The sequence below is a fragment of the Pristis pectinata genome, chromosome 20 (genome assembly GCF_009764475.1).
Source record: "Pristis pectinata isolate sPriPec2 chromosome 20, sPriPec2.1.pri, whole genome shotgun sequence".
NCBI classification, from domain to species: Eukaryota; Metazoa; Chordata; class Chondrichthyes; order Rhinopristiformes; family Pristidae; genus Pristis; species Pristis pectinata.
In genome coordinates, this window is record NC_067424.1 from 5848070 (window position 1) to 5988354 (window position 140285).

Sequence of the window (140285 nt, forward strand, 5' to 3'; positions counted from 1 at the left end):
AATCAAAGACCCCACCCACCCGGGTCATTCTCTCTTCTCTCCTCTCCCATCAGGTAGAAGATACAGGAGTCTGAGGGCACGTACCACCAGACTTAAGGACAGCCTGTATCCCACTGTGATAAGACTATTGAACGGTTCCCTTATACGATGAGATGGACTCTGACCTCACGATCTACCTTGTTGTGACCTTGCACCTTATTGCACTGCACTTTCTCTGTAGCTGTGACACTTTACTCTGTACGGTTATTGTTTTTACCTGTACTACCTCAATGCACTCTGTACTAACCCAAGGTAACTGCACTGTGTAATGAATGGACCTGTACGAACGGTATGCGAGACAAGTTTTTCACTGTACCTCGGTACAAGTGACAATAATAAACCAACACCAATACCTAAATGCCTCTTAACCACAGTGATTGTATCTGATTCCACCTCCGCTGGCAGCGAGTTCCGGATATCAACCACTCTCTGTGTGACTATTTACCCCTCAGATCCCCTTTAAATCTCTGATCTCTCACCTTGAACCCATGCCCTCTTACATTTGATACTCCTACTATGGGAAATAGATTCTGACTATCTGCCCTATCCATGCCTCTCATAATCTTATATACATCCATCAGGTCATACCTCAGCCTCCTTTGCTCCAGGGAAAACCAGCCCAGCCTGTCCAATCTCTCCCCATAACTATAGTCCTCCAATCCAGGCGACGTCCTGGTGAACCTCCTCTGCCCTCTCTCCAGTGCAAAAGGCCAAAGACAGAAAGGAAGTGAGACAGGAGCAAATTTCAGATGATCTGTACCATGTGCAGCCTCTCATATTTACCACAAATGATCATGGTGTCGGTTTATTATTGTCACTTGTACCGAGGTACAGTGAAAAGCTTGAGCAAATTCCCAGCCCTCCCTCTTTGACCAATCTTCTTTGCCACCTGCCCAAATATTTCCTTAAGCCGTTCAAGTACGTTTGGTTTGATTGTGCCCCTATGAAACAATGTAGGTTAATTTATTATGCTGAAGTTCCCATATATAAATGCAAGTTGTTGTTTGCAGAGATACAAGCCAAAGCTGACAGCACCATTTTGTTAAGATGTACCTGCTAAAATAAAAGTTTAGAAGTGACCTGGATGAAAATGTAGATGGGTGGGTTAGTAAGTTTGCAGATGATATGAAGATTGGTGGTGTTGTGGATAGTGTAGAAGGCTGGCAAAGGATCCAGCGGGAGTGCAGGTGTGGCAAAGAAATGGCAGATGGAGTTTAACCCAATCAAATGTGAAGTGTTGCACCTTGGGAGATCAAATGCAAAGAGACAGTACACTGTTAATGGCAAGATCCTTAACAGCGTTGATGAGCAGAGGGGTCTTGGGGTCCAAGTTTATAGCTCTCTGAAGGTGGCTACACGGAGTGGTAAAGAAGGCATATGGTATGCTTGCCTTTATTAGTCGAGGCATTGAATTGAAGAGTCAGGAAGTTATGTTGCAGCTTTATAAAACTCTGGTTAGGCCGCATCTAGAGTATTGCATTCAGTTCTGGTCGCCCCATTATAGGAAGGATGTGGAGGCTTTAGAGAGGGTGCAGAAGAGGTTCACCAGGATGCTGTCTGGATTGGAGGGCATGTGTTATAAGGGGAGGTTGGACAAACTTGAATTGTTTTCTCTGGAGCGGCGGAGGCTGAGGGGAGATCTGATAGAGGTTTATAAGATTATGAGAGGCATAGATAGAGTAGACAGCAGGTATCTTTTTCCCAGGGTTGAAATATCTAATACCAGAGGGCATGCATTTAAGGTGAGAAGGGGTAAGTTCAAAGGAGATGTGCGGGGCAGGTTTTTTACACAGAGAGCGGTGGGTGCCTGGAATGTGCTGCCAGGGGTGGTGGTGGAGGCAAATATGACAGGGGCATTCAAGAGCCTCTTAGACAGGCACATGAATGTGCGGAAGTGTAAGGATATGGATATTTAGGTGGAAGGGATTCGTTTAGTTGGGCATTTGATCACTAATTTAATTAGTTTGGCACAACATTGTGGGCTGAAGGGCCTGTTCCGTGCTGTACTGTTCTATGTTCTATGTTCTATGTTTTATGTTATGGTGCAATATCAGAGAACTGTCTCCCTCAGGCAAGCCCCCAGAGTTATTTCACACCTGTGTAAGTCATTAGTACAATGCATATCTTGAGAGAGGAAAGATAACCATCAAACAATGCTGACTGACTAGACCGTGGACAGAATATGCGAGAAACATGCATGAACCAATAAATCATCCTCTGCCTAATAAAGGGCCTTTTTTCAGCCACTTGCTTCACTTTATTGGCGAACGTTCACCAATTCAACTTTAACATCTTTAGAGACAGTAGCATCTTTGTTTGTGAAGTGGATTACCTCTCTCGTAAAGTGAACAATTAACAGCCCCCTTCACCCTCAGCAATTGACCAAATCATTCACATTCTGAGAGAAGCTGTGGACAAGCGCTTTACAACTGCACCTGGAGTCCAGGCCATTGCAAGAGGCAGCCGTCACCTCGGGAGTGTGAAATCTCTCAACTCTCTGACAACGTTTATTAATTGCTTTACCCCTGCTATCCTGCTCTGGGGTTCATATATAATTACCAGAAGTCCTATTTTTCTATTTGCACAATATTACTTCCAAGGCAAATAATGCAAATGCACAGCAATTAAAAAAATAACTCTTAAGAATCTAAATTCAAGGAATTAAATAAAATCTGGAATTCATTAAAAAAAACTAATCTCAGTTTGAGTCTCATTATCTTAAAGCAAACCAATGCTTTACACCAATGCCCTTAACAGAAGGAAATCTGTTGTCCTTACTTGGTCTGGCCTATGTAGACCCACCAATGTAGTTGAATTGAGTGTATGATGTCTCTGGGTTTGTACTCGAAGGAGCTCAGAAGGATGAGAGGGGGATCTCAATGAAACCTACTGGATACTGAAAAGCCTGGATAGAGTGGATGTGGAGAGGATGTTTCCAGTAGTAGGAGAGTCTAGGATCCGAGGGCACAGCCTCAGAATAAAGGGACGTCCCTTTAAAACTGAGATGAGGAGGAATTTCTTCAGCCAGAGGGTGGTGAATCTGTGGAATCTGTTGCCGCAGACGGCTGTGGAAGACAAGTCATTGGGTGTATTTAAGGCAGAGATTGATAGGTCCTTGATTGGTCAGGGGGTTAAGGGTTACGGGGAGAACGTGGGAGAATGGTGTTGAAAAAAAAATCAGCCATGATTGAATGGCACAGCAGACTCGATGGGCTGAATGGCCTAATTCTGCTCCTATGGTCTTTGCTGCTTTTTCAGCTCACGGGCAATTAGGGATGGGCAAACAATGCTGTGAGCAAATAAAAAATGCATTGGACCTACTGAAGGGAAAATGTAACTCTTATTGTTGAGCCTTTAATTGACAGTCAATGAAAACCTCTGGACCCATCAATGCGGTTGACTGTTCATTACCTTCGCTGTTGAAGGGCAGCTAGGGATAGGCAATAAATGCTGGCATTGCCAGTGACATCCATGCCCCAGGAACAAAAAAACTTCAGGGAACTCAATCTGAATTTTTTTTTAGTAAATGGTATGTTGAATATATCACAATACTAAGAATTGTGTGGGCTTTCCTCAAGAATCAAGCATGGCTCTTGGTCAGAATCATGTGGGTTTCAATCGCACCCTGGAGACAGGAGTGCACACTTTCACCGTGGGAGTGCTGCATTGTTGCAGATGCTGCCTTGTGATGCAATGTTAAAACACGGTCAAGTCTGCTCCCTCGGGAGGACAGCATGTAGGTAAAGCAGGTAGAGCTGCTGCCTCACAACTCCAATGACCCAGGTTTGATCCTGACGTCCGGTGCTGTCTGTGTGCAGTTTGCAAGTTCTCCCTGAGACTACGTGGGATTCCCCTGGAAATCCCAAAGGCACACATCCCAAAGACGTGCGAGTTGGTGGATTAATTGGCCGCTGTAAGTTGTCCCGAGCATAAGAGAGTCAGGGCATTAGAGGGAGAATAGATTATAGGGAAATACGTGGGGAAATGGGACTGATGGGATTACTCATAGAGCCAGAGCAGACTCGATGGACTGAATGGCCTCCTTCTATGTCATAAGGAAATACAAGAAATTATAAGTTCAAGGTTTCATTCAGAGAGAATGGGTAGCACAAGGAATGAGTCTGAAACTTTATTAACCCTTTGCATCTGACTCCCACTCCCTACTGTTCAACTGAAAAACAGAGAGAGCTGGAAGTCAGGGAGAGTTCTGGTTGAACGGAAGAGCTGCTTTGGTGCGGGGGAGTTTCCGAGAACCACCACAGGCTGATACAAAGCTTTCTCAGAGGTTCGTGAACTGGGAAGGAACCAAGCACACAGGGATCCATCAGCTTTCATTTCAGGAGCAGGGTGGCGATTAGAGGGAAGCAATGGAAGTGTACTGAGTGACATCAGTTGATAGCATTAATGGAAACAAACCAATTAACTCCTGTGCCTACAGTTAACCAAAGTGTACCGATTGACACCAGTCAGTACAGTTAATGGAAGTATACTCAGTGACTCCAGTCAGTACACTTAACCAGTGTACAAAGTAACTCCAGTCCCTAAAGATAACCAAAGTGTACTGAGTGTCACCACACCGCAGTTAATCAGTGGACCAAGTGATGCCAGTTGATACACTTAATCAATATACCAAGTGACTCCAGTCACCAGTGAGAATGATAAGCCGCAGACCAAATTTGTCAAGGTAACAATTTCTTTAAAAATGAGCAGTTGGATCAAAATGATCGTAACCTGGACACATGGACTAAAAAATGCAGAGATCTGAGTTCAGAGCCCACCACATCACCTGTGGAATTTAAATTCAGTTAATCATCTGGAAATTTAAAGGTAGAATCTTAGCAATGACAATGAATTTGCTGCGTGGACATTTCGTTAAGGGCCATCCATGAGGGTTTTGAATTGCACATTTAGAAGCGGGAGGTAGCAGTGTGTAATTTCTTTTAACCTGGGGTGCCCGCTGTAAACCTGCCACCACGTGCTCAATGGAGCAAGGTCTCATCAGTGGCAAGGACGGCTAAAAACAACAGGCTCTTTCCATCCGGTTCACCAATGTTGTTCAAGAGATGAAATCACCCCCCCTTACCTGCTCTGGTCTCCATGTGACTCCAGATCACACCAATGTGATTGGAGACACAGAAGGCTGCAGATGCTGGAATCTGGACCACAAAGCAAACTGCTGGAGGAACTCAACAGGCCGAGCAGCATCTGCGGGGGGGCGGGGGGTGAGGGGAACTGTTGACATTTTGGGTTGAACCACCAGCTTCAAGAACAGCTACTTCCCTTCAAACATTCGGTCCTTGAACCAACCGGCAAAACCCTAATCACTACAGTTTAGCAACACTATGATCAGTCTGATCACTTTGCAATAAAATGGACTTTATTTTTAAGATATTGGTATTGGTTTATTATTGTCACTTGTACTGAGGTACAGTGAAAAACTTGTCTTACACACAGATCGTACAGGTCAATTCATTACACAGTGCAGTTACATTGAGTCAGTGCAGAGTGCATTGATGTTATTTATTAGTCACATGTACACCGAAACACATAGTGAAATGTGTCTTTTTGCGTTACTGAGAATGTGCTGGGGGCAGCCCGCAAGTGTCGCCACTCTTCCGGCGCCAACATAGCACGCCCACAACTTCCTAACCCGTACGTCTTTGGAACGTAGGAGGAAACCGGAGCACCCGGAGGAAACCCACGCAGACATGGGGAGAACATACAAACTCCTTACAGACGGCGGCCGGAATTGAACCTGGGTCGTTGGCGCTGTAATTTTTGTTCAAGTTGTCTTCTTTCTTGTAAAAATTATGTATAATTTACGTCTTTTCTTGTGAATGTTGTGTATCTGCTCTGTGCCTGTGATGCTGCTGCAAGGAAGTTTTCCATTGCACCTGTGCACACATGGACTTGTGCACATGACAATAAACTTTACTTTGATTTTGAAACCTTGCATCAGGACTGAGAGTGGAGAGGGGAGAGAGCCAGTTTAAAGAGGAGAGAGTAGGGATGAGACTGGGCCAGTAGGTGATGGGTGGACCAAGGAGGGGTGAGGGACAACGGGGGAGATGGAAGGGTGGAGTTGGGAAGCAGAGGTAGGCAGGTGATAGGTGGAAACAGATAAAGAAATAAAAGGAGGCAGATGCACCAGGTGTGGGAGGCGAGAGAGACAGTGGAGGCTGGAAGGAGATAAGTAGGAACACAAAGGCTACCAGTCCTGGAATCTGATAAGTAAGGAAGATGATAATGGGAACCATCAGGGGAGAGGTGGAACCAGATGGGGGGGGGGGGGTGAGGGTCGTAGGTGGATGGAACCAGGAGGAGGAGGGGAATAAATTGGGTGATGGGGGCTGGAGGACGGTATGGGAGAGGGAATAAAAAATGGGGGAACTGAAGGTAGGTCAGAGGGAGAGAGAGCGGGGAACAGGAGGTAAGTCTTACCTGAAACTGGACAGTTCAATGTTCACACCATCACATTGTAGACTACCCAGGTGGAGTAAGTTAAGATAAGGTAAGATATCTTTATTAGTCACGTGTACACACAGTGAAAGGCACCTTTTGCATAGAGTGTTCTGGGGGCAGCCCGCAAGTGTCTCCATGCTTCCGGCGCCAACATAGCATACCCACAACTTCCTAACCCGTACGTCTTTGGAATGTGGGAGGAAACTGGAGCACCCGGAGGAAACCCACGCAGACACGGGGAGAACGTACAAACTCCTTACAGAGAGGTTTTCCTTTCCTAGTTTACATTGGGCCTCACCCTGGCAGTTCCAATGTAGACTAATCCCATTTGCCAGCACTTGGCCTGCAACCTTCTCTGCCTTGGAGCTTCAAGTGCTCATGTAGACACTTCAAGTGTCATGAGATTCTCTGCCTCCAACAACCCCTCAGGCATTAGAGAGCGCTGGAGCTAGTTGTTAGAGTCATAGAGCCATACAACATAGAAACAGGCCCTTTGGCCCACTGTGTCATGTTACCCCTTGTACCCATCTACATTAGGTCTGTAGCCTTCTATGCCTTGGTGATTCAAGTACTTAGACAGAAAAGTAAGTTGTGAAGGGGATTTAAGGAGGATACAAAGGGATATAGATAGGTTCAGTGAGTGGGCAGGGATCTTGCAAATGAAGAATAATGTGAGAAAATGTGAACTAATCCACTTTAACAGGAAAAACAAAACATGTTCCCACCCACTCTGGACATTCTCTCTTCTCCCCGCCCCTTCCCATCAGACAGAAGATACAAAAGCCTGAAAGCATGTACCACCAGGCTCAAGGACAGCTTCTATCCTGTTAAGACTATTGAACAGTTCCCTAGTACGATAAGATGGATTCTTGACCTCACAATCTACCTTGTTATGGCCTTGCACCTTTTTGTTTGCCTGCACTGCACTTTCTCTGTAAATGTAGCACTTTATTCTGCATTCTGTTATTGTTTTCCCTTGTACTACCCCAATGCACTGATGTGATGAAATGATTTGTGTGGATGGCATGCAAAACAAAGTTTATCACTGTTCCTCGGTACATATGACAATAATAAACCAATAAGTAAATGTTTTCTAAATGGTGAGAAATTGCAGAGCTTTGAGATGCAAGGGGATCTGGCATTCCTAGCACAGGATTCACACAAGCTGAGTAGGCATGTACTGCAAATAATTGTTTATTGCTCAGGGAATTGAATGCAAAAGTAGGGAGGTTATGCTTCATTTATGTAAGGCATTGGTGAGACCACATCAGGAACACTGTGTACTCTATTGGTCTACTTATTTAAGGAAGGCTGTTAATGCACTGGAAGCAGTTCAGAAATGGTTTACTGGACTGATACCTGGAGTGGGTGGTTTGTCTTATGAGGAACGGTTGGAAAACCTTGGCTTGCACCCTCTGAGTTTGGAAGTGTACAAAGAGAAATAACCGAATTATGTCCATTTCTAACATTACTTGACAAGATAAATGTGGAAAGGATATTTCATCTTATGGGAGAATCTAAAACTAAGGGTCACTGGCTAAAAATAAGTTGTCACCTGTTTAAGACAGAGACTAAGTTATTTTTTTCTCTCAGAGAGTTGTGAGTCTTTGGAACTCTCTTCCTCAAAGGGTGATGTGAGCAGAGACTTTGAATATTTTTAAAGCAGGGATGGAGAGCACGTCTTATGAGGATAGGTTGAGCGAGCTCGGGCTTTTCTCTTTGGAGAGAAGGAGGATGAGAGGTGACTTGATAGAGGTGCACAAGATGATAAGAGGCGTAGATCGAGTGGACAGTCAGAGACTTTTTCCCAGGGCAACAATGGCTAAGACGAGGGGGCATAATTTTAAGGTGATTGGAGGAAGGTATAAGGGGGATGTCAGGGGTAAGTTTTTTTTACACAGAGAGTGGCGGGTGCGTGGAAGGCACTGACTGCAGAGGTTGTGGGGGCAGATACATTAGGGACATTTAAGAGACTCTTAGACACATGAATGATAGAAAAATAGGGGGCTATGTGGGAGGGAAGGGTTAGGTAGATCTTAGAGCAGGATAAAATGTTGGCACAACATTGTGGGCTGAAGAGCCTGGACTGTGCTGTAGTGTTCGATGTTCTATGATAGACTTTTGATAATCAAGGGGATCAAAGCTTACGGGAATAGACAGGGATGTTGAGTTGCAATTGCAATCAGGTCAGCCATGATCTTATTACAGAGGTAAAGAGACCGCAGATGGTGGAACCTGGAGCAAAAAGCAAAACGCTGGAGGAACTCAGCAGGTCAGGCAGCATCTGTGGAGGGAAATAGAAAGTTGACATTTTGGGTCGAGACCCTTCATTGGGTCCTGCAGTCAGATGCATGGTAAATTGGTAAATTGGTTTATTATTATCACATGTACTGAAGTACTGTGAAAAACTTGTTTTGCATGCCATCCGTACAGATCATTTCATTACAACAGTGCATTGAGGTAGTACAAGGGAAAACAATAACAGAATGCAGAATATAGTGTTACAGTTACGGAGAAAGCGCAGTGCAGGCAGACAATCAGATGTAGGTCATGGTGAGGTAGATTGTGAGGTCAAGAGTCCATCTTATTGTACTAGGGGACTGTTCAATAGTCTTAAAACAGCAGGATAGAAGCTGTCCTTGAGCCTGGTGGTATGTGCTTTCAGGCTTTTGTATCTTTTGCCTAATGGGAGGGGGGAGAAGAGAGAATGTCCAGGGTGGGTGGGGTCTTTGATTATGTTGTCTGCTTTATTGAGGCAGCAAGGTGTAGACAGAGTCCATGGAGGGGAGGCTGGTTTCCATGATGCGCTGGGTTGTGTCCACAACTCTCTGCAGTTTATTGCAATCACGGGCAGAGCAGTTGCCATACCAAGCTGTGATGCAGCCAGATAGGATGCTTTCTATGGTGCATCGATAAAAATTGGTGAGTGTCAAAGGGGATGTGCCAAATTTCTTTTGTCTTCCGAGGAAGTAGAGGCACTGATGATCTTCCTTGGCCGTAGCATCTACGTGATTGAACCAGGACATTTTGCTCCTAGTTGTTCATTACCATTGGTGTTCTTTATTGACCTGTATGGCTCAGACACCTAGTGGATAAACTTACATAAAATCAGAAACTATACTGGAAATACTCAGCAGGTCAGGCTGTATCTGTGGAGAGAGACACAGTATTGATATTTCAGTTTGATGACATCTCAGGAAATCAGAGCAGCTCAATATCTTCGTGTTGAGTTGCTAGCACAGATACAGAAATGATTTCTCATTCATTTTGCTGTTTAGATTTTTCTTTGCATTTCTTAAATGTCAAACGCTCTGAGATTGTACACATTTTTTAGAAAAGAATATCCTGAAATACTCTTCATGCATTTAAATCAACATTCTAATTCACCTTCTACAGTTGAGATCGTAACTTTGCATTTCACTTTTATTTTATAACTAAACCCCACTTTTAATGGATAATAAAAAAATTGAAGTGGCGCACCACCAAAGCATCTAGTCTTATAATTCATTTGATCTATTAGGCACCTCCCATTCTAAGATTTTTACTAACTCATCAATTAATGGCTCTGTTCCGACGTCAGTCATTAATAAAAATCCATATCTCCTCATTTATCATGCTGGGCAGCCCAGAAAAAGCCACGTTACCCAATGTACCTCCGCTGTCCATTTGGAAGAGTGATCCAGTTGGACCCATTTTCCCTCACTTTGCTCTAAACTCTGCAAACCTTTGTTTTTCAGATATATATCTAACACCTTCCAAATCTGCTTCCATCTCCTCTTCAGAGTGCGTATTCTGGATCATCGCAACTTGCCGCAGATAAACTCAACTACCCTCTGCTTCTTTCACCACATCTTAAACCTATTCCCTCAGGTTATTGGTACCTCCTCACATAGCACACAATCTCTCTGTACTCACTCTCTCCTAACCCTATCTCATACAAGATGGCCCAGATTTGAATCAGTAAGATTTTGCCTTCAGTTTAGCTGGTTGCTTTTACTGAAGATCAAACTTGGCAGGCCAACAAAAATGTTTGGAGGCGAAATCACATGGTTATAAATGGACTCATTCAGTCCCAGCTTCAGAAATGTTTTCCAGCTGCAGTCTTCCACGCAATTCAAATTCATCGCTTGAAAAAATGTTCAACATTTTTAACCATAAAATGCACCTTCAAAGTGAAATCTTTTCTTTTAATCCAGTGATGGTAGCTCAACTCTTATTTGTTCGCTTAAAGTTATCCTCATCGGCAAGGCTGATATTTATTGCTCATTCACAAGTAGCACAAGATAATAGGAGTAGGAGTAGGACACTAGGCCCCTCAAGCCTGCCCCACCATTCAAAATGATCATGGCTGATCTATGCTGGCCTCAGCTCCTCTTCTGTGCCAGTTCCCCACAACCTTGGATTCTTCGATCTTTCAAATATTTATCTGTCTCCACCTTAAACTTGTGGGTAAGTTCAAAGGAGGTGTGTGGGGCGGTTTTTTACACAAAGAGTGGTGGGTGCCTGGAATGCGTTGCCAGGGGCAGCAGTGGAGGCAAATACGATAGAAGCGTTTAAAAGGCTCTTAGATAGGCACATTAATGTGCAGAGAACGGAGGGAGATGGACATTGTGTAGGCAGAAGGGATTAGTTTAGTTAGGTGTTTAATTACTAGTTCAATTAGTTCAGAACAACATCGTGGGCCAAAGGGCCTGTTCCTGTGCTGGACTGTTCTATGTTCTATGTTAAACATCTCTCATGATCTGGCCTCCACCACCCTGGGGCAGAGAAATCCAGAGATCCACTACCCTGAGAGAAGACTTAAGATATTGGTCACATGTACATCGAAACACACAGACCCCACCCACCTGGGTGATTCTCTCTTCTCTCCTCTTCCATAAGGTAGAAGATACAGGAGCCTGAGGGCACACACCACCAGGCTCAAGGACAGCTTCTATCCCACTGTGATAAGACTATTGAACAGTTCCTTTATACAATGAGGTGGACTCTGACCTCACGATCTACCTTGTTGTGACCTTGCACCTTATTGTTTACCTGCACTGCTCTTTGTAGCTGTGACACTTTACTCTGTCCTGTTATTGTTTTTACCTGTACTACCTCAATGCACTCTGTACTAACTCAATGTAACTGTACTGCGTAATGAATTGACCTGTACGATTGGTATGTAAGACAAGTTTCTCACTGTACCTCGGTACAAATGACAATAATAAATCAATATCAGTACCAATACCAATACCAAATGCATCTCTTGCGTAGAGTGTTCTGAGGGCAGCCCACAAGTGTCGCCAAGCTTCTGGTGCCAGCATAGCACGCCCACAACTTCCTAACCCGTACGCCTTTGGAATGTGGGAGGAAACCGGAGCACCCGGAGGAAACCCATTCCGACACGGGGAGAATGTACAAACTCCTTAAAGACAGTGGCTGGAATTGAACCCGCGTCACTTGTGCTGTAATAGCATTACACCAACCGCTACACTACCATGCCTGCTCAAATTACATAAACTTAAATTAAGATAAATTATACATAACTTACAATCCCCCCCAGCCTAGATATTCTGTCTTCACCCCCCCCCCCCCCCACCAGGCAGAAGGTACAAAAGCCTGAAAGCACGTACCACCGGGCTCAAGGACAGCTTCTATCCCGCGGTTATAAGACTATTGAACGGTCCCCTAGTACGATAAGATGGACTCTTGACCTCACAATCTACCTTGTCATGGCCTTGCACCTTATTGTCTGCCTGCACTGCACTTTCTCTGCAACTGTAACACTTTATTCTGCATTCTGTTATTGTTTTCCCTTGTACTACCTCAATGCACTGATGTGATGAAATGATCTGTATGGATGGCATGAAAGAGAAAGTTTTTCACTGTACCTCGGTACATGTGACAATAATAAACCAATAGACAATAAACGAGACTAAACATAACAACATTAGTGCAAGTTGAGGGAAATATAGTCTGAAGTTTTTCGGGTGGGTTCAAGAACCTGACGGCAGTGGGGAAGAAGCTGTTGTTGAACCGTGAGGTGTAGGTCTTCAGGCTCCTGTACCTCCTGCCTGATGCAGGAGACTGAAGACCCACAACTCAAGGTTCAATCGAGAAGAAGGAATGGCCTGGATGGTGGGGTCCTTAATGATCCAAAGATGTTCTGATAGATTAAATGGCTGCTGTATACTACCCCTTGTAGGTATGTAGCAAAAGAATTAATGGGCAGGTGAAATAGATTACAGAGAGGTAATGAGGGAGGATCTGATGGGATTGTTCTGCTGGGAACTGGCATCTGTTTGAATAGCATCTTGTGTGGTGAGTACTCCTAGATTTAGGACTCCCAGTTCAATAACCTTCTCACCGAGCTAGAAGCAAGTTCAACTCTAAAATTAAAACACAAGCCAATCGCAGCCAACTTGAGCTCTGATGTGGACTTACTGTAGTTCTTTTCCCAGACCCCAATGCAACCCAATCCTTGCTGTAACCGTCTTACTTAGATGTTGTAATGTTAAGCAAATTGTCCTGAACTGGGTGAAGCACTAGGCTGGTTGTCTTGGCCCAACTCAAACTAAATGTTTTTGAAGTTCATATACTGGACTTACTCTGAACCCGACAAAATGTTTTATTTCAAAAATGAAGTTTATTCAAAATATATACAAGCACAAAAGAAGGGTCTCGACCCGAAAAATCGACTGTCCATTTCCCTCCATAGATGCTGCCTGACCCGCTGAGTTCCTCCAGCTCCTTTGTGTGTTGCTCCAGATTTCCAGCATCTGCAGTCTCCTGTGTCTCCAAACACAGTGCATGACTCTCTCTACAGTTGTAGTGTTGTTCAGTCTATACGTTCACAGTGTTATCGGTTCTGTACATTGGCATATTCTGCGTAGACAGCACCATTGCGACTCATGGTATCAAGACAACAACCACTCCCTCAATGTCAGCGAAACAAAGGAGCGGGTCATTGACTTCAGGAAGCGGGGTGGAGTACATGCCCCTCTCTGTATCTGACAGCGCCCCTGGTGCTGATTTAGAGATGGTCGAGAGCTTCAAGTTCCTATCACCAACAACTTGTCCTTCTCCAGCCATGTCGATGCCATGGCCAAGAAAGCTCACTGATGCTTCTACTTCCTTAAAAGGCTAAGGAAATTCGGCATACGTTACAGCTTGGTCGGGCAACTGCTCTGCCCAAGGCCACAAGAAACCGCAGAGAGTTGTGAACACAGCTCAGTCCATCACACAAACTAACCTCCCCTCCATTGACCCTGTCTACACTTCCCACTGCCTCAGAGAGCAGCCGCCATAAACTAGGACCCCTCCCGCCCCAGTCATTCTCTCTTCTCCCCTTTCCTGTTGGGCAGAAGGTACAAAAGCTTGCGAACACATACCACTAGGCTCAAGGACTGCTTGTATTCCACTCTTATCAGACTCTTGAACGGACCTCTCATTTGCTGTAGGATGAACTCTTGATCTCTCAGTCTGCCTTGTCGTGGCCCTTGCACTTTGCCAGTGCTGCACTTTCTCTAACTGTAGCACCATATTCTTCATTCTGTTCTCTATTTACTACCTTGATGTAATTGCGTATGGAATGATCTGTCCGGATGGCATGCAAAACAAAAGCTTTTCATTGTATCTCAGTAAAGTAGAGGGGATTAGGATATCAACAGCTTAATTAGTTCAGCACAACATGATGGGCTGAAGGGTCTGTTCTTGTGCTTCACTGTTCGATGTTCTATGTGACAATAATAAACCAATACCGACCAATGGTGCCTCCTGGGGCGATACAAACTTCAATTGTTTGAGAGGCTTCTACACTGGACTTAACCTCTCAATGTTGAGTGGGATAGGACGCTAGACTGTAGTCCTTCCCCACAAAGCCTTTGCATTGACTGCATTGAGCTTCAGTGCATCCCTTACAACACATATAGGCAAGTTCAGGTAGACATACCACAAAATATGAAGCCAATCTCTTAATTGGCATTGTTGTTAAAGTGTAAAGTATTGCAACACAATAATCTACCTAGTATTTTTTTGTTTCTGTTTGTGGTAGCTTTGCTGGCAATTTAGAAAACCTTCAGTCCTGCCAGGGCTGGGTGGAGCTCATGGAAGGCACCTCAGGTAGACTGGAATTCTGACTGGGTAATGCACTGGACTGCTGCAGAAGAGCAGTAATCTTTTGATGTGAGACAATCTATACTTAAGTGATACACTAGGCAACGTGAACCTGCAAGATGGAATGTTGCTGGTACTTGTGTGTTTGTGTGTTGTTTAGAAGAGAGATTAATGTTGAGCTAGAATAAAGAAAACCCTGTCTAGTACATGTCTTGAAGTGAAAGATTTTGAATGTCGAAAGGACTGGACAGAGTAGATGTGGCTAAGTTGTTTCCCTTGGTGGGTGAGTCCAGGACTAGAGGGCACAGTCTTAGAATTAGAGGGCACCCATTTAGAACAGAAATGAGAAGAAATTTCTTTAGCCAGAGGGTCGTGGATTTATGGAATTCGCTGCCACATACAGCTGTGGAGGCCTGATCATTGGGGGTGTTTAAGGAGGGGATTGATAGGTATCTAATTAGTCAAGGTATCAAGGGATATAGGGAAAAGGCTGGAAATTGGGGCAAGATGGGAATAGTTTAGCTCATGGTGAGGTAGCGGAGCAGACTCGATGGGCCGAATGGCCTACTTCTGCTCCTTTGTCTTGTGATCTTGTGAAAAATCCATGGACACCTTTCTCACCATCTGGGACATGCCCTCTTCTCATTACTACTATCAGTATTGGTATTGGTATTGGTTTATCATTGTCACTTGTACTGAGGTACAGTGAAAAACTTGTCTTGCATACCGATCGTACAGGTCAATTCATTACACAGTGCAGTTACATTGGGTTAGTACAGAGTGCATTGATGTAGTACAGGTAAAAACAATGACAGTACAGAGTAAAGTGTCAACCTACAGAGGAAGTGCAGTGCAATGAGGTGCAAGGTCACAACAAGGTAGATCGTGAGGTCAGAGTCCATCTCATCGTATAAGGGAGCCATTCAATAGTCTTATCACAGTGGGGTAGAAACTGTCCTTGAGCCTGGTGGTACGTGCCCTCAGGCTCCTGTATCTTCTACCTGATGGGAGAGGAGAGAAGAGAGAATGACCTGGGTGGGTGGGGTCTTTAATTATGCTGGCTGCTTCGCCAAGGCAGTGAGAGGTAAAGACAGAGTCCATGGAGGGGAGGCTGGTTTCTGTGATGCACTGGGCTGTGTCCACATCTCTCTGCAGTTTCTTGTGGTCCTGGACAAGAGCGGGTGTGAGGGTGGGGGGGAGGTACAGGAGCCTGAAGACCCACATTCAATGATTCAGGAACAGCTTCTTCCCCTCCGCCATCAAATTTCTGAACGGTCCATGAGCACTACCTCATTATTCCTTTTTCATGCACTATTTATTTATTTTTGTAATTCATGGGAATGTCTTGCACTGTACTGCTGCTGCAAAACAGCAAATTTCACGTCATATGTCAGTGATAATAAATCTAATTCTGATTCTGAATCATTCCTGGTGTATCAAAAAACTGATTATCCACTCAACATATTGAGCCAGATTGTACAGTGCGTAGAGAACAGTTGGCTGGTTGCCATACATGGGCTCCGACTTCCATGTCTGCGCAGTGTAATGCAGGATTCAGCTACAATCTACAGGTCAGACGCTGGTACATGCAGTGTGTGTCGGTGTTATCCGTGGGACAGTGCTGGACCAAGGAGGAAAAGGGTCGGGCAGCATCCGTGGGGAGAGAGAGAGAGGCAGAGCTCACATTTCCCCCCGTTGACCTTTCGTTTTCGGAGTTTTTTGTTTTCATCCTCCCCCCCCTGTACCGAGCTGAGAGGATAGATGCACTTCACATTTGTCCTCTCTGCCTCATGCCTGGTGTATGTAACTTAACCCCAGTCACCTGGAGAGGGTCATTGACAGGGACTGAAAACCTAATTGCAGAGAAGCAGCTTTATTTTAATTAATGTTTTTCATTAATTTTTATAACTGAAATGCATTTTAAGTAGATTTATACTTTTAATATTTTAGAATCATTTTCTAACTAAATCTAATTTAATAGCTTTTAAATGTCTCTATTAGAGACATCTAGAAGCAGTTAGAAAGACCATCCACGAGGCTGTCCAGGGGTGGAACCTCAAAGAGTTGCAGACACAGCTCTGCACATCATGGAAACCAGCCTCCCCTCCGTGGACTCTGTCTACACTTCTCACTGCCTCAGTAAAGCAGCCAACATAATCAAAGACCCCTCCCATCCCGGACATTCTCTCTTCTCACCTCTCCCATTGGGCAGAAGATACAAAAGCCTTGAAAGCACGTATCACCAGGCTCAAGGACATCTTCTATCCCGCTGTTATAAGACTATTGAATGATAAGATGGACTCTTGACCTCCAATCTACCTTGTTCTGGCCTTGCATCTTATTGTCTGCCCACACTGCACTTTCTCTGTAACTGTAACACTTTATTCTGCATTCTGTTAAGATAAGATAAGATAAGATATCTTTATTAGTCACACGTACATCGAAAGACATAGTGAAATACATCTTTTGCATAGAGTGTTCTGGAGGCAGCCCGCAAGTGTTGCCACACTTCCGGTGCCAACATAGCATGCCCACAACTTCCTAACCCGTACGTCTTTGGAATGTGGGAGGAGACTGGAGCACCCAGAGGAAACCCACGCAGACACGGGGAGAACGTACAAACTCCTTACAGACAGCGGCCAGAATTGAACCCGGGTCGCTGGTGCTGTAATAGCGTTATGCTAACCGCCAACCTTGGTGTTCAACATGATCTGGCCCATTCTAACAATATTTTCCTAAGTTACTTCAAATCCCTCTCCTGCACTCTTGGCTGATGGGATGTAAGGTAGAACAGTGACGGTGGCTGATGTGTATTTCCATATCTTCAGGGGGCGGTGCCTCAAGAAGGCAGCATCCATCATTAAGGACCCTCACCATCCGGGACATACCCTCTTTTTGTAACGACCATTGGGGAGGAGGTACAGGAGCCTGAAGACTCACACTCAACGATTCAGGAACAGCTTTTTCCCCTTCGCTGTCAGATTTCTGAACGGACAACGAACCCAAGAACACTACCCCGTTATTCCTCTTTTGCACTATTTATTTATTTTTGTAACTTATAGAAATTTTTATGTCTTTGCACTGTACTGCTGCCTCAAAACAACAAATTTCATGACATAGGTCAGTGATAATAAACCTGATTCTGATTCTATCACACTTATTTACATTTTGACAGCAGAAGATTGCAATCAAATCCCAATCATAAAAACATATGAAACAGAAGAAGGAGTAATTGGAACAAGCCCCTGAAGCCACATTCAATATGTTCCTGGTCGAACCTTATCTTCCTCTTTCCCGCTGAATCCCTAGAGTCATTGTCATAAAGGCATAGAGCACAGAGACAGCCCTTCGGCCCATCATATCCATGCTGACCATCAAGTACCTATCTAGCTTAATCCCATTCACCAGAACTTGGTCTGTAGTTTTCCTTGCCTGGGTGATTCAAGTGCTCTTTCTGATTGTGAGAGTGTCTGCCTCTCCCACCACTCAGGTAGTGTGTTCCATATTCCAACCACCATTTGGATAAAATGATTCTCCCCTCAGATCCCCTCCAAACGTCTTACTTCTCACCTTAATTGCACTATGATTCTTAAACTTCTGCTTCTGGTTTTAGACACTTTTGTCTGAGCCCAGCGATTCCCTTCAGACCCATAGGGCAGGAGAATGTAAGAAATAGGAGCAGGAGTAGGCCATTCGTTCCTTGGGCTTGATTTAGAACACAGAACTTAGAACAGTACAGCACAGGAACAGGCCCTTCGGCCCACAATGTCTGCGCTAAACATGATGCTGAATTAAACTAAATCCCTTCTGCCTGCACACGATCAATATCCCTCCATTCCCTGCATCTTGGTGCGTCTATCTAACAGCCTCTTAAACACCACCATTGTATCTGCTTCCACCACCCCTGGCAGCCCGTTCCAGGCACCCGCCACTCTCTGTGTAAAAAACTTGCCCCGCACATCTCCTTTAAACTTGCCTCCTCTCACCTTAAATGCATGTCCTCTAATATTTGACATTTCTACCCTGGGAAAAAGACACTGATCATCTACCCTATCTATGCCTCTCATTATTTTTTAAACTCCTATCAGGTCTCCCCTCAGGCTCTGACGCTCCAGGGAAAACAACCCAAGTTTGTCCAACCTCTCCTTATAGCTCATACCCTCCAATCCAAGCAGCATTGTGGTGAAACTCTTCTGCACCTTTTCCAAAGTCTCCACATCCTTCCTGAAATGGGTGACCAGAACTGCAAGCAATACTCCAAATGTGGCCAAACCAAAGCTTTATATTATTGCAACCCTTCAATAAATCCATGGCTATCGTGACATTGACCTCAGCTCCACTCCACAACTCTCCCTCCATGTCTCCAGACTCTAGACTCCCCTGTGGACCAAAAATCTCCTGGGTCTTGAGTCTACTCAATGCTTTAGCTCGACACTCACTGGAACAAACAGGTAGAAGCACTTCCTTTACTACCACAAATTCAGATAAGGGATTAAAATGGGGCTGCTTGACCTTCCATTAGAATTGACAGCTAACAGTTCATAGCTCTGCATACCTTCAAACTTCTTGATAGCTCTTGTTCTAGGCTGCAGAGGGTTGGAGACTCAGCCAGCTCCATCACGGGCACAACCCTCCCCACCATCGAGGGCATCTTCAAGAGACGGTGCCTCAAGAAGGTGGCATCCGTCACTGAGGACCCTCGCCATCCGGGACATGCCCTCTTCTCGTTACCACCATAGGAGAGGAGGTACAGCAGCTTGAAGACCCACAGTCAATGATTCAGGAACAGCTTCTTCCCCTCCGCCATCAGATTTCTGAAAGGTCCACGAACCCATGAACACTCCCTCGTTGTTCCTTTTCTTGCACTATTTTATAATTTATAGCTTTTTATGTCTTTGCACTGTGCTGCTGCCACAAAACAAATTTCATGTCATATAAGTCAGTGATAATAAACCTGATTCTGACATTAACCATAATAACTGGCATTGTGTAATTGTGTAAAATTCCATGCTAAAATTCATACATTCTCTCACCCATTTTCATCAAGTGACACGTCACAAGTCACCTTTAGATGAAAAATATTGCAAATGAGAGGAAAAGGGTGAGATGGTCTGCTGTGGGGAATCATCGTTATGCTGCAGAGATAATTATAATTCCATCGAGGACTCAATGATGTTTAATGTTATGAAGGTTGAAACTGTGCCCGTGTGATTTCTGTAATAAATGTGGTAATGTATTCCTATTGAATCCCTGCGCCTGCTATTTTAATGAGTGTTTAATTTGTTTGCATTCTTTTTCAGATAATCTCTGGTAACAGATTGTCAAACATTATAATTCTTTTATTAATATTAAAAGATAAGTCATGTAGCAAAGCACTCAGTCCATGAAACAAATCTAAAGTAAATGGTAAATGTTTTGTGAGGGGGAGTTGATGAGAATGTGGGGAGAATAAAACGGGATTTGTGTAGGATTAATGCGGATGGGTGCCAATGGTCAGTGCAGACTAGGTGGGCTAAAGGATCTGTTTCCATGATGTGTGACTCTATGACTCTACGTTGGACGTACTCAGCAGGTCATGCAGCATCAGTAGATGTTTTGGATCAAGGGCGTGAAAAATGAGTAGATGAGCATGTTTTAAGCTGTGGAGAGGGAGGGTGAGAGAACAGAATCAGAACGTCAGCAAGACCAAGGAATTGATTGTGGACTTCAGGAAGTCGGGAGAACACACACCAGTCCTCATTGAGGGATCAGTGGTGGAAAAGGTGAGCAGCTTCCAGTTCCTGGGCATCAACAACTTGGAGGATCTATCCTGGGCCCATTGACGCAATCATGAAGAAGACATACCAGCAGCTCTACCTTGTTAGGAGTTTGAGGAGATTTGGTACATCACCAAAGACTCTTACAACTTTCTACAGATGTACGGTGGATAGCATTCTGACTGGTTGCATCACCAACTGGTATGGAGGCTCCGATGCACAGGATCACAAGAGGCTGCAGAGGGTTGTAGACTCAGCCAGCATCACAGGCACAACCCTCCCCACCATCGAGGACATCTTCAAGAGGTGGTGCCTCAAGAAGGCGGCATCCATCGCTAAGGACCCCTACCATCTGTCAATATCATCAGGGAGGAGGTACAGGAGCCTGAAGACCCACACTCAATGATTCAGCAATAGCTTCTTCCCCTCCGCCATCAAGTTTCTGAATGGTCCATGAACCCATAAATGTTCTTCCATTTTTTGCACTATTTATTTATTTTTGTAATTTATAGTAATTTTATGTCCTTGCACTGTACTGCTGCTACAAAATAACAAATTTCACATCATATAAGTCAGTGATAATAAACCTGATTCCGATTCTGTGGCATTCTCTTTAAGGCATTCCATCTTTCCTCCTGGACACTATACCCCTGTTGCAGCTAAATCTATGTTTTGTAAAGGTTCGTCATAACTTCCTCGCTCTTGTTCTCTGTGCCTCTGTTCATAAAGCCCAGGTTTTCCCAAATACTTTCTTAACCTGCCCCATCAATTTTGACAAACTATTCACATATACCAAGATCTCTCAGTTCCTGCACTACTGTTAGAATTATGCGCTTTGCTTACATTGTGAGTTAAGAAGGTAGTCACCCCTTTCTCATTTCATCTCTCCTGCCCGCCATGCCTTCTCAAAGCTTTTCTTTTGTTCTCTCTTTCCTGCCTCCCTTTCTCTGCACCTTAAGGTTTATTTCATTTCTAATTTTTCCCGTTGCTGATAAAAATCAAGTTTATTGTCATATACTCAAGTATATGTTCTGGGAAGCCTGCTCTTTGTGATTTTTATAAATGACTTGGATGAGGATGTGGAAGGGTGAGTTAGTAAGTTTGCTGATGACACGAAGGTTGGTGGTGTTGTGGATAGTGTAGAAGGTTGCTGTAGATTACAACAGGATATTGATAGAATGCAGACCTGGGCTGAGAAGTAAAATTCAACCCGGATAGTGTGAAGTGATACACTTTGGGACATTGAATTTGAAAGCAGAATACCAGGTTAATGGCAGGACTCTCAGCAGTGTGGAGGAACAGAGGGATCTTGGGGTCCACATCCATAGATCTCTTAAGGCTGCCATGCAGGTCTATAGGATTGTTAAGAAGGCATATGGTGTGTTGGCCTTCATTAGTTGGAGTATTGAGTTCAAGAGCCGCGAGGTGATGTTGCAGCTCTTTCGAACTCTGGTTAGACCACACTTGGAGTATTGTGTTCAGTTCTGGTCGCCTCATTATAGGAAGGATGTGGAAGCTGCCTAGAGAGAGGGTGCAGAGGAGATTTACCAGGATGTTGCCTGGATTGGAGAGCATGTCTTATGAGTGAGCTAGGGCTTTTCTCTTTGGAGAGAAGGAGAATGAGAGGTGACTTGATAGAGGTGTACAAGATGATAAGAAGCATAGATCGAGTGGACAGTCAGAGACTTTTTCCCAGGGCGACAATGGGTAACATGAGGGACATAATTTGAAGGTGATGGAGGAAGGTATAAGGGGGATGTCAGGGGTAAGTTCTTTACACAGAGAGTGGTGAGTGCATGGAATGCACTGCTGGCAGAGGTTGTAGGGGAGACACATTAGGGACATTTAAGAGACTCTTAGACAGACACATGAATGTGGGAGGGAAGGGTCAGATAGATCTTAAAGCAGGATAAAATGTCGGCACAACATTGTGGGCCGAAGGGCCTGTACTGTGCTGTAGTGTTCTATGTTCTATGATTGTTACAGAGGTTGACTACAACAGGGCACTCTGCCCAACTAATCCGTGCAGGGGTTTGTGTTCCACTTGAGCATCTCCTCATCTTCCATTATCTGGCTGATTGGTTTACCCTCTTTGCCTTTATTTGCTTATCCAACCTCCCCTGAAATGCACCGACAGTGTTCACCTCAACTACTGCCTGTGGAAAATGAATCCACACGTGGCTTAACAAGGGGATAGAGGGCTTTTTTCACAGACACTCCACCTCAGGTTCTTACTTGTTATAGGGCTGTGGGTCTCAGCACTAAAACACAGGCTGTTGCACCAGGGAGAGACTAAAACACTAAAGTGAATAAATCTTGAACTTTTCAGTTGATTTGAATTTATTAACATTTTACTGACATTCATTTTACATGGACAGCTTCCATAATAAAGAATGCAAGGGAATATTTGTGCATGGAAATTTTGTTCTTTTCGCTACTGTCTTTATCCAGGGTTTAACGGATACAGGCCACAAGAGAAAAACCTTGCATTTCTATAGTGCCTTTCACAAACTCAGGGCAACCCAAAATGCTTCACAGCCAATGAGGTTCTTCTGAAGTGTAGTCATCTGGGAGCTGACTTGCATACAGAAGGCAGAAGCGTGATGTCAACCATATTAATATTTTCAGAAATGGGGGATAAATGTATGACTCCATGACATGCACATGATGATTAGCATGGCCTCGATGGACTGAGGGGCCTTTTCCTGTGTCGTATGACTCTATGGTTCTAATGAAAGAAGACTTACAAAATCCTTGAAGTGTATTGGCATTGGTTTATTGTACTAAGGTACAGTAAACAGCTCTTGTGTGTGTGCCATCCAGACAGATCATTCCATACAAAAGTACACCGAGGTAGTTAAAAGGAAAAACAGAATGCAGAATATAGTGTTGCAGTTACAGAGAAAGTGCAGTGCAGGTAGACAAATAAAGTGCAAGGGCCACGATGAGGTAGATTGGGAGATCAAGAGTTCACCTTTTAGTGTATAAGAGGCTGGTAGCAGTGGGGTAGAAGCTGTCCTTGAGCCTGGTGGTATGTGTTTTCAAGCTTTTGTTCCTTTTGCCTGAAGGGACAGGGGAGAAGTGAGATTGATTGGGGTGGGAGGGGTCTTTGATTATGTCGGCTGCTTTCCCGAGGCAGCGGGAAGTATAGGCGGAGTCCACGGAGGAAAGGCTGGTTTCCATGATGCGCTGGGCTGTGTCCACAACTTTCTACAATTTCTTATGGTCCTGGGCAGAGCAGTTGCCGTACCAAGCTGCAATGCATCCGGATAGGATGCTTTCTATGGTGCATCTGTAAAAATTGGTGAGGGTCATCAGTGACATTCCAAATTAATTCCCCCAGAAACAGGCCCTTCGGCCCACCAAGTACATGCCGGCCTTTTTGCCATTCTACACTAATCCCATTTGCCCGCTTTAGGACTGGATATAGTGGACGTGGAGAGGATGTTTCCATTCGTGGGAGAGTCTAGGATCCGAGGGCACAGCTTCAGAATAAAGGGGCATCCCTTTAGAACTGAGATGAGGAGGAATTTCTTCAGCCAGAGGGTGGTGAATCTGTGGAATTCATTGCCACAGAGGGCGGTGGAGGCCAAGGCATTGGGTGCATTTAAGGCAGAGATTGATAGGTTCTTAATTGGTATGGGGGTTAAGGGTTATGGGGAGAAGGCTGGAGAGCGGGGTTAAAAAAATCAGCCACGATTGAATGGCGGAGCAGACTTGATGGGCCGAATGGCCTAATTCTGGTCCTATATTTTATAGTCTTATGGTATCAGAATAAGGGCGAGGCCATCGAGGACAGAGATGAGGAGAAATGTCTTCACTCATTAGGACTACATCCCTCTGTGCCTTGCCTATTTAACTGCCTGTCTAAATACCTCTTGAACATAGTAATTGTATCTCATTCCATTGCCTCCTCTGGCAGTGCGTTCCGGATATCAGGCACATCTGCACTAATCCTCAGCCTTTCCTATTTTTCCTCTCATGTGCCTGTATTCTCTGTCCCATCGATTTTCCTGCCACCCACAACAATTGGGATAATTTCCGGTCACCAATTGACCTACCAACCAGTTTCACCTTCTCTCTCATACACATGCAGCCAGCATAATCAAAGACCCCACCCACCTGGGTCATTCTCTCTTCTCTCCTCTCCCATCAGGTTCAAGTACCACCAGGCTCAAGGACAGCTTCTATCCCACTGGGATAAGACTATTGAAAGGTTCCCTTATATGATGAGATGGACCATGACCTCACGATCTACCTTGTTGTGACCTTGCACCTTATTGTCTTCCTGTAATGCACTTCCCTGTAACTGTGACACTTTATACTGTTATTGTTTTTACCTGTACTACCTCAATGAACTCTGTACTAACTCAATGTAACTGCACTGTGTAATGAATTGACCTGTACGAACGGTATGCAAGACAAGTTTTTCACTGTACCGCGGTACAAGTGACAATAATAAACCAATACCAATACCAGCCTGTCCTTAAATGAATTTAGACTCAATCAGTCCCCGTTGGACTGAGATCTTTATTATCACTGTTCTTTATGTAGAGGGATTCCTTCTGAATTCTTGTTTTCTTGCATACTCGTATATTAATGGCATGTTGTATTTTCCCTGCTTGGGGAAACAGTCTCTCTCTGTGAACATCCACAATTGATTTTACCAGTAGTTCACACAACTTGAATTCTCTTACCAAGACTGCCATCTCCTGGTCATGGGACATATAACTGGACTGAGCAGAGTGGATATGTCTGCAAGGCTGACCAGCCTTCAACGCAAAAGGCTGAATGTCTTTTGGTGATTTAGCTAAAGAAGTATCTGGCACAGGCCTTCAATATTTTACCTTTACCAATACTATTCTACCAGCAGCACAGTGATCCCATGCAGAAGTCTAAACCAAGATCCAGAGACGTCAGGAGTAAAAATAAACTGCAGATGCTAGAAATCTGAGATAAAAACAGAAAATATTGGAAACACTCATTGGGTCAAGCAGCATCTGTGGAAAGAGAAGCAAAAGTTAATCCAGAGTCATGAGTTCTGATCTCACCACAGCAACTGGGGATTATAATTAATTTAAAAAGCTAGTAGCAACTGAGCGTGAAGGTTGGTAAATTGGTAAATGGGCTTATTATTGTCACATGTACCGAGGTACAGTGAAAAACTTGTTTTGCATGCCGTCCATGCAGATCATTTCATTACAACAGTGCATTGAGGTAGTACAAGGGAAAACAATAACAGAATGCAGAATATAGTGTTACAGTTACAGAGAAAGCGCAGTGCAGGCAGACAATAAGGTGCAAGGTCACAACAAGGTAGATCGTGAGGTCAGAGTCCATCTCATCGTATAAGGGAACCGTTCAATAGTCTTATCACAGTGGGATAGAAGCTGTCCTTAGGTTTGGTGGTACGTGACCTCAGGCTCCTGTATCTTCTACCTGATGGAAGAGGAGAGAAGAGAGAATGACCCGGGTGGGTGGGGTTTTTGATCGTGTTGGCTGCTTGACCAAGGCAGCCAGAGGTAAAGACAGAGTCCAAGGAGGGGAGGCTGGTGTCCGTGATGCGCTGGACTGTGTCCACAACTCTCTGCAGTTTCTTGCGGTCCTGGGCAGAGCAGTTGCCGTACTAAGCCGTGATGCATCCAGATAGGATGCTTCTATGGTGCATTGATAAAAGTTGGTGAGAGTCAAAGGGGACAAACCAAATTTCTTTATCGTCCTGAGGAAGTAAAGGCGCTGGTGAGCTTTCATGGCTGTGGCATCCACGTGATTTGACCAGGACAGGCTGTTGGTGATGTATCTGTATCTGTGCCCCTCATGATGTTATAAACTATAAGGTCACCCCTCAATCTCCAACGCTCCAGGGAAAAAGTTCCCAGCCTCACCTTTTACTCCAATGGAAGATCATCAGGGCGGAGTGTTAACTCATTTTTCTGTCTCTACGGATGCTGACTGACTGTGGGCAGGCACGGTAGTGTAGCAGTTAGCGTTACGCTATTACAGCGCCAGTGACCCAGGTTCAATTCTGGCCACTGTCTGTAATGAGTTTGTACGTTCTCCCCGTGTCTGCGTGGGTTTCCTCTGCGTGGTCCGGTTTCCTCCCACATTCCAAAGATGTACGGGTTAGGAAGTTGTGGGCACGCTATGTTGGCACCGGAAACGTGGCAACCCTTGCGGGCTGCCCCCAGAACACTCTACGCAAAAGATGCATTTCGCTGTGTGTTTCGATGTACATGTGACTAATAAAGAATCTTTATCTTATCTTATCTCAGTGACTGCTGGAATTCCCAGAATTCTCTTTTACTTTGGGTTTCCAGGAATAGTTCTGTATTTCAGTGTCCAGTTTCCCCCTCATTTCATAAGATGCCATTATCAACCCTTTGCAGTCAATACCAATCTGTGTAAGCCACTTCCTCTTGGTCTACACCCCTGTCACAGACATTCCCTTTGTTCTGTCCATCTCTCCTGCTTCCCTGCAATCTTAAACAGGCCTCTTTGTTAATCTGTCCCAACTCTAACGAAAGGTCAGTGACATGAAACATTAATGCTTTTACTCTCCACAGATGCTGCCTGACTATTTCCAGCAATCTCTGTTCTTTCAGATTTCATTTGCAGCTGCTTGTCTTTAAAGAAAAGTGATATACGCTGTCTGCTGCATACTTGAAGTGGATATGCTATCTTCATTCGATGAAAATAAAATAAAAACTGCAGATGCTGGAAATCTGAACTAAAACAGAAAATGGAGACACAAGAGACTGCAGATGCTGGAATCTGGAGCAAAAAACAAACAGCTGGAGGAACTCAGCAGGTCAGGCGGCAGTGTCTGTGAAAGGAAATGGATAGTTGACATTTCGGGTCAAGAACCTGCATCAAGTCCTGATCAAGGGTCTCAACCCGAATGCTAACTGTCCATTTCCCTTCCCTCTACTTCCTCAAGAGGCTAAAGAAATTTGGTTTGTCCCCTTTGACTCTCACCAACTTTTACCAATGCACCATAGAAAGCATCCTATCTGGATGTATCACGGCTTGGTACGGAAACTACTCTGCCCAGGACCGCAAGAAACTGCAGAGTTGTGGACACAGCCCAGCGCATTACGGACACCAGCCTCCCCTCCTTGGACTCTGTCTTTACCTCTCGTTGTCTTGGCGAAGCAGCCAGCATAATCAAAGACCCCACCCACCCAGGACATTCTCTCTTCTCTCCTCTTCCACCAGGGAGAAGATACAGGAGCCTGAGGGCACGTACCACCAGACTTAAGGACAGCTTCTATCCCACTGTGATAAGACTATTGAACTGTTCCCTTGTACAATGAGATGGACTATGACTTCATGATCTACCTTGTTGTGACCTTGCACCTTATTGCACGGCACTTTCTCTGTAGTTGTGACACCTTACTCTGTACTGTTTTTGTTTTTACCCGTACTACATCAATGCACTCTGTACTAACTCAATGTAACTGCACTGTGTAATGAATTAACCTGTACGATCGGTTTGCAAGACAAGTTTTTCACTGTACCTTGGTACAAGTGACAATAATAAACCAATACCAATACCAATATCAATACCAAGATGCTGCCTGACCTGCTGAGTTCCTCCAGCTGTTTGTTTTTTAACATAAAAACAGAAAATGCTGGAAACACTCAGGAGGTCAGGCAGCGTCTATGGAGAGAGAAACCACAGTTAATGTTTCAAGTCCAAGACTTTGTTCTCTTTCTACAGTTGCTGCCTGACCTGCTAAATGTTTCCAGTATTTTCTGTTTTTATTGCAATCTTCAAATGCAAAGGGACAGTACACAGCTAATGGCAGGACCCTTAACAGTGTTGATGTACAGGGGGATCTTGGGGTCCAAGTCCGTAGCTCCCTGAAGGTGGATGCATAGGTTGATAGGGTGGTAAAGAAGGCGTATGGCATGCTTGCCTTTATTAGTTCAGGCACTGAGTTTAAGAGTCTGGACGTTATGTTGCAGCTTTATATAATTCTGGTAAGGCCACATTTGGAGTATTGCATTCAGTTCTGGTCGCCCCATTACAGGAAGGATGTAGAGACTTTGGAGAGGGTTTACCAGGATGCTGTCTGGATTAGAGGGCATGTGCTATAAAGAGAGGTTGGACAAACTTAAATTGTTTTCTCTGGAGCGGCAGAGGCTGAGGGGAGACCTGATAGAGGTTTATAAGATTATGAGAGGCATAGATAGGGTAAACAGCCGGTATCTTCTTCCCAGGGTTGAAATGTCTAATACTAGAGGGTATGCATTTAAGGTGAGAGGGGGAAAGTTCAAAGGGGAGGTGTGGGGCAAGTTTTTGTTTTACACAGAGAGTGGTGGGTGCCTGGAATGCGCTGCCAGGGGTGGTGGTGGAGGCAAATATGATAGAGCGCTTTAAGAGGCTCTTAGACAGGCACATGACTGTGCAGAGGATGGAGGGATATGGACATTGTGCAGGCAGAAGGGATTAGTTTAGCTAGGTGTTTAATTAGTTTGACACAACATTGTGGGCCAAAAGGCCTGTTCCTGTGCTGTACTGTTCTGTGTTCACTTCTCACTTACAATCACTACCCTCTGTTGCTCTCGGAGTGGTAGCAGTGACCCACTGGTCATTTCTGTCAAAAGATTGTGGATTCAAATCTCCCTTCAGAGACTCAAGCACAGAAACCTTAGCTGAAACGAAGGAGTGTTGTAATGCTGAATGCTGTCCTCTTTTAGATGAGACGTTAAACACAGGACCTGTCTGTTCTCTTGAGTGGATATTAAAGTTCCCATGGCCCAGTTTTGAAGAAGCACATGGGTTACACAAGACCAAAATAAAATCGGAAAATATTCAGCTGGTCATAAAATATAGGAGCAGAATTAGGCCATTCAGCCCATCTAGACTGCTCTGCCATTTTTTCAACCCCATTCGCCTGTCTTCTCCCTGTAATCCTTAACCCCCTCACCAATGACAAACCTATTGATCTCTGCCTTAAATACACCTGGTCAGGCTGCAACTGTGGGAAGAGAAACAGAGTTAACATCTCAGGTCGAATACCCTTCGTCAAAACTGGGAGGGAGGAAAAAGTATCTGCAGGGATGGAGGGGAAGGGGGGAATGTCTTTGATAGGGTAGAATTGGGGTGACCATGTGGGTAAACTGTAAATTAGGTTATCTGGTCAATGAGTGAACAGGAGCAGTTTGAGAGGGAAAACATCGACAGAGGAATGTAGGGATTGGGAAATGCGGAGCCAGAAGACAGGCCTGTCTTGTCATCCACTCCCAGAGGGGGAAAAATACAAACAAACGAGCCATTATGGTGACCAGTGGTGTTCCGCAGGGATCTGTTCTGGGACCCCTGCTCTTTGTGATTTTTATAAATGACTTGGATGAGGATGTGGAAGGGTGGGTAAGTAAGTTTGCAGATGACACAAAGGTTGGTGGTGTTGTGGGTAGTGTAGAAGGTTGCTGTAGGTTACAACAGGACATTGATAGGATGCAGACCTGGGCTGAGAAGTGGCAGATGGAGTTCAACCCGGAAAAGCGAGAAGTGATACATTTGAAGGCAGAATACAAGGTTAATAGCAGGGCTCTTAGCAGTGTGGAGGAACAGAAGGATCTTGGGGTCTACGTCCATAGATCCCTCAAGGTTGCAGCGCAGGTCGATAGAGTTGCTTAGAAGGCATATGGTGTGTTGGCCTTCATTAGTCGGGGTATTGAGTTCAAGAGCCGCGAGGTGATGTTGCAGCTCTATAGTACTCTGGTCAGACCACACTTGGAGTATTGTGTTCAGTTCTGGTCACCTCATTATAGGAGGGATGTGGAAGCTTTAGAGAAGGTGCAGAGGAGGTTTACCAGGATGTTGCCTGGATTGGAGACCATGTCTTATGAGGATAGGTTGAGTGAGCTAGGGCTTTTCTCTTTGGAGAGAAGGAGGATGAGAGGTGACTTGATAGAAGTGTACAAGATGATAAGAGGCATAGTTCGAGTGGACAGTCAGAGACTTTTTCCCAGGGCGACAATGGCTAACCCGAGGGGACATAATTTTAAGGTGATTGGAGGGAGGTATAAGGGGGATGTCAGAGGTAAGTTTTTAAACAGAGAGTGGTGGGTGCGTGGAAGGCACTGCTGGCAGAGGTTGTGGGGGCAGATACATTAGGGACATTTAAGAGATTCTTAGATAGAGAAATAGGGGGCTATGTGGGAGGGAAGGGTTAGATAGATCTTAGAGCAGGATGAAATGTTAGCACAACATCGTGGGCCAAAGGGCCTTTACTGTGCTGTAATGTTCTACGTTCATTATCACAGAGACACAAGAGATTCTGCAGATGCTGGAATCTGGAGCAACGGACACAAAATGCTGGAGGACCTCAGCAGGTCAGGCAGCATCTATGGAGGGAAATGAACAGTCGACGTTTCGGGTCAAGACCCTTCATCAGGACTGGAAAGGAAGAGGGCAGAAACCAGAATGAAAGGGTGGGGGGGAGGGGGAGGAGCACAGGCTAGCAGGTGATAGGTGAGTCCAGGTGAGGGGGGAAGGTAGATGGGTGGGGGAGGGGGGTGAAAGGGAGTGATGCAAGAAGCTGGGAGGTGATATCGCTGACTTTCTCTTATACAGGACCAATTCCTCAAACACCATCACTAAAAATCTGATCAGATTGTTGCAATTTCTAATCAGGCAATTTAATGCACAGGAACGTAAGAAGCTGCAGAGAGTAGCCCAATACATCACGGGCACATCCCTCCCCACCATCCGGGCCGTGCCATCTTCTCACAGCTACCATCGGTTAGGAGGTACAGAAGCCTGAAGTCCCACACCACCAGGTTCAGGAACAGCTACTTCCCTTCAACCATTCAGTTCTTGAACCAACCGGCACAACACTAATCACCACAGTTTAGCAACACTGTGACCACTTTGCACCAAAATGGACATTTTTTGTTCTAATTGTGTTCTTTCTTGTAAAAATTGTGTATAATTTATGTTTTTCTTGTGAATGCTGCTTATCTGATGCTATGTGCCCGTGATGCTGCTGCAAGTAAGTTTTTCACTGCACCTGTGCACACATGGACTTATGCATAAACTCGATTTTGACTTTGCTCAGGAGCTTGCAGTGCTCGAATTGCCTGCTATACTTTTCTTTCACCCTCGACCTCAGAAATGATCACATGGGCTGCAAAGTGATTTGACACATATATATATATATATATATATATATATATATATATATATATATATACACACACATACAGACATACACACAATGACTGTGCAGAGGATGGAGGGATATGGACATTGTGCAGGCAGAAGGGATTAGTTTAGCTAGGTGTTTAATTAGTTTGACACAACATTGTGGGCCAAAAGGCCTGTTCCTGTGCTGTACTGTTCTGTGTTCACTTCTCACTTACAATCACTACCCTCTGTTGCTCTCGGAGTGGTAGCAGTGACCCACTGGTCATTTCTGTCAAAAGATTGTGGATTCAAATCTCCCTTCAGAGACTCAAGCACAGAAACCTTAGCTGAAACGAAGGAGTGTTGTAATGCTGAATGCTGTCCTCTTTTAGATGAGACGTTAAACACAGGACCTGTCTGTTCTCTTGAGTGGATATTAAAGTTCCCATGGCCCAGTTTTGAAGAAGCACATGGGTTACACAAGACCAAAATAAAATCGGAAAATATTCAGCTGGTCATAAAATATAGGAGCAGAATTAGGCCATTCAGCCCATCTAGACTGCTCTGCCATTTTTTCAACCCCATTCGCCTGTCTTCTCCCTGTAATCCTTAACCCCCTCACCAATGACAAACCTATTGATCTCTGCCTTAAATACACCTGGTCAGGCTGCAACTGTGGGAAGAGAAACAGAGTTAACATCTCAGGTCGAATACCCTTCGTCAAAACTGGGAGGGAGGCAAAAGTATCTGCAGGGATGGAGGGGAAGGGGGGAATGTCTTTGATAGGGTAGAATTGGGGTGACCATGTGGGTAAACTGTAAATTAGGTTATCTGGTCAATGAGTGAACAGGAGCAGTTTGAGAGGGAAAACATCGACAGAGGAATGTAGGGATTGGGAAATGCGGAGCCAGAAGACAGGCCTGTCTTGTCATCCACTCCCAGAGGGGGAAAAATACAAACAAACGAGCCATTATGGTGACCAGTGGTGTTCCGCAGGGATCTGTTCTGGGACCCCTGCTCTTTGTGATTTTTATAAATGACTTGGATGAGGATGTGGAAGGGTGGGTAAGTAAGTTTGCAGATGACACAAAGGTTGGTGGTGTTGTGGGTAGTGTAGAAGGTTGCTGTAGGTTACAACAGGACATTGATAGGATGCAGACCTGGGCTGAGAAGTGGCAGATGGAGTTCAACCCGGAAAAGCGAGAAGTGATACATTTGAAGGCAGAATACAAGGTTAATAGCAGGGCTCTTAGCAGTGTGGAGGAACAGAAGGATCTTGGGGTCTACGTCCATAGATCCCTCAAGGTTGCAGCGCAGGTCGATAGAGTTGCTTAGAAGGCATATGGTGTGTTGGCCTTCATTAGTCGGGGTATTGAGTTCAAGAGCCGCGAGGTGATGTTGCAGCTCTATAGTACTCTGGTCAGACCACACTTGGAGTATTGTGTTCAGTTCTGGTCACCTCATTATAGGAGGGATGTGGAAGCTTTAGAGAAGGTGCAGAGGAGGTTTACCAGGATGTTGCCTGGATTGGAGACCATGTCTTATGAGGATAGGTTGAGTGAGCTAGGGCTTTTCTCTTTGGAGAGAAGGAGGATGAGAGGTGACTTGATAGAAGTGTACAAGATGATAAGAGGCATAGTTCGAGTGGACAGTCAGAGACTTTTTCCCAGGGCGACAATGGCTAACCCGAGGGGACATAATTTTAAGGTGATTGGAGGGAGGTATAAGGGGGATGTCAGAGGTAAGTTTTTAAACAGAGAGTGGTGGGTGCGTGGAAGGCACTGCTGGCAGAGGTTGTGGGGGCAGATACATTAGGGACATTTAAGAGATTCTTAGATAGAGAAATAGGGGGCTATGTGGGAGGGAAGGGTTAGATAGATCTTAGAGCAGGATGAAATGTTAGCACAACATCGTGGGCCAAAGGGCCTTTACTGTGCTGTAATGTTCTACGTTCATTATCACAGAGACACAAGAGATTCTGCAGATGCTGGAATCTGGAGCAACGGACACAAAATGCTGGAGGACCTCAGCAGGTCAGGCAGCATCTATGGAGGGAAATGAACAGTCGACGTTTCGGGTCAAGACCCTTCATCAGGACTGGAAAGGAAGAGGGCAGAAACCAGAATGAAAGGGTGGGGGGAGGGGGAGGAGCACAGGCTAGCAGGTGATAGGTGAGTCCAGGTGAGGGGGGAAGGTAGATGGGTGGGGGAGGGGGGTGAAAGGGAGTGATGCAAGAAGCTGGGAGGTGATATCGCTGACTTTCTCTTATACAGGACCAATTCCTCAAACACCATCACTAAAAATCTGATCAGATTGTTGCAATTTCTAATCAGGCAATTTAATGCACAGGAACGTAAGAAGCTGCAGAGAGTAGCCCAATACATCACGGGCACATCCCTCCCCACCATCCGGGCCGTGCCATCTTCTCACAGCTACCATCGGTTAGGAGGTACAGAAGCCTGAAGTCCCACACCACCAGGTTCAGGAACAGCTACTTCCCTTCAACCATTCAGTTCTTGAACCAACCGGCACAACACTAATCACCACAGTTTAGCAACACTGTGACCACTTTGCACCAAAATGGACATTTTTTGTTCTAATTGTGTTCTTTCTTGTAAAAATTGTGTATAATTTATGTTTTTCTTGTGAATGCTGCTTATCTGATGCTATGTGCCCGTGATGCTGCTGCAAGTAAGTTTTTCACTGCACCTGTGCACACATGGACTTATGCATAAACTCGATTTTGACTTTGCTCAGGAGCTTGCAGTGCTCGAATTGCCTGCTATACTTTTCTTTCACCCTCGACCTCAGAAATGATCACATGGGCTGCAAAGTGATTTGACACATATATATATATATATATATATATATATATATACACACACATACAGACATACACACAATGCATATATACACATACATATGTACACACACATATATACATACATAGATGTACACACAGACACATACATACATTGACGTACACAGACACACACACATACACATATATACACATACATACGTACACATACATACATTGATGTACACACAGACACAAACACATATACACATACATACGTACACATACACATTGACGTACACAGACACATACATACATTGACGTACACAGACACACACATACACATATATATACATACGTACACATACATACATTGATGTGCACATACACATACATACACATACATACGTACACATACATACATTGATGTACACACAGACACAAACACATATACACATACATACGTACACATACACATTGACGTACACAGACATACATACATTGACGTACACAGACACACACATACACATATATATACATACGTACACATACATACATTGATGTGCACACAGACACAGACACACATATATGTAAATCCAGATCTCTCGCTTTTAAACAAGCGGGAATTTGAAAAGAAATCCTAAAGTAGAACAAAAAAAAAACAAAATTGCAGTCGCTGGAAATCTGCAGACCTGAGGATGGTCACCTCAGGACCCGAACCACTGGCTGTCCGCCCCTCTCCACAGACGCTGTCCGACCCGCTGAGTATCCCCAGTAATTTCTGCCTTGATTTGCAAAGGAAGCTCCAGGACAGTCCGGCTCTGAGTGCCTGAGCCCGGGCAGGAAGGTTGGCGGCCGCTCGGTGCCTGCAGACAGGTGAGGGACACGCCAGCGATCCGGGGCGGCCGGAGGACCGGCTGCGGCGCACTGCACCCCCCCCATCTTGCCGCACGGCGCGGCTCGTTGGCGCCAGGCGCCCTCTGACCTCCTGCGGGAGATGTCAGTTGAGGCCTGTGCGGGAGCGGGTCGAGGCTTCAGCCTGAGGCGGGCGGCGGGCTCCCGGCTCCCGGCTCCCGGCTCCGCTCCACGGGGAGGGGCGGAGGGGGGGGGGGCGGCGATGACACAGAACCCGGCGGCCACTGAGGCGGCGGCGGCGGCGGTGGGAGGAGGAGCGGCGGAGCGGGGGTGAGGTAACGGCGGCGGCAAAACACCCCCCCCCCCCCCCCCCCCCCCCCCGGCACCGGGATCGGACCCCCCCCCCCGGCACCGGGATCGGACCCCCCCCCGGATCCCCCCCGCCCCCCCCACCCCCGGGCATCGGACCCCCGCCCCCCCCACCCCCGGGACCGGGATCGGACCCCCCCCGGATCCCCCCCACCCCCGGGCATCGGACCCCCCCCCCGAATCCCCCCCGCCCCCCCCCCCCCCCCCCCACCCCCGGCACCGGGATCGGACCCCCCCCCCCCCGGATCCCCCCCACCCCGGGCATCGGACCCCCGCCCCCCCCCACCCACGGCACCGGGATCGGACCCCCCCCTCCCCGGATCCCCCCCGCCCCCCCCACCCCCGGGCATCGGACCTCCCCCCGGATCCCCCCAACCCCCGGGCATCGGACCCCCCACCCCTGGCACCAGGATCAGACCCCCCCCCCAGATCCCCCCGCCCCCCCACCCCCCCGGCATCGGACCCCCCCCCCCCCCGGCACCGGGATCGGACCCCCCACCCCCCCGGCATCGGATCCCCCCCACCCCCGGGATCGGACCCACCCCCCGGCACCGGGATCGGACCCCCCGGGATCCCCCTGGACCCCCCCCCACACACCCCCCAGATCCCTCCCCCCAGCAGAACCCCCCCCCCCCCCACCCCCGGCATCGGACCCTTCTCCTCCCGGCATCGGATCCCTCCCCTCCCTCCCCCCCCGGACCCCGGTTCGCTCCCTCCAGCGGCACCCCCCCCCCCCCCGGGCATCGGACCCCCCCCACCCACCCCGGCATTGGACCCCCACCCCCACCCCCCCCGTACCCACCCAGGCATCGGACCCCCACCCCCTGTACCCACCCTGACATCGGACCCAACTCCCCCGCATCGGATCCCCCCGGTACACAGCCTCCCCCCACCCACCATCACTACACAGATCCCCTCCCCTAATCCCCCCTCTGCCTCCCCTTCCCGCCGCCTCACTCCCACGGATCACTCTCCCTTCCTCTGATTCCTACCTCCCTCCTCCTCCCCCCACCTACCACTCTCCCTCCTCCTCTTCCCCTACTTCTACCATTTATATCCCACAGAGCCATTCTCATTCTCCCTCCCTCCCTTCCTTATACACCACCCTAGTTCTCATCACAGTTTCTCTTTATAACCCTCCTCTCTCTTAGATCCCTACTTCCTGGATGCACCAACCCCCTCCCCCTTCTCAACCCCCTCCCCTCAGCCCACCCATTGAGCCATCAAAGCTTCTCCTGAGACAGTCTCCCCATTCACTCTCACATAATTCCTACTTCCTCCATGGATTCTCCCCTTAGCCAACAACCCATTCCCACTAATTAGAAATGGTTGTGAATAGTAAAGAGCTTATTTCAGCATTGCCCTGGTTGTATCGTGCTCTCTCTGATAATAGAGTTACCATCCTCTGTTTTATTCTTTAAAACTTGTGGAGAGAAGTAGTGGTTTGCTGAGGAGCTTGCCCTCATTGCAACAAACATTCATGCCACAAAGTCTTCTGTTGGGAGCTGTAGGTTGTTGAAGTGCATGTCCATCCACTGCCATTGTGTGATTGGTGTTGTGAGGGAGTTGCTTTAAATTTCAATACCAGGTAAGAGTGCAGAGCCCTGAAGTCCCGAGGACTGATTCATCATGTGCCCCGTTTGTTGATCTCAGTTGGGGATAGCAGAGGTCTCATGATCCTTGCGTTAATGATGCCAAAACCTATCAGGGTTGTTGATTCCCATTGCTGAATATTGACAGATAATGCAAGTGTGCATCTGTTGGGTGAGGAATTCGTAGGATTCCAGTGTTGTACCTTCCACGTTTGACTTAGTCTGCAGATGCTAAGAGTCGAGGCTTGTACAGGGTAGGTGGTGTGGGAGGGAATGAGCTCATTGCCCTTGAATTCATGCCTCAAGAAGCTGTGGCAAAACAAAATTTAGCACCACATTGCCAGACATTCTTTTCCATCATTAAAAAATGGAAAAAAAAGTCCTGGACGATAGTTAACAAATTTTATTGGCAGTTTCAATCCAAGTGCAGATCAGCATCTACGATTTGTTGGAAGTTTTGCACCCTGCCGTCAGACCCACATCAGCAGCTACTGTGATAATGTTTGTGAGACATTCACACTGGAGGCAAGGAAAGCATTTTAATCAACGTCTGTAATTTCTTGTGACCTGAGTGGCTAACTCACCTTTTCAGAGAGAAGTGAAAGGTCAGCCACACTTTTGGGTCTGCAGTTGCGTATAGACCAGACTAGACAAGGTGTTAGATTTTCCTAAAGGATGTGAGTGAACCAGTTGGGACTTTGTGATAATTGGCTATTCCACACCATTGCCCTTAGTGCTCACCTGTTAAAAATTGTGTTTATTTTATGTTTTTCTTGTGAATATTGCGTACCTGATGTTATGTGCCTGTGATGCTGTTGCAAGTAAGTTTCTCATTGCACTTGTGCATGTATGTACTTGTGCATATGACAAAAAAGTTGACTTTGACTTTTGACTTTATTCTAGAATTTATTTAATTAACTAAACATTCTTCCACTGCCATTTGTGATTTTTGAATTCATGTTTCTGGAACAGCTGTGCAGGCATCTGGATTTAAAGACCGGATTACTATGGCAGACTTGGAAGATACAGTGCGTGTGGTTTTCTGATTTAGTTTTGGATAGGAATGTGAATGGGTAAATGTGGTAAAGACCGAAGCTATGGCCATCAATCCCAACCAAGCCACAATCTCCATTCTTCTCCTTGGCAGCTATCTGAGACTCAACCATGCTGTTCATACCACTGCTAAAGCAAAATACAGCTGATGCTGGAAACATGACATCTAGAACAGAAAATGTGGGGAAATGCTTGGCATATTAAGCAGTATCTGTGAAGACGGAGACGAAGTTAAAGCCCCACAGACACTGCCCAACTTGCTGAGTATTTCTGGCATATTTGATCCCAAGATGAATTTTGGGTTGAATGTCTGTGGCATCAACAAGATTGCATTTACCATCTTCGTAATATCATGTTACTCTGCCCGTCCATTTGCTTGGCTGCTGCTCTAACCCTTTTTAATGTATTTATTCCCTCTAGACCTGAGTTTTCCAACAGGCACCTTGTGTCATTCAAACTCTGTCCATGTTCTAACTCATACCAACTCTCATTTACTCATCACCTCTATGTTTGTTGACCTAGAATATACTCATTTAAATAACAGTGGGATTTTTTTTTAAAGATTTTGATACTTGTTATCAGATCCTTCAATAGCTGCTCCCCTCCTGTAATCTTCAGCCCTATAACCCTCTTAAATATTTGTGCTCTTCCAGTTCTGGCCTATTTATTATCCAGGAATTGCATTGCACCACCATTGGTGGTTGTGCCTGTGATGACAAGAGCCTAAACTCTGGAATTCTCTTAATTTTCTCCATCTTTCTATCCAGCTCTCTCCTTTAAGGTGCTCCTTAAAATCCATCGCTTTGACCAATCTTTTGGACACTTGCCCGAATATCTTTTTATGTGGCTGTTTCAAATTCTGGAATTCTCTTAATTTTCTCCATCTTTCTATCCAGCTCTCTCCTTTAAGGTGCTCCTTAAAATCCATCGCTTTGACCAATCTTTTGGACACTTGCCCGAATATCTTTTTATGTGGCTGTTTCAAATTTGATTTGATAATATTTCTGTGGAGTGCTTTGGGATGCTTTACAAAGGAAAGGTTACTTTAGAGTTGTTTGAGTATTGCTTTGCTGGCTGGCTGTGTGAGCTCTCAACAATTGGGGAACCTATAAAAGGATATGGAGCAGTCCTGACTAATCTCTGGATTTCAGATTTTATATTTCAAAAAACACTGTTGCTTGGAAAGAATTTATTACACAAGTTTGCAAAGAGAAGCAGTATGATGATGAAGGTACAGAAGTGCAGATGTGAACCTACAAAATGATAACAAATTTCAGGTGTGTGATCTGATAGTTAAGAGCGAGTGATGTACTGGAGCTATTGATTTTTGGATTTGTTCAGGTGGAGATGAAAGATAAATGGGACTTTTTCCAAAGAGGAATTAAATGCAAACTCCGCGACAATTTAACTCATCATTTATCTCACGGTCATTCTTGGGACCCTGCTTATTTGCAGTGGAAATCAATGCAGTTGAATTTTTTGATGTCGTTAGCTTATTGGATAGGGGCACGTTTATGTGTCTTATCCATGTGACCTCTGGAAGATATTTGGCTAGCTTTTTCATGAAATTATCATGAAAAGTGTGCACAGAGAATTGGAGGCAATGTTTTGAGCTTGGTTAATAATTACTTGGGAGATTGGGATAAAAGATTTGTTATTTGATTGCAGATATAAGTGATCAGATATCGGGGAATCTGCATTGTGGTGTGAGTTTTTCACCATAAAGTATTAATGGCTTGGATGAAGGAATGGGGTTAATATCGTGTGTAGATAGCACAAAATTGGGAGGCACAGTAATTTGTTTGGGTTAAATCAGAAACTTACAATGCATTTATAAAGAGATAATTGGACAAAGTAGCAGCATATCGAGTTCATTGTGGGGAAAGTGCAAGATCAGTCGCTTTGGTTTTGAAGAAAGGTAATTCAAATAGTTGTTCACTAGTGAGAGTCTAGAAGCTGTGGTGTTTCAAAATGATTTAAGAGTCCATGTACATTCATTACTAAAAGCTGGGTGCAAGTAACTAAAATGACTCAAAGAAATTTGGTTTTGTATCACAGTGAAATTGGAATGTAAAAGTGAAATGATTTTATTGCATGAAAACTTAACTAAAGCGCATCTTGAGGGCTCGGTTCTGGGGACTGTCCTGAGGGTACATTGGTGTGAGTTTGATGCAGCATAAATTTACTAGAATGAATGAAGGACTAGTTTGTATTCGGTTTAGGTGGTTGAGGAGTGATCTGATCATAAGAGTTGGGGATGGAGTGGGCCATTTGGCTCTTTGAGCCTGCTCCAACATTCATCAAATCATGACTGATCTTCTATATCAGTGCCATTTTCCTGTACTACCTCTATATCCCTTGATTTACTTAACATTCACAAATCTGTTGCTATCTGTTTCTAATGAAGTCAGTGACTGAGTCTCCACAGCTTTCTGGGATAGAAAATTCTAAAGATTCACCACCCTCTGCATGAAGAAAGTTCTCATTCTCTGTCCTAAGTGGCCTACTCCTTATTCTCAGACTTTGACCCCTGGTTCTCGATTCCTCAGCCAGTGGAAACATCCCCTCTCCTTCAGCCTATTGAGTCCTGTAAGAATTTTGTAAGTTTCAATGAAATTTCCTCTCATTCTTCTAAACTCTTTGAGAATACATCTAGTCTACTTGGACTCTTTTCAAATAATGAATCTGACATTCCTGGAATCTGCCTAGTGAATCTTTATTGCGCTCCCTCTGTTGCAAGTATATCCTTTATTAGGTAACGAGACAAAGTTATGCACAGTACTTTAGGTGTGGTCTCACCAAAGTTGCATGTGATTGCAGCAAGACATCTTTAACCTTGTACTCAAATCCTTACATAATAAAGGCAAACATACCATTTGCTTTCCTATGATGCTGGAGGAACTCAGCAGCCCAGGCAGCATCTGTGGAGAAAAGCAGGCGGTCAATGTTTTGGGTCAGGACCCTTCCTGTCCTTCTTGGGTCCTGACCCAAAACGTTGACCGCCTGCTTTTCTCCACGGATGCTGCCTGACCTGCTGAGTTCCTCCAGCATCATCGTGGTTTTCATCATGATTCCAGCGTCTGCAGTCCTCGTTTCTCTCATTTGCTTTCCTAATTGCTTCCTGAACCTGCATATTAATTTTTGGTAATGTATGCAAGGACACCTAGGTCCCTTTGAAGATCAACACCATCCATTATATAAAAAAAACTCTGCTTTTCTAGTTTGTGCATCAAAATGGATAATTTCACATTTTTTCATATCATATTGCATCTGCCATACCCTTGCCCACTTGTTCAGTTGGCTTTATCCCTGTGAACTCTCTTTACGTTATCCTCCCTACTCACAACTTCACTTGCATGTATACCACTGGCAAACTTGTAATTATGACTTTCAGTTGCCTCACTCCAATCATTGATATAGATTGTAAAATTGCCCAATCACAGCCTACCAGCCTCAGAAAGATCCCTTTATTTGCTTTCTGCCCAAAAACACAATTCTCAATCCACATCGGTATACTGCTCTCAGCTCTATGCTGTAACCTTGTTGACTGACCTGGATAGGGCATAATGGAAAGCCTTGTGAAAATCCAAATACATCACATCCACAAGTTCCTCATTATCTTTTCTATTAGTCACATCCTCCGATAGAATAGTTAAACATAATTTTCCTTTCATAAATCCATGCTAACTCTGCTGAATACTGTTATTCTTTTCAAGGTGTTCTGTTATTACTTCCTTTACCTACATCAAGCATCTTTCCCCACTACTGACATTGGATTAACACGTTGGTATATCCATGTTTTCCCACTGTCTCCACCCCCCCCCCCCCCCCCCCTTAAATATTGTGGTCACATTTGCTATCCAATAATCCACAGTAACAATTTCAGAATATATTGAATTTTGGGAGATGATAACCAGAGTGTTCACTAACTCTATAGCTAGCTCCTTTAAAGCTCTGGGATGTAGTATTAAAAATAATAATTTCATATGCTTGATATATGGAAACAATTTCTTTTGTGGAATGTGGAACAAGGCAATGTAATCTTGAAATTAAAGATAGGCCCTTTAGAAGTGAAATCGGGAAGCACATTTTCGCACAAAAGTCAGGTTAATTATGGACAACTATCGTGCAAAAGGCTGTGTCTGAGTCAGTTACAGTGTTCAAGACTGTAGATCTTAGTTGGATTAGGGATTATAGGATCTGAGGCGAAAGAGTTCAGGACCTGATCAACTGATCTATTGATACAGCGGTCGGAAGTACTGAGTGACCTTATCCCTTTCCTGTATCTCCAAATATCATGAAAGGAGCTTGGTAAATGTCCAAGGAAGGCTGCAAATTACCCATTCCCAACTTGGGAAGGTAGTGATGGAAAATTACCATACACAACTCTCTTGAGGCCCCATAGTTGGAATGACTACACTTTAATCCTTCAACAAGGATCTATTGGAGGGCAAGTCTGGTGCCTGCAGTGTGGTATTTCTAGCCCCAAAAGCTGCTGCAATTAGATGGCTCATCATTGGATCTTGGGATCAGGCTGATACTTGTCCCAGCCCCTACCTCTATGCACTTCCTTGATGATCTTGGCTGAAAGTCCTTGGTACCCAAATCATTTAATTTAGGAAAATAAATAGTGCGTTCAAAGTAGGCCGATTTGCTTGTGTGCACTAACGGGGGATAATGTTTGTTTTTGGAACCGGGGCCATGATTTGGTGGAAGGCTGAAGGCACTTGTACAGTGTGACTAGGGTTGAAATTATTGGACTGGTGAAAGACGGACAAAAGTGAAAGCATTTGCCAAGAATATTTTCTATAATCAAGAACAAAAGTTGGAGGTTTGAAGATAATCACAAATGCTGTTAACAATGCTGTCAAGCAATCCTGTGGTGTTATTCCCATGTTCCGCTGAAGAGCTTTCGAAAAACTAAAGTGTTTGGGTTCCAGGGATAGTATGAAACTTAAAGGAATTGACAGAAAGACAGCATCATTTGATTCATTGTGGGAAAGCTCACTCATCTGGCCCAGACACAGAAAGGATAGACAGGTTGATAGCTCTTCCTTTGGTTGTGATTGTCAGAGCCCTTCCCCCAAGAGGGCCGATGACGGAGGCACTAGTATATTCAAAGCTATGATAATTTTTTTTTGGACCCAAGAGTATGGGGGTCAGGGAGGAAAGTGGAGTTGAGACTAAAGGTCAGATCAGCCATGATCTTTTTCCAATGGCAGAGAAAAGGTGCGGGAGCTGTGTTTGCTACCCTCTGCTATATTTCTTATATTCTTAATAAATCTACCTTCGGCATGATGTAGAATCTAGTTTTGAAAAATGTTTGGGTATCTCTTTGAATCTCCTGGACACATATTCCATTTGGAATTAATTTTAATGTTTATGTGGTATGCTTATCTTAGTGTGTTCTCCAAATGGTAGGAAAAGCATACAAACCGTTACTTAAACAGGAGAATTGGAGCTTCAACTGCGGTAGAGTGAAGGAAAACAAATAGGGCTCTGTCTTTGGAAATCCTTTTTCAACAACTTGATATTAGACCAGTAATTGCAAAGTAAATAATGCTTTTGGCACAATTCTTCAAAATGTCATCAGGCCTTTTCTATGGATTTTCTGTTGTCCCATTTCTGAGCTTGGTTCATTAAAACTGGGAGATCTTCAGTGCCTTAAACAATTAACTCTGTGGGAGACTAGATCAGGTGTTTTGCTAGTGGGGAGTGTGTACGTAGAAGGTGTCGATTGGTTGAATCCCCTTACTCTTTCTCTCCCTCTCTCTACCTCCTTTCCTCTTTCCCTCTTTTTTCTCTCTTTCCATCTCCTGTTTTTTACCTCTCTTTTTCTCACTCTTTCCCTCTTTTTTTTCTTCTCTCTTTACCCCCCAAGCCTGTCTCTCCCTCCCCATGAAATTATTTCAAAGCCCTGTTTCTGTAAACTACAATGGCCAATTTCATACAGCAAAATTTCATGAAAGTGACCAATGACCTTGGTGTTCCTTTTATGATATTGGTCAGGACATGAGGTGTTTAACCTTCTCTTCATTGAATTATCCCCAGCAACTCAGAGAACTTTGCTCAAAGTATCATTTGATGGATGCCACCTTTGATAGCTCACTGTTGCTTTGAAGCTTGTGACTATACTAAATGGTTAAGTCCTGTTGTGGAGCAGAACTCACAAACTTCTGACTGTGAGGTAAGGTGTTGCCAACTGTGCTGAACTGATACACACAACAACGGCTCTCTAACGTGAGTGGAAATAGTACAAGAAAGTGGAGTTAACAATTACTGAGAATTAGGAAACCTTTGCTTGAAAAGTTGGGACCATTACGACAGAAGGGGAGAAGTAGAACGATGGCATGGAATCGGAATAGGTGATGTTAAGCCATTCATTCAACACATTAAAATACTCCATTGGTTTGTGACTCACTTAAGTTGTGCATATTGCATTTTTAAAAATATATCTGAGCTGTCAGCATATGGTCTCTGTGTATATTCCTAGCATTTTATTTCCTTCACTGCAGTACATCGCTGATCATTTCACTATTCTGCTTGTTGCATGTTATTTTATCATATTATTCTGCTTTAAAAATGTCATCAGTCTGATGCGTTGTATCGAAATGATACAATGCAAATGCAAGTACAATACAATGCACTGATTTTTTTTTTCCCCCTCACTTGGGATTAATCCTTCCCTTTAAAGGCAATTTATATGTTAAGAGGTATCGCCTCGATTGGTTGACATAATGAGTCCACTACCGACAGCTTGCTAATTAAATGGAGTAAGCCTGTAGCTAATTTTTGGTGACCCTGGTTTCACTAGACAAAAGGTGACAGATATAGTAAGCCGTGTTGTGTCGATCACTCCAATGGATCTTGGGAGGGGCGGAGTCCAAGTTGAAGGTAGTGAATGTGTTTTCTTTCCCTTATTGAAGAAGCTCTTTGTGTAAGGAATGGATTTTATAATCATTTAAAATAACATGCTTTTAATGAAAGAACTTTACATGTATTCTGTTATTTTAATTACTTTATGTACTTAGAAAAATTGTTATATAAATAATACTGGCAGCAGTTCCACATCTACTGATGGATTGGCAATTAATTTGAGGGTAGGAGACCGATTAAAGATAAAGGGTTTGCTCTTGATTGGGAAGGTGGCATTTGGCTTTGTTTTTGTTACTGGGGATTTTTAAAGAAATCGGGTTGGAATATTAATCGAAAATATCTGTGGCCAGATCAAAATTTAAATTGTTTTCAATTTTTCAAAGAAAGTCATGCATCTGATAAGCTTGGTTCTGTACTGCATAATCTTTTTAATAGTATAAAACAAAACTTTTGAATTGTTGGTTTCAGTTTAGATGTATGTATATATGTATCCACAGAAAAACAAAATACAAGAAAGAGACTGGCAGTGCTTCTCGGATAGTGATAGAAAATAGGTTTTATTTAGGTTAAAGTGTAATGACAGTAAATTATCTTACTGGCTGTTCCATGGCCATTTGCACTGATATTTCAACTTGGGAATGGACCAGGGTTGTCCCTGGCTTGTATACATTCTGTTTTCATCTACGTCAATATTGTCTCTGCTGCATGCATGAGACATATTGCTGCCACATTACAACAGTGATCTCTCAGTTATGACTTTGGTCAAGTAACAATACTGTGGGAAGACAAGGATTTAATACTGAAACCCATGTTATGCTAATGTTTGTACATTCATTTGCTTCCCCATTTTGCTTTGGAAACATGCAGCAAATGAAGAATTCAATTCCAGTTATCGACTTAGTTTTCAAAATTAGTATTTGGAAATTAAACTAATATTAAAATGGTTAAATGGTGCTTGAAAGTAATTAGTAGCGCTGTCCTTATGGGTGAACCTTCGTTTACCACTCTTCATTTTAATTGCCATTGCTTTAAGTGAGGGAATAAAGAGCTACCAGAGCTGCTTGAGAATTGTTATCATGCATTTTGATAGTTATTTATTCATTTTACCCAAAATTCTAAACTTAATTGGATTGTCTCAAAATTGCTGGTGAATTACCATTTAGTAATTACTTTTGCAGCAGTGTCATGCAGAGATCATTAACTAATTCTTTTCTTTTAAAAATGTATGACCGTGTAAAACCTCTTGATAAACTGATTATTATCGACCTCCCAATGAAATGGGTTTACTTTGCTTGGAGTTCCATTAAAGGTGATTGAGAAGCTTGATAAAATAAATCCTACCCTGTAATAAATACCCCTCCCTTTTCTCTCGTCCTTGCCAATCTCTACAGATTCCTGTTCTCAAATTGTTGCTTTCAAAAACCGTGTTGGTTTGTATATTCTTCCACAGTCTTCTGCAACTTCTTGCCTTCCTGTTTACAGCTCACTGCATTCTTTTCTCCTGTATCCCCCTCTTGTTTACTTTTAGTGACAGATCTTCGGGCATCTTGGCCCTGCTTTTTGGATTTCCAGCTAAATGTCTCCACCTTGCAACATCGCTTCTCCAGATTTGATAGACAACACCAATTTGCTGCTGTAACCAAGCTCCTGTCACATTGCTACATCTGAGTTGCTGTATAAATGCACTTTGTTGCTGCATGTTTGTGATAATCAGGTTTCTGAGCACTTGGGAGTTTTCTCAACCAGAAATAACTTTGTATTTAGATGGATGCCATTGATCTGGTTAATTACTTAAAAAAACTGAATGAAATAACAAAAAAAATTCTTGCTCATTCTTCTTTGACTATCACTTCAGTTTGAAGGAAAACGAAAGCCCTATCGACTTCAATAAGGCAACAGATATTATGCTAGGAGAAAATGCAGCATGCATCTAATTCAAACTGATTAATGAGTAGAGAGAAATGAGACTAGATAAGAGAAAACTGAAGTTGTCTTTAACCTCCAAAAGATATAGGTGTTGTAATCAAAGTTTTCAACCCCCTCTTCATTGTGTGATTACTGCTGAGCAAATCTTTCAGCATTTTAACAAAAAAAAGTATCCTGGTCAATTGCTATCATTCACATTGACATTTGCCCTATCTTGGTAAGTTGTCGTAAAACTGACCTCTGTGACCCAACCCAAGCCTGGCATCCCAGGCTAATTGGTTTAGCTGGAGTTCTTTTGAACCTCAAAGCATGACCCCTTGAGATTTACAGTCTTAGTTATGCTGTAACCTTGTACTTGTGTTCGTGTGATCCTTCCTCTTTCACTCACTGTGTTGCATTCCATCCTTTTCGGCTGGAAATTGAGTGTTTGATTGTTTGGCCTAAGATGTATGGCTTCATATAGAGTGATCAATAGACGTGTGAAGGTCAACTTCAGAGGAATCCTTTAACCTTCAGGAATTTGGAACTGTTAGTCTTTTCTTCCAGCATTTGTTTGAGATACTCCCCAAAAGTGAAGGAGATCCAGGTCCTGCTCAAACCTACTATGCCTGCAGGACGTGCTAAAGCATTCATCATTACCTTATTTGTGTATTGAAGTGTTACAACTTGAGAGCTGGGAAAGGAATTTAGATTCCATTAACATTAGTTTATTACTGAAGTATGAAGGTGGATAATGCCCACTGGTCTTTCTAAATTACTCATCACAGTGAAACAACTCTTGACTAGTCACAATCAACCACATAGATAAGCTTAGAGGACAAAATCAATCGGTTGCAGGAGAAACTGCTATGCGAGTAAATGTTCTCCCAGGTAATTGCATCCTGTTGAGTGATATTCCTTGAATTGAGATTCTGGAAGTGAGTTACCCTAAAATTCTTGGAACGAGAGGTAGAATTATTATTTTGTATTAGAAGTGCATTGTGCAATATTGGGCAATATTTCATAGGAAATGTGTCAGTAACCTTGATTATACACTTTAAGGTATGTACATGGTGCTGATGGTTAAACAATTTATACCTAGCAGAAGATATTGCTGTCAACTGCTGCCTCAGACTTGTTTTGCCACGTTAGATGTTGTATGATATTTTTTCCATCCGTGGTCCTTTCAGAAAGTGTGGACAATGATGTGAAATGGCTTATTTGCAGAGTGAAACAAAGAATTAGACAGCCAGACTATAAGTCAGCAGTTTACAGTATAATGTATAACTCTGCCATCAGTATAATGGAAATTAGATGTGCAGTATCCATACCTTTCTAATGTATACAGCAACATCTTGAAAACAATTTATTCAGCTTGTATAAATTATTTCCTGAGTGTCAGAATATTTGTTTAGACTAGCCATGTCCCTGTTATCAGGCCCATTACTGAACATACTGCCTTTGGTTTTCTTCATTCATTTTTGTCATCTTGATGTCGCTGGCAAGGCCAGCCTTTATTGCCCATCCCTAGTTGCCCTTGAGAAGATGGTGATGAGCTACCTTCTTGAATTACTGAAGTCCTTCTGGTGATGGTACCCCCACAATGCCATTGCAGGGGTAGTTCTGCAGTTTAGACCGAGCGACGATGAAGGACTAGTGATGTATTTCCAAGTCGGGATGCAGTGCAGCCTGGGCGGTGAGTGGGGGACCTGCAGGTGATAATATCTCTATGAACCTGCTGCCCTTATTTTTCTTGGTGGTGAAGCTTGTAGGTTTGGGCAAGTTTCTGCAGTGTATTTTGTGTTTGTTAAATGCTGCAGCCACTGTGGAGGGAATGAAAGTTTAGGGTTGTCGATAGGGTGCCAACAAGTGGGCTGCTTTATCCTGGATAGTGTCGGATTTCTTGATAGTTGTTGGTGCAGCACTCATCCAGGCAAGTGGAGAGTATTTCATCACACTCCTGACTTGTGCCTTGGAGGTGGTGGAAAGGTCTTGTTCTGTCCGGAGGTGAGTCAGTCGCTGCAAATTATCCTGCCTCTGACCAGTTCTTGTAGCCTCGATATTTATGCAGCTGTTTCAGTTGAATTTTTGATGAGTAGTGACCACCCCAGTATATTGATGATGGGGGTCTCAACCATGGTAATGTCATTGAATATCAAAGGTAGGTGATTCCGGTAGCGTAGTGGTTAGCGTAACGCTATTACAGCGCCAGTGACTCAGGTTCAATTCCGGCCACTGTCTGTCAGGAGTTTGTATGTTCTCCCCGTGTCTGAGTGGGTTTCCTCTGGGTGCTCCGGTTTCCTCCCACATTCCAAAGATGTACGGGTTAGGAAGTGGTGGGCATGCTATGTTGGCACCGGAAGTGTGGCGACACTTGCGGGCTGCCCCCAGAACACTCCGCAAAGATGCATTTCACTGTGTGTTTCGATGTACGCGTGACTGATAAAGATCTTAATAAGATAAGAGATAAGGTATCTTAATTTTGTTGGATATGGTCATTTTCTGACACTTTTGTGGCACAAATGTTACTTGCCACCTATCAGCCCATGCCTGAATGTTGTGCAGGTGTTGCTGTATGCAGACATGGGCTGCATTATTTGCTGAGCAATTGCCAATGGAACTGAGCATTGTGCAATCATTGGTGAGCATCTTCATATCTTATGATGGAAGGACAGTCATTGATGAAGTAGCTGAAAATGTTCGTTCCTAGCTTACTGCTCTGAAGAACTCCTGTAGCGATGTTGTGTGGCTGAAATGATTGAGTTCCAATATCCATAACCATCTTCTTTTGCATGAGGTATGGCACCAATCCCTTGAATGTTTTTCCTTTGATGCTTATTGACTTGATCAAATGCTGCCTTGATGTTAAGGGTAGCCACTCTCATATCACCTCTGGAATTCAGCTCTTTGTATGGAACTAAGCTGTGCTGAGGTCTGGCAGTTGAGCTATTCTAACATCAAAAATAATGATAGAAAGACTCAGATTCGGGTGGTAAGCGTTGTTTCAATCTTGAGGTTGAATTATTTCTGTAAACATGCTGCCATTTCAGAATTTCTACTCTAGCTTGTTTTTCTGTGACATTGAGCCAATTTTGCAGGCTATGGGTGAACATGTGTTGAAACCACCATGATAATTTAAGAATTGTAGAGACATGCCTCACGGAAAAAGTTCCTTTGGTTCAGTAAGTTCATGTTGACCATCAACCACCATGATCCTACATTAATCCTATTTTTTTAATTCTCCCTCAATTCTCATGAACTCTCCCTACATTCCACCTTTCACTTGTGCACTAGGTGTAATTTATAGTGACCAATTAATCTGCCACATGTCTCGGATGTGCAGTGAAACTGAAACACTTGGTGGGAATCCATACAGTCACAGGAAGAACGTGCAGACTCCTCACAGACAACACACAAGGTCAGGATTGAACCAGGGTCACTAGAGCTGTAAGGCAGTGGCTCTACTAGCTCTGCCACTGTGCTGCCCTCTATAGATATTCACTGGAGCAGTCACTAAGTCTGGTATGTTCCTTTGGATTTATATTTTCAAGAGATGGTTTGTGTGATTGGCAATTTTGTAAACCCTTCAAAGAATACTGATGCATGTTGCAGGCATCGTGTGTGAATGGAAGAGTACCTGCAGTGGGGCAAATCCTAGCAGAGGAATTTTTAGTAGCATGTTGGCTATTTACTCGAGGGAGTCTGCTGATGCCATAGTTTAAATACAGCAAATCGTGTTCATCAGATGGGCTCACTGATTTAATCCCAGTTTGTCAATGATGACGATCTGAGCGAAGTCATTCTTCATTATCGTTACCACAAATAAGATGCAAACTCTGGTAACCCTGAGAAGTGCTGCATGCAACCAGTTGTGTTTCAGAAAGCATGCAACAGTTGGCAAAGCACTGTAGAGGATGGCATTGACCATTACATAAATACAATCAGAGGAAAGCCACTTAAGAAAAAATTGTTGGAAGTTAAAATTCTGGCAGACAATATTGATATTGACATTTTGATGATTTAAAAAGATGTGATTGTCTTGTCAGTCATTTTTAATTATTTAAACTTTCGCTGGTGTTGTAGGATGCAGTGGCACATCTTGATGGTTTATGTACATTAGTGCTTTTTGCCTTTGTGGTGATCCGAATACATGGTGAAAATATGATTACACTTGCTGTGAAATTGAGCTCAGATTGAACTTTTCAGTGCAATATATAACAACGGTGTATTTTATCCTTTCACTCTTATCCATATCTCCTCTTGCTTTCCTTATTTTTCTTTGATTTTTGTTTGCGTTGTTTGATTCTTAGCTCCCTTAGTACTTTTGATTTCATTCATATTGTTTTGAATGCAAATATCCCTATTGTTGAAACCTGAGGGAAAATGAGTGCTATGACAATTAAGAAGCCATTGCACAAGTGCGTATTGTTTGACTGATGCTTGGAAAGAACCGTGATGTTGTAGGTATCTAGCTTTACAGAAAGAGGAATGAAAGTTATAACATAAAACCGATAATAGAAACTTGTGAGGATCTTCCCAAATGCAAGAAAGCTGGCAAATAAAATGCCAGAATTATTTTAGTAAGTGGCAGCTGTAGCACATTGAACTTGAGATAATGAAATTCAGATCAGAAATTTAAGGATTATCTCATGAAGGAAAAAGTAATTTAATTAATGTGGTGTTTTAAACAGCATTCTGGACTGAGAACAGTCGAACGCTGTTGAGAAATTCTGGAACAATAAGGAGGCTGATGCTTAAAAAAAAGTTCTCCTTTTGAGCTTAGCTTAACCAATGTGTCAGAGCTAATTGTGACAATGACTTTGTATTTGGTCAATTGTTGGTACTTCTTTATTCAGTTATATACAATATTTTCTGCACCTCCTTTATTAAGCCTTAGTTCCAAAATTTCTCAAGGACTATGCAATGTACCACTTTATCACTGGGTTTTGTATTTTATTAACTCCATGAATTTTGGCATTTAAGAAAATCCAAGTATTCTGATAGTTGCTATGTAGCTTGCTTGTATGTGATCACTTGGGAGTGCACCACATTGCAACTGGTTGCTTGTGATTAGAATCCGTTGACTGTACAAAAAAAAATCCTGGCCTTTGCGTAGTTTGAGGTTTCTTGAATACAATTTGCTGTTTTTAAACTGCTATTGTTTTTGGCATAAGCAGAAATGCTTGAGTAAACAGCCAACATCAGCTACAGTGATTATAATGGTTGTTGGACAGTGCAAATGAAGTTCCAGTGGATTTTAAGCCCGCGTTTAATCAGTTTAGTTGGTTGTCGTGTTGTAAGCAACTAAGTTGTAAGTGATGTGGTAGAATGTAAATTTGAGTTTGTGTTCCTCATTATAGCTAAATTCTGTGGGACAAAGAGTCAAGATGAAATCAGTAAATGGATTATGCTTATTTCCCAATGATGGAGTAAAAGGAGCAGTGGGGGAGACTTGGCACCAATAGTAATTTTGTTGATTGGCTTGACAGAGCCTAATGAAGAGGAGAATTTTACTTGTGTATGTTTTTAAGATGGCATGCTGATACAACTTAACTTAATGCTTGGTGTGGCCTTTTAATTGCTGAAGGTTGAAATGATAGTTTGAGATGTTGAGTGTAGCATTTGCTTGTATATCAACTTCTTTTATTCCCTGTTCCAGCATATAACTCTTTGTGCTTCAAACCCGCTGGATCATATGATGTACATTAACTAGTAACCAAATCTGTTCACTAGATCTTCACATCATATATGATTAAGAAGTGCTGTACTTATTGATAATCCTGGGAGATGGACTCTGCAGCTTTGTACTGTACAGGAAGCTTAGAAAATAGGAATGTGTTTGGTCTCAAATTAGTATTTATTTTACTATGGTGTTGTGTATTAACCATTCAAGAACTTTCCAGTAGTTCCAATTGCCATTTATTGGAAGACCCAGTTGACCTGTAGGTGTCAAGAGGCATTGAAAACACTACTTTGTTCATTCTCTTAGCGATGCCATGGTTATTGAGCTGACATGATGGGTCTTTTGCATTTACTTTACTCAATGTCACTGAATTTGACAGTGTTAGATTATTAATAAATGCTATTTTAATAATGATGATGTGATGGTGTGGGCTGCCAGTTGCCAAACTTTGCAGGTATACATGTCAAAAATACTGTGACAACACCTCATTTTCGATTGTCATCTTCTTGTTGCATTTGGACTTGAAGATGCCCTTCATTTTTGAACAGTCAGAAGAGGTGAAATGCCTAATGTTTCTGTACTGTAGTTGCTCTCCCTTCACCTTCAAATAGAGGATCTCCAGTTTCGTAAAGAAAATCCCATGTCTTCTCTAATCTGCCTCCGAGGCTAGTTTCCATCTTCAGAATATCAAATAATACACTGATGCTTGGGGAACAATCAGCTGTTTCAATCCGTATATGTGAATGTTTTGGATGAGAGATCAATTATTTTAGCTAGTGTTACATGTGTGTTCTTGTCGAATTTTTACTGAAAAATTATAATATACAGTTATATGATGTAAGGCAGTTGAAAACCCCTCTATATTTCTGCATACAGTACTGCTGGACTGGTCATGTAGAAAATAGGATTTCCTAAGTGCTCCTGTGAAGGGTTACAAAGCGGTATATAATTGATGGCACCTTTCACTGTGAGCATCCTAATGGATCTTTTGTCCTTTAAAAGAGCCAGTTCTCCCCTGAGAAAATAGTGTAAAACCTGCAGTAACCTTGATGAGCCAGAGTATTACAGCAATGGATTATCTAAACAAAAGTGTGAGATTTCAGCTGATTTTGGGGAGAGAAAATAAACTTGTTAATGGAGTTATGGTAGAAACACTCATGGTGAACAGACTGATCAGCAAGCTGTTCTTCGTAGGTGTTAAGAACGTTGAACCATGTGATACAAAATTTTAGCAGAAGCATCATGCAATGTTAACTTGAATTTAGAACTACAGTTTAAATGCACAGTGTTTAAATGAGAATTCATATTGTGGAGATCAATGACGTAAAGATTATCAGGTAGACAGAGTAAAAGATTCAAGGATGTGCCCAAAGCCTGCTTGAAGAAATACAGATCTTCACTGACGTTTGGGAATCCCTGGCCCATGCCCATTGAAAGTGGAGAAGGTACACTTATGATGGTATTGACAACCTTGAGTCGGTGTGTCAGGACCAGACAGAAACCTTGCAAAGGCAGCAGAAGGAGCCCACTACCTCACAAACTACCCGCCCACTCCATTAATCACCTCCTGCCTGATCTGTGGAACAGTCTGCGGTTCCCAGGTTGGTCTTATTAGCCATCTTACAACCCACAAAAGTGGAGCGGAAGCAATAAACAAACAGCTGGAAGAACTCAGCGGGTCAGGCAGCATCTGTGGAGGGAAATGGACAGTTGATGTTTCGGGTCGAGGCCCTTCATCTGGGCTGAAAGATAGAGGGGAGATAGCCGGTATAGAGAGGTGTGGGACAAGAGCTGGCAGTGATAGGTGAGCCCAGATGAGGAGGGGTGGTAGACAGATGGAGTTGGGGAGAGTGGAAATAGCAATAGAGGCTGGGAGGTGATTGGTGGAGTCAACAAAGGGCTGCAGATGGTGGAATTGAGTCATCCTTGATCCCAAGGGACTGCCTAAGAAGAAACTTGATTGAGCTGTGCAGTTGTTTCAGAATACAATATATATTTTGAAGATGTAATGTGTGTACGTACATACAAGACCTGTGTACTTTGATTGTAATGGAAGATTGACCTCTAGTTGAAGAAATTACCCAGTTGAAGTTTTGATTAATGGATACCTTTTTGAGGGCAATATTGTATGTATCAGTATCATCTCCACAACTGGATAGCCTACAAGCGCTTGCTTCATAGTTATGGTAACATCACGGTTAAGCTATTGGACTGGTATCTAGAGGCATGGACTATTGATCTGGAAATATGAGTTTGAACGCCACTGGGAAATTTGAGTAATTAAATCTGGACCATAAAACTAGTATATTCCAGTGATGCCATGACAGTCACGGTAACTACGAACCTACAAAATTGTCAGAAAACGTACCTTGCTCACCAGTATCCTTCAGAAAAAGAAATCTTGTATGCTTACCTGGTCTGTGATTCTAGGCCACCATCTGCGCCATTAAGCCATTTGCTCAGAGGTGGTTGAGGATGGGCAATAAATGGCATGCTGGCTGTGCCCCCGAACAAACAAATACAAAATAAATAATGTCCATCTCGATAAAGTTAAGGGAGGACACAGGGAAGAGAGAAAATTACAGAAGACATGAAATTTTTTGTATTGTTTTGCCTCTTATAGTATTGTTCACATGACATGTACAAAGCAAGCACACTTGAACCATATTTTTTTGAACTATTAATACTGAATAATTGTGTAGTTTGAGCAATATTAGTCCCTTGGGTTTTACATTTTGTAGGTGGAGTGTTCTCATTGCACAGGATCCCCTTTACTTTGTATTGAATGTTTTTCTCTGGGGTTTTGCTAGCCCTTTGCTTCCTTGTAGTGAACTGAAGATATTAATCAGGTGGTAGGTTGATAGGTCCACCTTTTCTGGGTTCTCTGATAAGATAAGATATCTTTATCAGTCACGTGTACATCGAAACACACAGTGAAATGCATCTTTTGCGTAGAGTGTTCTGGGGGCAGCCCGCAAGTGTCGCCACGCTTCTGGCGCCAACATAGCATGCCTGCAACTTCCTAACCTGGACACCTTTGGAATGTGGGAGGAAACCGGAGCACCCAGAGGAAACCCATGCAGACACGGGGAGAACGTACAAACTCCTTACAGACAGTGGCTGGATTTGAACCCAGGTCGCTGGCGCTTTAAAGCGTTACACTAACCCCGATATATTACAAATTAATTCTTGTAAAAAATGAATAACCCAGCTGAATGCCCCATGCTCCTGTCGAAGCACTGCGTGGGCCTTCTTTGTATGCAGACTCGCTGAAATGTCCTTGCAATTTCCTCTCCCTGTTGTAGGAAATAGCAGGAAGACCAAGTGTCAACACCTGCCTTTGTGCTTCTCAAGTAAAAATGGCTGTAAAAGATTCCAGATCCTAGTTTAGATGCTCATGAGACCAAGTGAAGCTTTCAGCGAGTGCACGGACGAGTTGGAATATCATTACCATGGGTCCACCATTTGCTGTGTACCAGTTTCTGCTGGGAACACTCCTTTGTCAAAACAGTCTCCATAATTTACTGTAATAGACAGACAGCTGATCTAATGCCGTGTGCTTCAGCAGAAGAAGTTGGTGTTATATGCTGTGTTGTTCCCTTTTCAATAAAGGCAAGAGAAATGACTGCATAAAGTTTGAGCTCTGAAATTACAGCAACTATTAACTTGAGAAAATAAAACATAATTAGGTGATTATTCACCAAGGTTTATCCCACCTCTTATTTTGGTTATGACTACCATGGTAGTCTTAATTCAATTTTATGGGCCATCTGATGAATTCTAGATTCTAGGAAGTGGAAACCCAAATTAGGAATTGTGTTGTTAGTCTGTTTACTGCACATTTGGTGAAAGAATGGGGACTTGAAAGAATGGCATATTTCCTTAATGTGGCCTATTCTTGCTCCTATTCAGTTGCTGTTTCAGCAAGAGTAATTATCCACCCCGATAAGCAAAGGAGACGGACTAGAACTCAAGCCTGCAGAAACTAAATCAAGATTATTGCTGTAGACAGTGGTTTGTGTCTGACATGAGGGAGAGCGAGATGATTCGGCCTACTGTGAAACTCTTCTATGAATCACTCCATTTAGTGTTGCTTAATATTTGCATATGTCATGTCATGTAATGTTATGAATTGGAATGTGATCTTTTTAACTTTATTGGTTGCTAACTTCGCTGCCCAAAGAATTATTTAACACGTTTTGGAAATCAGAGATGATGATGCACACATTCTGCAAAATAACACCTAATGTCTGGCAGCAGCTTGTGCTGTTCCAGAATTAAATGAATGTCTGGCAGGAGTCATGCAAGCTTGCATTAAGTAGGATATCTCGGCAGTACTGGTGAGTTTCAGATAGTCTGGGCAAAAAGGTGGATCTGGAGGGAATGATCCTTGTTTTCATACTTATTAACTAGCAAAGTGGATTAGAAAATCCTCCATGTGATACCCCACTGTACCTGGGGAATCAAGTAATCCTTTGTGCTGCTTTTTTGTTATTACGATGAGCTTTTGAAACGAGAGAAGCCGCTTCTCTGTGGTATCTGTTACTGCTAGAATAGAGATTGGAAGGGATCTCCCAGTGTGTGCGTGTTTCTCTGACTTTTTTTTAAAACAAGCTAAAAAGATCCAAATAAAATGATTTGGGAGCATTTCAGGGACAACAATTAGGAATGGGTGGGGCGGTGGGAGTGCAGTAGGAATACAATATAATTTAAAATCTAGCCCACAAAAGTTAAAGAACTTCTAATGAACATAAATTAATTGTACAGGGCAGCTATGGATGAATGTTGTAGCTCTGCATTAAACAATTTGTTCCTGTTTCCAGGGAGTATTTGTGGGGCATTCATACAGTTAATGTACCCTGCTTTGTTCGCATTTTTGGAAATTCAGAGGTGATGTGAAAAAGTACCAACCTAATATGTGATTAAGAATTGTGTGTTGAAGTATTTTTGTACAGATTTCAACTTGACCAGGCATTTTAAGGCTTATATTCTAACCTTGAGTATCATTGTTTTTGTCTGCCATTCTGTGATGCTTTATCACTCATTCTTCTATCGGAATTTTTCAAAGATTTTTTGTTTATTATGTGTCTGCATATAGTTGGCTTACAGCTTAAGAATTTGTAGCGTCACATCAGTATTACCAGCTTGTATGCTGGAACGTTTAGCATCAATGTGCATTGTGCAATTGTGACCTTTTTACTATTCAATAGAGAGCACAAAATGTTCATTGCAGAGTTAAACGGTTGTGCATTGTTGAAAAAAAACATGTAACAGCCCAACAGTGTGTCAGGATTCTTCAGTGCCGACTATTGAAGAGCAAACTTATTTAGAGATAATGTATTGGGAAAAACAGACATATTTTGTTTAATTCTGCCTTCCCAACAGAACTTAAAAATGGCAGAGGAGCACTTTGAATTGACTTCAATAAATGGAACAGCCATGAAAGTCCTATAACCTAATTAATATGACTCTTCAAAATCTGGATTAATGAGGTGTGACTATATCGGGCAAACTGTTTGAAAATGTCAATGTACCACCTGCCCTCCTCTGATACAGTACAGTGACAGTGCTAGCTGCTGACTGGTACAGTCTGCAGTGCTACACAGAAGAGGCCTCTGTGAACTAACGAGTCTATTTTGTCAGAACCTTTGTGACTTGGAGTTAAAGATTACAACCCTGCTCTTGCAAATAAAGAACCATTTTTCTATGAGTATAATTAGTGTATTTCAGGCTATAAATTTGCTTTAGTAGGAGCCAGACACTGTTTGTAAGCTAATAAATCTTTGTGGGAATCGCATTTAACTCTTGACTCCAGTAAGAGTATCACACAGAGTTCATGGTCACCAGTGCAGGCTGCATCAAAGGGAAGCCATAAGTAATGGGAGTGCTGGGTTACCAAGGTAATCCTGGCACTGTCAATGAAGCTTTAACCGAGACTGCAGTTTGTTATGTGTGATAGCGGGTGTCTGGAGCTTGATGTGGTCGTACGTCATTATGAAACTTGTGCTGAGATTGGCAAAGTGGGTGTATTTGTCAGTTATTTGGAATGAGTTACTGCATTTACTGGAATTCTATTGCTGTACAGCACCCCTTAACCTAGATTGCAAAATGTTAGTTCAATAGAAACATTGGTAAATTCTTAGTGAGGAGTGCTTGTGTCTATTTTTGTGTAAGCTGTGAATGTTAGTGAGCAGTGATAAGTTGTACTGGTTATGAAATTCACAACTGGTCTTGTGTTGGGATCATAACCCCGAATTGCTTCAAAAGAAAGGGTTTATTGAGCTGTCGAATCTTTATAGAAGGAACTCTGGGCCTGACAACCACCATAGCTAATCAGACTTGAAGATTTGGAGTAATGGTACCGGGATTTCTGAGCAAACGCAGCAGGTAGGGGTAGCCATTCTTCAATGATTATAGCAAACAGCAACAAAAATTTGCATTTGTGTAACACCAATAATTCAAATGTACTAAGACATTTCATAGATGGTTGTTCTGTTTTTAAAGCAAACATTATGGCAGCATAATGGATATATTACTAGATAGGTGTCCAGATGACTGAGTATTTGGCCCAGAGACATTAGTTTTATACCCCAACCCTGGCAGTTGGGGAATTAAAATTCAAGTTTTCAAAAACCTGGTGTAAGATTGGGGATTTAATGATATACTGTCAAACTTTCTGGATTCTTACCAAAATCTATCTGGTTTGCCAGTCTTCTTCAGAGAAGGTTATCTGCCATCCTTGGCTTATGTGGTCTACCTGTGCCTCCAGACCCATGAATGCGATTGTCTCTTAATGGTACTGAAGTGGCCTGGTGGATGTTTACTCTGCATCTGTGAACAGATCAGAAACAGAATATAGCTAGGTCTGAAGTGATCTGATGTAAAGTGAATGTTTGTTGGTCAAGATTTTGGAAGTGTTAAATGTAGAAAAAGTGGATTAGCTAGAGGGGGGTTGCTAGACAGAAGGAATAATGTGGGCAACTGAATTTAGAGTAAGGAGAGCAAAGGTGAGCACAAGGCTTGTCTGGAAGGTAGTAAAGGGCTAGATGAGATTAGGCATATACAGAAATGACCATCACAGCAAGGCCATTCACCAGAATACAATACGACAGAAATTTAAATTTAATTCTTTGGGAAACTGGGAGCCAATGTAGGTTGGCTGGATGGGGAAGATGGGTGGCAGAAGTTTGGGATAAGTTAAAACTGAAGGCATGCAAGAGTCTGGAGGTTGGTGAAGACACAGCTTTAAACAGGGATCTTGGTAGAAGAGGCAGTAAGAAAGGGGGAGGAAGACTATCATGGAGTTGGAAATATGTGGTTTTGATGATAGGATATAATGCTCTGATTGCGAGCATGATTGTGTGGTTTAGTCTGAGTGTCTGGAAAGAAAGATGGAATTATATGAATTTCAGTAACTTCATTTGAATCAGGAATTTCTGCAGCTGAGATTTGTATATTTATATCCTAAATTTTGTTGAGTATGCATGTTAATTTAGCACTGGGATTTGTTTTCCTTGAGAGTTGGCAGCATTGTGGCACCTACCATAAATTTTAAAGCATGTATTTACTAATGTAGATGTTTTTATTTTAAGTTGTAAGAGCATCAATGGACACTAATTTAAAGTGATAGTTTGAAGTGTTTTTATGGACAAACATAATTTATAAATGCTTTTGAAAGTCACCTTCATGGTATGCTGTTATTGAATAGTATTTGTAAAATCATCCCTGGCCTTGTGCTGCATTCTTTGGTCCATGCTCAAGGGGATTTTGTACATTTTTGGAAGATTTCCGATGATTTGGTAGATTTTAGAGCTTTTAACAGAACGTGGGAGAATTATGTGGCACTTGAATAAAATCCAAGAAAAATATTTATACTGTTTAAAAATATTTACATTTACTTTGCAAGTGATTTTTTTCAGTAACTGGCTAATTGTGCAGGCATTCTTTAACCTTTTATATAGTCACTTTACTCTGGGTGGAGGCAAAGCATCCAGTCTGTACTCCACCCATGTGGGGAGAGACCACAGGAGCTCAATAAATGCTGACTGTTCTGATGATACTGTTACTTATTCTCCATGCTGTGCAAGATGACTTTGAACAATACCACATATTGTTGCCACAACAATAAAAATCGTGCCCTCACCTGCAATCTGATGCCAGTGGCATTACTCAGCTAGGCACAAATTAAAAAGAAACTTACCACAAATCCAGGGAATTGATCTGCTGTATCAGCTATAAATATTGCTTGCATGCTCTGTCAGTTGGACACTTCCATGAGGATATTTTAAATGGCAAGCAGGAGACATCTAGTGGAAGGCAAAGACTGCTAATTAAATTGTCTAATAACAAAGGCTCTGAGTTTATTGTTTTATAATTTCCTGGCTACTAGGTGCTGAACTTTGCCACCAAAACTTTGCACTGGCAAACGTTATTAAAGTGGTGGAAGCAATTCTAAAAAAAAATTGGATTCTCTTGTGGAAAAACAAACTTCTTTAATTAACAAAAATGAATACACTTGAGTTCTGCATATACCTTCTCTTGCTTTCATAGATGAGCATCACAAAGGAGAGGCAGTTAGTCCATTGCTGGATTTGAGTTCTGGCAGGGTTAACTTGGATCTTTCCTTTTTAAGGTGTATAAAACTGTGGCATTAGTACACAGTTTTTACTTGGACATTCCATGCCATTGAGTAATAGAAATAGGGACTGACACAGCGACAACTCGACTTATTTAAAGGAGACAAATGCAAAGATATTCCTTTTCCTTGTTTTGGTAAGTTCTGTTGGAAACTTTCTTATACCTAATTTTTCTGGATCCATTTCTTGTTATTAAAACTAACGACGACTTTGCTAGTGGTTTCTTTAGGTTTCCATATTTCAGTTTGAAGGTTGGAGCAAATTAAAACAAAATTCCCAGGTTTCTATTGGTATGAGACACCTTTATTTAAGCCATTTAAAATTCCAAATATTTTACTTTGAAAAGACCATTCCAGTAGAGGGTAACAGTAAGGATCGCCAAGGAATGGATGCAGACAAGTAAACTTGTCATTGATATTCTAAGAGTTGAAATGTGTTTGGAACATTTATCCTGAAACAATTCTTGGTGCATTGAAGATTGATAAATTGTTTTTCACTTTATTCCACTGCTCATTTTTGTGCATTTCCCTCAGGAAAGCCTTTTCTTTCTCAGGAATTGGGCGGCACGGTAGCATAGCGGTTAGCGCGACGCTATTACAGCGCCAGCGATCGGGGTTTGATTCCTGTCGCTGTCTGTAAGGAGTTTGTACGTTCTCCCGTGTCTGCGTGGGTTTCCTCCGGGTGCTCTGGTTTCCTCCCACATTGCAAAGACGTACGGGTAGGTTAATTTGGGTTTAAAATGGGCGGCACGGACTCGTTGGGCCAGAAGGGCCTGTTACGAAGCTGTAAATAAAATTTAAAATTTAATTTAATTTAAATTCATTAAACGTCCACTCTGAAAGTGCAGTTTTATTGTACTCATCTTACACAGTGAAATCATTTCTGTGATGGTCAGTTAACAAGCAAACCTGGAGCTTTGGATTTTGAAGGACGATGGGAAAATCCCGTCGGCATCAATTCTTAAATAATGTAGAGGAATGCAAGTATGTACAGGGTGTTTTTCTCACAACCATGAAAAGAATTTTTAAATAAACTGTAGTGTGTTTTAATGCAGAATTTTGCAAATGTTTCGGATCATCATGGGGTCATGGCTACAAGGTTTTCTTTTTCTCTACTGATCTAACAACTAGTTGAAATAATACTTAAATATTTTGAACTAAGTGTAAATAGTTGTTCCATGATTTAAGAATTTTGTTATTCCAACGTCATTGGCCCCATTATGAGTTTTTTTTTGGTAATGTCTGATTGTTGACATTTACAGTATCTGTTTAAGCTGGGTGATTTTTTAAAAATTCTAATAATGATCAGCTTCAGGGATAGTTTTTTTGAATGTGAAGAAATCTTGCACATTCAGTCTCCTTTCTCTCCCACATCACCGTTTGATAAGTTTCTATTGATGTTCCTAGATAAGCTGGCTCAATGCTGGATTTTAGCTTTTCACTTTCCTTGGGATGAAGCATTTCATTACTGGTATTATTGACATGTTAACCATCTAATAACCAAATAATTGGTAGCCATTGTCAAGAATGTATTGCATGGTCACCTTATTTAGGGTTTGGAGAGAAGAAGGAAACAACATGCTTTTGTTTTCTAGTCCCCTTCACTTGTCTTTCTTGCTTGCCAATCTACAATTCTCCTTCCATGGAGCATTTACTGAAGTGGCTGTAAGTCATGTTGAGTCTTAACATTAACTTGCTAGATGGTAGGAGCATCACAACCTGGTCTGATAGCGTCCACCACACATTTCCACCAAATACTACATAGCTGACTTGCCTCTAAGGGTGCTAAGACATAAACAGGCTGAGTTAATCTCATCAAGATTCATCTACCAAACTTTCTGCTTTAAATCCACTGCTGCCCTGAGTGAACTGCTCAGCATCCCAGAGGGGAGAGAATATTGGAAAGTAGGGCACGTGGAAACTCAAGATACACATGAGGGGAGCAAGTCATCTTTCATCTTTTTTTGCGGCGAAATATTTTACTGGGTAAAGTGACAGAATTGAATTTTTCGACTCTCCCAAGTTTGCCCTCCCAGTGTCAGTACCTTACGCCTTCAGAAATAACAACTAATATTACCTTGTATAGCTCTTTTAAAAGTAGAAACATGTCCCAATGCATAGTTGTGTCAGCAAAAGGATATTGAGGCTAAGTTAGTTAAGAAGCTATTAGAGTGGGGTAAAATAAGGAATTTTTAAAGAAGAGAGGCAAAGAGGTTTAATGGAGGGAATTCCAGAACTTAAGGGCTTCGGCAGTTGGTGGAAGAGTTAAATTTTGGATGATCACATCCAGATATTGAGGAAATCAAATATCCTCCAGGATTGTAGTCCTGGAGGTTATTAGAGGCGGGGGGGAGTGAGGGTTGAGTTCATGGAGAGATTTGAGGATGAGAATTTTAAAATCCAGTCCTTGCATAACCAGGAGTCGCTGTTGATCAGCAAGCACGTGAGTGAAGGAGTCCTGGTGCGAGGTGGGACACTGGCAATGGAACTTTGAATGACTTTGCATTGGATAACGCCCAACTTCTAACCCTGCATCCCTATAACTTCTAACCCTATATCACTGTGTGGGATTTGCCCATGTCCAGATTAAACTGGCTTGGATTTTGCCAGACTTTGACATTTGACGGAGCTGGAGGTTAGGACTTTCCTGGCTATTCATTGATATTAGTTTTATATTTTAAATGCCTCTGCCATTAGGAGATATTTAGGAATTACTTAAAATTGCCTTCTTAAAATTTAAGTAGATATGAATTAAAACAGAACGCATAAATATCTTTATTAGTCACATGTACATCGAAACACACAGTGAAATACATCTTTTGCGAAGAGTGTTCTGGGGGCAGCCCACAAGTGTTGCTACGCTTCCGGTGCCAACATAGCATGCCCACAGCTCCTAACCCATACGTCTTTGGAATGTGGGAGGAAACCAGAGCACCCGGAGGAAACCCACGCAGACACGGGGATAACGTACAAACTCCTTACAGACGGTGGCTGGAATTGAACCCAGGTCGCTGGCGCTGTAATAGCGTTACGCTAACTGCTACACTACCGTGCCTGCAACAACATTAACAACGTTAAAGAAAAATAATAAAAAAAAGTAACTTTTTTCAGAAATCTGTACTTTAATCCTCATTGAAGTCAGTGGGGTCACAGATCCTGCACCTGGTCTTTTCTCAAGGTAATATGGAATCCAGCAAGAGTAGACCCTGCTACTGGATTTATGGGGAGTCCAGTGACAGAGTGAACTGACAGATTCGGCAGTTGCAACAACTTCAACAGCTGAAGAGCAGTGGTTTTGATTAGAACTGCTGGCAAATGTCAGCACAATCCATCTCATTCACACTGTCTATTTTCATATCTTCTGTATGGATTCTAAATGAATTTGTTATCTCAATGCAGAAGTCCAATTTTGTGTTGAGAGGTTGCACAAGGCTTATTCCAGAAATTGGGGGCAAATCATCTAAATATGAATTAGCGTTGAATTAGACCTTGGATTCCAGGTATGAAAGAGAAGTGGATTAATCTTCATCTTCATTTGTTTTATTGTCAATGAACTGTTGCTGAACTATTGTACTCGCTTTGCAGATGCTATTTCCACTGTAGCTCACTGGCTCCTTCTTTTCCGTCCTTCTGGAACCTTTGCTCTCCTTCATTTTTATTTTAACAAGCACTTCCTTGGGGAAATAATGAATTTTAAATGTCCAGATAGCTACTCCTTTGTTCTATCACCTCTAAATGAAAACATGGTAACAGCGACGATGCTTGGTGAGAGTTAACGTGTCGTCAATGGTTGTTGCCACAACTTGTGAGGTCCAAGTTCTGCGCATGCAAAAAAACAAGCACATTCTTGTATAGAAACAAACAAGTTAATACTGTTAAGTACAGTAGTTCTCCTTCACAGTAGAAGAAACTCTGGTATATTGTTTAAATTCTAATGGGACTTTGCAGCTGATTTGCATTTGGATCCTTGGTATAAATGATGGAATAACCAAGCTCTGTTGATATTGGTTTTACATGTTTGATTTATGTTGCCTCACTTACATCACTGTACGACTCCTGAAGTAAATTATTATGGGTATAAGAATTTCTTATTCCAGTTATGGCTGAAGCAAACGAATTCCTGCTCTAATTTTATTTGAGTATCTTTTGTTCCCTATAAAGGAACATACAATACAATGTTTAATTTTCATACCCACAACCTACTGGCCACTTCTGACTAAGTTTGGATGTTCTCCTGTCATTACATCTGAAATTCTGCAATATCAGAAACCCAATTGCAATACTTGGGTAACGACGTATACTGATTTCATAATGGAGGAGTATTTGAGCACATTTCCACAATTATTTAGCAGGGCTAGATGGGTGGAGGTGGCTGTTAGATGGTAGTGGGGAGGGGAGGTGTCTGTTGGTTGGTAGCTATTGCAGAGTAGAATGAAGCAAATTTTTTTTGATATTTCATTTGTGTAGCAAGTAAATATCTCTTAAAGCAGATTTGCAAACAAGGTCAAATTGCCAGTACCAAGAGAATGTAAATCTAGTTTTGCCCCTTGCCACTCCATACTCTTTGTCCAGTGAACAGCTAGGCACTTGCCTGCCTGAAGTTTGAGGGAAATGTTAATATTTCACATAAACAAAACTGGACACGATAGAAATCTGAAATAAAAACACAAAATGGAAACGCTTGGGTCAGGTAGCCTCTGTAGAAAGAAAAACAGAGTTAATGTTTCGGGTCAAAGACTCTCCATCACGTGGATATTTCTCATTTTGTTTCCTTATGATGTAGGAGCCCATTTGGCACATTAAATCAATGCTGGCTCTCGGAGCAATCCATCAATCCTATTCCTCACTTATTTCCCAGTAACCTATTATCTCACACATGCCTATTTAACACCCCCTGTTTCTCCCACCATCCAGCTATATTACAGATAATTTACAATTGCCACTAGCTTACCAACCACATCCCAGGATGTGGGAGGAAACCAGAACACCTGGGGGGGAAACCCGGACAGTCACAGAGAACTTGCAAACTCCACATAGACAGCACCAGAGGTCAGGATTGACCCTGGTTAATGGAGAAAGTAGCATTACCTGCTGCAGCATCGTTACACCCTCAATTGCAGGTTGATGTGCGAATGAATGAGTTAGTGCCAATGAAAGAGGAGTCAGATGACAGGACTGAGAAGAAGTGGAATGGTTCTGATTTTTAAAAAAACCTGTTTATCTTTCACTGCTCTGATGCATAGTTAACTCTTTGATACTAGTTTTTCATACTGAACTATTTATTGGTAGAGGGATCAATTTGTCATTGTTATGCTGCATGGTGGTATGGAGCTATGACTTTTAGGACAAGGATTTGTGTTCTAAAATAGTCATATTCTCAGCTTGTGAGTTTGAATGTGTAGTCTATGTATATCAGCCTTGCAACCTAGTCATATTTACTAGTAGCATGCTTTTTCCTTCCAATAGATTTAAAAGCAAAGAACGAGGTAAGCAAGTTGTATTCTCCCTTCCCCCACCACCCACTCCATGGGTTTCATATATTTTAGAAAAGATGATGTTTTTGAAGCTTTTATATGATAAATATTCTGTGCAGCATCTAGGAAATGGGTTTTGTGTATTATTTCAATTATCTTGCTTTATAGTAAACACTGAAAATTCGATAAGCAAATATATCATTAAAGCAGTTTTAAGGAAATCATCTATTATTTTAAAGATGAAGAGCTGTTGTATTTTTTGAATATAGACCAGAGTTGATTTTTACATCCCTGTGTTACTTTCAAAATTATTACAAAGACCGGTTCCCCTCTTTCAAGTTGAATACTTGTGCATATAGTGATCTTTAGTAAAATGTCACTGTTCCATATAAATTTAGAACAAACCAAAGATGGTGATTAAAAAGCAGTAGAATTTAAGCAATCTTGGGTTTAGGTTTTCCCTTGAGACTTCAGATTGTACATTTACTTCACATTCTCGTTATCTAGTTTTAAAAAAAATTGAAGGGATCAGCAGTTTCTATCATTCTTTTTTATAGCGGCAGACATGAAGTGTATTTTTCGGATATGCTTTCCGAGTTCTCTCAGATTTATAACATCCAATGTTTTCATTCATCTTTTTTGTACACAGTTACTTGGCTTTGTGGTTCTAATTGCTGCGGCAGAGGGGTTCCATGTGTTGCTGTTGTATTCTGGACACAAAGAAATATTAGTCATTCATCTGAAGGTCTAAAAACACAAGCCAATAATATTGCTTGTGCTGCAGAACTGATGCTGAAATAACATGGATAATGTCCATGACACTATGGCATTAAAGTGTGCAGTATTTCAGGACAGCTGTGCTATTGTCTATTTGTAGTTGTATTATTAATGGGAGATGTTCACTCTTCCAACAAAAAATGCTGCCCACCAACCGGACCGTGCCCGCCCACACAACTGAGCTTATCACAGGCTCGTCACCTCCTTCCATCTAGTCCATCTTTACAGTGTGTTGCCTCAGGAAGGCTAGTACCGTAGTCAGGGTCGCCCGCCACCTGGCCATTCCCTTTTCTCTCTTCTACCTTCTGGGAGAAGATGCAGGAGTTTGAAAGTCCAGACTTAAGAACAGCTTTTTCCCCATTGCGATCAGAACCAATTGCTTCTTTCACATCCCCCACCCCCCACCCCTAGTGGGGGCTGCCACATTATGAGCTGCCACGATCTTGTAATTTTAACACTACCTCTGTCAGTTATTCTGCTATTGCCACTTCACTATTTTTTGTTGCACTACTTCAGATTGCATTGCAATCTTTGTACCATTCTGCTGTTTTTGCGCTTGTCTTTCAACTTATTCTATTTATTATTATCACATATACTGTTTACTTCGTGAGCATCACACGAACAAAGAGTTTCATTGCACCCTGGTGTATATGCCAATAAACTAATCTAATCTAACCTGCTCTTCCAGAGATGCTATGTTACATTTGGGTATTATTCTATAGGCAGCTCTTCAGGATCACACTCAAGTGACCAGTTTTCATCTGCTTGCTTGGCCTTGAGTTGGCAGACAATACTGTTGCACCAAGAATGAAAGTGATCAAAGCTGAACCTATCTCGCTTCCATTTAATGCTTGAGCATGTGTATTTTCAGACAGGATCTAACTAGATAGGCAAGTAGGAATAAGAGCTGGCTGCAACAAACAGTCAGCTGTAGGGATTCAATGGGTTGAACAGCATCAGTGGGGGGAAAGGAATTGTCGACGTTTTGGGTCGAAGCCCTGCATCAGGCCCTGAATCAGGGTTTCAACCTGAAACATCGACAATTCCTTTCCCCCCACAGATGCTGCTCAACCTGCTGAGTTCCTCCTGCAGATTGTTTGTTGCTCCAGAGTCCAGCCTCTCTTTTGTCCCTGAGAGCTGGCTGATTTGTCTAATTTGCTCTTTACTTTGAGTGGAAACCACCACTTTGTCCAAAATATTTCTTTGAGATCAATTAACTACTTATTTTTAAAATTATTATTCATTTACTTACAATAGAAGGATTTTCCAACAAATTAACAATAAGCTTATTTTGTACTCAGAGGACATATTGGCAAAGCATAGAACTCAGTGTTTACAAGATAGGTCTAGCCCTTTTTAAATGATTTGTTGACAATTAAGGCTATATATAATGTAAGTTTTTGTTAATTGCCACATTTTTTCTAGCTCATGGATTGGTTAAAAATGGATTTGTTGCCAGTTCGAATCCGTGGGAGAAGAAATTTTTCCCTGTTTTTTTTAGAGATTCCACAATTGCATGCATGGCATGCCACTGATAACATCATATATATTGTCTGATGTATGTACACTTTGCATGATAACACAAAGTGTGCACATCCTACTTTCATTTGCAAAGTTCTGGAAGCAAAAAGGTAAGTTCACAATTCTGTTTCTTGTCTCCTTGAGCTAAGGTAAATATATCGGCACCAGAAACATCGTACTAGTATTAATTTCAGTCCACTAGTGGTTTAAAAACAGTTTTGGCTTTCCCGTTTCCAGAAAGCACAAGAAGATATTATTGATAGTTTTTATGAAGTAAAATTAATCCATAAAACTGATTGGATTAAATGGCCAGTGCAATAAAATTAGCCTTCTGCTTCTGACTCGCACTGCAGATTGATAAGGGTACAGACTCTTTGAAATTCTTTTGGCAGTGAGCTTCTGATATTAGGTACTCAGCTGAGGGGATATTGTGGCACTGAACTCAGCCACATTACCTGCTGCAGCATAATGTGGGCAATGGGTTCTCATTGGAAAGACCATCCACTAATGATATTAAGTGACGCAGATAGCTGAATGCATCCGCTGTTAGGTGTACATTTACTAAAGCTTGGTTGTTGCAGGCATGGTAGCGTAGTGGTTAGCGTAACGCTATTACAGCGCCAGCGACCCGGGTTCAATTCCAGCCACCGTCTGTAAGGAGTTTGTACGTTCTCCCCGTGTCTGCATGGGTTTCCTCCGGGTGCTCTGGTTTCCTTCCACATTCCAAAAGGCGTATAGGTTAGGAAGTTGTGGGCATGCTATGTTGGCGCCGGAAGCGTGGCAACACTTGCGGGCTGCCCCCAGAACACTCTGCGCAAAAGATGCATTTCGCTGTGTTTCAATTTACATGTGACTAATAAAGATATCTTGTTGCATTTAAGACTAATGAAGGAAAAATGTAAATAATTCCAGATTTTCATTTAATTTATCAGCTTAATTACTGCTTCGTTTGTTTTCCTAAATTTTAGTGATCGAATTAACATGTAAAATTATTTTAACAACTGATTAAAAACAAGGCAGCAGAGTGATACAGCTCGTAGAGCTACAGCCTTGCAGCGCCAGAGACCCGAGTTCAATCCGAACCATGGGCGCTGTCTGTGTAGTGTTTACATGTTTTCCCTAGCGTAGTTTTCCTCTGGGTGCTCAAGGATTGCCCAAGGATGTGCGGCAAGTGTGTCGGTGAGTGATTGTGGGGGTGGGGGTTTTCATGAGAATGTGGGGAGGATAAAAAAATGGGATTAATAAAGGTGTAGTGGTCGATATTGATGGACTCGGTATGCCAAAGGACCTGTTTCTGTGCTGTGTCTTTCTAGGACTATGATATCTTATTATATGCATAAATATTCAACCTAAGAAGGGAACCGGTCTTTGTAATAACTTTGAAAGCAACACGGGTATAAAAATCAACTCTGGTCTATATTCAAAAAATACAACTCTTCATCTTTAAAATATTTTCTTAAAACTGCTTTAATGACATATTTGCTCATTGAGTTTTCAGGGTTTATTTGGGCCAATTTTCTTTCAACTTTCTACGTTAGAATTTCACATTAGAATAAAAATTTAACTATACTATAAAGCCTGCTTTGGAAATCATGATTTAGGGAAAAAGACAAAGGGAAAGGCCTTAAAAATGGGTTACAAGGAGCACTGTGGCATCCTGGTTTACCTTTCCCCAACAAACTGTCCATAACACCACCAAACTCTTTACAAATGAATTCTGCTTCATCCTTGTCTTAAGAGAACAATTCTTTGCCAGTTCTTCCCATACGGAAACATTTCTGGTCCATAAATTTGTCCTTCACTATTTTGATCACTCTCCATTTAGTACATAGAACATAGAAAAATACAGCACAGTACGGGCCCTTCGGCACACAATGTTGTGCCGACCTATATGAACCTACTCCATGATCAATCTAACCCTTCTGTCCTACTCAGCCCATTACCTTCCATTTTTCTTACATCCATGTGCCTGTCTCTGAGTTTCTTAAATGTAGTAGTTTGCAGTTCAGTCTGTTTTTGGCATCTTGCATTTGTTTGCCTCCCTACAAAACTGCAAATCCTAATTTTATGTAGCCTTTTTTCCTAAATCCTTTGAGCATAAGAAATATCTTCATAGGGTTTTCTGCACCGCACCCAGGCATTCGATATCTTCTTCGCGCCAGAGCTAGACTACATTTTGCGACGGTGCATTGTATAGTTAGAGTTTGGCTTTTGCTAACAATTTTCCTCTGTTGTTTTCACTGAAATACTTATGCAATTCTTTAGCAAACAGAATGCTAATCGTCACAGTTTATTTTAAACTTTCAGCAGATGTTGCATTCTTTTGGGTAAAAATGAACAGGTACAAACACTCCTGAGCAAACAGGAGGGGGTGTGAAAACTATGCGTGGAACATTGAGTGCTTTTACTATCTTGGTTACTGCAGATGAGTCACAGTCAAGGGTAGTCTGTATTGCCCAACTTATTTCCACTCACCAATGACTGTCATTCTTACCTATCATGTGTCATGGCTAGCTATCACCCGTTCGATTTCTAATCATTGTAGTTTATCATTAGATCTGTTAATGTTACGGTGGAGATACAGTGCAGCAAAACCATACCAGCCTCCTTAATGCACTCTGGTGCTTTTTAACAATTGTTTATTTTTTTTTTCTTTCTTTCAATAAAGTAAGAGTGGCAGCTAAAAGTCAGTTTAAGCAATTTTCTCCCTCATTAAATAAAAAAAACCCTGCAGATGCTGGAAATCTGAAATAAAACCAGAAAATGCTAGAAAAACTCTGCAGGTCAGGCAGCATCTGTGAAAGAGAAACTGTCAGTGTTTAGGGTCTGTGACTCTTCGTTAAAGTTCTTTCAGTATTTTCTGCTTTTGTTAGTTGGGCATCAGGCAGCATGGGACACTTCTGTGGTACCAAATCAGATGTGGTGGGTGCTCCCATACAAGTTCTAAAATTTTAAATGTTCATCGTCGTCATCGTGGCTATCCCTCGAGGTTGAGGATGATGGTCTTCGTTCCGTTGATCTACTTATGGGCTCTCAAGTAGAAGTAGCCCACAGAGCGAAGACGCCTGTGCCTGTATTTATTTAACGTGTACTTCATGTTGCACTACAAAAAGCACACGGTACTTCACAACCAACTGATTCCAATGGCATGGAGACCACGATGATTGGAGCTGATGGATTTGTTGCAGCCTTCATCCGCCTTCACAGCCATTGAGTTCGAAGTAACTTCATCCACCTGTTCCACCGTTGAGGTCTTAGTTGGATTGTTCTTTGTCAGGGACCTCACCATTGACCTTACCGCCATGGGTGACCCTACCAGGAGCATAGCTCCAAACGGCATCACTCTCAGGATCACACGGATCTCAGGACCACACAAGCTTCTCCACCACGACAAGGTGACAATCCATGGAGAATTTTAAATGTTAACCATCTGGTAGAGCCCTATCACAGTTTGGTATGATCTTCCATCAGGCAGAAGATACAAAAGCCTGAAAGAACATACCACCAGGCTCAAGGACAGCTTCTGTTCCTCTATTATAAGACTATTGAACGGTTCCCTTGTACGATAAGATGGACCCTTAACCTCACAATTTACCTTGTTATGACCTTTCACCTTATTGTTTACCTGCACTGCACAGTCTCTGCAACCGTAGCACTTTATTCTGCATTCTGTTATTGTTTTCCCTTGAACTACCTCAATGCACTGTTGTAATGAATTGATCTGTATGAACGGTATGCAAGACAAGCTTTTCACTGTACTTTGGTACATGTGACAATAATAAACCAATTTACCAATTTGCAGTGGTGTAGATTTGCAGTGAAAAGGTGTAAATCAGCTGATTCCAGTTGCAAGTCATTGAATACAACTGTTGGCCTCCTGCTAATGACGCAGGATGAGCATGGCTTTAATTCATCTTGCATTACTGGAACTGGTGACAGTTCAGTAACCACTCTGGTTTTATATAATTGAAAATCATCCATTCAGGCACAGCTCATCTGGGAGGGTAGCAGCATGTTCTGGTATTGTTGGGTATTTCCACAATTCAAGGCTACCCTGTTTCAGAATTATACACGCTCATTATTGCACATAACTGAAATCCTAGTCATTGCAAGCTGTAGAAGTTCTACTTTGCATAGACCCAGAAAATAAATTGTAGCTCCTTGATAGTTTGCAACATGAAAGCAGACAAAAAAATTATGATGGACTTGGAAGGGAGCATGTTTGGGAAGTGTCAACAGGTCTGACTTGTGCCAGTGAAACTACTGAAAGATGGGAAAAACTGGCCAGTTTTACATTTAAAAAAAAGAAAATGTAAAGCGGATGGTGGAAATGGTCAGCAGATTGGGAAACCTCTGCAGAGAGAACAGGCTGTTTGATATTTCAACTGTGGAGCATTAAGAACTGTTTTGGTCACTGACCCACCACTCTCACAAATTTCAGATCCTGTTATAAAAATGAAGTTACTGGAATCCTTTGAATCAGGCTGTTTGTCTCAACATTTTTTAAAGCTCCATATATTTTGCAGCAGGTACACAGCCAAGCAATGGGCGGCACGGTGGTGTAGCGGTTAGCGTAATGCTATTACAGTGCCAACGACCTGGGTTCAATTCCCGCTGCTATCTTGAAAGGAGTTTGTACGTTCTCCCTGTGACTGTGTGGGTTTCCTTCGGGTGCTCTGGTTTCCTCCCACATTCCAAAGACCTACAGGTTAGGAAGTTGTGGGCGTGCTATGTTGGCGCCGGAAGAGTGGCGACACTTGCAGGATGCCCCCAGAACACTTTACGCAAGAGATGCATTTCACTGTGTGTTTGGATGTACATGTGACTAATAAATATCTAATACCTAAATTCAAATTTGCTAGTTTTTAGAAGCAGATGTGTTATGGCGTGACTGTGTGTGCACATGTTCATGACCTTGTCTCTTGAGAAGAATTTTGAGGAGACCACACTTCCCCACCACCCTGTTCATAGCCAATTAATTACCGCTCCTCGGATTCTATTCAGAAGCACATCCGTGAGTTTGTTAACACTGATCTACATTACTTAATTAGGCTTTAACAAACTTCCCCTTGTATTGCACTTGGGCTAATAGGAATTGTCCTGTTCATTTGGGAACATACATTATCCAAAAGTCTGAAAACAGTGAAACCCATAACAGTACTTAAGTCTCTTAATGTTCCTGTTGGAAAATATTGTAGAAATTTGAACAAAAGCAGCATCTGTTGCAAACAACACTGTGATAGTTGTTCCTCACTTATGTTGGTCATTCCACTCCATCAAACACAAGAAATATTTTTTGTTCTCTTGTGCTCAGCTCTCTAAACAATACAACACTATCTTCAGGTATTAAGTGCATAATTTTTCTCGTTATAGAATGAAGTATACCTAAGTCTGATCACATCAGAACCAAATAAGTTTTTGCAATGCTGTCTTGGTTATTTCTGTCTGGTGTTACTGAAGATTCAAGTTACAGGTTATTGCACTGGTTGGCAAGGCAATCTTTACTGTAGAGAACTGATCCTGCTGAACAGACTGCATCATCACAATCTGCTAATACTTTTCTCAGACATGTTTCTGTCCATTTGCTTTGTTTTCTGGGACACGTACTGATTGTGGTTGATAGGGTGGGTTGCTAAAGCCTTGCTTGGAGGCTTGCCAATGTGTGGACCAGGCTCAAGGACATTCCTGAGAGTGGTTTGATAATATTATGGTCACCAGTTTTGCTTCTGGTCTCTTCCTCCAAAGTGATGCAAGCCCCAAATCCCACAGCGCTGGTTGTCTTTAAATTTTTTCCACTTTTTTTTGTGTGTTTTATTTGTGTGAGCACTGTGCCGCACCCATGCTTGACCAAGAAGTCAAGCAAGTTCGTTCTTTGGTCTGCAGTGTCATTCTTTGCTGCCCAGTAGTCATGAGTTTGAGTAGTACTGTTTAACTCTGTCAATTCACCTCCGTAAAAGTGGATTTTTGCTATTGCCGTCACACTTTGCTCTGGTGAAGATTCTGCTACCATATTTCCAAGAGAGCTGTGATTTGGACAGGGGTCTTAGCACTATATGGTATGAATCTGCTTTTCTATCTTGCAGATATGACTGACTTAACATTTATTTGTCAAGCATTGTGCTAAATTAAGGTTGTCACTGGGAACAATGTACTTCATTAAAAAGCAGAGGCAAATAGAATGAAATTAAAATGTCTGTGAAATGTTTGAGCATAAAGTTTAAAACAAAATATAGACTTTGGCTGTTCGTACAGTTCCTCTTTTTTTTAAAGATGTGAGACGGTATTCTCAGTTAGATCACTATGCCTCCGGCAATAAGGTGGAAAATGATTTAATGGAATATGTGCAAGATGATTTTCTGGATCAATATGTTGAAGAAGGAAAGCACTATTTTGCATTTGATACTATGCATTGAGCAAGGAATAATTAATAATCTTGTTGAAGAAGGGCATTAATGAAGAGTGACCATAATATGATGAAATTTTGTATTGATATTAAAAGATCAATCTGAAACAAAGGTCTTAAATCTAAAAAGGAAACTATGAAGGTTAAGAGAGGTGAGGCACAAGAGACTGCAGATGCTGGAATCTGGAACAACAAGCAACTTTTGGACGTACAGCAGCATTTGTGTGGGGGGTGGGGGGTGATAAAGGAATTGGGTCTAGACCCTGCATCAGGACCGAGAGGGGAGATAACCAGGAGAGGGAGAGAGGTGAGACAGGAGCCTGAGGTGATTGGAGGACTGAGGAGGGGTATAGGATTACAGGCAGGTTGAGCCACATAGGGCTGGTTAAGAGATGTGAGTTGCCTGTAATGGGAAACTATATCAAAAGATATGATGGTGGACAGGCAGTGGTGAGCATATAAAGAACTAATACATGACTTGCAAAACTAAAGGACTTTAAGACACAAAATCCAACAGGAAAATATATGGTGTCTCTGCAGCTGACAGGAGAAATTAAAGAAAGTATTAAATCAAAAGAAGTGGCTTATAAAATTTATCAAGAATGCCAGTAGACTTGAGGATTGGGAGCTGGAAGCGAGAAATCTATTATGGACTTCTTGAGGTTCTATAGTGTGAAAAGGAAAAGACTAGCTGGAGTGCATCCTATATTGTAAGATAAGATCTCTTTATTAGTCACATGTACATCGAAACACAGTGAAATACATCATTTGCGTAGTGATTTGGGTGACAGCCCGCAAGTGTCGCCACGCTTCCAGTGCCAAATTAGCATGCCCACAACTTCCTAACCCGTACGTCTTTGGAACGTGGGAGGAAACCAGAGCACCCGGAGGAAACCCACGCAGACACGGGGAGAACGTACAAACTCCTTACAGACAGCGGCCGGAATTGAACCCGGGTCGCTGGCACTGTAAAGCATTATGCTAACCACTATGCTACCGTGCCTGCCCAGATAGATAGACACATTTGTAATGGGAGGTAGAAAATAGCAGAAGAGGTACTTTGTATCTGTCTTCATGGGAGAAGGCACAAAAGCTTGCTTAAAAAATCTCAGAGAACCACGAGTCTAGTGAGGAAATGAAGAAAATTAATATTGGTGAAATAATAGCAGGAGAGAGGTTGGTGAGACTGATAAATCCCAAGGACCACCTGATCTCTATCCCTGAGTTTTGAAAGAGGAGGCTATGGAGAGAATAGTTGAATTGGTTATCATTGTTCAAAATTCTGGAATGGTTCCTGCAGATTGATGTGATCCCCCCTATTGAAGATAGCAGGCAGTGGGAGAGTGGGGAACTACTGACCTGTTTGCTTATCATTGGAAAATGCTGAAGTCTTTTAAATGAAGGGTGTGATGAAAGAAGGTCCAGAAAAGTAGAACTGGAGAAGATTCAGCATGGATTTATGAAATCATGTTTGATTAATTAATTGGAATTCTTTGAGAATGTGACAGGTAAATGTAATCAGTGAATGTTGTGGATTTAAGTGTTTAAAGGGCTTTTGACAAGGTCCCACAAGGAGGTTGGTCAGCAAGGGTAAAGCACATGGAATTTAGGGAATGGATTGTGAATCGGTTAACAGACAGAAAGTAAAGAGTGGGAATAAATGGGTCTTTTTCAGATTAGCAGGCTGCAACTAGTGGTTTACTGCAGTTACTTAAAATCTATATCACCATTCTGGTGAGGGGACCAAATGTCATGTTTCTATGTTTGTTGATGATACAAAACCAGGTGGGATTGTGAGGAAGATGTAAGGAAGATTCAAGAGCTTATAGGCTAAATGAGTGGGCAAGGATATGGCAGATGGAATACAATGTGCACCATATTATGTCATTCACTTTGATGCACAAAACGGAAAAACAGAATACAGAGAACAGTACAGCACAGGAACAGGCCCTGCAGCCCACGGTGTTGTGCTGAACTAATTAATAATGACACCTAATCCCTCTGTCTGCACATGGTCCATATCACCCCCCCCCCCCATTCTCTGCATATTCATGTTCCTATCTAAGAGCCTCTTAAACACCTGTATTGTATCTGCCTCAGCCACCACCCCTGGCAGTGGATTCCAGGCACCCGCCACTTTGTGTAAAAAAATACTTGTGCACATCTCCTTTGAACTTTCCCCCTCTCCCCTGTCCTCTAGTGTTAGACATTTCAACCCTGGGGAAAAAAGATATTGGATGTCTATCTATACCTCTCATAATTTTATAAACTTGTATCAGATCTCCTCTCAGCCTCCATTGCTCCATAGAAAGTTTATTCTAGTTTGTCCAACCTCTCCTTATAGCATGTGCCCTTTAATCCAGGCAGCATCCTGGTAAACCTCTTCTGCATCCTGTCCTTAGCCTCCACGTCCTTCCTATAATGGGGAGACCAGAATTGAATGCAATAATTTTAAATGGTGACAAATTGAGAAATCCTGACGTTCACAAGGACCAGGATGTCCTTGTATACAAGTAACTGAAAATTGATGTTTGGGTGCAATGTGTAATTAGGAAGGGGGATGGAATTTCTAGCTTTTATTTTGATTTGAGTACAGTAATAAAGATGTCTTACTGCAATTTTATATAGGGCCTCTTGTATACAGTTTTAGTCCTCTTACCTAATAATGAGTGTACTTGCCCAGAGTACGTACAATAAAGATTCACTAGATTGGTTCCAGGGATGGTGGCTTTTTTATATAGAGGGAAATTGAGTCGGCTTGGCCTATGTTCTCCTGAATTAAGAAGAATGAGATGTGATCTCAGTGACACTTACAAAATTGTTACAAGGCTTCACAGGGAATATGTTTCTCTTGGTTAAGATGTTGAGGACCAGGAGTTGTTTTTAGAATAATGGATTGGCCATTTAGGATTGAAAGGAGAAGTGTGCTCATCTAGAGGGTGGTGAATGCTTAGAATTCTTACCCCTGAGGACCATGGAGTTCCAGTCATTGATTTTCATCGAAACACAGATTGATAGACTTGAAGATATTAAGAGAATCAAAAGTTATGGGATAGTGCAGGAAAATGGCATTGAAGTAGCAGATCATCCCAATTTTCATGGATGGTGGAGCTGGCTTTTCCATTTTCAGTGTGTGTATGTAGTAAATGCTTGTAGCAAACTGCGGCTTAATGAACCATCTGTACACTGTTTACTGATCTATATTTGATGGTGGATTTCCAAGCTGTATTTTATACACATTAAAAGCTCAGCCATGATCTGATTGAAAGTGGAGCAGGCACAAAGAGTCAAATGACCGACACCTGCTACTTATGTTCTTATTTCTCTCTCAACATACAAGAACAGGTTTTCTTGATTTCTAAGCCTCAGATTTTGTTACAGCATTTAACTCACTCCAGAAGAGTATAAGTTGCATTTTTCTTCTTTAAACAAAGTTGTTCTGTCACAGCTGCAAGTGTTCAGCTGTGTTTGTGATCTTCCAAAGGGTAGGAATCCTCTGCAACTATTTGTCAAGACTGCAAATTGTTCACAGAATTGTTCAGTGTATATTTTTTCCATGGATGGTAGTAAACTCTGTTTTCCAGAGCTTGCAGAGAGATCTTGTAACTTTGAGTTAGTTTTTTGTGTTTCTTTTTTTAAAATATCGGCAGTATTGTAACAAGTGAATTATAGGGTAAATATCTACTGGCAAAACCATTGAACGATGGCTGAATGCATTCTCTTGGAGTAGGGTACAAGCGTTAGATCTAGAGTGTTACATCACAATTTGATGTATAGAGAGCCATGCATAATTTTCATAGACTTTTATATGATTTCCCTTCAGCTCCTTAAAGCTACTTATCCAAAATAACTTTTTGCTAAAATTCAGAAGGCTGTATATTTAGTTCCTAATATGTGCTTGGAACATAGTGGAAACTGCTCTAATTAGGAAGAGGATCGTTAAATAGAATTCACAGTCCTGTAATCCCTGTTGAAAATGGATTTGAGTACCAAGGAACGTAGGAATGAACTTGGCTATGATGCACTTTATACTGCTCTCCATCCACTCTCACACCCCCTGTTATCGTTCCCCCCACCACCCACTCCCCAAAAACAAAAGCCTTATGCTTCATTAACTGCAAGATTTAGGCATAAATGATGACTGTAGGTGATTTATCATGGAAGATCTTGCATGTGTGAAATCTCACACCAGCAAGAAATCTGAGATTTTAGTCAAGATGAGGATTTTCTTTAAGCAAATTAAATAACACTTTTCATGTTGCAGTAGTTGAATTATTACTCTATTGTTATTTCTTGGCAGCAATTCTAGTTTTCTGTAACTTTTCTTAAAATGGGCTGCTTCAAAAGAATAATATTTTGTAATTTATAAAGTTCATAAAAGCCATGTAATGTTGTAAATCTGTTCTTTGGATAAACTGAAACATTTTGAAAATAAAATGCACAGAAGTAATATAATCCAGATTTTTCTCAACCCCCCCCATTCCCCCCCTCAAGTCCCAAGTCGATGGCTGATCACTCCAGTAGATCCCCTGGATGGTGATAAGTGGTACAGATTGGAACAGTTTTATATAGGATGGCAGAAGTAACACTACAATTTACCTCCATGCCTTGGAAGTGAAAAACTAATTCTCTTCCTTATTGCTGTTTTATAACTTTGTTACAAATATTCTATCAAATTGGCTGTGATGTCCCAATGATTTGTTGTCTGTTGAGATTCATTATCAGATATTGACTGTAAATTTTCATCTGAATTATTCTATATTTAATATTTCAAGAGCTGTACCTACTAGCAGATTTTAGAAAGGGGAAATTATTTGTTTGAATTAATGCCTCTATGTTAAATATTGTTAATGAAAATGATATTTCAACACAGTTGCCCTTGGGGAAAATAAGTAAATATATCTCATCATTGCTTCACTCTAGGTTAAAGGCATATGTGCTCTATGATGGCTTGAGTTTGCTTACCATGACTCCAAGCGGAGGCATCTGGAACTGAGATTGGGCAGCTTTCCCACTAATGGCCAAGACTAGGTAAGAACAAACAGTATGATTTTCAGATTGAAGCTGGTAACCATATTCTTCTACTGAGGTAAGTGGGTGAGTGACAAATAGCTACATTTAAAACACCAGTAATTTATAACGTATCTTTTATAAAATCTCAAAATAGAATCCTAAAGCACAGAAACGGGCCCATGTCATTCATGCCAACCTTGGTGCCTATCTTGGCCAATCCCATTTCCCTGCATTAAGCCTGTATCCCTCTATGCCTTTCCTATCTGAGCACCTGTCCAAATGCCTTTTAAATGTTGTAGTTATATCTGCCTCTGGCAGCTCATTCCACATAACCATCAAACCCTCTGTGTGAAAAATTTACTCAGATCTCCTTCAAATTCCTCCCCTCTCACCTTAAACCTGTGCCCTGTAGTTCTAGACTCCCTTGTCCTGTGCAAAAAGACTCTGATTATCCACCCTATCTGTGCTCTTCATTATTTTATAAGCTCATAAATTCCCCCCTCAGCCTCCTACGTTCCAGTGAGAATAAACCCAGCCTATCCAATCGACACAGCCCTGCAATCCAGCTTGCATCCTGGTGAATCGCTTCTGCACTCGTTCTATTGCTACCACATCCTCCTTGTCACATGATGACCAGAACTGTGCACAATACTCCATGTACAGTCTAACTAGTGTTTTGTACAGCTCCAACATGACGTCCCAACTTTTATTTCGCATAAATTTTAATAAATTCTGCGAATTATATGTATGCAAAGATTTCACAGCTCTTCATGTGTTGAAGACTATATTTTTTTAAATTAGTGCTCATTCTTAATATATACTTGCAGGCAAGGCTAGGGCAGTCGGAGTCTAGCTCCATGCTTTTCAAAAACTGCTTTTGGATGGATCATTAATCTCCGTTGAGCCGGACATTACCATCTGAAAGGCACGAGAGAGGAGCTGGCCAAGGTTGATTGGAAGGGGAACCGAGCAGGGATGAGAGTAGAGCAACAGTGGCAGGAGCTTCTGAGAGTAATTCAGAAGATGCAGGATCAGTTCATCCCAAAGAAGAAGAAGCATTCTAAAGGGAGGATGAGGCAACTGTGGCTGATGAGGGAAGTCAGAGACAGCATAAAGGCAAAAGGTGTACAATATTGCAAAAACTAGTGTGAAGCTAGAGGATTGGGAAGCTTTTAAAAGCCAACAGAAGGCAACTAAAAAAGCAATAAGGGGAGAAAAGATGAAATATGAATGTAAGCGAGCTAATAACATAAAAGCGGATACCAAAAGTTTTTTCAGATATATAAAGAGTAAAAGAGAGGCAAGAGTGGACATCGGACTGCTGGGAAATGACGCTGGAGAAGTAGTAATGGGGAACAAAGAAACGACAGATGAACTGAATAAGTATTTTGCGTCAGTCTTCACTGTGGAAGACACCAGCGACATGCCAGAAATTCGAGAGAGTCGGCAGGCAGAAGTGAGTGCAGTTGTTATTACTAAGGAGAAAGTGCTTAGGAAGCTGAAAGGTCTGAAGGTGGATAAGTCACCTGGACTGGATTGACTACACCCCAGGATTCTAAAAGAGGTAGGTAAAGAGATTGTGGAGGCATTAGTAGTTATCTTTTAAGAATCACTAGAGTCAGGAATGGTTCCAGCGGACTGGAAAATCGCAAATGTCACTCCATTCTTGAAGAAGACAGGGAGGCAAAAGGTAGGCTGGTTAGCCTGACTTCAGTGGTTGGTAAGATGTTAGAGTCCATTATTAAGGATGAGGTTTCGGGGTACTTGGAAGCACATGATAAAATAGGCCGAAGTCAGCATGGTTTCCTTCGGGGGAGATCTTGCATGACAAATCTGTTGGAATTCTTTGAGGAAGTAGCAGGCAGGATAGACAAAGGAGAGTCAGTGAATGTTGTTTACTTGGATTTTCAGAAGGCCTTTGACACGGTGCTGCACATGGGCTCCTATCTTGTTTAGCAGCCTCATGGCATTACAAGAAAGGTACCAGCATAGATAGAAGATTGGCTGACTGGGAGAAGGCAAAGAGTGGGAGGAGGCCTATTCTGGTTGGCTGCCAGTGGTGTTCCTCAGGTTGGTGTTGGGTCCACTACTTTTCATGTTATATGTTAATGATCTGGATGATGGAATTAATAGCTTTATGGCCAAGTTTGCGGATAATACAAAGATAGTTGGAGGGGCAGTTAGTGTTGAGGAACAGGGAGTCTGCAGAAGGACTTGAACAGGTTGGGAGAATGGGCAAAGAAGTGGTAGATGGAATACAGCATAAGGAAATGCATGGTCATGCACTTTGGTAGAAGGAATAAAGGCATAGACTATTTTCTAAAGGTGAGTAAATTCAGAAATCGGAGATGCAAAGAGACTTGGGAGTCTTAGTGCAGGATTCCCTAAGGGAATAGCTATCGGGATACTGAGGAACAGATAAGTAGGCAGATTTTGGAAAGGTGCAAAAATAACAGGGTTGTTGTCATGGGTGACTTCAACTTCTCTAATATTGATTGGCACTTCCTTAGTGCAAAAGGTTTAGCTGAGGCAGAATTTGTTAGGTGTGTACAAGAAGGATTACTGATACAGTATGTAGACAGGCCAACTAGAGGAGAAGTCAAGATGGATCTGATATTAGGCAATGAACCTGGTCAGATGAAAGACCTCTCGGTGGGCGAGCATTTGGGAATAGTGACCACAACTCCCTGACCTTTTAGCATAGCCATGGACAAAGATACAAGCAGATGTTATGGGAAAGTATTTAATTGGGGGAGGGCAAATTACGATGGTATCAGGCAAGAATTTGGGAGCGTAAACTGGGAACAGATGTTCTCTAGTAAATGCACCGCAGCAATGTGGATGTTGTTTCGGGACCACTTGCATAGGGTTCTAGATAGGTTTGTCCCACAGAGACAAGGAAAGGATGGTAGGGTGAAGGAACCATGGTTAACAAGAGAGGTGGAAGGCTTAGTTAAGAGGAAGAAGGAAGCATATTTAAGGTTTAGGAAGCAAAAATCAGATGGGGCTGTTGAGAGTTATAAGGTAGTCAGGAAGGACCTTAAGGAGGGTAGTCAGGGAGAGCTAGAAGGGAACATGAGAAGCCCTTGAAGTAGGGTTAAGGAAAATCCTAAGGCATTCTACACACGTGAGGAACAGGAGGATGACCAAGGTGAGGGTAGGACTGCTCAGAGATTAGGGGAGAAAAGTGTGTCTGGGGGCGAAGGAAGTAGAGGAGGTCCTAAATGTATGTTTTGCTTCAGTGTTCACCAGTGAGGGACTTAGACCAACGTGAGGTTAGTGTAGAACAGGCAAATGTGTTGGAGCATGTTGAGGTTAAGAAAGAAGCAGTGTTGGAGCTACTAAAAAGCATTAGGATAGATAAGCCCCTGGGGTCAGATGGGATATACTCCAGGTTATTATGGGAAGTGAGGCAAGAGATTACTGGAGCATTAACGATGATCTTTGAGTCCTCCCTGGCTATAGGAGTGGTGCTGGAGGATTGAAGGATGCCAAACATTGGTCCATTGTTAAAGAAAGGTAAAAGGGATAATCGCGGGAATTATAGACCAGTGAGTCTTACGTCAGTAGTGGGCAAACTTTTGGAGGGAATTCTCAGGGACAGGATTTATGAGCATTTGATGAAGCATAGTGTTATTAGGGATAGTCAACATGGCTTTGTGAAGGGCAGGTCATGCCTCACGAGCTTAATAGAGTTTTTTGAGGAAGAGACAAGACAAATTGATGAAGGTAGTGCGGTGGATGTGGTATATATGGATTTTAGTAAGGCATTTGACAAAATTCTCCATGGTAGGCTCATTCAGAAAGTCATGAGGTATGGGATCCATGGAAAATTGGCTGTGTGGATTTGAAATTGGCTTGCCCACAGAAGACAGAGGGTGGTTGTAGAAGGGGAGTATTCGACCTGGAGGTTGGTGACTAGCGGTGTTCTGCAGGGATTTGTTCTGGGACCCCTGCTCTTTGTGATTTTTATAAATGATTTGGATGAGGAAATGGAAGGATTGTTTGGTAAGTTTGCAGATGACTCGAATGTTGGTGGTGTAGTAGATCGCGTAGAAGGTTGTCGTAGGTTGCAACGGATTTAGACAGGATGCAGAGCTGGGCAGAGAAGTGGCAGATGGAGTTCAATCTGGAGAAGTGTGAAGTGATTCACTTTGGAAGAATGAACTTGAAGGCAGAATACATGGTTAATGGCAGGATTCTTAGCAGTTTGGAGGAACCGAAAGAGCTTAGGATCCAAGTACATAGATCCCTCAAAGTTGCCTCACAAGTGGATAGGGTGGTTAGGAAGGCGTATGGTGTGTTGGTCTTCATTAGCCAGGGGATTGAGTTCAAGAGCCACGAGGTAATGTTGCAGCTCTACAAGACTCTGGTTAGACCACACTTGGAATATTGTGTTCAGTTCTGGTCACCACATTATAGGAAGGATGTGGAAGCTTTGGAGAGGGTACAGAGGAGATTTACAAGGATGCTGCCTGGTTTGGAGAGCATGTCTTATGAGGAGAGGTTGAGCAAGTTAGGGCTTTTCTCCTTGGAGCGACGGAGGATGAGAGGAGACTTGATAGAGGTATATAAGATTATGAGAGGCATAGACAGGGTGGACAGCCAGCATCTTTTTCCCCAGGCTGGCAATGGCCAATACTGGAGGTCACCCGTTTAAGGTGCATGGAGGAAAGTTCAAGGGAGATGTCAAAGGTAGGTTTTTTACACAGAGAGTGGTGGGTGCCTGGAATGCACTGCCGGGGTGGTGGTAGGGGCCAATACGATAGGGTCATTTAAGAGACTATTAGATTGGTATTTGGTATTGGTATTGGTTTATTATTGTCACTTGTACCGAGGTACAGTATAAAACTTGTCTTGCATACCGATTGTACAGGTCAATTCATTACACAGTGCAGTTACATTGAGTTAGTACAGAGTGCATTGAGGTAGTACAAGTAAAAGCAATAACAGTACAGAGTAAAGTGTCACAGCTACAGAGAAAGTGCAGTGCAATAAGGTGCGAGGTAACACAAGGTAATCATGAGGTCAGAGTCCATCTCATCATATAAGGGAACCGTTCAATAGTCTTATCACAGTGGGGTAGAAGCTGTCCTTAAGTCTGGTGGTATGTGCCCTCAGGCTCCTGTATCTTCTAGCTGATGGAAGAGGAGAGAAAAAAGAATGACCCAGGTGGGTGGGGTCTTTGATTATGCTGGCTGTTTCGCCAAGGCAATGAGAGGTAAAGACAGAGTCCAAGGAGGGGAGGCTGGTTTCCGTGACGCGCTGGGCTGTGTCCACAACTCTCTGCAGTTTCTTGCGGTCCTGGGCAGAGCAGTTGCTGTACCAAGCCGTGATATATCCAGATAGGATGCTTTCTGTGGTGCATCGGTAAAAGTTGGTGAGTGTCAAAGGGGACAAACCGAATTTCTTTAGCATCCTGAGGAAGTAGAGGTTCTTGGCTGTGGCATCTACATGATTTGACCAGATAGGGACTTGGACGAAAGAAAAATAGAGGGTTATGGGAGGTGAAGTAAAGAGGGGGATAGATTGAATGGGGATAAGGTTTATATAGGTCGGCACAACATTGTGTGACGAAGGGCCAGTACTGTGCTGTACTATTCTATGTTAATGTGCAGGTTGAGTTGGTAGTAAGGAAGGCAGATGCAATGTCAGTATTCATTTCGAGAGGACCAGAATATAAAAGCGAGGATGTAATGCTGAGGCTTTATAAGGCATTGGTCAGACCACATTTGGAGTATTGTGAGCAGTTTTGGGCCCCAGATCTAAGGAAGGATGTGCTGGATTTGGAGACGGTCCAGAGGAGGTTTATGAGAATGATCCCAAGGGTGAAAGGGTTAATGTATGAGGAGCTGTACTCGCTGGAGTTTAGAAGGATGATGAGGGATCTCATTGAAACTTACTGAATATTGACAGGCCTGGATAGAGTGGACATGGAGAGGATGTTTCCAGTCATGGGAGAGTCTAGGACCAGAGGGCACAGTCTGAAGAATAGAAGGACGTCCCTTTAGAAATGAAATCTTTTGCCAGAGGGTGGTGAATCTGTGGAATTCATTGCCACAGATGGCTGTGGAGGCCAAGTCATTGGGTATATTTAAAGCGGAGGTTGATAGGTTCTTGATTAGTAAGAGCATCAAAGGTTACAGGGAGAAGGCAGGAGAATGGGGTTGAGGGGAAAAAAATAAATCAGCCGCGATCGAATGGCGGAGCAGACTTGATGAGCTGGATAATTCTGCTCCTAAGTCTTACGGTCTTATGAAAGATGCCACCAGGGATCAGCATGTTACAAAACTGATAGAGGTGCTGGAAATGATGCAAAAATATTTACAAAGTTGATACCTGATTGCACTTGCTGAGAGATTTTGAGGCTGGATCTCTTTTCTATTGAAGAGATTGCCTGTTAACTGTATATAGGTCTTCAATGCTGAGGTTGTGTATAGTGGAAGCAGAGAGAGTCTTTCTACTTGTGGACAAGGGCAAACTGGTAATTGTCAATAATCAGTAAATTTAAAGGAGTTCAGAGGGAACTTTTCCAAGACAAAGGTGAGAATATAGAACTCGCTGCAACAGGGAGTGAGCAAGAAAAATTGTTTAGAATGCAATTAAAGGACAGCAGGTTAAACATACAGTACGAGGAAGAAGCAACTGGTAGGGTTGTATAAGGAAAAATGGGAGGAGTTCTGAGTGAAACATGAATTCTGGCGTGGACGTTTTGAGCTGAATGGTCTGATTATACGCTGTACATTATATAAAAAAATTGAACTTAAGATGGTGTAAATTAAGAACTGGGTGCTAGTGGATGCACAAGTTGGATTTTGTAACAACAGACTCTCTGCTGGAGGAAGTCAGTGGGTCGAACAGAATCTGTGGGAGGAAGGGAATTGATGACTGATGCAGAGTTTTAAACCTAAAGTCGACATTTCCTTTCCTCCCACAAATGCTGCTCGACCTGTTGAGTTGCTCCAGCAGATTGTTTGTTGCTCCAGATTCCGGCATCTGCAGTCTCTTGTGTCTCCAACCTGCTGGAGGAACTCAGCAGGTCTTGTAAGGCTCTGTATTGTAAAGGAAGGGACAAGGTTTTGAGAATTCAGGAGCAGTCAGGTTTGTGTGAACAAAGGTCAAGAGAAATGTAACATCAGAGGTAAAAGAAAAACAGGTGAATTTTTAAGTATGAGAAATTGAGTTTTTAATTGCATTTAAATTAACTACATTTTGATCTTGACATTTTAATTAACTATGTTCTGATGTACATGTATTAAAAATATAATTTTAATATTAAAGGAACTAATGTAGATCTAATAATATTTTTGAAAGCTAATACAAAACATCATGGACTATTAAAACATCTGTTTTTCTGTAGTCCTTTAACCAATCTCAGTTAGGGGAGGTGTTTAGTAGAGGAGAAGAAGTGAGTGGAAGAGGTTAGTATTACAGTGACTCAGAAGGGTGAACCTTGCAGGAAGCTTTTGAGGCTTAATGAAGGAGACTGTTTAGGTTGAGGCACCCCCTGTTTTGCCTGGTAGTTCTTTACAGACTAGTTTTGGATGGTGGCAGGGCTTGGATAATTTGTCTGTTCTCAATTGGCAAAACTGAGCAAAGAAAAATCTTTACTTAAAGGATGTTCATTAAGTATTGAATTTTAAAACAAATATTTTTGGATATTATGCAAAAACTGTAATATATTTTTTGTCTGAATGGCTTCTAAACTTTTATCATGTTAAACAAAGTGGAGCTCACAAGAAGAATCCAGTATTTAATACCTCAACAGTTAACTTTTTTTTTGTATTGACAACAATGTGTTGGAGCTCCAGAGATGAACTGTGTCTGCATTAATTTGTTTTATTTAGAGATCAGCCGGTCTGCTGAAGCCATGGGGAGTTGCTGGAGCTGTCTGGATAAAGACACAATCTCAGAAACCCATCCAACCAAATTCAAGGTAACATCTCGCCTTCCACAATCTCAAGTAATTGGAACTCTCAACTAAGGAAAGTAATTATTTTGTTTAAAGGGAGAAATATTTTCTCTATTTTGCACTGATTTGCATTTTAATAAAATCCCAAGTTTTTTTCTGTTTGTGGTTTGCCTGAAAGCTTATTCTCTTTTGGCATGTAGAATCAGTGTAGATACCAGCTTGATGATCTGGTTTGGCATTTGCCCATTAATTGAGACCTTTGAAAACTTTATCTATGAATTTAGAGCAGGACTGTCAGAGAGTAAGAAATAAAACTGTTATCTGGGAATCATGAATAAAATGGTTTTGTTTCAGTGGCTCCTTTGGCCAATGTGTTGTGGGTTCAATAATTCTTGATCTAATTCCAAGATAGATAAATGCTCCAAACCCCCCTATAGTCCAGAGGTGTTGTTTTAGGGGAATTAGCTGAAGGTATTGTGAAAATGGATGTTTTAAAGAGGTTTTTCAACAAGACTGCTTGGCTCTGTTGTGCTGATGGAGTGGAGTCTTGTAGAGAGGGAAGGTTCGGTAACCACAATGTTGGACAGAATGACATACGTTGGTGGCATTTAGATAAGAAAGGAGGAGCATGTCCCTGGAGTACATGCAAATGTGAAAAATATTTTCAAAACCTCTCCTGTGGAACAGGAAGGCGTTGGAAGCAGACTTTGTAGACCATGGGTACGATGGAGCAATGGAGTTCTGGATGGTATGGATTTTGAAGAAAGCAAAGATGTATGAAAAGTGTAGTTTGTTGGTAACTAGTAGAGCCTTTATGCAAGGGACTGTTCATTCCCTGACATTTCCCAAAATCCTTCATAGCTATTGATATTAAAGAACCTCCCAGTTCTTCAAAAGAAAATACCATTGGGTTTTTAAGTCACTCTTTCTGAATGAACGGATGTAGCCCAGGCTTAATGTTTCCAAGATAGAATAGTTGACACCAATAATCTCCCATCAGTGCACTTAAGTGCAAGTTAAGAGTACTTCCAAGTTAATAGCGAAACCTCTAACTTGGGGCCAAGAACACTGAGCCAAATTGACACATGCAACTGAATTGACAGAGACTTTCATTGTAGATTGGTGAACTGAGGTGGTGACTTTGAGGTTGATGTCTGTGGTGTTAAATGGATGAGGAGTTTGAAACTCCTCTCTGGATTGAGCAAAAAAATCGAGGCTGTTCTTTGTTGGATTGAACCTGAATGGACATCTTGGTTGGTTGAAATCTTGAGCAAATTTTGGGATCTTATTAGAAAGGCTTTGGCTTCAGTTTTGTTGAACTACAGACGACTGGATCATAATGTGACAATGTCGGATGAGCACTTGGATGGCTTATCATAGCTTTGGACTCAGTACCAAGAATAGTGGTTTAGAAGAACCAAGGCTTATTATGGGCATACATAGGGACACTTGTGTGCATTTACAAAGTATATAACAAAGCATGGCAAAATTTTTATTTGTATTTTTATTTATCCTTGAATAAATAATCCCTCCTGCATAACATACATCATGCTATTCTCAGAAGGGTGTTCTCTCCTGCAGGTGACAAACGTGGATGATGATGGTAATGAGCTGGGCTCTGGGATCATGGAACTGACCAACTCTGAGTTAATTTTGCACACCAGGAAACGAGATGCTGTGAGATGGCCGTACCTCTGTCTGCGGCGTTATGGTTATGACTCCAACCTCTTCTCATTTGAAAGTGGAAGAAGATGCCAAACTGGACAAGGTTGGTTTTGTATGGTTCATGGAACTGTTGAATTTCTTCAACCACCTTTTTTTTGCCCGTAGCCAACTGAACTTGTGCTAACCGATCCTATTTACACAAGGTCTTCCCTGTAATCTTCAGATTGCTGGATTTTTGTCTCCAAAAGTCCAATGTGATAAAATCTTGCTTCAGTCCCTTTGGTTATTGGAAGCAGTAGCTTCTTTGTGTATTATAGACAAGCTCGGCTGTTTTCTGTTTCAGTGGTAATGTGAATGGAATCCTGGGGCCGCAATCTCCAACTACAGGTGTAAGCCTAGTAATTTCTAAGGTAGAGAGGTAGGGACATGTTTGGCACAACTTTGTGGGCCGAAGGGCCTGAATTGTGCTGTAGGTTTTCTATGTTTCTATGTTACAGGTACATATCATCAAACCTAAGGCTCAACTTAATCAGCTGGTCACCTTTAGTTCCCCCTATGCACACTTCTTGGACTTTATTTTTGTCAATTCATGATAGTGTTCCCTAATCAGTTTGACATTTTTATTAGGAATAAATATTTATTTCATATTTCATTATTTTATGGACGGAGGTCATTGAGCTTATGCTGACTCCCAGAGCAATCCCATCAATCTTGTTCCCCTACATATCCCTGTAACCTATTTTCTCTTACATGCTCATCAGCTCTCCCCTGATTCTCTGACAATCCTCTTACACGAGGGGCAATTTACAGCAGCCAATTAAGCTACCAAAACTACACATCTTTGGGATGTGGGACAAAACCACAGCACTGAGGAGAGAACGACGAGGTCACAGAAAGCACATGAAAACTTCACAGAGGCCACGATTACACCTGGGTTGCCAGAGCAGAGGGGGCAGCAGCACTATTTGCTACCTCACTTTGGCCATGTTGCTCAATTGTTCAGGAACCCTCATTCAAATTGGTGATTGGAGATTCAATTTGTCTCACCTGTTACTTGAGCCTTTTTGACCTTCATTAAATTGTTGGTCTTTATGCAGGTTCAGCTGAGCTACTAGTTAGGGCCGCATGACTGGCGATTGCCAGATGATGGGGTCAAATCAACATCTGCCCTAATTTAACCAGGTATCCTGACAGATGTCCTGTTTGCCAGCGCTGGTGCCGATCTAAGTCAGCAGTGGCATCCCCCACCCAGCCCCTGTACTCCTCTGATGGACTCTTCATGGAATACTCCAGGGCAGCACAATCTTTAAGCTCTTGGACTGGAAAATCTGCTTGCTGAACCTTGGTGGACGCTAATCCTCTTTACCTGCATTAGGCCCATATCCCTCTGCTGCCGTACTATCCAAGTATCTGTCCAAATGCCTCTTAAATGCTGTAATTGCACCTATCTCTACCACTTCTTCACTGAAACTTGTGTGGAGAAATGTAAATAGTTGTTTTCATTTATTTTGGTTTCATTGATCTTAATTGATTGTATATAGATGACCAATTTAGAATTCAAATGTAAAATAATGTAAGTTTTTTTTGCATCTCCCAAGTATTACCAATTTTTGTGAAGGTGAAAGGTTTTCAACAGCCTTGATTATATTGACAACATTGACAAGCTATGAGCCTTGAGATGTGACCTTGCTTGTTGTCTAAGCCATTGCATAAGTGCAGCTATCTATCTCTGCTGGGCATCACCAAAATGCTGGAAGCTGGACTCCAATGGAATGCTTCACTGGGCTGAAACAAACAAAATAGCCCAGGGTTGATGGGCAGTGATTTTGGGGCAATGGAAGATCTGCCCAATGATGGTTGATAAAGCCTATTTTTCCCAAATGAATTCTTCCATTCAGAAAGACCTTTTATAGTTTTTCTTCTTCATTGTATTTTCCTTGAATAATTCAGAAATGTAGAATTTTCACCTCTGCTGCTCTGACTGGAATCATTCAGTTCTACACTACAGAAACAGGGCTTTTGACCCAACTCGTCCTTGCTGACTGTGCTGCCTATAAACGCTAATCCTCTTTACCTGCATTAGGCCCATATCCCTCTGCTGCCATACTATCCAAGTATCTGTCCAAATGCCTTTTAAATGCTGTAATTGCACCTATCTCTACCACTTCTTCTGGTAGCTCGTTCCAAACCGGTAAATATTGAAGATGTGAATGCTTGACTACAGAAAAGCTAATTTCAATAATTTAAGGAGGAACAATTGCCGGGTAATGCAGTATGAAAAAATGGAGAGCATTCAGGGAAGAGGTACCTCAAGCACCAATTAAGCAAATTGGTTTGAATGAAGTGACAGAGTACCAAAGCTAATGTGTACTGAACAACAAGGAAAACATTGTCATCCAGGGTGCATCAGTTAGAATAGAAAAATACTAAAAGTTATAGACTGGTTAGGATCAGTTAGAGAAGTGCTAAAATGCTACAGAAGGTAAATGTTATGTCATCCACTGGTTAGACTGCCAGTGGATCTTTATTTAACTTTTTAAATTTTGAGTGTGACAATATGATTCAAAATAATTATATAAATATCAATGAAATCACTTGTGCCTTCTTTACAAGGTGGGAAAACTATTTTGTTTAGGTGGCTGAATGTATTGATGTACATTGGTGGCTGAAGACATTAATGTACATACCTGTAGAGGCCGGATAGGCTGGGACATTTTCCCTGAAGCGAGGAGGGTGAGGTTTATAAAATCATAAGGGGCATAAATAAGTCGAATGGACACAAGTCTTTTTCCTAGGGTAAGGGTGTATAAAACTTAGAGGGCATGGGTTTAAGGTGAGAGGAGAAAGATTTAACAGGGACCTGACAGGCAAATTTTTCACACAGAGGGTGGTGGGTGTATGGAATGAGCTACCAGAGGAAGCTGTAGAGGTGGGTACAATTACACTGTTTAAAAGACATTTAGACAGGTACATGGATAGGAAAGGTTTAGAAGAATACGGGCTAAATGCAGATAAGTGAGCCAACTTGGTTGGAATGAATGAGTTAGGCTGTTTCCGTGCTATATGGCTCTATGACTGTACGTCATCATTATTTTTTAGCCAGTTGATCAAAATCCTGGAATTCTTCAGCTGACATCATTTGGGTAACATCAGAGGTTGGGCCTCCTGTGACATTTTCTCACCTCCCAACACCCCAAAGCCATTCCAGCATCTACAAGGCACAAGGGTATGATGGAATGCTCTCCATTTGCCTGGGTGACTCCAGCTACACCAAAACTCATAGTGTAATACCATCCAAGGCATTGTAGTTTGCTGGATTGACCCTGAAAGATTGATCCCCACCACTGTACATCTTGGCTGCAGTGTGCACCATCCATAAAATCCACTGCAGTTACTCACCTAGGCAAGTAAAATGATTAAATAAAAATCCATATTCTGAGGTACTTCATCAAGAATGCTCACCCCAATTTCAAAAAGCATTGAATAAGAAATAGAATGGTGTCCACATCCTAATGGTGCATTTTCAATTTGAAACAATTTCCATTTATTACAATATAATAATCTACATGATCTGATTAAATAAAATTAAGACCATAGTTTTCACCAGAACGATTGTAATTATTTGGAATTTTAATTCTCTGGTCTCTACAGCAGTTGGCAAATAGAAGTACGTTATATGACTGGGGTGAATTTAGTTAAACACCTTACCATTTATGTTGTAACTTCTCTACAGTGTGATTTTTCTCATTTCTAATCCTGTGTAAATGTTGATTTTTATTTTGCTCAATTAAATGAGTTGTTTCTGTTTCTTTTGTTAATAATTTTAGAATTAATTTCATTGTGGCAAGCGGAAATTGTTTTTGTGAAGCTTCCTTGCCTTTTTATATCTAATAGTTTCTGAGCACCACCTACTGTTTGCTGAAAGAAATGCTGATGGATTTGTATGGTAGAACTGATCGCCACAGCGAAAAAAATACAAAGCAATTGCACTGTACATGAAATTAATAACCTATTTTATGTGCAAGTACTTAAAGGCAATGTGTGGTGTATGAAGCTATTCCTGATGCTGTATGCTGTGTATGAATGGAGTTTTATACCGTACACATGAACAATTAAAAAAAAAAGCCACTGATGGCTGATATCAAATGAGGATCCCATTAAACCACTTCTGGATTTCATTGAGTAAATTCCCAAAATCTTGCATTCTTCGAAGTCCTTTCTGCAATATGCAATGACTGCTTTTACTTATCTTGCAGGCATTTTTGCCTTCAAGTGTGCACGTGCTGAGGAGATTTTTAACCTTCTCCAAGAGATCATGCAGTGTAACAGTATTAATGTCGTCGAGGAACCCATGATGATATCGAGAAACCCTCATCCGACGGAACTTGATTTACCAAGGACGCCACAGACTCCAACCAGTGAGTGCTTATGGAGGAAGCTTTTAGTTTGACTGGGATGGAAAGAAAGTGGGCTGATAGACTAGGTTGTGCTGGATAGATATTTTATTGCATTCCTGTCAACATGCTATTACCATACTACCTGGTTTCGTATCTGCAACTGGCAACAATATGTGTGAATTGTTTTTAAAGTACTATAAAGATTGTATTGACAAGATGAATACCAAAATGACAATGTTTCAGGAAGCACTGACCAAAAGGTTAGCTGAAGAAGTTGGTTTTAAGGAAAGTGTGAAAGGAGAAAGGGTTGAAAGATGGAATAAATTACATTACATGGGCCCAAGATGGCTGATGGCATGGCAACCAACGTTGGGTGAGGAGGGAGAAGTGCAAAGAGGACCATTGCATGGGAAAGGGGTGTTGGTATTGGTTTATTATTGTCACTTGTACCAAGGTACAGTGAAAAACTTGGCTTGCATACCGTTCGTACAGATCAATTCATTACACAGTGCAGATTCATTGAGTTACTACAGAGTGCATTGAGGTAGTACAGGTAAAAACAATAACAGAGTATAGAGTAAAGTGTCACAGCTACAGGGAAATGCATTGCGGGTAGACAATAAGGTGTAAGGTCACATTAAGGTAGATTGTGACGTCAAGGGTCCATCTCATCGTATAAGGGAACTGTTCAATGGTCTTATCACAGTGGGATAGAAGCTGTTCTTGAACCTGGTGGTATGTGCCCTCAGGCTCCTGTATCTTCTGCCTGTTGGGAAGAGGAGAGAAGAGAGAATGACCTGGTTGTTTCTCTCTCCACAGATGCATATTTCTAGCATTCTGTTTTCATGACTGGGTGAGAGAGGTGATTGAAAGGTAGAGGTGACCAATCATCAAGATGCAATTGGAGGGGGATGCCACACTTGGAGATCATGTTTCCAAAGGGCAGGATGTAGATAAGGAAGAGAAGTGAAAGAAAAGGTGGTTGAGTATTTGTAACGGATGAGCATAGAAAGGTATCAATGGTGCTGAGCCTCTGAGTCAGGCTTGAAATCAAGCAGTGAGCTCGTTAGTCAGTCGAGACAGTCGGAATAAGACAGACAGAATCTGATCCCTTGGGTAGAAATGTCAAACACCAGAGGACATGCTTTTAAGGTTGGGGGGGGGGGGTGGGTGGGTGGAGTTTAAAGGCAACGTGAGGGGCAAGTTTTTTTATGTAGAGAGTGGTAGGTGCCTGGAATGGGTTACCAGGGGCAGTAGTGGAAGCAGGCAGTTTAGTGAAGTTTAAGAGGACACATGAATATGAAGGGAATGGAGGGAGATGGATGATACACAGGAGGAGGACATTTAGTATAAATCGGCATCAAGATGGGCACAACATCATGGGCTGAATGGCCTGTCCAGTGATGTACATCTATGTTCTATGAGCTGGACAACAAAAGGGAGCTCTTAGAAGGTGGTAATGTGATCAGCCTTGTCAAAAACTACAGAAAGGGCAAAGGGAGATGAGGCAATATTGTCATGGAACCTGTGATTTATAGAATTTGGGTCATTTTGGTGCTGTGATGGTGATGGACATCTTTCTGGCAGTGATTTAATTGGAAAGTTCTGTAGTCATGTAGAAGGCAGGGCACCATGTAAGAATTTTGCGGAAGCGTTGTGGTGATTGGTAGGTCAAAGACTTGGCAGCTGGCAGTTTCCTTCAGGGCCAGTTGGAGAAACAAGTAGAAGGAAGTAGAGTTACATGTGAAATACTCTCTTGTCCTTGCAATCCTTATTATTTCTACGCCCCATACTGTAGAGCTGTGTGTAAATCTAAAGAGGCTGCTGGCTTAAAAGTTTGTGCTGTTGTGTTGTCACTCCTCTGATGCCCTCGAGTTAAAGTTCAAGTTTGTTGTGACGGGCATACATACCCAGGGTATAAATGCAATGAAAATTAGCTTTATGCAGCACAGTATATTGCACACGTGACAAACATAAATTACATAAACTTAACATAAATTATACACACCTTACACGACAAAATAAACAAAAACAAACATAATGACATTAGGGAAATATAGTTTGAGGTAGAATTAGGGCTTTTCAGGTTGGTTCAAGAATCTGACGGCAGTGGGGAAGAAGCTGTTTTTTAACCTTGAGGTGTGGGTCTTCAGGTTCCTGTACCTCTTCCCTGACGGCAGCAGTGAGAAGAGGGCATGGCCCCAATGATTGGGGTCCTTAATAACGGATGCCACCTTCCTGAGACATCACCTCTTGTATCCATATATCATCTTCATTATTAGTGTGACTCCTGGTATGATCATTATTGATTACTTTCTGGAAAAGTTCCAATGATCTTTGCACTTTTTTTTGGTGTCTGGCTGGGTTAGAATAGAGGAATAAAGATAGAATAGTTTGATCGTGTTAACATGCAGTTCTTTTGCTGAGTGAAGCTGACTGTTAATAACTTTGCTTCCAGCCCCTGGTTTCACTGTGTCTGGATTTCCAAATGGATTCCCTTGTTACCCACCAATGGGTGATGGCTCCTCTCACCCCTCGACTCGACATCCTTCCATTGGAAGCGCACGTCTCTCCTCAGTGGGTGAAGAGTCCACCCACCCTCTGATTGTAGGAGGTGATGATCAGGTGTGTGGACATACATTTATGAACAGTTTCATGGAAGGAAGCCACTGTGGGCAAATAATCAAGTCTTGTACGTAAATAAAATTAATAAGTAATGAAACAAATGTTGGGGTCAGAAAGTGTACATCTGTTTAACATGGGAATAAACAGCAAATGTCACGTATGAAACCTTAAGCGCCAGGTAGTGTGCTGGGAAAATGATGGTGAAAATCCAGAACACTCCACCCTGTCCCCTACCCCACACACCCATCTTTAAAGAATGGTATTGTGGCTGAGTGGATTGAAAATTAAATTTGTATTAAATGTTATGAAGCGAGGCAAGTGGATGGATTTGACATGCAGATCAGCTATGACCTATTTGAATGGTGGAATATAGTCAAAGAGCTGATTTACCTTCTTCAGTTCCTATAGCTGGATGATGAGCAAGCCACTTTAAATGGTTGGGTTGTTTGACAAGAAGCTGCAGTCTGTCCGGAGGTTAGATAGTGTCAACTGCATTGTATGTTTATAGTCATACAGAGAGCATAATTGGGGACCACAGTCACCTGCAGCATGACCATGGGAGAAATGTGCCAAATCTACGAGAGTATCAAACGATGGCGTTTCCTGAATTCAGCTGGCTGATCACAAGCCTATTGAAATTTCAGGAATATCATAGAAATTATTTTAGCTATGAATGTACTAGAAATGGACTATCATACAGCATGTAAAGTGCACATCTTCACTGTATGTTGATGTTTCCAATAAAGTGATTAACAGGTCCTGCTAAACTATTTTCTGGACAATTATATCTGTTATCAAAATTATAAACCAACTTAATGCAGTAGAATTCTGTCCCATTTTCTAATAAAGGGACACTATTTAAAATGTACATATTCACTAGTAAACACTATTTGTGCTGAAAGGGCATTTTTTTTACTTAGGGGAAAAATTTAAAGACTTGATTCACATTCACCATGTGGATGTCAAATTGTATAGGAAATGAGTGGGACTATTTGGGTTTCACAACAGTTTCGTACACTAGGCAGATAGAGTTCTAGGTAAAGCATTGTTTGTAATTGGTTAAAATTAAGAAGAGTTGCATTCTACTCTTTTGACTTAACTTTTCAGTTGAATTAAAACAGATTGCATGATTTAAAAAAAAATGGGCAACTTGAATAATTTGCATTGATCGTATGTGCAATCCTGATTAAATTTGGTAGTGTTAATAAAGCCTAAGTGAACAGTTGGCAGCTATAATTTCTTCCAACCTTCTGCCTTGTTTGCTACAGATTCACACATATGTGAACACTTCCAATGTCGATGAGGAGCGGAAGAGAAGACCCTGTGTTCACGGTCTGACCGAACCGCGACCCTCCATCTCTGAAATGATGCAGAGCCACACAAGTCACTGCCCTGCAGTGGAAGACCGATCTCCTCAAGTCCTACTGCAGCCAGGTGAGGTTAAGTTTGTCCTGGGACCAACACCGGTTCAGAGAAGAATGATGGAGCTCGAAAGAATGGATCGACAAAAAGAACATGTTGAATACTGCGGCGGAGGCTTGAGTTTCCAGGACCGAGATATTGCCCAGGATGGCGATGACCAGAGTGTGGTGTGCGTCCCTAACAAGATGACTTACGAGAATGTTAATGGTTTACCTGTGACATCTGGTACAGGACTTCGACGAGGTCGGCTTAAGATGAGTGGGGATAGCCAGAACCTTAATAACTGTGCTCATAGGAAGACAGCCATGCTGAACTATGAAAATCTGCCCTCTTTACCTCCTGTGTGGGAAAGCCAGACACAAAGGCGGGAGGAAGAGGATTGGAGTGACTCTGGAACTCCCCCGCAAAATGGATACCACAGTAACCTTGACCCACTGCGGAACTACGTCAACACGGAGAATGTAACAATTCAGCCTGGTTTACATAAAGTAGACTTCACGCGGCGGCGAGATTGCACTCCAAACGTCTTCAGCTTTGACTTTAGACGCCCGTGCCCCGAGCAGAGGCAATTAAACTACATCCAAGTGGAGCTGGAGGGTGCCAGTGACTCAGATAACCCCCAGACCCCCAAATTGCCCAGCACTCCAGTCCCGCCAACTCCCACACGTAGGACTGAGTTTTACGCTGTTATAGACATTAAAAAGACAGCTGCTATGTCCAGTTTGCAAAAAGCACTACCAAGGGATGACGGGACGTCACGCAAGACAAGGCACAACAGTACAGACCTGCCATTGTAAGCACTGTCACTTTCCTGATTTATTATGTTAGTCTAACATTGTATTTATATTGGGGTTCCAAAATTCAACAGTGCATTGACACACACGAGTCTGGAAACAAAAAGGCAACTTGAATTTGTATTGTACTTTTCCCGTCCCTCTTGAAATGCCCCAAAGACGTTGAGAACCAATGGATGCAGAAACTGTCATTGTGCAAGAACCTCAAAAGCAAGCTCCCATAAGGATACATAGAGTTGTAGAGCTGTACAGACCGAAACAGGCCCTTCAGCCCAAATTGTCTGTATTGACCAAGTTGTCTAACTGAGCTCGTCCCATTTACCTGTGTTTGGCCCATATCCTTCTAAAGCTTCCCTATCCGTGTAACTGTCCCATTGCTTTTTAAATGTTGTTGTATCCCCTCTACCACTTTCTCTGGCAGCTCATTTTGTATACTCACCACCCTCATTTTATATACTTGCCCCTCCCTCTAAAATCTTTCCCCCTTCTAGCTAAACCTATGCTCTCTAGTTTTGAACTCCCCTACCCTGGGGAAAAGACCTTGGCTATTCAACTTGTCTGTGCCCCTCATTATTTTATAAACCTCTATAATGTCACTCCTCAGCCTCCTATGCTCCAGGGGAAAAAGGTCCTAACCTATCCAATCTCTCCTTATAACCCAAGCCTTCCAGTCCTGGCCACATCCTTGTAAATCTTTTTTGCACTCCCTCCAGTTTAGTGACATCCTTCCTACGAGGACTGCATGTAGTACTCCAAATGTGGTCTTAGCAACATCTTGTACAGCTCACATCCCAATTCCTGTGCTCAATATTCTGACCAATGAATGCAACCCTGCCGAATGCTACCTTCACCACCCTGTCTACCTGTGTCGCCACTTTCAAGAAACTATGTACCTGCACCCCTAGGTCTCTCTGTTCTACAACACTCCCTTGGGCAAGTCCTGCTCTGGTTTGTCTTGCCAAGATGCAACAACCTGCATTTATCCAAATTAAATCCATCTGTCATTTGGAGACACGAGATTCTGCAGATGCTGGAATCTGGAGCAACACACACACAAAATGCTGGAGGAACTCAGTAGGTCAGGCAGCATCTATGGCGGGAAATAAACAGTCAATGTTTTGTATTGAGACCCTTCATCAGGATTCGTCAGTCCTGATGAATGGTCTCGGCCCGAAACGTCAACTGTTTATTTCCCTCCACAGATGCTGCCTGACCTGCTGAGTTACTCCAGCACTTTCCGTGTGTAGCTCCATCTGCCATTCCTTGGCCATTGGCCCAGTTGATCAAGACCCCGTTGTAATCTGAGATAACCACCTTTACTGTCCACTGTACCACCAGTTTTAGTGTCATCTGCAAACTTACCAACCATGCCACCTATGTTTTCATCCAATCATTAATATAACCGATGAACTACAGTGGACCCAGCACCGATCCCTGCTGCACACCGCTGGTCACAGGCCTCCACAATCCTCCACCACAATCTTCTGTCTCTTGCCCTCAAGCCAAGCCATGATATGGTACATGATTCAGTATGAAAATGACCAAATTTCTGTGACTGAGGGAAAAATATCTTCAACGTCACTTTGGATAATTTCCCAGATCATCCTTGAAATAGTATCTGTAGTGTCCACCTGAGGGAACAGATAGGCAGCTGTTTGTCCTTGAGGTGCATTATAGCCTGAGTATCCACCAATTGTTATTTCCCAGAAGGAACAATATCCCACTCCTGTCACCTTTACAAATATATTAAAATACAAATGTGTATTTTAAGTATTAAAGCTGTTCCTATTGCAATATGCCGTGCTTAAATAAAATTGCATCAGTTTTCTGGTGCACTCGCATTTTATTTGTGACTTCCAACTGAGCATCTCTGTACTTAGTTGGAACTCCAGGTCACAGCTCTGTAAACGTGCATTAATCTCTTAAAGTTTGAAGCCTCAGGCACTTCAGTAATCTCGGTGATTCATGGCTGACCTGCTGCATTTTCTCTGCTTATTTCTGCTGCTATTGGTTAACAACACACTGTGGAATAATCTAAACCAGGGAGCTAATGAGGCACATATGAATTATTTAATTTGAGTTGAAATAGAGATGATCTGTAGGAGATTGGTTTTGAAATTATATCATTCTTGTTTGGTCTGTTTTGGGGATTTAAGCAAAATGTGAACCTCAGCTGTTCGTTTTGACGAAATGTATTAGATGACAATTAAGAACATACTGCGGGAATATAGAGACGTAGCTGGTAGAGCCCCTGCCTCACAACACCAGAGACCTGGGGTCAATCCTGACCTTGGGAGCTGTCTGTGTAGTATGCATATTCGCCCTGTGACTGTGTGGGTTTCCTCCGAGTGCTCTGGTTTCCTCCCATATCCCAAAGACTTGTGGGTTGGTAGGTTAATTGGCCACTGTAAATTGCCCCTGGTGAGTGGTGGAATCTATGGAGGGTTGTTGAGAATGTAGGGAACAAAAAAAATTGATTATTGTAGACAGTGTGAATGCGTTGGTTGATAGTCAGTATGGACTGAGTGGGCTGAAGGGCCTATTTTTATGATGTATCGCCCTTTGACTCTCATCAGTATCCTGGTTAGTTAACTTCTTCAGAACTTGATTTGAAGAATCAGCTTTATCTGGCCTTTCATATTCTACTACTCGTTTTGTTCATGTGTGCTTTTTTTGAAAGGTTTGGGTATTATTTTTATTGAAGTGATTTTCTTTCACTTTTGGAATTGAGATAAGTTTGTATACTGGAGTTGCAAGATTACAGAAAAAGTAAAGGTGAACAATGATTTTGCTTTGGGTCAGGTATTGTATGTTTTATTGGAATGGGTCATATGCCCATTTTGTTTTGCGTATTTTTAATCCTTCTCCTGTGTTTTGTTACAGCTCTTCGTTTGTTGGGACCCACTGCTAGCCATAATTGCCATTAAAAATGAATTCATTGAAAGTGTCCTACTTCTGAAGTGTCAAATATGGTACATTATCATCTGCATTTTCTTCTTTAAAGAAAACTTTGCCTTTTTTTTTAAGGGACAGTCTCTGTCCAAAGGTCAGAAATACACAAACATTTCAGAATGGCTTTAAATTATTACTACATTCCTGCAGTGATCTTTTGAGTTTAAGACTCTTGGTAAAGAAATAAACATTTTGATGGGCTGCTACTTTAAGAATAGGGCCATGTGCTTTTAGTAAATTTCAATGCTTTATGAAGTCATTTTCTTCGTTGATGTGCATCCTATTTAATGAAGAAGACCATGTGCAGGCCCTTGGAAACATACTGTCTCTTTGATCCAGGTTTCAGGAAGACTGTTGAAGGTGTTTGCAGACAGTCATTACTATGCATCAGTCAGCATCATTTTGCCATGTATCCTGTGGCAAATTATATGAGAATTACATGGAGTAGCTCAGTCACAACTGTCAATGATGTTAAGGATGTTTGGTACAAATTCCAAAGGTGATCTGCTCAATGAAACACTTTCAGTTTTCATTATCAACAGAAATCAAATTAGTGTTTGACTTTAATTTGATCCCTTATAGCTGTATTAATAAAATCAGCACAAGTACAAATTAAGTGTGTTGTGCTTCCTCAGTATCTCTTTAAGTAGCTATCCCATGCCTGGTGGGGGAAGACAACAGTTGAGTGCAATGGAATGACAAACAATCTGCTGGAGGAACTCAAGGGGTCAATCAGCATCTGTGGGGGGAAAGGAACTGTTAATGTTTTGAGTCAAAACCTTGCATCAGGACTGAGTAGGATGGTTGAGTTCTGGCAGTGATATATTTGAGACAGTTGCACTTGTTTGAGACGCAGGCTGGAATTTCTTTACCAAGTTCTGCACCGGGGCTCACACTGAAGGGTGTGGGTTTGCATTCTGCGTGAGGAGCAGCCTTTGGCTGGACACCCACCACATGTCTTAACTCTCACATGTGAGCAGTGGCCATTCTGTCACAATTTTCGAGTTTGCCAAGATGGGAGGGAGGAAGCTGTTTCACCAAGCTCATCCATTTCAAGAATGGTTCAGTGCCTTTGCAGAAATAAGGTGGGGAGGGGTGATCAAGGAAGAGGAAATGAAAATAAAATGGCTGAAAAGTATTGATGCGGTAAATTAGGTTCAAATGTTCATTGGGAATGTTCAAAAAAATAGTGGATACAGTGAGGTGGGCAATAGTGACTTTGTAGTAATATTCTTTTATTATTGATACATGCAACAAAATTTCAGTTCTTTAAGTTTACAATACATCTGCTTAGAAAAAGGGAAAATACCCAACGTTCTCGATCCTTTCGAGCAACAAACAGGGAGCTTTGGAAGTGATATGTATTGTGCACTTGCATCAAAAAAATGTGCTTTCATCTAGCTGGCCTTCTGCAATTTATATTGAACATCCTTAATTTGTCTTTTTCTTTTTCTGTTATTGGCTTCTTGACATTTTCAGGGTTACAAAATGTGCCAAACAAAGTGCCAACCTTCCATGCATGAAATAGTGTTGAACAAAATCCAGTCAGTCTGGTGCCTTGTTTACACTGAGACTTGCTCGCTCCTTCAGATTGTTGGTACTTTAATTGCTAACTTGTGTGTTGTGTTTTAGCTGTAGTTAAACAAAAAGGCCAGAGTTCCTTTTTATCACCCTATACTTTTACCATTAAATGTGACCACTGAACAAGTGTTTGGCCATAAGCCTTTCATATGAGTCTGTGGGAATGGAAATAGTGTAATAACTACCTGTAATTGACCACATTGCCTGACATTTTGAGTTTGTTCAACTTTCTCAATATGCCTTTTAAAGCTGCAGTATATTTATGTCTTTTGTAGAGTGAGTTGATGGGTGTGAACTACCCAAACAAAAACAAAATCGGGTTTAGGAAAGGCATCACTGTACTCAAGTCTCCTAAAGTTCATAGAATCATAGAAATGTACAGCACAAAAATGGGCCCTTTTGGCCTATGTCACCATGCCAACCACAATGCCTACCTACGCTAATCCTATTTGACTGCATTAAGCCCATATCCCTCTGAGCCTTTCCTATCTGAGTACCTGTCCAAGATGATATAAAAAAAAATGTAATTAAGATGCTTAAAATTGTACAAAGTTTCAGTTTCATGCATTAATGTCTCGAGCTGTCAAAGTCTTGTATCATATTATCCTATTGATATAATTGAATCTTATACACCGTAATCTTCTTTTAAAATCCCTGTGATGTTAGCTGCTGTGATAATGCAAAATGTCATTAATTCACATGACATTCCTGGATCTAATTCCATTTATTATTCGGGTACATAGGGTTTGCTTAATTCCTTTAGCAGCCTACCCATACTAAATTATAATTACAGGAAGTCCCCAGATTACGAATGAGTTCCGTTTTTGAGTCTGTTCGTTAGTCAAATTTGTATGTAAATCGGAACAGTTACGTACAGTTCACACCTAGTGTCAATTAGTCAAATGTTTGTCTTAGTATATAGTATATATTTTACCTAAAACGTTATAAATATAATAATGCTTAAAACGCGCAGTGTTTTGAGCATCGTGCAAAGTAGTCTACCCGTTCGTTAGTACGAACCGTTGTATGTAACTCGATTTTTTTTAAATAATAGGCTTTACAGAGGTCGGTTCGTAAGTATGGGCGTTCGTAAATCGGGCGTTCGTAACCCGGGGACTTCCTGTATTACAGTGATGAGAGATAATGCTGCACTTCAGTTTGCATTAGGTTTGGTACTTTTATAGCTAAAAAAGGGTCCACTTACTAGGCAGAATGTATAAAATATTGCTAAGTTGTTATCTTTGCACAGTTGACGTTTTTGCTTGTTGATTGTGGCTTGGTATTTAGAAGAAGCAATGTGCCACATTGCTGTAACGCCAGGAGGTAATGGAGATTTGGACTGAAAGTAGGGTTTTTGTGTGTTCTTCTCTTTTCCTTTTTAAATTTGCTTGATTGTGTGAATGTTTAGTAAGACACCAAGTACTTGCCCTCAGCAGGATTTGTGAAGTTAGGTTAGAATCACAGTGTGCTTTGCTCACAGTTTTCACAATTAAATTGTGAATTGTACAGCAAGGAAATGCATGAAATTAAAGAAACAAAATCAAATTCGGTCTTTGGAGAAGTGGCTCGATCTCCTGTGGATTGTTGAGGTTGTGCAGTGAGCATCTGGCTTATTACAGAACAGACATCTCTTTGGTTCGGATCTGACCTGTGTGGATTGACTTTAGCTAATTGTAACAGTAGGAATCGTTGATTTACAGAGGGAAGTGTAAAACCAAACTGTATTCCCGAATTTTATTGTTTTCCAGTGATTCCTGCTAGAGTTGTTCTCTTATGGCTGTCATGAGGGCAGGACGACATTTAGAGCAATGTTAAAATTGGTAGAGCTATCAACCTGACATTAGTCATACTCCATGGACAGTGAGCTAGCCGCTTCCATCACAGTTCCTGGAGGTATCCTGTCATAGATGCACAGAGATGGAGGCAGGGGGTCCATATTGAACAACACTAGGTAGAAAGACCTGAAGCAGCAAGCTGTGATTATCCTCTGTTCCCGAATATGAGGTTGAACGTAAGAAATAAGAAGCATTTAGATTAGTCTGCCTGGTAACAACTATTGTTGGAGGAACAAGTATTTCTCATTCCATTCCTTACAAACAAATTAAGTGTTGAAGCAAGGGAAGTAAATGGATCATAAGGAGTAGACAGTTAGTGTCCAGCACACTATTCCACCAGGTGGAGCCAATGTATAACAGTTTAAGAATTTACAGTTGAATTCAATTCCATGCAATGTGAGATTTTAAAATCTGTGCTTAATAATTGGGTAGAAGCTGGTTCATTAATCAGTTATTTGTATTGTGTTTTTAACTATTACTTCCATGTGTTCAAACTGACAAATGCAGAAATTGTAACCAAATGATGAATATATTGCAGCTTTGAAAATATGTTCAGTATACCTTTTTGAAAGTTGAGAGCTTCCAAGCTGCATTTACTGTTTCTGATGGTGAGTGCAGTTGGCAATTTTCGGCTTTGCTCCCACTGAACCAGCATATGTGGCCTTTGTTCTTTGAGTCCTCATGCTAGGATCATCTACACCGTTCACCTCTGCGGCAAGGGATTTTGTCCTTTTGAACTACAGCAGTTCTGTGCACAACTTTTAAAATTCAGTCTGCCAACTAAATGGCTCCACAGTATTAACTTATAAATATGTATAATGTGTGTATAGTCATCAGGGCAGGTTCAGCAGAGCTAAAGAATGTAACTTCTTTCCCACTTTGTGCCCTCTTTTGCACTCATGGGTCAGACATTAGATCAAATGTGAAGACTGATATTTGCTTTCGATTCCTGGATGTGGCTGAGGTGCATTGGTTGGGTTCTGTAGCAGCCTTGTTTGGTTTGTCTTAAGTGAGGATTTCTAATTAGTGCCAAATTAAGTTGATTTAGACTTTGGGCTCAACTCTTTCTGGATTAAGATTGGTCAGAATTTTTTGAATTTATGAGCTTAGACTGCTAGCAAATGAAGGAGACCTTGTACTCTTCAATTAGGATTTGAATCCTGACGCTAATGGACAAGAAGCCATGCTTTGGGCTCCACTATAGCCAGAACTACTTCTGACCTCCTAAATAGAAATATAAGTAGAAATGATAGTTTGCAACTGGGTCTTGCACCCTGTCCATTATCATTCTGCCGTATAGCTACAGTTTCTTCACAGCAACCCCAAGGCAAGAGCAGTGATTGTCTCTGAAGCGATTGTTGCGCTCAACATCAACTGAAGGTCATTTTAAATCTGTGGATAAAAGCCAAGCGTCCTTGAATCTCTTGTTGACTTTCTTTGGCCAGATTTATAAGTGTAATTTCAGCCTTAAAGCAATGGCCATTATATTTCCTAAAACCCACGGGAGCTCTCTGGCTAAGGCACTATGTACCAGGCAAAATTTTAAATTTGAGTTCTTTTTATTAATTCCTTTACAAAGCTATTTTTAACCCTTTTTTTTGTAAGAAATGAGGAAAACTGACCTCTGACTGGGACAGCTAATTAAAGTTATGTTTACAGGTTAATGTTAAAATTCTTTTACAGCACAAGTGCCTAAGTTACCATATGAATAGGCTGGTAGCAGTACTTAGCAGTAACTCTCCTTAGAAGTGGTTTTGGTGGGGTAGGGTGGGGGAAGATTAAAAGACCCAATGCTACCATTGCCAACATTTGGTTCATTACATTACTTTTGAAATATAATGCTTTGCCTGACTATATCTATAATATGTAAAGGTGAGAAGCAAGTGCCTTATCACTATGCTAGCAAGATGTTTAGACAGAAACAAGAGTTTTAAATGCTGTCATATTTGGCTACACTTTTTCATCTTGCTGTAATGGCCATAACATTCACAAATTCATGTTCTTGGCCTAAAGTGGTTAGTGTCGTCAGGGATGTAAAAGTGGAAAGTGGTTTCATTCTTCAGCACTGATGACCAATATTCAGTGAACACTTGTGTTTTTCAAAAATACTGGGAATTCAATGAAAGTGTTTAAATCGGGTAATTTCAATGTAGGTTGTAGGGACTGTGAATGATTTGAAATGCCACTGTTGACCTGCTAGTGACATTTAGATGCCTGTAGTCAAAAGCGCATTTGCGCAGATTTTGTTGTGCAGTTACTTTTTAATTTCAGTGGGAGCAATCCCTTCAGTATTGTGTAAAGTTTCATGAATGAAAACTCTGAGCAGGTTCCAGGCCATGTGCATCACTGTCTTAAGGTACTTCATTTCTCTGCACGTGCTGATCTGCTGGCAGTTTTGTAGAAGTTTCTTGTGTACTGCACGTCGGTACGTAGATGCCCTTGGATGCTGCTGTATATGTCAGCTTCTGTGAGCTTTCGCAAGGTACGGATGAAGGTAATCACAGAATTTTCTGAATGTGGACGGGACTCAGTGAATCTGAAGAGATGCAGAAACATTTTTTTTAGCTGAATTAAACTGTACCTATTTAAAAATCAGCATTTTAAAAATAGAATGAACCATTTTTGTTCTGGATTGCTTCAAAAGCAGAAAGCTGATATTTTGCGTTGCTGAAGTATGATTTTTTTTCTCTGGGTTTGTGTGAGTAAATTTTCCAACCTTCCATTAAAGCAGTCGTTCAGAATATCCTCTGGTGGTGTTCGAACAGCTTCACATATGATTCTGATGGGATAAAATGACGTTAAACTCTCCAACTAAGTATCTTTTGCCAAATCACCCATTTGCATGAACATAATTCTATTTACAATCTGAACACTATTTTCAAGCGAGCAGGTTTTGGGCTGCCTTTGTTTAAAATCATTACCATGATTTGACCCAAACAATGTAGAGTTCAGAGAATTCATAGAGTTGTACAGCATGGAAACAGGCCCTTCAGCCCAAGTGGTCCATGCTGACCATGATGCCCCATCAAAACTAGTTCCCGTTTGCCAGTATTTGGTCCCTAACCTAAACAGAATCAGACTGTTCAGAAATCTGGTGGCGGAGGGGAAGAAGCTATTCCTAAGTCATTGAGTGTGGGTCTTCAGGCTCCTGTACCTCCTCCCCTATAGTAGTAAGGAGAAGAGGGCATGTCCCGGATGGTGAGGGTCCTTGGTGATGGATGGCACCATCTTCAGGCACCACCTCTTGAAGATGTCTCGATGGTGGGGGGGGGGGGGGGGTTGTGCCTGTGATGGAGCTGGCTGGATCTACAACCCTCTGCAGCCTCTTGCGATCCTGCACATTGGAGCCTCCATTCCAAGCTGTGATGCAACCAGTCAGAATGCTCTCCACCGTACATCTATAGAAATTTGCAATTTGTCCAACTGTCTTTTAAAAGTTATTTTACCTGCCTCAGTAACTTCCTCTGACAGCTCATTCCACATATATACAACCCTTTGTGTGTGAAAAAAAATAAAGTTGCCTCTCAAGTTCACCTTAACCTCTCACCTTATACCTACACCATCTAGTTATTGATTCCCCAACCCTGGGAAAAAGGTTTGTGACATTTGTACTCCCAGATGTCAAATCAGACCTGTGCTTCTCACATTGGCATATTTGCAAACAGAGGTCTGAAAAAAAAATATCCTGTCATCCCTGGTCCCATTTGGCTTGTGACCTTAACTAATTGTGCAGCCCAGGTACCAGTTAAAACTGACTTACACTAAATCAGCAGACTGAATTTCCAATTCAACTGCAAAGAGCTTTTTACACGGTAGGGAACTGTGTGGGCATCTGCAAATTCTGTGATTATCCTATCATCTAAGCCCTGATGTCCATGAGTTTATGAACTGTGCTGTTTTTAACCCTTTCCAATCCATGACGAGTTCAAACCCACTTCACTAATTCTTAAAGTCTGATGGTACTGATTATCAATAGCTGCTGGATTGATAAAATGAAGCAGTTAATAAACAGCTATAGTTCAGCCTAGTTGTATTGATGCTCCTCAGTAGATTTTGCACATCTTTTATTTAAAGTACTGGTATCGCCTGCACTATAGCAGCATTGTTAAAACTGCTCATGCTTGAGTCATTGCTTTATCTTAAAAGTGTTATTTTCTCTATTTAATAAAGGTGGTCCAGTAACTAATTACCTGTTTAAATTGAGCTTCAAAACCTTATTAATCAATGAAAAGTGCTGTTGTACGATTGTGGATAAGGAAGGGTTAAATGTAATTAATGGCCTAGTGTTCCTTGGGTAAACTGTAGGTACGCTTAAGCAGAATAATTATATTGTAATTTCAGTAAAAGTAATTGTAGTCTGATCCTGAGTATTTATGACTTTATTAAAGTGACTACACTAAAAAAAATCCTCCTGAGGGATGAACAATTAAGTTGGATGTTTCTGTTTTATGGAAATCAGGTTATGTGTATAATTGCATTGTATTATACTGTACTGCAAATGTTATGTTCAAACTAGCACCATTTCATACTTTGTTTATATGCTGTATGGAAATGTATGAAATATAACAAGTAAATGTTGTAAGAGCAATGCTGTATCATACTTTATTGGCCTTCAAACATGGCATATAGAATAAAGAAATGGACTCAATCAAACTGTTACAGTATTTTCTTTTAAAGAAAGTCAAGGAATTTTATTACTTGCTGGGAATCTCCCTCACTCTCCTCCTCTCATTTTGTCGGCCTCCTGATCTGTACTGTCACTGGGAAAATGTTGGAAGCTAATGTTAAAAACATTTAAAAAAAAACAAATCAGTGGATTCAGACAAATGGTGTGATGTAATCGTATTTGACTAAATATTTGGAGTTCTTTGAGGAATTGGCATGTACTGTGGATAAAGGAGAACCAGTGGATGTACAATGCTCGGATTTCAAGAAGGCATTTGATAAAGGTGCCACGTCAAAGATTATTGCAGAAGATAAAAGCTCATGACGCAGGAGATAATATTTTGCCGTGGGTGGAAGATTGGCTGGCTAATGGGAAACAGAGTGGGCAGAAATGGGTCTTTCTCTGATTGGCAAGTGGTGGGCCACACTGTTGGGGTCTCAACTGTTTTTCGAATTAATATCAACTGCTGGCACTGAAAAATGACAGAAGTTGTTAAACATCTGTTAAAAGGTAAGTAGGAAAGTAAGTTGTGAAGAGGCCATCATAAGGCTACAAAGGTATGTGGATAGGTTAACATAGAACATAGAACAGTACAGCACAGAACAGGCCCTTTGGCCCACAATGTTGTGCTGACATATCTATTTCCTCCTACCTACAGAATGCCCATATCCCTCTATTTTCCTCTCATTCATGTGCCCATCCAAGTCCCTCTTAAAGCCCCCAATGAATTTGCCTCCACCACCCTATCAGGCAACGCATTCCAGGCATCCACCACTCTCTCAGTAAAAAAAACTTACCCCTCACGTCTGTTCTGAACCTACCCCCTCTCACCTTAAATGTGTGACCTCTGGTATAGGATCTATCAATAATGGGAAAAAGATATTGCTTGTCCACCCTATCTATGCCCCTCATAATTTTATACACTTCCAACAGATCACCCCTCAGCTTCTGCTGCTCCAGAGAAAAGAGCCTAAGTTTGTCCAGCCTTTCCTGATAGCACATGCCCTCTAATCCAGGTAAACCTCTGCACCCTCCCTAAAACCTTGACTTCCTTCCTATAGTGAGGTGACCAGAATTGCACACACGAAGTGAACTAAGATTCAGATTAGCTTATTGTCATATACATCAGGAGCAGTGACATTCTTTGCTCATATGAAGCTTGCAGAGTAAACACATACACCAATAAATGCAGTGACAATTGCAAGACAGCAGATTGGTGCAAAGATTATAGTGCAATCTGAGTGGTTTAAAAAGAAATGCTAAAGTGACAATAACGGAATAACCAAGAGAGGTAGAATTAAGAGCACAAGTATTAATGAAAAACTTACTTGCAGCAGCATTGCAGGTACATAGCATCAGATACACAACATTCACAAGAAAAACTTAAGCATAAATTATGCACAATTTTTACAAGAAAGGACACAATTAGTCCATTGTAGTGCAAGGTGGTCATAGTGTTGCTATACTGAGGTAGTGATTAGGGTTGTGCAGGTTGGTTTAAGAGTTGAATGGTTGAAGGGAAGTAGCTGTTCTTGAGCCTGGTGGTGTGGGACTTCAGGCTTCTGTACCTCCTGCCCAATGGCAGCTGCGAGAAGATGGCACGGCCCGGATGGTGGGGATCCATGAACCCAACGCTCATTATTCCTTTGCACTATTTATTTATTTTTCTAATTTATAGATTTTATGTCTTTGCACTGTACTGCTGCTGTAAAACAAGTTTGACCTCACCTTTTACATTCAGCAGATCATTGGAGGATGGGCAAATCCCGAAATAGGGAAAAAGATGAATTGAGAACATTGATATGGAATGTACTGTCACTGGAGCAGTGATAGGAAAAACTGGTAGAATTATTCATATAGGACTGAGGGTTTGTGCTGTTAACTTGGCTGTGGAAATCCATAAGTTTTCCGCAGATGTTGATTGACAATCTGTCCCTAGAAATGGTGATGGAGAAGTCGCAGAAGAGTAACTGACGGCATGATGGAGAAGGGAAGGGAGGAAACTAGAATTGGATCCGATGAGATTGTGCAATGGGGGTGAGATCTTGAATCCACATTGGTGGTCAGCAGTGTAGAAGGTGGTGAGAGGTTGGCCTCACAAGATAAAAATCAAAATACACTGCAGATGCTGGAAATTGGAAATAAAAACAAAATGTTGGAAAAGCTCAGCAGGTCAGGTGGCATCTGTGGAAAGAGAAACAGTTAATGTTTCAGGCTTGGGACCCTTCAGAACTGAGAGGGAAAAATGTTCAGGGCAGGCATGGTAGTGTAGCGGTTAGCGTAACGCTTTACAGCGCCAGTGACCTGGGTTCAATTCCGGCCGCTGTCTGTAAGGAGTTTGTACGTTCTCCCTGTGTCTGCGTGGGTTTCCTCCGGGTGCTCCGGTTTCCTTCCACATTCCAAAGACATATGGGTTAGGAAGTTGTGGGCATGCTATGTTGGCACCGGAAGCGTGGCGACACTTGCAGGCTGTCCCCAGAACACTCTACGCAAAAGATGCATTTCACTGTGTGTTTCGATGTACATGTGACTAATAAAGAGATCTTGTCTTATCTAATTGGTACCAGAGAAGGTGGGGAAGGGTGGAACAAAGGAAATTTCTGATGGGGTGAACTGATGGCAGCCTTGGAAGCTTATGTCCACAGGTCTTCTTCTCCAAGATGCTGCTTCTTCATGAAGCCGAAATGACCCTCATAGTTACTCTTTTCATTTACTTGGAATAGATTTGGAGTGCTGTACCAAAGCTGATGGCTGCACAAAGTGCTAAATGGCCCTCATGGGCAGAGAGTTCAAAAGACTCACTGCCATCTGGGTTGCAATAATGACTTGTGCGGTGTCAGTAGTGACTCAGTTGGTATCCCTCTTTTCTCTGTGTCAGAAGGATGTGATGCCTGAGACTAAAGCACAAACACAGTGTGTTAATGGTGGTGCAGTTTTTTGGATAAGATGTTTAATGGAAGCCCTGCCTCCTAGTGATGTTACTTGCAGCAGAATGTTGGGAGTTCTCTGTGCGGTCCTGGCTAAGATTTACCCCTCAACAATGACCAAACGCATTGTCAGATCGTGTCTTTCATTGCATTTTGTGGGAACTTGCTTTTCCCCCATTATGACAATGACTGTACTTCAAAAAATGCTCTAATGTAATGTAAATGCTCTTAGTGTGCTCTGGGATGTCCCATGATTGTAAAGGGTGCTATTGAAATACATTCATATGATTAACATAAATCCAACACAGCTATATGCTTTGTGGAATACCTTCATTTCTCCTTGATATAGCATATTTTAGTGAGACAATACAGTTATCCGAAATTGGTTTGTTTTCAAATGGAAACCTGGCTGTGAAACTTTATTCAAGGTTAAAGAAGTATCTTAAGATTACTTTATTTGTATGGGAAAGAACAATAGAATTCAATTTACATTTTGAGTTAAAATGACCTTCACCAGTGGTTGAAAAGCAAGTCACCTGTTTGATTTCAAATATAAAAACACTTAAATTGCTCCGATCTCTGTCACATTCCGAGGAATTGCGTGGACCTTTCCTGACTCCAGTATTTCGGAAGACCACATCCAAGGAGCAGAATGAAGTGGTTAATCTTCATCTTAGTCTGTATCCAGCTTTCTGAGGGTCTGCACAAGTAAGTCCTTAAAAGGTTTAATAAGTTTCCATCACTTGACATTTTCACCAGTTTATACATTAGTTCTTACAGAAGTTTGTTTTCAAAGGGGGAAGAGACACTAGTTAATTCTGCCTCATAGCTAGGCTTCAAGGACATTCACATATTAGCCATATATGGGCAAAAAGGCTAGTTAATACCATAATTGTTATTCACACTGTAGAACTAAGGATGGTGAGATAAAATTTGCATGTATATAATCAGGAAATTAGATATCACAAAAACTTGCTTCAGTTTGGGTGAAGGATTATCCCATTTGAACACCAGTCCTGCCTTCTGTTCATAATAAAAACATAAAATGCTGGAAATGCATAGTAGGTCGGGCAGCATCTGTGGAAAGAGAAACAGAGCGGATGTTTCGTATTGAAGACATTGCCTCCTGTGCATTAGAGCTGTAACAGCTACCTAATCGTACAGATAGTAGCTTAATATCTCAACCAAACAAGGTACCTCTGAGAAACATGGAGACACAAGAGATTGCAGATGCTGGAATCTGGAGCAAAAAAATAAACTGCTGGAGGAACTTAGCTAGCCAGGCAGCATCTGTGGAGGGAAATGGATAATCGACGTACTGGGTTGAGACCCTTCATCATTTCTGAGAAAGCAGTCCTCCCTCACCACCCACCTAAGGTGTTGGATCTCATTCCTACAACCTGTCAGGGGTATCACTTACCAACTGATTCAGGCTGCTCTGCTTAAATGATTCAATCTAAAGCATTGATTGAGTATCCAATTAGAGGAGGGAAAATGAAGAATATAGGGATATAACGTTGGAGAGATAACAACAATAATCCATGGTCCACCACCCCTCCTTGAACCTTGGTCGAAGGATTTGCCATCTGCGCCAAGGAACTCTCAAAGGCAATTAGTGGAGTACAGTGGGGATAGACTGGAATTCTGTGAGAAACTGTGGAAACTTCCTTGCAAGAAATGAAGCATGTATGTTCTAATGTTTGACAATATAGCATTTCAATTGTTATTAAATTGAACTCTTGAAACCCCTGCAACATGCTGCAGGACTCAGCAGGTCAGGCTGTACTTATGGAGGGAAATAAACAGTCGACGTTTCAGGTCGAGATGCTTCATTAGGACCCGAAACTTTGGCTGTTTATTTCCCTCCATAGATGCTGCCTGACCTGCTGAGTTCCTCCAGCATTTTGTGTTTGTTGCTCCAGATTCCAGCATCTGCAGAATCTCTTGTGTCTTGAAATCCTCCATTCTTTCAATTTAGGGGATTTTTTGAAAATAATTTGTGGAAATGTATATCCAAAGTTGTGTTTTGGGGTACCATGTGAATTTAGTTCAAAAAAGTCACCATGAATCAACTGCATGAATAAATCAAGATTATTATTTTTTTGAGGTTCACATTTTCACCCTTTAGTTTCACTGGAGCTAGACATTTTTTCGTTTGAGCCCTTGTTGAAAGTTGGAACAATGGCATAGTTCACGATTTCCGATTATAAAGCAAATCCTGTCCAAATCTTTGCGAATGTGTTTTTTTTTCATCATTACAGAGTGCCTTTGTACAGATGTAAGTCTATCCGTGAGATCCTTAAGGAGCGTGGGGAGCTGAAACAGTTTTTAGAAACCCATAAGAGGGACCCAGCCTTGAAATACCGGCATCTCTTTCCTGGATACCAGACAGAGGCTGCAGATGAACCACTCCTGAATAACATAGATGTAAGTGAAAAAGAAACCTACTTTAAAGAGGAGAGAGGAAATGCAGTTACTCAAGGATGGGGCTAATGCGGCGCTACATTGGGCTGGAGGTCCAGCACAGACCAACTCCCGCACCAAACGTCACAAAGAGCAATCAAGGCTGGTGATTCTAAACTCTGCCAGCACTTTCATTACTTGGTTCAGTGCTTGGTTCTCAGTGTAATTCCTTCTGGTTTGTCCACTTTACTTAGAAGAACACAGTTCCTCAGATAATGAAGTAGCGTGCAATGGGACTGATAAGTGCAATTAATTTCACTGTCTTAGAGTTATACAACATGGAAACAGGCCCTTCGGCCCAACTCATCCATGCGGACCAAGGTACCTACCTAAGCTAGTCCCATTTGCCTACATTTGGCCCATATCCCTCTAAACTTTTCCTATCCATGGACCTGTCCAAATGTCTTTTAAACGTTATAATTGTACCCGCCTCTACTACTTCCTCTGGCGGCTCAAGATCAAGCCTTCCAGTCCGGACAACACCTATTCTGCACCCTCCACGGCTTAATCACATCCTTCCGATAGTATAGAGACCAGAACTGCACGCAGTATTCCAGGTGTAGTCTCACCAGTGTTCTATACAGCTGTAACTCAATGTCTTGTCTAATGAAAGCAAGCATACCATTTGACACCTTCACCACCTTGTCAATCATCTCACCACTTTCAGGGAACAGGGATAATGTGTATCATGAAAGAGCCAGGAAAAGACTACCTCCAACTAAAGTAGATGTAACCATCTTCCCCTGAGTGCCAAAGGCTTTGCCATTGCCGAATCAACCATCAGCAACGTATAAGGGTTAGCAATGGGGTGATCATCGTCGACCAGGTATTTAACAGGACCAGCCATATAAAAATGCTGTAACAGCAGTTCAGAGGCTGGGAAACCTGCACTAAGTGACTTCTGTCTTCCCACAGTCTTTTCACTATCTGCAAGGCACAAGTCAGGAGTGTCCTGGATGAGAAGCTGGGCACCATCCAGGACAAAGTAACCCACCTGATTGGCATCCCATCCACCACCAATCACTCCCTCCACCACAAGAGAGCAAGGTCTGCAGTGTGTCACCTTCGAAGATGTGCTTTGCATCAACTTGCCAAAGATCCTTCAGCAGTACCATAGGGTCTGCTCCTGACCTCGGGTGCTGTCTGTGTGTTTACACTGTGACTGCATGGGTTTCCTCCCACATACCAAAACCATGCAGGTTGGTAGGTTAATTGACCACTGTAAATTTCCCCAAGTGTGCAGGCAAGTGGTAGAATCTGGGGGAAATTGCTGGGAATATAGGGAGAATAAAATGAGTTGGGGTAGGATTAATGTAACAATGGGTGGACGTTGGGCTGTTTCTGTGCTATATCTGTCTATGACTCTGCAAGAACCTCCCGACCTGTCCCCTCCACTGTCTAGGAGGACAAGGGCAAGTAGAAACATATGAAGATCTAAGAATCACCTCCACTAGCATAACTTGGAACGATGTCAAAATCCCTTCATCATCACTGGTCTAAGCCCTAGAACTCCTTATGCACTGTGAAAGTATCTTTTTCAGAAGGACTGCTCATCACCACATTTTCAAAGGCAATTAGGGAAGGGTAATAAATATGTTGTTGCTTTGCCTTGACATTCTATGAATCTTGACTGCGTTGCATCAAAAAGGCTAATAGTTTCATCAAGGATGCCTGCCACCATGGCCATTTTCTCTCTTCTACCTTCTGGGAGAGGATACAGGAGCTTGCAAGCTCAGATAACCACACTCAAGAACAGTTTCTTCCCCACTGCCGTCAGACTTCTGAACCAATCACCTCCTACACATCCCCTTGCCCGGTGGTCTGCTGCCACAGTCTCACATTACTGCACTTTCGCTTTTCTTTTTGCACTAGACTCATAGAGCAATACAGCACGGATACAGGCCCTTTGGCTCAACCAGTCCATGCCGACCACAGTGCCCACCCAGCTAGTCCCAATTTCCTGCGTTTGGCCCATATCCCTCCAAGCCCCGCTTCTTAACTGATACTGTTGTACCTGCCTCACCCACTTCCTCCGGCAGCTCGTTCCATATACTCACCTCCCTCTGCGTGGAAAAAGTTGCCCCTCAAGTCCCTTTTAAATCTTTCCCCTTTCACCTTAAACCTATACCCTCTAGTTTTGGACTCCCCTACCCTGTGGAAAAGACTGTTACCGTCCACCTTACCTACCTCAGTTTGCACTACTGGTACTCTGCACCATTCCTTGTTCTCGTTGCTCTGTTTATCGTTGTATTCATTATTACCATGTATATTGTGAGCTTTACGCGAGCAAGGAATTTCACCACACCTTGATAAACCAATGTGAATCCGAAGTAGCATAATCAGCGAACAACCAAATCTACCCTCATTTTCTGTTTATTTTCATTTCCAGAACAAATACTAGCGTAATTTTATGTTGTTCTTAATGACTCAACAATAAGCTTGTTTTGGCAAAAAAGAAAATATAATGCAATAAAAAGTGAAAACTTCTAATTTCATCCCCTCTCCTGCATCAGAACTTCTACTATGGACCTATTACGATTGGAACTCCAGCCCAAAGCTTCGAAGTTCTGTTTGACACTGGCTCATCAAATCTTTGGATCGCCTCCATCTACTGTGACAGCCCAACATGCAGTGAGTATAACTTGCAGAGGCTGGCTACTTCTTCACGTAGTTGCTCTTGCTTTGCCTTTTAATGGAGCCTGATTCATTTCTTTCTCTCCAGGGAATCACAACAGGTACAATCCACAGCAGTCCTCTACGTTCAGCACCAACAAACAAACCTTTGAAATATTTTATGGCTCTGGTAGCTTGACTGGATTTTTTGGCTATGATACAGTGAATGTAAGTATTGAGTAGCATCACCAAACAGGCACCCATCATCTAATGGAACTTGGGAATCCCAAGGCAACCTGCAGTTATTAAAGCATTCTGTTTTATCCATTTTGTGCAGAGTATGATCCCAGAAACAGTGATGAGATAATTGGGCAATCAGTAATTTTGCTTGAGGCAGAGAGAATGCTCATGCTCTTACACAGAATGCTACCATGCTATCATTTACGTTACAACTGAGAGAGCAGCCAGCACGTTGGGTCAGTGTCTCAATGGGAATATGGCATATCTGGCAGTGCAGCACTCCCTCAGTACCACACCAATCCACCTGGTTGGAATTTCTGTTCAAGAGTCTGCTGTGGGATTTGCACCCGCAACCTTCAACCAAGCTGGGAGTGCAGCCAAGCATGCAAAGGGAGGGGGCTATTCCATTCCCACAGATCACAAACCAACCCCAGGAGTATCTACCTGCAGGACGTACACCAGAGGTTTGACAAAGGTGATATCGATGCAAGGGACAAATGATAGGGTCAGCATATTTTGAGAAAAGTTGTTTTTCCCCCAATTTCACGGTCTATTATTCGTCATCCTATTACGGGAAGGATGCAGAGGTTTTGGAAGGGCTGCAGAAAAGAGGTTTAACAGGATGCAGCCTGGAACAGAGGGCGTGAGCTATAAGGAGAGGTTCAACAAACTTGGAGCGTCAGAGGCTGAGGGGAGACCTGGTGGAAGTTTATAAGATAATATGAGGTATTAGCTGGTCAGAATCTTTTCCCCAGGGCAGAAATGTCAAATACAAAAGGACATGCATTTAAGCAAAGAATGAGAAAGTTTAAAGGAGATGTGTGGGGCAAGTTGTTTTTAATATATACACACAGAGAATGGTAGGTGCTTGAATGTGCTGCCAGGGGTGGTGGGTGGAAACAGATATGATCGTGGTGTTTAAGAGACTTTTAGATTGAATGTGCAGGGAATGGAGGAATATGGATCATGTACAGGCAGACAGGTTTAGTTTAAATTCGGCATCACATTGGCACAGACATAGTGGGCAGAAGGGCCTGTTCCTGTGCTATACTGTTCTATGTTTCATTAAATTAAAAGTGACTATTTCTAGCCAATTTGTGCATCTGAAGAAATGCCACAGCAAGTGAGGAATAGCATAGATTTTGTGAAGGGCTTGAAATAGTCACTGATCATTTAATGACTGTGAACTTGGGAAAGGCTGGGATAGCCATCTTTAAGGGCCGCACAGATCACATCCTAAGCTGCTATTCCCAGCTCTTGACTGAATGCATATTATCCCTCACTTGCCTTGTGACCCCCATACCCAAAATTGGCTGCAGTGTTTCCTTTATTAGAGCAGTGAGTATTAGTCACAGAGTCCCACAACATGGAAACAGGCCCTTCAGCCCAACTGGTCCATGCCGACCAAGATGCCCATCTAAGCTAGTCCCATTTGCCCGTGTTTGGCTCAAATCTCCCTAAACCTTTAAAATAATCTTAAGGCAGAGTTTCAACCCAGAACGTCAACAATTCCTTTCCCTCCTAAGATGCTGCTCGACCCACTGATTTCCTCCAGCAGATTGTTTGTTGCTTCCTAAACACCCATTTGGGATCTAGGAATTGCTTCAGCTGCCTTGCTCCTTGTAACAGCATTGCCATCATGAAGAGTTTGGCAGCAGGTCTCTAGTCTGGTGAGGTATGTTGGAAGAACAAAATTCCAAAAAGAGAACAGAGTGTGTTGGTAATTTTTGAAGTGTAGAGCACTGGGAGCACAGTTGCAATTATTGAGTCTGTAGTCAGGCTGCTGGGATAGAGTAACAACTCAATCTCGTTGTGACAATGTCTGGTTCTCTCTTTCTTTTCCCAAGGTTGCTGGAATTTCTATTCCAAACCAGGAATTTGGCCTCAGTGTGACTGAACCTGGTACAGCCTTCTACTACTCGAAGTTTGATGGAATCCTTGGTCTCTCCTACCCCGCGCTTTCAGCAGGTGGTGCCACACCCGTGTTCGATGGCATGATGAATGACCATCTGGTGTCGCAACCTATATTCTCCGTGTATCTGGGCAGGTGAGAGTGCGGCACCTAGCCGAAATGTTGACAGCGTCACCGCCAAACTGATGGGCTTTTATTACTGCCTCTTTTCTCTTGAGACATGCAGAATCTTTTTCCCAGGGTAGAAATGTCCAAGTACTAGAGGACATGCATTTAAGATAAGAGGGGGAAAGCTTAAAGGTGATGTGTGGGGCAAGTTTTTTTTTACACAGAGCATGGTGGGTGCCTGGAACATGGTGAAAGCAGATATGATGGTGGCGTTTGAATAACACATGAATATGGAGGGATAGGGATCATGTGCAGGCAGAAAAGATTTGGTTTAATTTGGCATCATGTTCAGTGCCGACATTGTGGGCTGAAGGGCCTGTTCCTGTGCTGTACTGTTCTATGTTCTGAAAGAAGGTTGAAGGGCAATCTAACGGAGATCTTTATAATCATGAAGAGATTTTCTTTATTCATGTTTTGAGATCTGGGTATCACTGGGAAATGCTGACATTTATTGCTGACCCTTAATCACACAGGAGAATGTGGTGGTGAGCCACCTTCTTGAACCACTGTAGTCCTTCAGTGAAGATCCGGAGATTCACCAGGATATTGCCTGGATTGGCGGACTCTGGTTATGGGGAGAGATTGGGTAAGCTGGGCTCGTTCTCCCTGGAGCTAAGGAGGCTTAATCTGATAGATGTATAAAAGAATCTTGTGTGGGTAACATGAGCTTACAATGTTATTAACAACAATGATGAATCTTTTATCGTCAAACCACTTGTACTGGTTCTGATACAGGATTTAAGGCGGTGCGTTTTCCCCACACCAGGCATGGGGCAACACCTATGAGTGGTGGAGACAGTGGGACTGACATATCAGTCAGCAGTCTGAAACTGACTGAAAGTTGCTGAGACACAGATTGTTAGTGTTAGTACAACTGACTTATTCTCTCATTCCAGTGTTCCGAATAGTCCAAATGGCGGTGAAGTGACGTTTGGAGGAATTGACAGCAGCAAGTACACTGGCCAAATAGTCTGGGTCTCTGTGCTTCAGGAACTGTACTGGCTCATCCCCATGCAAGGGTAAGTAGATACAGAGCGGAACCTTAACATTGCCAGTGGCCTATAGAACGCCCAATAGCCTGATGCAACAGCCAACTTTTAGATCCCTGTATACATCAGATAAATTTAATAACTGTCATATTTGTTGGTCTATAGATAAGACACATTATGAGCACATGCTCTGTGTTTAGAGTCACACAGCACTGAAACGGGTCCTTCAGTCCATGGATTCTTCAATGACCATTAAGAGCTAGTCCTACCTATTCCCATTTTATTCTCCTCATATCCCCACCAACTCCCCTCAGAGTTTACCACTCACCTACACACTTGCATCAGACAGACATTTAAACATAGAACATAGAACACTACAGCGCAGAACAGGCCTTTCGGCCCACGATGTTGTGCCGACATTTTATCCTGCTCTAAGATCCATCTAACCCTTCCCTCCCACATAGCCCCCTATTTTTCTATCATTCATGTGTCTATCTATGAGTCTCTTAAATGTCCCTAATGTATCTGCCCCACAACCTCTGCTGGCAGTGTGTTCCACGCACCCACCACTCTCTGTGTAAAAAAAACTAACCCCTGACATCCCCCTTATATCTTCCTCCAGTCACCTTAAAATTATGTCCCCTTGTGTTAGCCATTGCCACCCTGGGAAAAGGTCTCCTAAATAGACAGATGCAAGCCTCGCCGGTCCAATCTTTCCTCAGGAGGCAATCTGTCCATTGCAGTAGTTAATCTAGTAAACTCTCTCTGCAATGATTCCAACACATTACTGATAAGGAGACCAATACTGTACACAATACTCCAGATGTAGTCTCACCAAAGACCCCATGTAATTGAAGCAGAGCCTCTATACTTTATGTCCAATTCCCCTTGCAATGAACAATAGCATTCTGCTTCCTAGTTAATTCCTGTACCTTCATTCTATCCTCCTGCAAACCGCACTCCAGGACTAGATTTCTCTGCATCTCAGAGCTCCTTAATCTCTCATCATTAAGATAATATGCTTTTTTTCCTGCAATTTCCCACATTATACTCCATTTGCCAGATCTTTAACCTATCTCTTCATAAGCTCCTTATATCCTTACTTTACCATTGATCTTCGTGTTGACAGAGAATTTAGTGATCAGTCCCTCAGAAAGTGTGTAGAAAAATATCTTTGACAACATGTGTTCTGCATGGAATGCCCTTGAATCCATTCGGGAAATAGAGATGATGGATCCCTTGAGCAGACTTTCAAAGTCATTTGGTAGAATATCTCAGTGAGATTCCAATAAGTTGGAAGAGAAACTAGTTTGAATCTGCAATGGGTGAAAGCTGTGAACAGAACATGAAATAACGGGCAAAATACAAAATGCTGGAGTACTCAGTGGGTCAGGTTTAAAACCCGTTGAGTTCTTCCAGCATTTTGTGTGTTGCTCGAATTCCAGCATCAGCAATCTCTCGTGTCTCAGGAATTAAAGGGTAATTTTAAAGTGAGAAAAGCTAAAGAAGAGATCTGAGTGATGAGTGAACAAGACTGAAGGCAGAAAATGAGGACAAGGTTTTTGGATTCAGAGAAATAGCTAACCCGAGGGCTTGAGTTATAGTAGGGAGAGGCTGGGCAGGCTGGGACTGAGGGGTGACCTTATAGAGGTGTATAAAATCATGAGGAGCATAGAAAGAGTGAATGCACAGCCTTTCTCCCAAAGAAAGGAAACCAGAAACTAGAGGGCATTGGTTCAGGTGAGAGGGGAAAGATTTAAAAGGGACCTGAGGGGCAACTTCTTCACGCAGAGGGTGGCGCACACGTGGAATGAGCTGCTGGAGAAAGTAGTTGAGGCAGGTACAATAAAAACATTTAAAAGACATTTGGACAGGTACATGGATAGGAAAGGTTTAGAGGGATATGGGCAAAATAGGACTGGTTTAAGTGGGCACCCTGGACGTGTTGGGCTGAAGGGTCTGTTTCCGTGCTGTATTATTCTATGACTCTAGAACAGATAGAACTTCCCAAGCATAAAAAAATAAAAAGACAAGCAATTAAACTGAGAAAAATGGTTTTGTTAAAACCTGGTTATAAATTAATATTTTAAGAACAATGAGATAAACTTGATTTTATTCTGTCATTCAGTGTGCTTCTCAATGGCCAATCAACCTTCTGTTCCCAAGGATGCCAAGCTATGGTTGACACTGGGACTTCATACCTCACTGCACCAAGTCAGGAGTTGACAGAACTGCTGCAATACATTGGTGCAACAGAGAACGAGTATGGAGAGGTAAGCGCCTGGTCATGATTGTTAGTCGATGCACTTTCCGGAACTTTCACCAGCGCTGATACTTATCGCTTCTCACAATGGAACTGCATTGAACAAAGTCCATAGATTCAAGCCTAATGCATCTGATTGTAGAGAATAACCATCTCCGTCATCGTTGTATGGGTCCGAAATAAAGTTAGTTTTAGTTACACCATTAAATCATTAATAATTTTGAGTTGGCTAATTTCCACAAAGTTTGGTAGAATTCCGATAATCAGACTTACAGTTAGCCAGGACAAAAATGTCAAGGCCTTCCGGTCTATACTATTTGTCTCTCTGAAAAAAGTGTCCAGTTTGTCCTTCTCCCCTGCTCCCTCCTGTTGTGGGACCTCGATCCTCTCCCACTCCCACATTAGCCAGTTGAAACTTGAGTTCCTTTGTTCACCAGTTCATGCAAGCACGTCTAAGGAAGTCACTTAAATGCAGAGTTCCATGATAAAGTGAGCATCACAACTCATCCAGTGGTTACTATAGCCTTAGTGTAACGCTATTACAGCGCCAGTGACCCGGGTTCAATTCCCGCCATTGTCTGTAAGGAGTTCTCCCAGTGTCTGTGTGTGTTTCCTCCGGGTGCTCTGGTTTCCTCCCACATTCCAAAGATGTATGGGTTAGGAGCTGTAGGTATGTTATGTTGGTGCCGGAAGCGTGGCCACACTTGCGGGCTGCCCCCAGCACATTCTCAGCAATGCAAAGAGATGCATTTCACTGTGTGTTTCGATGTACATGTGACTAATGAATAAATATCTTATATCTTATCTTACTTTAATACAATTATGTGATCTGTATTATCCTGTTCTAAGGTTGAACATCATGATGAACCTTTTCTTCACCAATCTTCAGATATTTAACTACTACTGTTTTGATCTACCAGGGTTGAGATTCTGACCCTATCCTGGTCCCAACAAGACATTCCTTTAATCCAGTTGGTCAATTAGTGTCACCATTCATCAGGGGTCACTTGTAACTCTTCCTTTTATTAGAAGCAACATCGATGTTTCCAGATGTTTACTTCCTAGAGAGTTTAACTGCTTTAGGAATAAGCCTCTTGCTCATTATGCCTTAGAAGACATTCCATTTTGAGCCAATTAAGCCACCTTGTATATCTCTGGGACATTTTTAGCAAGTTGATAGGATACCTGTTCCTTTACAGCATGTTTTACCAGCTGCATCATTGCAACTGCCATAAAAATATACCCCTTCACTTCCCCACTGCAATTGCCTCCCTTTTTATGTATTTATCTAAATCCCTTTTAAAAGTTATCTTGAATCTGTTTCCACAGCTCTTTTCATACAACAAACAATCTGCTGGAAGAACTCAGTGGGTCAAGGAGCATCTGTGGGAGGAAAGGAATTGTCAATGTTTTGGGTTGAGACCCTGTATCAGGACTGAGAGTGGAGAGGGGAGATGGCTGGTATAAAGAGGAGAGGGGGAGTGGATTTCGAAGAAGTTTTCCTCTTCTCTCCGATGGGAGTTCTGTGAGACCCTCTCTCACTGCTCCCCTGCTGTGGTTTCTACTGCTCTCCAGCTCCTTGACCATGTTCTTACCAAGGCTCGCTTCTACAGCCACATATCCTTCCTCAGCTCTACTCCCCTCCTCCTCTTTATACCGGCCATCTCCCCTCTCCAATTTCAGTCCTGATGCAGAGTATCGACCTGAAATGTCAACAATTCCTTTCCCCCCACAGATGCTGCTCGACCCGCTGATTTCCCCCAGCAGATTGTTTGTTGCTCCAGATTCCAGTATCTGCCGTCTCTTGTGTCTACACACTCTTTTCATACAGTTTGTTTCAGGTTACAACAGTTTACCACATGACTAATTTCTCTTCATCTTCCCCAACCTTGTGCCAATTACCTTAAAATATGGCAGAATTTCGATTCCTGTCCATTGGATCATCATTTACACTTTATCATCATGTTGCTGACTGGGTGAGTGGGGTTTTCTCTAGAGGTGTGGAGGATGAGATGTATACAACTTAAAGGAGCTGAATGAAATGAGTAGGAAAGACCTCTTTCCCTCAGCAGAGGGGTCAAAAGACACAAAACACGTGCAAGTTGGACCGGATATCAATTTTAGTTCTACCTTTATCCTGTGACCTGTTAGACTCTTGTTTCCACAAGCAACTGGAGCTCTGTGAATGAGAGACTTGTGAACAGAGGACAAGGAGTTGGCTGTTTGGCTCCATGAGCCTCTTCCAATATTCATCAGATATATAAGATAAGATGTTTATTTATTGGTCACATGTACATGGAAACACACAGTGAAATAAGTCTTTTTGCGTTTGCTAAGAATGTGCTGGGGGCAGCCCGCAAGTGTCGCCACTCTTCTAGCACCAGCATGGCATGCCCACAGTTCCTAGCCCATACGTCTTTGGAATATGGTCATGGTTCATTTTTGTCACAATTCCCTCTTTCTCCTCTTAAACCTGTGACAGTCACTGATGTCTTGAAACCAGTCTTGGTGATAATGATAGCAAGCATTATCAGTACATGGACCTGTACTCGACATGAAACTCTACAGCACAGAAAGAGGTCTGCTGGCCCAACATGTCTTTGTTGGTCAAAAAAGAGACGTCCAGCCTAATCCAACCTTCTAGCCCTGCAAGTGAAGGCTCTTCAAGTAAACATCTAGGTGTTGTTTAACATGTGAGAAGGGTTTCTGTCTCCACCGCTCTTTCGGACAGAGTCCCAGACTCTCTCTGTACTTGGCGTGAAAACATTTTTCCCCAACTCACCCGCCAGTCGTTCTGCTAATTAAATCTATGCCCCTTGTCTTTTGAGCCCTCTGCTATGGAAATGAGGTCCTTCTATCCAGTTAGTCTATCCAGATCCTTAATAATTTTATACACCTCATCCTCCTCTGCTCCAAAGATAACAAATCCCACTCATCTAGTCTTTCCTCGTACAATTTCCCTGTCCTGGCTACCTCCTTGCCAGTCTCCTGTGCAGCCTCTTCACTAAAGCAAAGGAATTTTATTGGAATGTACAGTTAATATTATATAGTGCAACTTCAAATGCCTTCAGCAAATACAAAGACAATGAACGGCTTTTGAGTTTAAAATGTCTTTTAGTTTCCCCATCCAAGAATACCGGGAAGTTTTAATGATTATTTAATACCATTTAACAATACCTCTCTGATGGTTAAAAACTCCCTGGGTGAAGAGAGATCTCTTAACCCTTCTCATTCTCAGTAAGAATCGTCAACTGAATCTTCAGTCGGAGGGAATAGTTTTCCAATTGACTCCACCAAAGGTCATCAGTATAAGAGCTACTTCTCGGCTCCTGTCTGCTCTGGTGGAAATGGGGCTGCATGAAGTGGGTGATCTGTGGAATTAGTACTGGTTTTTCCTATATGTATGTTTCCTTTTTAAGCTGCACATGGCATATCTCTTTTCCTTCTTTATTCAATAGTTCGTTGTCAACTGTAACGACGTTGCAAACATGCCTTCGTTGACATTTATAATCAATGGAGCAGAACTCACCATCCCAGCTTCAGCCTACATCAGGACGGTACGTACAATGGGTGCCGTGCTTTGAATCCATCACCCGCATTGTGATGCCTCAACTTCCAGCCTTTCCCTTTTGGGTGCAGAAAAATCCTGAAAAGTTACAAGGCAGAATGTCAACAATTTAGCCAATATTTCCTTGCAAAATCCAGGCCTTGTGTGTATTGGTAGTGACTCTTAGAAAGTATTTTTTTCTTTATCTAATTTTTACAAATCTTTACAATTTCTACTGCCAGAACAATTGTAAAGATAGAAGATACCAGCTGAAAGCATTTCGGTAACTTTTTAGTCAAATATAGCTATAGAAAATTTAATACCATTATGTTTACCCTGTCGATAAATCAAACCAGCTAAAGCCCACCTTCCAGTGCTGGGTTTTTATCCCTAGAGGTCACAGCTTTATAATCGCACACCCAAGCACCTATGATTACGTTTTCTTCGATGGTTAATAAATCTTTGAGGTCATCTCTGAGTCTAATGGATGTCTGTTGTCTCATTTTGCAGAGTTATGACTACTGTTTTGCTGCACTTGAGGCAACTTATCTGTCTGCTCCCACCGATGATGGACCATTCTGGATCTTGGGTGATGTCTTCCTGAGAGAGTTCTACTCCATTTACGACAGAGGGAACAATAGAATGGGATTCGCTAAAGCTGTCTAAGATGCCTATTTCCAACTTGCCTTCAGTGTCTCTGGACGTAGAGAGGATCTTCGAGTAATTCCCCGATGACACCAATTATCTCCCTTGATTGGATGATCGGAATCCCTTCACTCAAAACACTTTTGAGTTTCTGTTGTTATTCTGACATGGTCTTCCTTGCTAGCTTCAATTTATCTTGTCGCTGGTACATCTTTTGGCTATAATGTTTTGTTCTTTTTCTGATAAACTATTTTTCCTGTAGAGATCTTAGTGAACAATAAATACTAATAAAGCATTGTTAAAAAAAATCTGATATTGGTAACCTGGTCGATATACAGTCCATGATTTTTCAATGATACAGTATATTCTATAATCGAAGGATCATTCAGTACAATCATTATGTCACAGAAAGAAGGTGTTTGACTCATCGAGTCAATGGCAGCTCTTCAGAGAACAGTTTAGTCAGTGCCACTCCCTTGTTCTTTCCTCAAAGCCCTATGGAGTATTGTCCAATGCCCTTCCGAAAGCTCTGGTTCACTCCTCCTAACATCCCTGCAGGCAGTGACTTCTAGACCATAAGTGCGCTCCACAAAATAAAGTCTCGGTCATTTGAATTCTGTTCCCCAGTGACCTTGAACCATCAGCTAATGGGAGTATCTTCCCTCCATGTCTAAACCAGCCATGACCTTGCCGACCTCTATCAAACCTCCTCTCAGCCGCCTTTGCTCCAAAGAGAACAAACCCAGCTTCCCCAGTCTAAACCCAGAGCTGAACTATCACATCCCTTCAACCATTCGAGTAAACTGGGAAGGTTTATTTTCTATTTTATTTAATCATGTGTTGTTGTCCATCTCTTGTTCCTGAACTGCTGGTTGTGCAGTGCAGTTGGATGTCAACCACATTGGTGTGTCTTTGTGTGGTGGAGCTGCACTATGAGCAGAGATTAGCTTGACTAGGCCAGCTTAGAAGAACAAGAAGGGATCTAAGTAAAACTTACAAAATCCTGGTAGGACTTGACAGACTGGATGTGGAGCAAATGTTTCTCCTACCTGGAGGTCCAGAATGAGGGGGCATAGACACGGGTTACAGGGCAAGAGACGTAGGACTGGGATGAGGAGAAATTTCCTCACTCAGAGGGAGATGAATCTTTGGAAGCCATTACCACAGAGGGCTGCAGAGGCCAAGTCACTGGTAATTAGTTTATTATAGTCACATACACTGAGATACAGTGAAAGGGTTTTGTGTGCGTGTCATCCAGCCAGATCATTCCATACATGAGCACATCAAGGTAGTACAAAAGGAAAAGAAATGACAGAATACAGTGTTACAGTTACAGAGAAAGTGCAGTATGGGTAGACAAAGTGCAATGATGAGGTAGACTGAGAGATCAATAATTCACCTTTAGCATATATTTAACTTTATAAAACTCTAGTTAAGCCACATCTGGAGTATTCCATTCAATTCTGGTCGCCCCATTACAGGAAGGATGTGGAGGCTTTGGAGAGGGTGCAGAAGAGGTTCACCAGGATGCTGCCTGGATTAGAGAAGATGTGCTATAAAGAGAGATTAGACAAACTTGGGTTATTTTCTCTGGAGCGGCAGAGGCTGAGGGGAGACCTGGTAGAAGTTTATAAGATTATGAAAGGAATAGATAGACAGCCGGTATCTTTTTCCCAGGGTTGAAATGTCTAATACCAGAGGGCATGCATTTAAAGTGAGAGGGAGTAAGTTCAAAGGAGATGTGTGGGGCAAGTTTTCTATACAGAGTATGGTGGGTGCCTGGAACGCGTTGCAATTGGTGGTATTGGAGGCAGATATGACAGAGGCATTTAAGAGGCTCTTAGACAGGCACATGAATATGCAGAGAATGGAGGGATGTGGACATTGTGTAGGCAGAAGGGATTAGTTTAGTTAGGCATTTAATTACTAGTTTAATTATCTTGTCACAAACATCGTGGGTTGAAGGACCTGTTCCTGTGCTGGACTGTTCTATGTTCTATGTATAAGAGGTGCATCCAAGAGTCTGACAACAGTGGGATAGAAGCTGTCCTTGAGCCTGGTGGTATGTGGTCTCAAGCTTTTGTATCTTCTGCCCAATGGGAGAGAAGAGAGAATGACCGGGGTGGGAGGGGTCTTTGATTATGTTGGCTGCTTTCCCGAGGCAGCGGGAAGTGTAGACAGAGTCCATGGAGGGGAGGCTGGTTTGCGTGTGTCCACAACTCTCAGCAGTTTTGTGCGGTCCTGGGCAGAGCAGTCGCCATACTGAGCTGTGATGCATCCAGATAAGATGCTTTCTATGGTGCATCGATAAAAATTGGTGAGGGTCATCAGGGACATGCCGAATTTTCTTAACCTTCTGAGGAAGTAGAGGCAATGGTGAGCTTCTTTTGCCATAGCATCTATGTGGCTGGTTCGGGACAAATTACTGGTGATATTTGCACCTAGGAACTTAAAGCTCTCAACTGTCTCCATCTCAGCACCATTGATACAGACAAGGGCATGTACTCTACCCCACTTTCTGAAGTCAATGACCAGCTCTTTTGTTTTGTTGACATTGACGGAGAAGTTGTTGTCTTGACACCAATCCACTAGGCTATCTCCTTCCTGTACTCCATCTTGTCATTGTTTGAGATCTGGCCCACTACAGTCGTGTCATATGCAAACTTGTAAATGGAATTAGAACAGAATCTGGCCACATAATCGTGAGTGTATAGGGAGTAAAGTAGGGGGCTGAGGACGCAGCCTTGTGGGGCACCAATGTTGAGAATAATCGTGGTGGAGGTATCCTCATTGATTGCGGTCTGTTGGTCAGGAAGTCAAGGGTCTAGTTGCAGAGGGGGTGCTGAGTCCTAGGTCTAGGAGTTTGGGAATAAATTTGTTTCTGTGTTGGAAACAGACACAGCTCAGACTGGGTAAGTTGGCAGTTTCCTTCCTGTGGGTTTGAGGAGATTCGGTAGGTCACCAAAGACTCTTGCAAATTTCTACAGATGTACGGTGGAGAGCATTCTAAATGGTTGCATCACAGCCTGGTATGGAGGCTCCAATGTACAGGATTGCAAGAGGCTGCAGAGGGTTGTAGACTCAGCCAACTCCATCACGGTCATAACCCTCCCCACCATCGAGGACATCTTCAAGAGACGGTGCCTCAAGAAGGCAGTATCCATCATCAAGGACCCTCACTACCCGGGACTACCATCAGGGAGGAGGTACAGGAGCCTGAAGACCCACAGTCAACAATTCAGAAACAGTTTCTTCCTCTCCACCTTCAGATTTCTGAACGGTCCATGAACGCTACCTCGTTATTCCATTGTTTTGCATAATTCATTTATTTTTGTAATTTATTGTAATTTTATGTCTTTGCACTGTACTGCTGCCACAAAACAACAGATTTCATGTAATCTAAGTCAGTGATAATAAATCTGATTCTGATTCTAATATTGTGAATACGCTATTGTATTTATAATGTTACCCAGCCCATTATTAAGTCTGGAGGTGTGAATGTCAACAAGTTTTTCCACTTTGTTTGCCAACACTTGTGCCAACAGCATTCCATGCTAAATAACCCTAAGTTTATTTAACTGAAATCATATCTCTCCAAATAGATAGAGGTTATTATAAAGTTATCAAACTGTTAATGGTACAGAACGATAAAAGAACTACTTTTAGTCTTAAATCAGCAAGTTCTCTAGGATAAGCCTAAATATTTATGTAGGTTTCCAGGAACAGCAGTCCTCGACAACCAAGGGTAGCTCAGTGGGCCTGGGTGAAACCTAGGTCACTGATCCCGTGGTATACAGAGTGCTGCACTGGGATAACATCTCCAGAAGGAGTTAGTAACCAAGGATGACTTCAAGTTCAAGTGTATTGTTGTCATAGGCATACATACACAGGGTATAAATGCCGTGAAAATTAGCTTTTGCAGCAGCACAGTACAGTACATTACAAGGACAAACGTAAGTTGGTCAGAGAGTACAGCATGGATACAAGCCCTTCAGCCCACCAATTCCATGCCGATCATCAACCACCCATCTGCACTAATACTACATTCAATAAAATTAGTCACATGTACAATGAAACACACAGTGAAATGCATCTTTTGCGTAGAGTGTTCTGGGGGCAGCCCGCAAGTGTCGCCACACTTCCGGTGCAAACATAGCATGCCCACAACTTCCTAACCCGTATGTCTTTGGAATGTGGGAGGAAACCGGAGCACCCGAAGGAAACCCATGCAGACACGGGGAGACCATACAAACTCCTTACAGACAGTGGCGGGAATTGAACCCAGGTCGCTGGCGCTGTAATAGCGTTATGCTAACCGCTACACTACCGTGCTGCCCCAATCCTGCTTTTCTTTAATTCCTCCCACATTCTCAGATCCTACGACTCACCTACACACTGGGGGCAATCTACAGTGTACAATTAACCTACCAACCTGCAGATCTTTGGGATGTGGGTGCTGCTATGAGAACGTGCAAACTCCTCACAGACATTATCTGAGGTCGGGATTGAACTCGAATCTCTGGAGCTTCAAGGCAGCGACTCTACCATTGCGCCACCGTGGTACGTGGGGAGAGAAAAGTGGATCTTTTGCAAATTCTAAAAAGGCATAGTTCGAAGTTTTAAAAAAGATTTTTAAAAATGTATTTAAGTGAAAATGATTAAATAAATCTGATGAAAGATGCAAAACTACAAGAGCTGAAGGGCTACTGACAACTGGGAGGGAGACACAGAACATGAATCAAGTGACATGAGCTACGAAGAGAGTAAATAAAACTTGCAGTGACATCAAAAATGTTTTAGTTTACAGAAAAGGACAAAAAGGTGGTGAGCAGCAAAGTAAAAATGGATACAAGTGATTTTGTGAATGAAAATAAGTAGAAGGCAGCCAGAGTCAGAGTTATACAGCCCTTCGGCCCAGCTCGTCCATGCTGACCACAATCTCTATCTGTGCTCATCCCACTTGTCTGTGTTTGGCCCAAATCCCTCGAGACCTTTTCTATCCAATGTACCTGTCCAAATGTCTTTTACAGCATGATTAATTTACATGAGGCATCTACAGAAAAGGGCTGGATAATGGACACCCCAAAGGTTAGTTAATATTCAATTCAGGATGGGGGTCTGGTCAAAATGAGCAAAACTAAGTAACATGCAAAATACAGGCTCTAAAGAATGCAAATCACCAGGGCTCAATGGATCCACGCCAGGGGTCCGAAAATAGCTGAGAAGAATGCCATCAGGTCTTGATTTGGAATCTTGAATTGGATAACCAATGAGCTACCACTCAAGGGAAAGAGACAGCACAATTCAATCCAGATAAATGTGAAGTGGTTCATTTTGGTAGGTCAAATATGATGGCAGAATAAAGTATTAATGGTAGGACTCTTGGCAGTGTAGAGGATCAGAGGGATCTTGGAGTCCGAGTCCATAGGACGCTCAAAGCAGCTGCACAGGTTGACTCTGTGGTTAAGAAGGCATGTGGTGTATTGTCCTTCATCAATCGTGGAATTGAATTTAGGAGCCGAGAGGTGTTATTGCAGCTATGTAGGACCCTGGTCAGACCCCACTTGGAGTATTGTGCTCAGTTCTGGTTGCCTCACTACAGGAAAGATGTGGAGGCCATAGAGAGGGTGCAGAGGAGATTTACAAGCATGATGCCTGGATTGGGGAGCATGCCTTATGAAAACAGGTTGAGTGAACTCAGCCTTTTCTCCTTGGAGCGATGAAGGATGAGGGGTGACCTGATAGAGATGTATAAGATGATGAGAGGCATTGATGGTGTGGATAGTCAGAGGATTTTCCCCAGGGCTGAAATGGTTGCCACAAGAGGACACAGGTTTAAGGTGCTGGGGAGTAGATATAGAGGAGATGTCAGGGGTAAGTTTTTTACTCAGGGTGTGGTGAGTGCATAGAATGGGCTGCCGGCAACGGTGGTGGAGGCGGATACGATAGGGTCTTTTAAGAGACTTTTGGATAGGTACATGGAGCTGAGAAAGATAGAGGGCTATGGGTAAGCCTAGTAATTTCTAAGGTAGGGACATGTTCGGCACAACTTTGTGGGCCGAAGGTCCTGTATGTGCTGTAGGTTTTCTATGTTTCTATGTTTCTAATTCCCAGCTGGGCCAGTGGCTCACGATCATTGTGTTGCAGATCCCATAGGCACTGATCACTTAAGTCAGTCCATGATTCTGCACCCAAAGGACAGAAGGTGATAGGAGCAGGAGTATTGGTATTGGTTTGTTATTGCCACATGTACCGAGGTACAGTAAAAAACTTGTCTTGCATACCATTCATGCAGTTAACATAAACTTAATATAAATTATACATATCTTACATGCATCCCAAAAAAACCCCAACAAAATAAATATAATCACTCCAGTGCAAGATTGAGAGACTGCAGAAAAAAGATACAGTCTGAAGTTGTATTAGGCTTTTCAGGTGGGTTCAAGAACCTGACGGCAGTGGGGAAGAAGCTGTTGTTGAACCTTGAGGTGTGGGTCTTCAGGGTCCTGTACCTCCTGCCTGATGGTAGCATCGAGAAGAGGGCATGGCCCGGATGGTGGACGTTGCCATCCTGAGACATCGCCTCTCGTAGATGTCCTCGATAGTGGAGAGAGCTGTACCCTTGATGGAACTGGCTGAGTCCACCACTGTCTGTAGCCTCTTCTGTTGCTGTGCAGTGGAGTTCCCACACCAGGCCGTGATGCAGCCAGTCAGAATGTTTTCCACTGTACACCTGTAGAAGTTTTTCAGAGTCTTCGATGACCTGCTATATCTCCTTAAACTTTTAAGAAAGTAGAGATGCTGAGAATCTCAAGTGGACGCAAAAGATCCCATGGTGTCAAAAGATCACTAGTGTCCTGGTCACGGCTTACTCTGTGACCAATATCATTAAAAACAGTTTGCCTAGAAGCTGCAATGTGTGGTGTGGACATGTTATGTGGTTGTTGTGTGACAAGTTCATGGCCAAGTTATGTGGTCTGGGATTGGGGCTGAGATTAGAGAGGGCTGGCAGTGTTTGTGGAGTTGGAGAGGTGGTTGTGAAGAAAGGTCACCGATTGGTGATCAAACTGCTTTGTAAGAATGTACCATTGTGGACTTTTACCTATTGGGATTTTGTTTTAATTTATGCTAATTGTGAATTAGATATTACTGACTCAATTCATGGCCAGGAACGATCCAACTCGGCGGAAAAGTTCCATAGATTTAGGAATAATTCCTGTGAATTGGCGAATTCTATCACCCCACTATTTGAGAAGAGAAAACACATTGAACCATCAGTCTTATAGCCTGATGTCAGCGGTTGGGAAAGGATGTTGTAATAAAATACTTTGAAAGGAATACACGTCCTTCTCAGGCTACGAATGCCCGACTTGTGTACAGCCCGTACATGTGGGTGAACATTTGGGAGACCAGCGGGATGGATTTACCGGATGCTGTGGGGCTGCAGGTATCTTCTGCCGGGTGGGAACTTGGTTTGTGGCAATATCTGAATGTTCGAGTTAAACACACTGGTTTAGCTACACGTTACCCTTGGTTGGCCTATGTTTTTGTTTAAATATATTGGCAGGAGGCTGTATTTCTGACTTGCGAACAGTTCTCAGGAACGGACCCCTGTTGTAACAAAGCGGGGATCTGTAGTGGGATTAGGTAATTGGATTATTATTGTCCCATATACTGAAATACAATGAAAAGCTTTCGCTTGCATGCCATCCAGATAGATCATTCCATGCATAATACATTGAGGTAGTACAAAAGGGAAAAACAGAATGCAGAATACAGTGTTACAGTTACAGAGAAAATGCAGTGCAGACAGGCAAATAAAGACTTGTTTATTGACCACATCTCCGCCTTCAATACTATAATTCCAAGCAAACTCATCACCAAACTCCGAGACCTGGAACTCAACACCTCCCTCTGCAAGTGGATCCTTGACTTTCTGATCAACAGACCGCAATCAGTGAGGATAGGCAGCAATACCTCCAGCATGATTATTCTCAACACTGGTGCCCCACAAGGCTGCGTCCTCAGCCCTCTACTCTGCTCCCTATATACTCATGATTGTGTGGCCAGATTCTGCTCTAGCTCCATCTACAAGTTTGCAGATGATACCACTGTAGTGGGCCATATCTCAAATAACGATGAGTCAGAGTACAGGAAGGAGATAGAGAGCTTAGTGACATGGTATCATGACACAACCTTTCCCTCAATGTCAACAAAACAAAAGAGCTGGTCATTGACTTCAGGAAATGGGGCGGTGTACATGCACCTGTCTACATCAACGGTGCTGAGGTTGAGAGGGTTGAGAGCTTCAAGTTCCTAGGAGTGATCATCACCTGGTCCTGTCCTGGTCAAATCACGTAGATGCCACAGCCAAGAAAGCTCACCAGTGCCTCTACTTCCTCAGGAGGCTAAAGAAATTCGGTATGTCCCCTTTGACATTCACCAACTTTTATCAAGGCACCACAGAAAGCATCCTATCTGGATGCATCACAGCTTGGTATGGCAGCTGCTCTGCCCAGGACCGCAAGAAACTGCAGAGAGTTGTGGACACAGCCCAGTGCGCCATGGAAACCAGCCTCCCCACCTTGGACTCTTGTCTTTACCTCTCGTTGCCTTGGTGAAGCAGCCGGCATAATCAAAGACCCCACCCACCTGGGTCATTCTCTCTTCTCTCCTCTCCCATCAGGCAGAAGATACAGAAGCCTGAGGGCACATACCACCAGACTTAAGGACAGCTTCTATGCTACTGTGATAAGATTATTGAACGGATCTCTGATATGATGAGATGGACTCTTGACCTCACAATCTACCTCGTTGTGACCTTGTCTACCTGCACTGCACTTCATCTGTAGTTGTGACACTTTACTCTATACTGTTATTGTTTTTACCTGTACTAGCTCAATGCACTCTGTACTAACCCAATGTAACTGCACTGTGTAATGAATTGACCTGTACGATCGGTATGCAAGACAAGTTTTTCACTGTACCTCCGTACAAGTGACAATAATAAACCAATACCAATACCAGATTGAGAGATCAAGAGTTCATCTTTATTTATGTAAGAGAACCATTCAAGAGTCTTTATAACAGCAGGATAGAAGCTGTCCTTAAGCCTGGTGGCACGTGTTCTCAAACTTTTATATATTTGGAAGGGGAAGAAGAGAGAATGTCCGGGATGGGAGGGGTCTTTGATTATGTTGGCTGCTTTCCTGAGGCAGCGGGAAGTGTAGACTTGGAGAGGAGGTTGGTTTTTGTGGTAGACTGGGCTGTGTTCACAACTCTCCGCAATTTCTTGCGGCCTTGGGCAGAGCAGTTGCCGTGCCCAGCTGTGCAGCATCTGGATAGGATGTTGTAACCTGGGGAGGACCTGTAGTGGGATTGGGCATAGCCATCGTGGATTTATGAGAAGATAATCATATCTGACTACCCTCTCTGAGGTGATTAGTAGAATGGAAAAAGTAGAACCAATGGACATGGTTCATTTACAAGGATGTTGCCGGGACTTGAGGATCTGGGTTATAAGGAAAGGTCGAATAGGTTCGGACTTTATTCCCTGGAGCGCAGGAGAATGAGGGGAGATCTTATAGAGGTATACAAAATTGAGGGGTATAGATAGGGTGAATGCATGCAGGCTTTTTCCCCTCAGGTTGGGTGAGACTAGAACTAGGGTGAAAGGTGAAATATTTAAGGGGAGTCTGAGGGGGAGCTTCTTCACAGAGGGCGGTGCGAGGGTGGAACGAGCTGCCAGCGGAAGTGGTGGATGTGGGTTCAACTGTAACATTTAAGAGAAGTTTGGATAGGTAAATGGATGGGAGGGGTTTGGAAGGATATGGTCCGGGTGCAGGTAGATGGGATGAGGCAGAAGATCAGGTCGGCATAGACTAGATGGGCTGAAGGGCCTGTTTCTGTGCTGTAGTGCTCTATGACTCTGTGGTGTTATTTTGATTTTGGAAGCTTTGAAATGGTCCCACACAGGCTGTTAACTAACAAGGTTGGAATACATGGAATTGGGAGTCTGATATGTGTGGACTAAGGGTTTGTTATCGGAGAGAAAGCAAAGAGTGGGAACAAATGGATATTTCTCATGTTGTCAGGCTGTGACTAGTGGGGTACAGCAGGGATCAGTGCTTGGGCCCCAGTCATTCACCATCCATATCAACAGTTTGACAGAGGGGACCAAATGTCATATTTCCAAGTGTGCTAATGATCTAAGGAAGGTGGGACTGAGGGTACAGAAGTGTCAAGATGTTTCAAGGGGGATGAACAAGCTGAGAGCATGACAGATGGAGGGCAAAATTGTAAAAATATCCAATTTGATGCCTATAATGGAAAAATTGGTTAAATGGTGGGAGATTGGGTAGCGTTGATGTTCAAAGGATCTGGGTGTATTTTTACACAAGTCGATGAAGGCCTACGTGCAGGTTTAGTGAAGAAGAAGGCAAATGATACTTTAGCCTGGATAGGAGTGGATTTAGATCAGAGTGGATTTGGATATAGGGCAGGGAAGTTTTATTACGGTTGTATAGGGCCTTGGTGAGACTGCACAAGGAATATTGTGCAGAGATTTGGTCTCCTTCTCTAGGAAACAATGCTCTTAACTTAGAAGGAGTGCAGAAAATATTCACTGGACTGGTTGGTGGGATGATGGGTTTGCTATACGAAGAGATATTGAGTAGACTAGGCCCGTATTCTCTCACGTTTAGATGAATGAGAGGAGATCTTATCAAAACTTCTAGGGCTTGACAAGTTGGATGCAGGGAAGATGTTTTGTCTGGTTGAGGAATCCAGGACACAATTTGAGAATAAGGGGTGGGTATTTAGGACTGAGCTGAGGAGAAATTTCCTTGCTCAGAGGATGATGCACCTTTGGAATTCCCTACCACTCAGTTGCGGTGTTCATTCAAAACAGAGATCGGTAGATTTCTGGACATTAAGGGAATCTGGGGTTAGTGCAGGGAAGTGAGGTAGACAATCAGCCATGACCTTGATGAACGGTGGAGCAGGTTCAAAGGGTTGTATCCAACTCCTGATCCTAATTCTTTGTTCTAGGGTCTCTGGAGATAGAAGAGTGTGAGTGTCATCTTTAGTAAGTTGAAATACCAGTTCCACCAAGCAGGTTGCATCTCTATGCAAGTTTCTGTATCTTTCGGGCAGTGAGTTGTCTAAAGTGGAGATACACCTGAGAGGGTCCTTCATTCTGATGGTGTTGACACTGTATGAGACACAATTTACACCATTCAGATAGAAGTCTTCTAAAACTCAGAAGAGTAACAAGTGGGTGTAGTTTGCACTAAGTTTTATGAATCTAAAAATAGTTTTGAGATTTTATTTAAAGATTATTGCATAAACCTGTGAATCCTTATGGACCAATAGTACACATTTTTACAGATGTGGTTTTCATAATTATTAAATTCAGATAGGAATTCATTAACTGAGGGACTGTTTACAAATGGTTCAATGGATTAATTTATTTTTCTTCAGTGAATCTAGTTGTTCAAGTCTAATGGTCATGGGTGGGTTGAGTTTGAATATTATTTCCCTGTTGTCTGCTGGGCGATATTTCTCACTAACTCTGACATGAAGGTGGACAGAATCAGGTGATGAGAAAATTCTAGAAAGCTTTAACGGCACAAAAATCACGCGACTGGTCCCAAAGCCAAAGCTCTACCCCAGTATTATGGCAATTGTTTACACAGAGAGTGGTGGATGCGTGGAACGCACTGCCGGCAGAGGTTGTGGGGGCAGATACATTAGGGACATTTAAGATACTCTTAGATAGCCACATGAATGATAGAGAAATGGAGGGCTATGTGGGAGGGAAGGATTAGATCGATCTTAGAGCGGGATAAAATGTCGGCACAACATTGTGGGCCGAAGGGTCTATACTGTGCTGTGGTGTTCTATGTTCTATAAAGAGGCACATTGGATGGAGTGGTTCATTCTGTGTGGTTGTGGTCTGATATGGGAGTTAATACAAGAGCTAAAACACAGAGACATATTAATTTCTGAGTTGCAATTATTCTTTATTGTTTCTTCATAACAAATTATAAAAGTGTGGAACATCCCGATGAAGATTGACACTTCCAAGTGGAAGCTGGACAGGGATGAGGGATACAGAGCCCTACAAAACCTCATTCAGAGTAAATGAAAATGATAACAGCTGCAGATACTGGAAATCTGAAAGAAAAGCAGAAAATGTTGGAAAAACTCAGCAGGTCAGGC

The 140285-nt window shown here is 42.4% G+C and overlaps 2 protein-coding genes across 7 annotated transcripts; both read left to right on the forward strand.

Annotated features, from left to right (window-relative positions):
* Positions 1 to 35142: 35142 nt before the first annotated feature.
* On the forward strand, positions 35143 to 110260 carry LOC127581064 (fibroblast growth factor receptor substrate 2-like). Of its 6 annotated transcripts, none has more exons than XM_052035131.1 (8): positions 35143 to 35167; positions 80358 to 80465; positions 88295 to 88383; positions 89941 to 90127; positions 94281 to 94442; positions 96880 to 97046; positions 98315 to 99261; positions 102146 to 110260. In XM_052035131.1, exons 3-8 carry the CDS (start codon positions 88318 to 88320, stop codon positions 102171 to 102173), a joined length of 1557 nt encoding a protein of 518 aa, XP_051891091.1. In that variant the 5' UTR covers positions 35143 to 35167; positions 80358 to 80465; positions 88295 to 88317; the 3' UTR covers positions 102174 to 110260. The 6 variants fall into 6 exon arrangements, with proteins under 6 accessions (XP_051891091.1, XP_051891088.1, XP_051891090.1 ...); XM_052035128.1 differs by lacking the exon at positions 35143 to 35167 and adding an exon at positions 35331 to 35481; XM_052035130.1 differs by lacking the exon at positions 35143 to 35167 and adding an exon at positions 35331 to 35476.
* Positions 110261 to 113840: 3580 nt separating this feature from the next.
* LOC127581068 (gastricsin-like) lies at positions 113841 to 128133 on the forward strand. The gene is made up of 9 exons (XM_052035137.1): positions 113841 to 113931; positions 115485 to 115650; positions 118200 to 118317; positions 118409 to 118527; positions 120387 to 120586; positions 121516 to 121638; positions 123737 to 123881; positions 127330 to 127428; positions 127929 to 128133. Exons 1-9 carry the CDS (start codon positions 113876 to 113878, stop codon positions 128082 to 128084), a joined length of 1182 nt encoding a protein of 393 aa, XP_051891097.1. The 5' UTR covers positions 113841 to 113875; the 3' UTR covers positions 128085 to 128133.
* Positions 128134 to 140285: the final 12152 nt, after the last annotated feature.

Excerpts from the sequence above, each read along its gene's own strand:
- LOC127581064 (XM_052035131.1), top strand. The coding sequence starts at position 88,318 with ATGGGGAGTTGCTGGAGCTGTCTGGATAAAGACACAATCTCAGAAACC. Across the intron at positions 94,443-96,879 it reads GACGCCACAGACTCCAACCA|CCCCTGGTTTCACTGTGTCT; the intron begins GTGAGTGCTTAT and ends CTTTGCTTCCAG. Across the intron at positions 99,262-102,145 it reads AACAGTACAGACCTGCCATT|CTCTTCGTTTGTTGGGACCC; the intron begins GTAAGCACTGTC and ends GTTTTGTTACAG.
- LOC127581068 (XM_052035137.1), top strand. The coding sequence starts at position 113,876 with ATGAAGTGGTTAATCTTCATCTTAGTCTGTATCCAGCTTTCTGAGGGT. Across the intron at positions 123,882-127,329 it reads CAGAGAACGAGTATGGAGAG|TTCGTTGTCAACTGTAACGA; the intron begins GTAAGCGCCTGG and ends TTTATTCAATAG. Across the intron at positions 127,429-127,928 it reads CTTCAGCCTACATCAGGACG|AGTTATGACTACTGTTTTGC; the intron begins GTACGTACAATG and ends CTCATTTTGCAG.